This window comes from Petaurus breviceps, unplaced genomic scaffold, assembly GCF_028583685.1.
Source record: "Petaurus breviceps papuanus isolate PSGF00001 unplaced genomic scaffold, PetGlider_PUasm1.0 91133, whole genome shotgun sequence".
In the NCBI taxonomy this organism is placed as follows: domain Eukaryota; kingdom Metazoa; phylum Chordata; class Mammalia; order Diprotodontia; family Petauridae; genus Petaurus; species Petaurus breviceps.
Window position 1 is genome coordinate 36,669,371 of NW_027187419.1, and position 125,374 is coordinate 36,794,744.

The following is a 125,374-nucleotide window of genomic DNA, read 5'->3' on the forward strand; positions in this document are numbered from 1 at the left end:
TCCCCTGCGCTACACGCTACATTATGGTATGCACCCCCCCCCCCCCGCCTAACCCCCCCCCCCCCCCCCCGGTGAAACGCACGCCGCGCTCCAAGCTGCATCCAATCAGAGCTGCAGCAGTGAGCACGTCATCCTGTTCTTCCCCAGTGATTTGCTTGCTGGTGCCATTGAGAGCAGTGCCACGGAGGAGAGCTGAGGCAGGACAACATAAGCCCTCCCCTGAAAATAAGCCCTCTGGTGTTTTTCTTTCCAAAAAAAATTATAAGACAGTGTCATTATTGGGGAAACACGGTATTAAACTGTGTCCCTAGTATCATTTAAATGGGACTCAGACTTGTGAATCTGGGATATGATAGGAGTTAAAAGGAATTTGAAATAATGTTAGATAACAGTTTATTTTATTTTTTTAAATCAATTGGGGTTAAGTAACTTGCCCAAGGTTACATGGCCAGTTTTGTGTGTGTGTGTGTGTGTGTGTGTGTGTGTGTGTGTAGGTGTTAATATCTGAGGCCATAACCAAGCCCGGGGCCTCCCTATTCCAGGGCCGGTGCTCTTACTCACTGTGCCACCTAGCTGCACCAGATAGTTTAGCTGAAAAATAGAGCAGGGAAAAAGGAATTAGAAGAGAAGCACCTTAAGCCTGAAGACTTCCTGATCTTTTCTGGTTTCCCGACTGGATTAACCAGAAATAAATGTACTAGAATAAATAACTCTAGAGTGATGGCTAAATAAACTCAACTATATTCCTACAGGGGAGAGACTGCCTAGCAGTTTTGGTCCATCATATAGTAGCAAAGAACAGCCACACAGCCACTCAAAAAAAAAGCAGTTAACTGGAAACTCTCAGAAAAAAAAAGTCACATATTAGGAGCTCAATAGAGATACCTAGCAGAGAGCCCTGTACCAAATAGAACATGACTGGTTGTTGTCTTATCTTGCTTGAAGAAGACCAAAATGATTTTACTATGTGGGGATCAAAGTATAGCATGTCCAAGTGGGGCTGATCAGACAAATATGAGCTCAGAAAGCTCTAGGCTTGGGAACAAAAAGTGCATATGAATATTTGTACCACCAATGTCTTTAAATTTTCACATCTCCCATTTCCTTTCAGTAACTACCATTCTGCTTTGCTCACAGAATAGAGTGCCTTGATACAATATAGAAAGAATATATGAAGATATTATAGTAGAAAATGAATCTAACTCAATGGAGAAAGCAACTTTCTTCAAGAAATTAACAGAAGAAATCAGTTACTCTGAAAATAGTAGAGATGCGAGGACCTAGAAACACAAGTGCCTCAACCTCAGGTGGTCCCTATGTATCTGCCCTAGCACATGTGTTCCCTTGTCACAAGTATTCCTATCAGAGTTCCCTTCCTCCTTTGCAGAAGTGATAACTTGTAAACGAGTGTGCTCCTGTGTACCTAACAGATAGATGATGTCATTAAATTTACAATATTATTTCATTTAATATACATTGCTTTCAGGTTATATATCTTCTGATTGTCTGGTAAAAGGAGAAGCAATAGTTCATGAGCTATGGATGTGAATAGATGTGGACCCATAAAATGACTCAAACCTAGAGTGGTTTTACTGGAGTCTGCAATGAAAGATAAGACTTGAGGGTTACATGAAGGGAAAAACACTTCCTTCTTTATCAGAAAAGCCATTACAAATGACAGCAAATGTTTTCATGATGGCATGCAAAATAAGGTTTTGAGTTTCATCCATTTCAAATGCTCTCCACTCTGATTACAAATAATTGCATTAATTTTTACATTTCGACTCCAAGTAGGATTCTTTCTACATTCACTTTTTTATGGGATGTTGACAGGTTCCCTCTAATTAGTGGATGTTCATAATCACTTTTTATCAAAATTGTGAAAATTACACATGAGCAACAATCAAATAGGAGTTGGGGGACAGTGACTAACCTGGTTATTTTTATTCTAGGTCCTGAAGTCCCTTCCCTAAATAAGGCAGCATCGAATGCAAAAATGTTGATCATCTTTTTTCTTTTGGCAGAACAGGGTTAAGACAATAGTTGCAATCTCAAAAACTCTAAAATCAGTACCTTGGGCCAGATAAAATCATTGGTGGAAAATGCTCAAGGTGTCATGTCAATATTATAGGATGTGTATGGCAGAAAATCAAGTTGGGATTAGATGGGAAAATCAAATGACCCATCAACAATATTTTCATCAATGCTAACTGCAGTCCTATTACTGCTGATCTCTATATTCAATAGTTCAATGAGGCTTATTCCATGGGGGACACATATATCTAGTGAAAGTAAGTTGGTTAGTTTCAATCTCTCCTAACTTTGAACTGGAATTTTTCCTTTTTATACTTTAAGAATCCTGAACACAGAAGCATTAAGAAAAAAATTGTAACATTCCTTAACCTTCCTACAAAGACTTAACCTACTCATTCACCACAAAGAACAGGCAAAGGAACCATAATCATTGAGGACCAAAGGTATAAAGTTAAGATAGATTCAGCATCAAAAGTCCATAGATCCATAGTCCATAGAGTCGATATCAATTAATCAATCAACAAATAAATCTTTCTATGGTACCTACTATGTGTGAGGTAATATTCAAGTGCTACAGATAAGAAAAATGAGGGAAAAAAATTCCCTGTCATCAAGGTGTTTACAAACTAATGAACTAAAGGACTAAGGGGAAAATGGCAGAAGAAACATGCTTACTTGGTAGTTCAGACATCTAGGTTTCAATCCTACTTTCAACACTTAGCAGAGGTGTAAATGTGGACGAGTTACTTAATCTCTCCAAGGAAGCATTTCCTGATGTGTATAATGGACATAAAAACAACAACTCCTTATAGAACTGCTGCGAGGAATACATAAAATATCTATAAATATTTTTTGTAAACTTCAAAACACTAAGTAAATGTCACTTATTATATACTGTTGAAATAAATTTTGCATTTTCTTATCTGCCATGAAACATCTATGGTAGCTCTCTATAAATCATGAAAGACTCCACCTCAGTTCCTTCTACTGGATTCAGTACAAAAAAGAGTAAAAACCTAGGGCATCATCAATGCTTCCATATAACTGGGACCAGTCATTTCTCGCAGAGGAGCTTGGGATAAAACTTATTTTATTCAGAAAATAAAAGCAGAGGGAAAAATTGAAGAAAATTTTAAAGATGGATATGTCCCAGCATTAGTCACTCCTAGAGGGGTTAGAAGAATATCAGAGATAGAATTTTATGAATTCAGAATCCATTCTTCAGGACAGCATCTTTTTGCATTATAATCTCAATACTAAAATTTCCAAGATTATTAGAACTTGCCAGAATTTAGACTGGGGTCCTCCTATCCTATCTCTATTGTGTGTCACTTTGGTAGTTTAGTGACACCACAAAAACATTGTATTTAGAAACAGAGTTGTGAAAACAGATGGCACTGAGGCTCAAAAGAAATTGACACACCAGTAATTGGTATTCCTTAGTCCATCATGAAGTTTCACTGGCATTAAGGCAGAACTCTGAGAGCAGCAGCTGGATAAGATTACTACAGATTGATACATCACTAAAATAGGAATCCCCTCCATAAATTTAGTCTCCACCAATTGGTCATCTGGCCTCCTTTTAAACAGCTCTAGGCATAGAGCATGCAATGGGAATGAAAAGTGAGTGCCACTATTGATTCTTATAAAAATGTAAGCTATTGTTATTTTGTTGATAATTTTATTGATGCTCTCATAATTTCCAAAAATTTCTTATCTCTATGAGAGTCTTGCTTCTCTACTCTTCAGGGTTTATATATCTCACAGCCTTCTAACTAACCAGTGACAGACAATAACATCCACATCTATACTAGCAAAAGAACACCAAAGCTTTGTCCCAAGTCCTAACATTCAAGAGCCACCCATTTCTTTGTTTTTAACAGAAACATTTACCACTCATTCTCTTGCTCCCTTCCCTAGACAAAAAGTGAGTGCATCTTCCAGAGTAACCTAGGTTTCCTTGACCACAACAGTTTTCTACAGGGCTTATCTGTTACTGTTATTTTAATGTACATTCTAGACAGAAGACCCATGCACTAGCCACCAAAGCTCAGTAAAGAAGTTTACAGGGGAAATCAACAGCCAAGGAATTTCTATCCTTACGCTGTCACAGTTCATCCCCTTTTCACAGTACCCTCTAGAACTCACTGTGATTTATAAATTCCCTTTCAAGTTTATTTTTTCTTGTTATATTTTTTTATTTTCTCATGGTCACTGAAAAGTATTCTCCTGAAGACACAATGTCTTCATGTAAATGTGGACAAATCATAAAGAGTTCATACCTTTTATAAATTATATCAAGTTATAATCAAATTATAAATCAAGGATTTATGTACCTTCTCACACACCTTCTAATAGATAGAATAAGGAGGAAAAGTTAATATATTCTTTGCTTTGCTTTCCCTACAACTTCCACACATTTAGTCCATCCCTACCAGTTAGCAGCTTTCATATTAAGATCCTTGGTGTCAGCTCTAGACCTCTGGTTCACTTTATCCCTTCTCCAATAAGTTCAGTGCCTAACTTTCAAATTGCTTTTATACCATTTCTCATCCATCCCTTGAATACTCAAACCTGTCAGTTACCCAATTTCCTCCATGACTATGACTTCGGAATTCAAGCTACTTCAATCATGAAAAAGTGACTCATTACTAAGATGTGCCCAATATTCCCAACCTCCAAACACAATTGGTTCCAGGTACCAGAATTCCTAGGTAAAGTACTGGCATCATGACCTGATCATTGTGCACATGAAAAAGAAAGAATTGAGGACACAAGGAAAACACCAATGACTTATTCACAGAAATGGGAGGAGGGAAGGGGGGTCCCTTATGAGCTAAGTCCCTCTGGGAGTTTCTGTCTATGAATTATTAATGAAGTCTCTGTAAGTGTATAAACAACCATAAAAACCTGCAGTTACATGATCAGAAGCTCTACTGACAATGATAAACACAGTTTCTTTCTCTATGGCTGAAGAGCATACTCTTGATAAAATCATAATTAGAAATAATTATCTTCAGGTCAAATCAATTGCCAGAGCGTTTCAGAGACTAAGTTCCATATCCCAATCCCCAACAGTATTAAAATGATTAGAAGGCTCTATACCAAGACCTTAACAACCTTTATAGAAGATATTTACCTGTCAGGACTCCGTGAGTGAAGAAACCCAAAGATCCAGAGAAGGAGGGTGAGTATTTGATTAATTTGACACTATTCTGCTTTCTAAAGAGAGATTCTTAGAACCTTACAACTTTGCAAAAGAAAGAACATCATCATATTCCATTCTACCCATCTCTGTTGGAGCTGAAAAATGGAAAACTACTTTGAAAAAAGTAGAAAAAGACCTTAGAGGTATGAGTGATTGCAGCTCAGAATTATAGATTTGCAGAAATTTAGAGTTGGAAGGGACCTTCCATCTACTCTAAACCATAATACACAACCTTCCCCCAACACCCACTATAGTAGTAGTAGGAGTGGTCATCCAGTCACTGATTGAAGAAATAAATTGAGGGGGAACTCACTCCGTCCAGGCAGCCCAGGTCACTTTGGGTTCTGTACAGTTGTATATATATTTCATCCTCACGTAGAGTGTAATTTTGCCTCTTTGAGACATATTCATTTCTCTTGGGCACAAAACAAACAAGTTGAATCCCTTTTTTCCATGACAGCCCTTAAAAACACTAAATTATCATGTCTTCTTAATTTATCCCTTCTGCAGGCTAAATTTTCACAAGTCTTCAAATTATTCTTATGTGGCACATGCTCAAGATCATTTGTGAATTGGATTGTTCTTTTCAGGATGTTCTCAACATTGTCAATGTTCCTCCTCATTTATGGGGAAAAGAACTAGACAAAGTATCAGAGAGGTAGTTTAAACAATTAGCGCCTCCTTATTCCTAGAATCTATACCTTCCTTCATGTAGTCTATGATTACATTAATTCTTTGACTGTCAAATTATATTGCTGAGTCATCTTGAGTTTATAACCTAATATATACCACAGTTCTTTGACAAACAAAGAGAACTTTAAATGTTCTTCTAGATTTTTGTGGTCTTAAAAATGATTCTTTTATGTGCTTTTAACTATTTTACATTTATCCTTATTAAATTGAATTATATAAGAATCAATCAATTGTCCTAAGCTGTCATGATATTTTAAGAACTTGTTTTGGTCAAAGTATAAGTTAATGATCTCTTCCAGCTTCATTAATTTAAATTTGATGTACATACTATCTATATTTGTATGTGAGGTATTGATCATGGTGAGTCACAAACTTTTGATATGTATAACAAATACTAATCAAGAAATACAGTGCAACATTTAGGTATATTATATCTACAGATTTTCTCTATAGATGGTTGTAGAAAAATAGAGCTAGAAAAAGATAACTAAAATCAAGATTAAAATTTTAGTCCTTTGTCTTTGCCCTCCCTTGAGACTTGTAATAATGATTTCTTTTACACCTTTCATATCTACAGGTTCTTGCCTCCTCTTACTCTACACTGAAAAAGAATGGCTACAGGTAATTACTCTCAAGTGACTGAGTTTATCCTTATAGGACTGACTGACCAACCAGAGCTCCAGCTGCCCCTCTTCCTCCTGTTCCTGGGCATCTATATGATCACTGTGTTTGGGAACCTGGGCATGATCATGTTGATTAGACTCAGTTCTCATCTTCACACTCCCATGTACTATTTCCTCTGCAGTTTATCCTTCATTGATCTCTGTCAATCAACTGTCATTATCCCTAAAATGCTAGTGAAATTTGTGTCAGAGAAGAACACTATCTCCTACCCTGAGTGCATTACTCAGTTCTATTTTTTTGCCTTTTGGGGAATCTCTGAATGTCACATGCTGGCTGTGATGGCATATGACCGCTATGTTGCCATATGCCATCCCCTTCTTTATAGCCTTATGATGTCCCAACAGGTGTGCTCCTTGTTGGTGGGTGGGGTATATGCATTGAGCCTGATTGAGGCCACAGGTCACACAGTCTGCTTGCTTAGAGTGTTCTTCTGTAAGGAAAATGCTATCAATCATTACTTCTGTGATCTTCTTCCACTCTTGAAACTCTCCTGTTCTAGTACCTATGTAAATGAAGTGGTAATTCTGTCATTTGGTGCATTTGATATCTTTTTCCCTATTCTGACCATTATTTACTCTTATGTTTTGATCATTTCTAGTATTTTAAAAATTCAATCCACTGGAGGCAGATCAAAAGCCTTCAGCACCTGCAGTTCCCATATTGTAGCAGTTGGTGTCTTCTTTGGATCTTGTGCATTCATGTACCTACAGCCATCTTCATCCAGCTCCATGGACCAGGGGAAAGTGTCTTCTGTCTTTTACAGTACCATAGTGCCCATGCTAAATCCCCTAATCTATAGTCTGAGAAATAAAGATGTCAAAGTTGCCTTGAACAAAATGATTGAAAGAAAAACATTCTAATGAAAGGGGACATGTTACAATGAGTTTTTTGGATGCTGGATGATGTGCAGGGAGACATGGAGAGAGGGAGGGAGAGAGGGTGAGAGAGAGAGAGAGAGAGAGAGAGAGAGAGAGAGAGAGAGAAGCTTTACTTTGTACCAACCAGATACTCTACCCCCACACCTGTAATTACTAAGAAGCACCAACTCAGAGATGCTTTGGGAACATATATTAAACCATGGGAGGTTGGTTTTCTCTTCCTATATTTGTCCTACTATTTAAAACCTCTCTAACCTATATTCCATATTGTCAGATAGGAAGGGATCATAATATGAAATTCTATAATAGATTAAGTTACTTCTGATGTCTAAAAAGATGCTTTTGCTAATTTAAAAATCTGTGTGGAAATGCATGTTTCTTCATATCCTTCTATGAGGTAATCACTATTACCACTAGCAATTATATTTCCACGTTTTCACAAGATAAATGATACAGAAAATAGTGAATGCAATTTGCAATTTTACAAATCTAACCTACTTATATATCAGTTGAAGAAACTGTACACCAAAAAGATAAATAATGTGTCCAAAATCACATAGAACACTAATAGAAAACCAAGTCTTAAACCTAAGATCCTTGGATTTTTGTGACAGTTTCCTTAAAGTTTAAGTTGAAGGAGAGCAATGGGATTACTATGACACCTTGAATAATAATAACAAGCACTCTATCTATAGGTTGAATGTTAATGGAAAACACACTAATGGAAGTTTATGATCTACAGTGTTAAGATTAAAGAATCCCAGGCTTAACCATTAGAATCATTGTAGCAGCATTCCTCCAAGAACCAAATCCATTGGTGTGATTATGCACTGAAAGAGAAGCAGCTACCAATATATTGAGCAACTGAAAACATTTCTAAATAAATATTACTAGACAAAGGGACTCGAACCATTACCTGATGAAACAAAAACCTGTATGGTTTCCCAACAAAGCGTGGAACTAAGGCATAAGCCAAATAGTGCACAATATTGAGAGAAATAGTAAAAGGGAAACAGATGGCAAAATTTATATCCTAAACAGCAGAAATAATTGACAGTACAGAAAAACTTGAATCCACACTATTTGGAATGACTTCCAAAGAATAAAAATAGAACATTGATTAGGAAGACAAATATAAATGTAATGAAGAGCAATCTGGTGGAATAAAATGATAATTAGGTAAAAAATGATCTCAAAGATGAGAGGCAAAAAGCAACAAGATTAAAAAGCATATGATCTCTATCGAAGCAAAGCATGGACAGCCAAGACAGAATGAAGAGAGACAACTTAATGCTCATGGTCTTTCTAGAATAATATGACAAATCAAAAAACATGAACACCATAATGTAAAAAATAATACAAGAATATAACTCAAAATTTATGTATACAGGGGTGGCTAGGTGACACAGTGAATAGAGTACCAGCCCTGGAGTCAGGAGGACCTCGGTTTGGATCCAGCCTCAGACACTTAACACAGAAACTAGCTGTGAGACATTAGGCAAGTCACTTAACCCAAACTGCCCTCCAAAAAAAAAATTATCTGGGCGGCTAAGTGGCACAGTGAGTAAGAGCACCAGCCCGAGAGATGGGAGGACCCAGGATCGGTTCTGGCCTCAGATACTTAACCCCAACACAAAAAAAAAAAAAAAACTGGCTGTGTAACCTTGGGCAAGTTACTTAACCCCAAATGCTTTATTAAAAAAAATTATGTATACAGAAAACAAAACACCAAAAAAACAAAAAAGATACAGGTCACCTCCTGAAAAAGAACAATAAAAAAAAAACACATACTGCAAACTCTAAAACAAATAGTAGGTAAATTTAATAATTCCAGTAACAATTAACAAATTGGGCAACCAATTAAGATATGTTTTAATATTGTCCATTAATTTATCTGCTTTTATTCTTAGTTCTTAATTGTTTTCTTCTTCCTTAGAACTTTGGTGGGTTTAGCCCTTTTTTTCTTTATCTTGCCTAATCATTCACTTTCAGATTCCTTCCATTTTGATGTGTATCTCCCTTCCTGTACATGAAAGCTGTCTCAGCTATATTTCACATTGTGAAACTGATTCTTTAATAGCTTTGATTCCTGTCCCAAGTGACTGCTGGGGAGAACAGGACCAGCTCCAGCGTATTCCCTTTTTCTTCTGGACTGGAGAGGTCCTCTTTTCATTTTAGCTCCCATTCTTATTCCATCTGTTCTTTAGTTCTCTGGTCAAACGCTGCTGCCCTAAGGAAAACACTCTCCACACCCCATATCAAATCTGTTGCCAAGACCAAGATTTTACTTTTGGAACAACTCGCAAATAAAATCCTTGCTCTCCTCTGACACTGCCACCACTTTAGTGCAGATCCTAATCACCTCATACCTATATTATTGTAATAGCTTTTGGGGGTGTCTGCCTGCCTCAAGTCTCTCCTCACCCTAATCTAGCCTCCATTCAGTCACTAACCTGACTCTTCATAAATGCAGGTCTGATCAGGGCACTCACCTACCAATGATTTCCAATGGGTTTCTAATGCCTCCGCAATCAATGCAAAATGTAGCCATCATAACCTCCTACCTTTCCAGTCTTCTTATAACTTACTCTTCAATGCTTACCTCTTCAGCCAATGACATTGGTCTCCTTACTGTGACTCAAAAAAGACACCCCATCTCTCATCTCCAGGCACTTTATCTGACTTTTCTCCAGACCTGGAATACTCATCCTCCTCCCCTCCTACTAGTGACCTCTCTGGGTTACCTCAACTCTCAGCTAAAATGTAACCTCTACAAGCAATCTTCTGTAACCTCTCTTAATTCCAGCGCATTCCCTCTGTTAATTAATTCTTATTCATCCTGTTTTGTATAAACATATATTTTCCTTGTTTTCTCCCTCATTAAACTGAAAGTTTCAAGAAGACAAGCACTATTTTTTTGCCTCTTTTTTTCTTTTATCCTCAGAATTTTTCACAGTGCCTATGACAATACAGGCACTGAATACATGCTTATTGATTGCTTAATTGATCAATCCTAAGAGACAAGTTGTTGTGTCAGGCTTTGCTTTTTTCCAGAGCCTGGGAGTGTGTTGTAGAGGGAAAGAAAGAGAGATGCATACCATCTGCTATTGATTCATAAGACTGTTATTTTTAAAGGCTTCTTGGTGGATTGGCCTACAAAGACAGCTATTATCACTCTACTTTTGGTACATTATTTCCTTTCCTTCCCAAATCTTCAAAATTATTTAGGCCTGGAAAAAAAATTTGTACTCCTAAATCTTGTTGAGCTAGAAACTTATTGCAACACATTGTTTTAAGTTTAAAGAAAAAAGAGATTTTTCCTTCTTAAAAAATATTTGTTGTACAGGTTCTCTCTGTGGTGGAGGAAAGGGTTAGAATATGAGAAAGACCTAGGCAATATAAAAATAACAGATATCAATAAAAAAAATTTATTTTGCCTTTTTGGAGGGCAATTGGGGTTAAGTAACTTGCCCAAGGTTACATGGTTAGTTTTGTTTGTGTGTGGGGGGGGGGGTGCGTGTTAAGTGTCTGAGGCTGGAATTGAACTCAGGTCCTTCTGACTCCAAGCCGACGCTTTACTAACTGTGCCACCTAGCCGCCACAATAAAAATGTTTTAAAAGAAAAATGCAATAGTAAGAAATCTGTTTGAACATGCAAAAACAGGATGACCTGGCACCAACTGTTGTTATTGAAGAGAAGCCAACCCTACAGCTACTTTGGGGACAACTATGTCTAGAATTAAGGAGTAGTATGCAATTCAACCACTGATTAACCTTTTACTGGTATTACTAGTATAAAAAAATCAACAGAGTAATACAGTTTGCCTTAATGCTCCACAGAAAGAAGTTTGCCGAAAATGTTTCAAAGAAGTTTGCAGGTAGATCTCTGCTTAGAGAGGAGATGTTTGCTCCTGTCATCAAGCTTCACAATTTAAATTATTTAGACGATGTTAGTCATACAAGGAAAACTAAAAATCTGTAAGTCAAATCACCTCCTTTTACACCTGAGGAAATTGTAGCCCAAAATGAAGAAATTACTTGCCCTAGATCAAAAACTCTTAGGCAATCAGAAAACCAGATCTTAGAGCAAGATTCCTTGATTTCTGATGGGGTGCTTGGTATCTATGTTTGTAAAATCAATTTGTAAACTCAATTTGTAATACCAATTTGTAACATCAGTAATGATGGGGTGCTTGAGATCTATATTTGTAACATCAATTTGTAATACCACTTTGTAACATCAGTCTGTAAAACCAGTTTGTAAAATCACACTTCACACCCCCCCCACCCCCTTAGCTTCAGAACATTAACTCTGCCCACCAACAACTCATGAATTGTTTATCTCAGCTTGGAACAGTGACAAGCTACACCTATCAATCCTTCACAAAAGAAACTTTCCAGCTTAGGCAAATATTTTATCCCCTTGTATAGTGTCCCGCTGCCCCCCATGAATCCTTCGGTACCCTATCTCAAGGTTGACTCCTTGGCTGCCTCAATGAATCCTTCAATACCCTATCTCTAGGTTAACTCCTTAAGCAATTATCCACACACTGAGTCTCCGTTAGCCTTGGTTCCCAGACATCAATCTTGTCAAACATGACACTGATGGGTGGCAGACTGGGCATTTCTCAGTCAGCCCTTGACCCCTAGATGACTTAGTGACATTTCAAGCATAAAACCACACCTCCAGGTAGCCTCCCCTTGGGCTTTTTCCCAGTGAATCATGGGCAATATGCCTGCACAGTTACATTAAAAGTGCATGTCCCTTTAAACACTGGCCCCACCTTAACTCCTCCCTAATCCCACCCTTAATCACCTAGTTAGCATAACTGTCACAGGTTCTACTATTGATTATCCTATAAAAACCTTAATTCTACCCCTTCAAGGTTGCAGGTCCCCTAAAGGACTCTTGCCTGCTGTACAGCCTAACAATACACTTGCAGGTCCCCTAAGAACCCTTGCCCACTGTAAAGCATACAATAAACTTTTACACCTCTGACTCCAAGTTTGCTTGGGCCTACTGAATTCTTTCCAGACTGAATCGAAGGTTTTCTGGTCTTAGATAAATATCAGAGTTCCTGCTGAACCTATTAGCCATCCCTCATCACTTCTAGGCAACTTTTATATCCATTGCACTATGAAGTCAGGTATAAGAAAGAATTAAATGAAGGAACATGAAAACCTAATAATTGGAACTTAAATTATATGTAAAGGAACTTGCCAAAAATATCTTCAGGAGCTATCCTACAACCTCATAACCATATTTGTTTTGTTCAATTCTTACAGTGGCTGGGGGAGTGAGTGGTGGGAGGTGAGTTAAGTATGTAGATCTTTGCTTTGAGAGTTTCCAAGATATGTAGATAGTGTTTTTCTTCTTGATCTGATAGGGACGATCCTTCATCACTTTCCAATTGTCTCCTTTCCTGGACTTCAAAATCTCCACAAATTCATCTTGCAAGATGGAATCAGCTCTGTAATTCACAGCACCTTAAATCATGTCTCATCCTTGCTACAGGACTTCATCATGTTCTTTCCTTCTTCCTCTTCCTCCCCTTTTCAATTTTTTTTATATGCTACATTGTGAACTCCTTGAGGGCACCAACTGACATAAAATTTCTTTGTATCCCCAGAGCTTAGCACAGTGCCTTGCACAAAGTAGGCCCTGAATAAATGTTTATTGGCTATTCATTATTGAAAGACTATCAATAAACTCTGAGTTAGGTACTGCCTCAGAAGTGTGAGCTTTGGGACTGAGTACGTGACACATTTGGGATGGTTGTAGCATCATCATAAGTGATTAACCGTGGTAATACTGTTGGTTTTTCTATAAACAAACAAATGGAATGGCAGTTGGAGTGTGAAATTTGATACAAGGAAGCTGATTGCTGAGACCCAGGGCCTATGGGGTTGCAACCTCAGGCCTTGACTCTGCCACTATCTCTGGTTTTAGGGGCCAAAATGGGGGAGCGTAAACTTTCTTCCATTTTGGGAGAATACACTATAGACTCTGAAGTATGGACTCCCCTTCTTTCTCTCTCCTCTCTACCTAAAAAGGGCAATAGATACTTCCAAATATTTTTTGCTTTTTTGCTTCAGAATTAACTTTTCTTGAACATAGAAAAGATGCACAATAATTCACACCTGCCTCACAGGGTTGTTGTAAGGATCAATGAAAGTAATACGTACACAATACTTTGCAAACCTTAAAGCATGCAGTAGTAAATTTTATGGAAAGGTGGCAGGACTCTGAAGGAAAGGTTGAATCACTAACGTTCCACTAGAGGGTGTGGGTCAGTGGAACGATGGCTGCATTTGGACCGAAATTCAAATCCTAGCTCTGCCAGTTACAGTCCGACCTTGGCCAAGTAATTTCACCCCTCCAGACCTTGGTTTCCTCATCTATAAGACCAAGGGGTTAGGACTAGATGACCTCAAAGGTAATCCGTGGTCAGATGGAGAGCATAACCAAGCATAACCAAACTATTTAAATCTAATAGACTGTACTCAATAAGATCCTCCTCAATAACAGTATTGGCAATATGCTCTAGAAAACTGTTTTTCAAAGTGTGATACAGAGATCCCTGGGATTGCTCAAGTTCATTTCAACGTTTTCCAAACTCATTGGGTGAGTCAAAAGTCATGAAGTCAAATCTATTTAATAATAATACTAAGCTGTTTTAATTTCTATTATGGTAAATATAGATGGATAGATATAACCCCCCACATGAAAGTTTTAAAGAGCATTTAATTTTTAGAAGACTAAATGAATCATTTGACCAAAAAGTCTGAGAACTGCTTGTTTCTCTAGATATATTCTTGGTGTTGAATCATTTTCAGTTTGGGTTTGGTAGGGTTGATCTGTAAATTTGACAGGAGTTTAGCAAAGGAGAAATCTTGGTCTTCTGGTTTCTAGTTTCAACAAATAAAACACATTATTCCCTATGAATAAATGAATGAACTATGAAGGTAGATAGAAACTCTGGGAAGAAGGTGACATAAAGAAGAGCTGGCATCTCAAACATGTCCTATTCTAAGCTATAAAGTCAAGCACAAGCAGCTTTCCAGAGGACTGCTGCTATGAACAGCTTTAAGGTTCTGATCACATAATATACTAAACTATATATTCAGCAGTAAACTAAGGCAAAGCATTCACAGAAATCAAAGTACATCATTCACAATGTTATAACATAACAAATTATCACTAAAATGGACACATAGTTTTCACCAAAGTGGCCACAGTTTTAAACAAAGGATATCACTCAGTAAGTCCTCAACTCAATCATTTTAATAAGCAAGCCTCCTTAAGGGACACAAAGTGCAAAGGTCAACGTTCTCCACCCCTACATCATATTGTCAATCTCTCAATCAAAAGTCTTCTTTCTTCTTGATTGGAGATTAGTTTCCATTATCCTTAACTCAATTATCCTTAAGAAGTACAAGGTACAGAGTACAAAGTTCTCCCACCCCTAGGCCACAGTAAATCGGGATCTTCTCAGTTGGCCTTAAGTACCCAAGGAGAGGTCTTTTCATTTTGATTTCCAGGCTGGCTCCCTAATTCCATGGTTCCTCTTCAATGGGGCCAGCTCCTGCCTGGATTCGAAGGTAGGCAGCTCTCAGCTCCTTATCCAGCTCCTCAGCTAGATCCTCATCCAGTTCCTCGTCCAGTTCCATATTGAAGTTCAGTGTCCAGTCCACCTCAAGTCCTTCACAGTTTATCTTTCTGGGAAAACAAAACAACATTATATACATTGCTGGCACTATCATCAATTCACTATCTGCCTGTGAAATCAACAGAGACTCACAAACAAGGTCCAAGAAGTCATCACAAATCATCAGTAAAGTTCCAGGACATCTGAAACCCTTCTCTAGGACTTCTGTAAACAGACAACAAAAAAAATCCTCTTTCAGGGCTTCTAGTAACGTCCCACAAACACATATGAACACAGACAGAAGAGATGAACAGAGTGCCGGGATACCACAAGTTTCCTACTTCTCAATTCTGCCAACAGAAGTGGTCCTTTCTCAGTTCTGCTCTCTCTCAGCTTGTGCTCAGATTTTTATCTGGTCATTAGCTCCTCCATGTTCTGCCCTTTCCTGTTGCACCAGTAAGTTCCTTCCACTGTGGGTTTCACAAGATATGTTTCTTAACAAAGATTTGATATAATCATGGGCAAGGCTGAAAAGAAACTTGAACTGAAACAGGGGGCTAAATAATTAAATAGCTGAAAAAAGGTACTAAATACTTCTTTGCTTGCCATTACACAAGCTCACCACACTAGAGATTTCAGGGACATTCTTCTTGAGCAATATATAAGAGTCTTTCTTTGGGTTGAGCTAAAATAGCTTGCTCCCATTGGGAGAGTTCACCCATTCTCTATATTGGCTGATAAAGTCTCACACACATAGCTTCTCTGATTTCAGTGTGCTACCAGCTTGGATAAATAGGTTTGTTGTGAATAAAATTCCAAGAAACAAAGTTCATGTGATAAAAATCATTTTATTAACTAGGTCAGTCAATAATCAATAAATTAATTGCTAATGATTTCTCTTGACAAAGACAAGGGAAACTCAAAAACACCTTACATTAGGAGTGTTCCTCTTGATAGAGAACTCACTTAACAAGTGAAACTCAATACTGATTGATGGACACTTAAAGGGTAAGTAGACTAGGAGTCCTTAGCCCCTCCTGCTGAGAACATAGCTTGATCTTGAGACTTCATAACATGCAGCAATCTGGGTGAAGGAAACCACCTCTCAGGCTAATTTGCACCTTCTTGAACCAGGTTACCCCAATCTCATATGAAGAAGCCAAGGACATAAGGTTATCCACCCTGGAGAGGGATTTAACTCAAGCTGGATCCTGTTTAGAGAAGAATCAAACTCAGGTCCCCAGTTGGGTGTGGGACTAGGAGTGATAACATTATTCAGTCATGTTCTTCAAATACTGACTGGCCTTTTCAGGACTGAGGTCTTGACAAAAATAGAAGAAAAAGGATGTATCACAAATTAAAAATTTGTTATAAATGTAATAATATAATGTTATTTCTCTCAGGGTGTAATGGGAATGTAAATTTTAAAGATCTTCCCTGCCCCTAGGCTAAAGTGCACCTGGAGCGTGGGGTGGGAGGCTTGTTTTTCAGTAGATACTTTTTGATTGGCCAGTGGGTCAATAAGGTTGTTACATTCTCTGAGCCAGGAGAAGACTATATAAGCCCTGATGTGTAGCTTTGTTTTGGGGCTCATTTTGAGAAGTGTTCTGTGATTTGATATGGATTCTGGGAAGCTGTTGTCCAGAGCCCCCCGGCTTTGAAACCCAGATGTTGATTTGGTATGGATGTAATGGTTGGACAGTTTGGAAACTGTCTACTTGATCTGTGTCTCTGTCTTGGTAATTCTGTCTCTATACTCTGAAGTTCAGGGTGCTGACCTTTTTCTCCTGAACTAGGTAAACAATACATATTTGACTGATTGAAGTAAGCTCGTTAACCCATTTTGAGTTGCTTTCCTTTATCAAAACAGATCCAAGGACCTGTGTTGGCAGACACCCTGGGGACTCTCGGGTGCTTGCTGCTACACAGGGTTATTTGCAATTCACTTTTATCTTTGAATACCTGGCGTTCTATGGGAAGGTAGTGAAGACTTGGATATATAACTTGGGCACTCCTTCCCCATTAAGGAATAGTGATAAAAGGAGAGGATTCTGGGAAAATTCTGGGGAAAGGATACTTTCAGCTCTACAAATCTCCTCCACAAAAAAGAGAATATTGACTCAGAGCAGCAGAAATAAACATGAGGTACAGCAGTTGTCCTTCTAAGACTGTTTGAGAAACCCCAGGAAATACTCAACCCTCCAGGGGTAGAGATTCAGTCTGAGTGAAATGCAAACATCTCCAGGCTGATTCTTCAGAATAAACAATTAGCCTTGGGAGTATCAAGTAAGTTCCACCTTAGGAACTTTCATCTCACAGACAGTGTGAGGGTCTTTGAGAAGAGTGGACCTTCCACTCTTGAGGGAGACCAAGTACAGGTATGCTGATCAGATAGGTTCCACACTGTGGCTGCAGGGAAAAGGAGGTAGTACAAACTTGGTAAGTATAGTACAAAGGAGCAGGGACCCTGCTGGCTGTGTGCACATGCAATAGAGTAGAGTCCCTGGTTTCAGTTCCAGGGTAGAGAGGATGGGTGTAGTATGCAGCAGGTAGAGGAATAAGAGGGAGTAAGAAAATTTTTAGGACTGTGGCTAGGGGCACAACCATGGCTTAGAAGTGGAGAAGAAAGGAATTTCCAGGTGCCAAGATGGCAGAGAAAGCAGTAAATTGCTGTCACTCTTCTATATTGACCTCTGGGGGGAAAAAAAACATAAACAGAAAATAGCACCACAAGAAAAATTCTGGAACAACAGAAAGACAGGGTGCAGCAGTCTTTTAGCCCTGAAAATTTGGAGGATTGCCAAGAATGGTCTTCCTCACTCAGGTAAAAGCAGAGTATATTCTAGGACAGGAAGCACTCCAACAAGTCAGTAACAAGTTTCACTTCAACAAATGAGAAGGAAATCCTGAGCCCAGTGTATTGAAGCAGGCAAACAGCAACACGAAGACCTCCCCATGTGCCTTAGCATAGCAAGGGAGACCAGAAGACTCCAGCTCAGAGAACTACCGTGTGTGTCACACAGCCCCAGAGGGCAAATGTCCTCCAGTGGCTGAACCTCTCTGTGCTTCAGTGTAGCCCTGAGGAAATGCAGAAAAATACCATCTGGAATCAGCACACACCAGACACCACCACTAGGACTACATCTCAACATCAGGTAAACTGCCAGACTCCTACTACCTCCAGCTGTCAGCACCAGAGACCCCAGAACAAAAAGCCAGTGACCAGGCCCCTGGCCCCCAGCGCAAGAAACTTGGGACAGTGCCCCCTATGCTCCACTTTAATAGTCAAGAAAGAGGCAAATATGTGAAAGAAGCAGAAAAGAATAGTGACCATAGAGAAATATTGTGACAGAAGAACAAAACACAAATTCAGAATAGGACAACATTGTCAATATACTTACACTGAAATTTCAAAGGGATATATGAATTGGTCCCAAGTCCAAAAAGTCTTCTTGGAAGAGTTCAAGAAGGATTTTAAAAGTCAAATAAGAGGTAGAAGAAAAATTGGAAAAAAATGAGAGGTATGCAAGAGAGTCAACAGCTTGGAAAAGGAAGGACAAAAACTGATTGAAGAAACCAATTCCTCAAAAAATATAATAGGTCAAATGGGGGGAAAATTCCACTGAAGAAAACAACTCCTTAAAAAAATGGAATTGGACAAATGGAAAAGGACGTACAAAAATTCATTAAAGAGAACTCCTTAAAAGTAGAATTAACCAAATGGAAAAGGAAATACAAAAGCTAACTGAAGAAAGCAATTCCTTAAAATTTGAATTGGGCAAGTGAATGCTAATGACTCTATGAGATGTTAAGAATCAAACAAAATTAAAAGAATGAAAACATAGAAGAAAATGTAAAATGTCTCATCAGAAAAACAACTGAACTGGGAAATAGATCCAGGGGAGATAATTTAAGACTTATCAGTCTACCTGAAACCCATGATCAAAAAAAAAGAGCCAGGATAGCATATTTCAAGAAATTTTCAAGGAAAACTGTCATGAGGTCCTAGAACTAGAGGGTAAAGATGAAATTGAAAGAATCCAATGATCAACTCCTGAACGAGATCCCAAAATGAAAGCATCAAGGAATATTGGAGTCAAATTCCAGAATTGTCAAGTCTAGGAGAAAATATTGCTAACAGTCAGAAAGAAACAATTTAAATATCATGGAACCACAGTCAGGATTACACAGGACCTAGTAGTTTCTACAATAAAGGATTAGAGTGTTGGAATATGATAATACAGAAGGCAGAGGAGTTTGGATTACAACCAAGAATCAATCCCAGCAAAATTAAGCATAATTTTTCAGATAACAAGATAGATATTCAATGAAATAGGAGACTTCCAAACTTTCTTGATTGAAAAAACAAATTAATTTCCTCTCAAGCTTATTCTTTCTTGCCAAACTTCTATTTTCTGGTGCTCAGTGAAACCTCACATTCTCTTGAAAACATGGTGTCATTGGATACCCTATTCAAGGATTTAAGTGCATTCTTATATAGCTTCTAACACACCAGATCAGGAAGAAAAGTTAATATATTCTTTGCTTTGCCCTGCCACTTCTAGACTTTCAGTCTATCCCTACCATTCAGCAGCTCTCATATTGTGTTTATTGCTGGGGTCAACTATAGATCTCTAATTCACTTTAATTCTTCCTCAATAAGTTCAGTGCCTGATGTTCACACCTCTTCTCTTCCACTTCTCATCCCTCTGTTCAATCTTCAGGCATGACAGTTATCCAACTTCACAATTACTATGACCTTTGAATTCAAGTTACTTCAATCTTGAAAAATATTATTTATTACTTAGATACTGCCCAAGATTTCAAACCCCAAACACAAATTGGTTCAAGATGCCAGAATTCCTAGGTAAAGCACTAGGACTGTGACCTGAAAACATCATCATGCACATAGAGAGAAAATTTTAAAAAAGAATTAAAGACACAAATAAAATATCAATGACTTTTTTCCCAGAAAAGGGAGATCCCTTATGAGATAAGTCCCTCTGGGAGTCTCTGTAAGTTGCTAATGAGGTCCCAGTAAGCTCATAAACAACCATGAAACATCAAGTTGCATCATCAGAAGCTCTGTTTACACTGATAAACACTTATTTTTTCCCTATGACTGAAGAGCATATTCTGGATAAAATCACAATTAGAAATGATTGTCTTCAGATCAAAGTGATTGCCAAAGAATTTCAGAGACTAAGTCCTGTACCCTAAATCCCAGAACCATTAAAAGGATTTTTATGCCAGAGCCATAACAACCTTCATAGAAAACATCTATCTACCAGGACTCTGTGAGTGAAGAGACTCTAAGAACCAGTGCAGTAGGGTGAGTAATGGATTCATTCCACATGATTCTACCTTCTAAATAGAGATTCACAGAACATCAGGACTTTGCAAAGGGAAGACTATCTCCATATTTCATTATACCCATCTCTGACAATGGGATCGGGCTGAAGAATGGGAACAGATTGTTTAAAAATAGGAAGAGACTTTGGGGGCATGAGTGGCTACAGCTCAGAATTATAGAATTTCAGAATTTTGGCATCAGAAGGGACTTTCTACCTAGTCCAAACAATACCCCATAATCTCCCCACAGCAGCAGTGCTGGTCATCGAGCATCTACTTGAAGATGTACACTCAAGGCAAGTTCACAACTGCTGAGGCAGCCCAGGTCTCTTTAGATTCTGTACAATTGTTATGGATTTCATCATCATATGAAGCCTCAATTGGCCTCTTTGCAATTTTCATGCATTGCTCTCAGGCACAAACTAAATGGATCAAATCCTTTTTTTCATGTGACTGCCCTTAAAAGTACTAAGAAACAATTACTGTGCCATCTTGATACATCCCTTTTGAAGGCTCAACTTCACAAGTCATTTAAATTATCCTTATATGACATGTACTCAAGATCATTCATGACCTTTATTGCCCTTTTCTGGAAGTCCTCCACTTGATCAATGTCCGTCCTCAACCATGGTAAAAAGAACTGGACAGAGTACCCAAGAGATGGTTTAACTAATTATCACCTTCTTTTCCCCAGAATCCATACCACCATTCATGTAGCCTAAGGTTACGTGAGTTCTTTGCCACATTATATTGCTGAGCCATATGAAGTTGGCAGCCTACTCCTTTGACAAACAGATTTAAATATTTCTCCAGATTTTTGCAGTCTTGAAACAGATTTTTAATTGCTATGAGATCCTTTCAAGTCCTTTCATGAAGGATTTTACATTTATCCTTATTATATTTCATTTTATTTGTTTCAGTCCATTGTCCTAATCAGTCATGATATTTTGGGATTATATTTAGGTAAAATTATAAATTAATGATCTTTTCAAGCTTTGTTAAGTTCTGATTTGATGTACGTACCATCTATGTTTTTATCTGAGTTATTGATCAAGGTGAGTCACAAATTTTGATATTGATAAGAAATAGTGATCAACAAACTTTTTGCCAAAATTTAAACACAGTTTATCTACAGCTTTTCCCCATAACTAATTGCAGAAAAAGAGACAGAAAAGATAATAAAAATAGATATTATAATTTTACCCTGTTGCTTCAACTGCACTTGAGACTTGCAATAATGAGGACATCTTTTTTTAGTCTTATCTACAGGTTCTTGCTCCCCCTTACTCTACACAGAAAAGGAATGGCTACAGGTAATTACTCCCAAGTGACTGAATTTATCCTCATAGGGCTAACAGACAAGCCAGAGCTCCAGCTGCCTCTCTTCCTCCTGTTCCTGGGCATCTATGTGGTCACTGTGCTTGGGAACCTGGGCATGATGATACTGATTAGACTCAGTTCTCATCTTCACACTCCCATGTACTATTTCCTCTGCAGTTTGTCCTTCATTGATCTCTGTCAATCAAGTATCATCACCCCCAAAATGCTGGTGAACTTTGTGTCAGAGGAGAACATTATTTCTTACCCAGCATGCATGACTCAGTTCTATTTTTTTGCCAGTTTTGGAATCTTTGAATGTCACATGTTGGCTGTGATGGCATATGACCGCTATGTTGCCATATGTCATCCCCTTCTTTATAGCCTTACAATGTCCCATCAGGTGTGCTCCTGGTTGGTTGGTGGGGTGTATGCATTGGGCCTGGTTGAGGCCACAGCTGACACAGTCGGATTGCTTAGAGTACTTTTCTGTAAGGAAAATGCTATCAATCATTACTTCTGTGATCTCATTCCACTCTTGAAGCTCTCTTGTTCTAGTACCTACATCAATGAAGTCTTGAATCTGACCTTCAGTTCATTTAATGTCCTTTGCCCAACATTGATCATAGTTTTCTCTTATGTTTTTATCATTACTAGTATTCTAAAAATTCAATCCACTGGAGGCAGATCAAAAGCCTTCAGTACCTGCAGCTCCCACATTGTAGCAGTTGGTGTCTTCTTTGGCTCTTGTGCTTTCATGTACCTACAGCCATCATCATCCAGCTCTATGGATCAGGGGAAATTGTCCTCTGTCTTTTACACTATTGCTGTGCCCATGCTAAACCCCCTCATCTACAGTCTGAGAAATAAGGATGTCAAAATTGCCTTTAACAAAGTGATAGAAAGAAAAACTTTCTAATGAAAGAAGAAATGTCAGAATAATGGGTTTTGTGGATGCTGTTCAGGGACAGAGAGAGAGACAGAGAGAGAAGAAACAGGAGAGAGACTTTGATTTGTACCAACCAGATATTCTACCCCCACACCTTTAATTATTAAGAAGCCCAACTCAGAGATGCTTTGGGAATATATCTTAAACCAGGATAGATTGGTTTTTCTCTTCCTATCTTTGTCTTACTATTTAATGACTCTCTAACTTGCATTCCAAATTGTTAGAAAGAAAGTGATAATAATATGCAATTCAATCATGAATTAGTCTGCTACTGATATTAAAAGGGATGACTCTGCTTATTTAAAAGTGCATTGAAATGCATTTTTATATGCCCTTCTTGGTGGCAGTCACTATTACAACTAGTAATTAAATCCCTAAATTTTCACAGAATAAATGATACAGAGAATTTCAAGTGAGATTTGCAATTTCACCAATCTAACCTACTTATTTATCATTTGAAGAAATTGTACCCCAGATAAATGAATTGCCCCCAAATCATAGAGAAAGTAAATAGAAAGTCAAAACCAAGTCTTGAACCTAAGTTCCTTGGTTTGTGTGGCAGTTTATTCAAGATTTAAGTTGAAGGAGAGCAACGATCCTACTATGACACCTTGAATAAGAATAACAAGCACTTTGGATATAGATCGAATGTTAATGGAAATCACACCAATGTGAAGCTTGTGATCTACAATGCTAGGATTAAAAAATTCCAGGCTTAACCATTGGAATCAGCGTGGTAGCCCTCTAAGGACCAAATCCATTGGTGTGAGTACACACCGAAAGACAGGTGGCTACCAATATACTGAATAACTGCAATAATTTCTAAATAAATATTGTTGGGCAAAGAGACTTGAACCATTTCCTGATGAAACAAAAATCTATGTGGATCTCCAAGAAATCATGGAGCTATAGCACAAGTCAACTAGCCCACAATATTGAAAAAATAATAAAAGGCAAACAGATGGTAAATTTTACCCTGTGCAGCCGGAACAATTTATAGCATACAAAATCCTGAATACACTCTATTGTGATTTCCCAAAGAAAGAAAAGAGGAAATTGATTGGGAAGACAAATATAAGTGAAATGAAGAACAATCTGAAAGATTAAAAATATAATTAAGTAAACAACAACTTTAAAGATAAGATGCAAAAAGTAATAAGGTATGATCTCTATACAAGCAAACATAGATCCCCAAGACAATGAATAGAGATAACTTAATGCTCATGGGCCTTCTAGTATATTATAATAAATCAAAAGCCTGAACACCATAATGAGAGAAATAATGCAAGAATACAACTCAGAATGTATGTACACAAAAAAATAAAACAATAAACAAAAGAATACACAGGACATCTCCTGAAAAAGAACAACAAAAAAACCCATATTGCAAACTCTAAGATACATAGTAGTTCAATTTACTAATTCCATGAACAATAAACAAAGTGTGCAACCAATTTAGAGAATGGTATGTTTTAATGTTATCCATTAATCTATCTGCTTTTATTCTTGGTTCTTACTTGTTTTTTTTTTTCTTCCTGGGACCTTTGGTGGTTTTAGCCATTTTTTCCTAAAACTGCCTAATTACTCATTTTCAGACTCCTTCCAATTTGATGTGGATCACTGTTTCTGGACATCAAAGCTATCTCAGTCATGTCTCACACTGTGAAATCCATTGTTCAGTAGTTTAGATCCCTGCCCCAAGTGACTGCTGAGGAGAACCAGACTGGCTCCAGCTAATTCCCTTTTCTTTTGGAATGTTGAGGCCTTGTTTTCATTGTTATCCCCTATGCTATTACCTCTGTTCTTTAGTTCTCTGGTCAAATGCTGCTGCCCTAAGAAAACACAACACACTCCATATCCAATCGTTGCCAAGACCTACTGATTTCCCCTTTGTAACATCTCTCAAATACACTCTCTGGTCTCCTCTGGCACGGTCACCACTCTGGTACTCTCGTGTAGGCCCTTATCACCTCACATCTGAATTATTGCAGTAGACTGCTGGTGAGTCTGCCAAAGTTATGTCTCTCCTCACTCTAATCTAGCCTCCATTCAGCTACCAACCTGACTTTCCAAAAATGCAGGTCTGATCATGGCATCCACCTACTCAAAAACATCCCAGTGGATTCCTATTGTTTCCACAATCAAATACAAAATCATCTGTTTGGCATTCCAGGTTATTCATAACCTCCTACCTTTGTAGTTTTCTCAACAACTACTACCCAACACATGCCTCAATCCAATGACACTGGCCTTCTGACTGTTCCTCAAACAAGACACTATCTCTCAGCTCTAGATTTTCTCTTGCTATATACCATGCCTGGAATTCTCTCCCTCCTTCTCTCCTACTACTGATTTCTGTGGGTTCAAGACCCAACTAAAATTTCACCTTCTACAGGAAACTTTCTGCAAATTCTCTTAATTTCAGAGCATTCCTTCTAATAATTAGTTCTTCTTTATCCTGTACAAAGTTTGCTTTGTATATACATATATTTTGCTTGTTTTCTCCCTCATTAGACTGTAAGTTCCTGAAGGACTAGGACTGTCTTTTGCCTCTTATTAAAATCCACAACCTTTATCTGATACCTGGCACAATGTAGGCATTTAATACATATTGTTCTATTGATTGATTGATCCCAGAACACAAATTGGTGAGTCAGATTTTGTTCCCTGACAGGGTGGTGGTTTATGGGGGTGGTTTTGGGAGAAAAGAAAGCAGGGATGAATGTTATCTGCTCTTAATATATAAAGCTATTATTTTTAGGCTTCTTGGTGTATTGGCCTACAGAGAGAGCTATGATCACTCTATCTTTGGTACATTATCCCTTTTTTTCAGAGATTTTGAGATTCCATGAGGTTTGGAGAAAATTTCTAGTCCTCCATCTTATTGAGCTAGCACCCTGTTGCAACAATCAGGTTTTAAGCTTGAATTTAGCATTTTTCCTCTTTAAGAAAAAAAATCTTTGCCATGAGGACTAGTTTTATGGAAGGGGAGGAGGAGAGGATATGAAAAAAAATCTAGACAACATAAAAACAAAAGGTACCAATAAGAATGTTTTTTTTAAGAAAACATCAAATAGTGATAAACCTAGTTCTACATGGAAAGACCTATTACCCTGGCACCAACTATAGTAATTGAAGAGAAACCCACCATACAACTCCTTTAGGGACAGTTCTATCTAAAATTAAGGAGTAGAAAGCTTTTTCAATTCAACCTTGGATTGCTCTTCTTCTGTTTTTGCTAACATAAAACATTCACAATGCAGTTTCCCTTGATGCTCCATAGAAGGGAGAAGATTGCTGAGACTAGCAGATAGATCCCCCCCAAAAGTGAATTGTTTGCTTCAGATATCCAGCTTCACCAGGTAAATTATACTGAAGATATTAGTCATACAAGGAAAGTTTAAAATCTGTAAGTCCATTATGCTCATTTTGTACCTGAGGAAATTGTAGCCCAAAAGGAGAAATTACTTACCCAAGATCCCACAGCTAGGCAACAGTAAAAACAAATCTTGAACCCATTTCTCTTGACTCCCTGTAAACTTTTTTATCCACTACACTAGGGAACAATCCATAAAAATAATTTAATAAAGAAACATGCAAACCTCATAATTAAAATATTAAATTTCAGGGAATCTGTCAAAAATGTGTTAAGGAGTTGTCCTACAACCACACAATTATATGTGACAAAGTTCTCTAATTATTTTGAGATGAATTCTTGAAGGGAGGGAGGAGTGTGTGGATCCTGACTTAGTGAGTTTCTGGTATATGCAGATATGTTTTTTTCCTTTCTATTCTGGGAGGGAAAATTATTCATCATTTTCCAAATGGCTACTCTCCTGGATTTTACAATCTCCAAAAATTTATCATGCAAGATGAAATCTATCCTGTAGTCTACAACTCCTTAAATCATTTTTTACCCTGGTGTGATAGTAATGGCAATTAAAGATTCCCCTGTAGCCATTACTATCACACCTGGCTATTGAACTTCATCATGTCCCTTCTTTTTTCCCCTTCCCGCATTTTCAATTTTTTATGTGTTCTCTAATTAGATTGTGAGCACCTGAAGGGCACAGACTGGCATATACATTCCTTCGAACTCCCCAAGTTTAGCAAAGTGTTTTGCACATAGAAGGCACCTAATTAGAGTTTATTGACTATTGAGTGGGTAAGACTCTCATTGAATTCTAAGACAGGAGGTGCCTCAGGAATTGTGAGCTGTGGGACCTATGCAGGATGGTTGTAATATCATCAAAAGTGATTGAATACAACACTGGTATGTTTTTGGTGGAAGCAAGGTGATGGAATGGCAGATGGAATGGGAACTTTGATACAAGGGAGCTAAGTGCCGGGGCCCAGCAACCTTTGGGGATGCTACCTCAGCTTTTGGCTCTGCCATGCTCTCTGCTTTCAGGGGCCAGAATTGGAGTGCAAAAGCTGACTTCTCATTTGGAAGAAAAGACTACACACTCTGAAGGATGGGTTTCCCTTCCTTCTCCCTCCTCTTTGCTTTAAAAGGGCAGTAGATACCTCCAAAGCTTGTTTTGTTTTTGAATTAAATATTCCATTTCTCTACAAATACTTTGAAATGTTTTATTGCCTAGATAAACCTGATCATTCTACCTACTTTTTAGTGATATTGTCTAATTTATAGACATAAAGAGTGGCTGAACCGACTATGATACATGACTGTAAAGGTGATATTATAATACTCCATTGCTTGCTTAATATATGAGAATTAGGGAAATATGATGGAGAATAAAATTGATATTTCAAATGTATGGTTTTAGTAGAAATTAAATACAATATTATTGCTAAGATTAGGCTACAAACCATAGTATAAGTTTCATTGCATATGTGTTTACAGAAAGATGGAGAAAACAATTAGGATATTACAAATTCTGTTTATTCTAAGACTGTAGCAAGTTACTAAATCTGTTTGTCTGATGCTTTACAACTGTTTGAGTCTCATCCTGGAGTCCCTAAAACTTTTACTTTATGCCCTTTCTTGCTTCATATAACAAATGCATCTTTGAGTTGTTCCTCCATTTCCATGAGGAAAAAACATTTTGTCTTGAATTGCAACTTTACATGTATATAGATCCTTATCCAGAGATTATGGTTTGCATTAAAAAACATATGAAACTTCCAGATTATCTGATTAACTAAAAGCTTTTATTGCATGTTGTCAACCTGGTAGCCAGCTAGACCTTTATTTCTCTCTGTCTCTGTCTCTCTGTCTGTCTCTCTGTCTCTGTCTCTCTCTCTCTGTCTCTCTGTCTCTCTCTCTCTCTCTCCCTTTCTGTCTGTCTCTCTCTTCACACATACACATCTATATAGACATATATTTGTGGGTATGTATAGAAGGAAGTAGAGAGTGTTTACAACCATGATATTGATATCATATAAAGGTTATATATAACAGAAAATAGATGGCTGGATAGATAGATATGTAGATAGTTAGATGATAGATAGATAGATAGATAGATAGATAGATAGATAGATAGATAGATAGATAGATAGATAAAAAGATGACAAAATAAACTTTTGATTCTAATAGATCTTATTAAGCAACACAGAAGCTTCCTCCTCAACAAGAGTTTTGGTATTGACTCTAGAACAATGCTGCTCAAAGTGTGCTCCATGGATCTCTGTGGTTGCCCAAGTACATTTCAGGGTTGCCCCACGACCACTAGGTCTATGCATTCAAAACTGTGTTAATAATAATACTAAAATATTTTCATTTCTAATATGATAAACATAGATAGATAAAACCCACATACATGAAAGTTTTGGTGAGTCTGAAACATGCTTGTAGCTCTGGACCTGTATATCCCAGTAAAGATGTCCAAGAGGACAGAATACCACAGTAGAGTGCCTCAAGCTCATAGTATCTGAAGGGATTCCTTGCCATGATTTTGCAAATGTGAAAATTATCCCTTCTTTTTACTATATATGCAAACCTCTGTGTTGTGAGTGTTAGTTCCTTAAGGAAAAGAGTGATTTCATTTTTGCCCCTTTGACCATCCATCTTCTTGTCATGTTGCTTTGATCCATTCTCTATGTCTCACTCATCTATCAGTCCAGTTCCTGCTCTGGGGCCCTGGGCTTCTGAGTGGTGAGAGTGCTCTTCACAGACCCATTTCAATTAAATCTGCCTATCACCCTACCATGAGGCACTCCTTAACATACACACTATTGACTTCTACCTCTGAGAACAGTAATCAGAAACATCATTATTTCTCAAAAGAGTTGAAAATTAATTGCCCTATCGCTGCATCTACTATCCCTGTAATCTCCCAGGCCTAATCATTCTTCCCAGACCAGCCTTCCCTTTTATATGTTGTTTTTCCCTGTCATTTATTACTGTATACTGTTGTTCCAGGCACTGTGCTCAGTACTGGGACCATAAATAAGACAGTCCTTGCCTTGAATACATCATTTTGTACGCAACATATCTTACACGCCATAGGTAATTAACGTTTGTTATAACAAATTAAAATATGAATTTCTGAAAATTGTTAGGGTGGGATTTAATCACCAGAGTCTCAAGCTCACTGAGTGGTGGAGCATTGAGTGAGCAATATTAGGAGGGCTTGAATTTGGTAGGGAAGGACTGTGAATTTGGCAGGAGATTAGTAGAGGACAGATCTTGGTCTTCTGGTGTCCAGCTTTAAGAAACAAAACACACATTTCCATATTCTATTCAGGAAGGAATCTATGAAGGTAAATAAAGATTCTGGGAAGACAGTGGCAGAAAAATCTGGCATCTCAGTCATGCCCTATGTCAAGCTTACTGCACTAGAGATTTCAGAGAAATTCCCTTGGCAAGACATGAGTTTCTCTCTTGGTTGAACTGAAATAGCTTACTCCCATTGGGAGAGCTCATTCATTCTGTACATTGGCTGATATATTCTCATCCATACAACCTCTTTGATTTCTGTTTGCTATCAGTTTGGAAAAAAAGTTTGTTTGTCATTCACTGTTGTCTTGGAGTGACTAGCCTTCAATCAGAAGGAAGTCAAAGTTCTCTCTCTCAGTATGTATGTATACACACATATATTTTGGATGTTTGTGTATATATGCATAGATTAGATACATAGATTCATATGTGTGTATGTGTGTGAATACATAGAGACACACACATATATACATGTATAAATGTATGTGTATGTATATATACATATATATATATATATAATTTCTTCCCCATTAAGGAATAGTAATCAATAGTACAGCTTGAATGTAAAAATTATTTCTCCAAGACTAACATTAGTTAGGGGAGCCAAGACATATTTCTCCCCTAGTATCCCTTCTCTAAAAAGAGGAAATCAACCAACTTCATGGCCCCAATCTCCTACTTCCCTCATGGAATGCATCAAAATCTCCTTTGGAGAAGAGTAGGAAGAGATTCTAGATAGATCTATTCTAGACACACCTGTGAGACATACCCAGACACACCTATATGGACTCATATAACCTACATGGGCAACACACACATATACACATGCACCCATATACACTCCCTACATGTAGGAGCTCACCCACAGGAATATAGAAAAAGTTTCTGGTCATCATCTTCTTAAAAGAAAAAAAAGGGGGAGGGGGAGGTTGGATATTTTTTAATGTTTTCCTTCCAAGGTTCTACAGTATTTTGCCTCTAGAGTGGCTCATGAAGTTTTCAACCTAAATAATGTCTGGCTAAAGAGATTATCAGTATTTGAGTGGCCCCAAAGTCCCCAGTTCCTATTTTAGTAGGCACATTGTTTTGTGTTTCTGTGTATTCTTGCTGATAAGCTCAAATTAGAATTTTGTTTTCTAGATATTTTTGGTTTAAAATTCACATTTCTGTTATCCAAATTTGTGAAAGCAACTTTGAAGGACAGATTTTTTTTCCAGACTGACTTTTTTTCTTCTTTGTAAGGATGAATCCTGATGCCATCTTCTTTGAATACATTCCTTACCTAGCCATTTGCAGTTGAATGTGTGTTGTGTAAGCTTAGTAACTGGGAACTTCCTTTGACTTAGAAAGGAAGTTTTAGACATTTTTGCTATATTCAGTTTTGCCTCAGATGGGGATTTACTATTTTCATTCTATAAAACACATTTCAATTATGTTTTTTTTTCTTTTCTCTTTATAGGAATGATATTTTTATTAGAGGTATAGATAATTTCTTTCTTCTTGTTTGGATCCTAGGGGACAAAAAATATTTTAATGAAGGTGGAGCCAAGATGGTGGAGTAGAAGCAAAATTTAGCGTGAGCTCCTGCTCCAATCATTCCCAATACATATAAAAAAATTACTCTAAACAAATTTTAAAGCTACAGAACCCACAAAGTGACATAGAGAAACAAATCTCCCACTGAAGGCAGCCTTGCAGGCCAACAGGAAGGGTCTATCATACCAAGCTGGAAGCCAAGCACAATCCTGCATGAGCCATGCAAGTCTGGCCCCAGGGAGGCCCTGACCAGCAGCAGCCAGAGCAGACTTCAGGAGAGTGAATCACCAGCAGCTGTGGCAGTTTTCAGACTTCTCAAGCCATAAACACCAAAGAGAAAGTAAAAGGCCTGTGTGGAACTCCATTGGAAGAGGGGGACTTAAGAACAAGGTCTGGCCCCTGCCCCCAGGGTGAGAAGTGGCAGAGGCCCAGCAGCTGTGGCTGCCTCCAGAGCTACAGGCCTGCAGATGTAGGGGGACCAAGAAATGATTCAGAGGGTAATCACTCTTGCTTTAGCCTGCTTGGACCTGGACCATGGTCTTGGATGGTGGTCCTGGGGTGGGTGGCCAGTGTTTCAGAGCTTGTGGGGGCTAAAGAGAGGCTGCCTTCCTAATAGCCCTGGAAGCTGTTAAAAGCCCAGTAATTTGGGACAAAACTTTCTCCATTCTGGAAGCAGAGTTCTACTGTGGCAAAGAGCCAAGTAATTGACTGGCAAGATGAGCAAGCAGAGGAAACGTAATCATACCATAGATTCCTTTTTTGGGGGACAAAAAAATATCAAAGCATGGGGTGGGAGTGTAATGGGAATGTAAATTTTTAAGATCTTCACTTCCCCTAGGCTTAAGTGCACCTGGAGCCTGTGGTGGGAGGCTTGTTTCTCAGGAGATACTTTATGACTGGGCAATGGGTCAAGAGGGTTGTTACATTCTCTGACCCATGAGAAGGCCATATAAGCCCTGATGGGATGCTTTGTTTTGGGGCTCACTTTGAGAAGTGTTGTGTGATTTGACCAGATGAGATTCTGGGAAGCCACTGAGAACCCCCCGGCTTTGAAAACCCAGATATTGATGCTTCCCTCTCTTATAACTGTGATTTGGTGGATATAATGGTTGGACAGTTTGGAAGCCTGTCTGCTTGATATGTTTTTCTGTTTTCTTGTAACTTCTGTCTGTATACTCTGAAGTTTGGGTGCTAACCTTTTTCCCCTGAACTATGTAAATGATATGTTTGATTGATTAAAGCAAGATTGTTAACCCATTTTGAGTTGCTTTCCTTTAGAAAAGCAGATCTAAGAACCTGTGTTGGCAGCCACCCTGGGGATACTGGGGTGCTTGCTGCTACAGGGAGGAAGACAACAAAGTCAGAACTCCTGCATCAAAAGCTTCCAAGAAAAATATGAATTGGTAACAGGCCATGGAGGATCTCAAGAAGGATTCTGAAAATCAAGGAAGTGGAGGAAAAATTGGGAAGAGAAATGAAAATAATGCATTCATGATAAGCAAGTCAACAACCTGCTAAAGGAGATCCAAAAAATATGGAAGAAAATACCAACTTAAAAATAGACTAACTCAAATGAAAAAAAGGTCCAAAAAGCCAATGAGGAGAAGAATGCCTTAAAAAGCCGAATTTGCCAGATGGAAAAGGAATTTCAAAAACTCACTGAAAAGAATAATTCCTTCAGAATTAGATTAGAGCAAATGGAAGCTAATGACTTTATGAGAAATCAAGATACTACAAAATAGATCCAAACAAATGAAAAAAAATAGAAGACAATGTGAAATATCACATTGGAAAAACCACTGACCTGGAAATAGTTCCAGGAGAGATAATTTTAAAATTATTAGACTACCTGAGAGCCATGATCAAAAAAAGAACCTAGACACCATCTTTCAAGAAATTCTCAAGCAAAATTGCCCTGATATTCTAGAACCAGAGGGAAAAATAGGAATTGAAAGAATTCACTAATCACATTTTGAAAAAGATCCCAAAAAGAAAACTTCTAGGAATATAATAGCCAAATTCCAGAGTTCCCAGACAAGGAGAAAATACTGCAAGCTGTCTGGAAGAAACAATTTGAGTATGGTTGAAACACAATCAGGATAACACAAGACCTAGCAGCTTCTACATTAAGGGATCAAAGGGTGTATCAGCAATGCCATATTCACAATGCCTATGGAGATCACAAATATGCTGATATAATTATCCATCACAAAATACATCATGCTTGCCATATGGGGGAATAAGCTGGAAAATTTATTAAGATACCAAAAGACTGAGTCCCAAAACCAGAAAGTGAAAGCCATCAGAGTAGTTATGACATTGGCACAGGTAGATAAAGTAGAAAGCTCCCACATTTTCAAGCCTTTGAAACAGAACAGGCTACCTCAGGCAAAGGTCCTCCTTTCCCCACTCACAGCAACCACCCAGCGTCCGGGAAGTGCGCTCCCAGCAGCTCCAGCCCCTGGCAGTCCTCAGCAGGAGTCCTTAGCAGAAATTCTGGCTAACTCAAAAAGGGATTCGCGCTGCCGCTGCCTCTGCTGCTGCTGCCGCCTTCGCCACCACCGCCAGCCACCGCAGGAACTCTAGTTTGGCTTCCGCTTCCTCTTGCTCCCCCCCTTCCTGCTACGTCAGCAAGTCCAATGGGGCATGGAAGATCTTTAAATCCCATAACGCTTACAAAGGGCTTGGAGTATAATTTTCCAGAAGTCAAAGGAGCTAAGACTAAAAACAAGAATCACCTACCCAGAAAAACTGAGTATAATGTTTCAGGGAAAAATATGGTCATTCAATGAAATAGAGGACTTTCAAGCATTCTTGATGAAAAAAACAGAGCTGAACAGAAAATTTGACTTTCAAATACAAGAATCATGAGAAGGTAAACAGGAAAAATAAATCATAAGGAACTTATTAAAGTTGAACTATTTACATGCAAAAAAGAGAATTATAACTCACAAGACTTTTCTCAGTATGAGGATAGTTGAAGGGAATATATATGTGTGTATATATGAATTGTGTATGTATATATGTATATGTACACATGCACATATGTATATGTAGGAGGGTGTATGTGTATATAGATATCTATGTGAGTGTGTACATATGTATGTACATGTATACATAGAGGGTACAGGATTATTGAATATGAAGGGATGATATCTTAAAATAAAACTAAGAGGTGAAAGAGGAATATATTGGGAGGAGAAAGGAAGAGGTAAATTGGGGTAAATTATCTCCTATAAAAGAGGCAAGAGAAAACTGTTACAATGGAGGGGAAGAGCAGGAAGGTGAAATGAAATGGGACAACCTTACTCTGATTGAATTTGGCTTAAGGAGGGAATAACATACACACTCAATTAGGTATCTTATCCTACAGGAAAACGGGGGGGTAGCAGATAAGAGGGGGGAGGATAGAAGGGAGGGCAGATTGGGGGAGAGGGTAGTTAGAAGCAAACACTTTTGAAAAGGGATAGGGTCAAAGGAGAAAATAGAATAAGTGGGGGGGCAGGATAGAATGGAGGGAAATATAGTTAGTCTTTCACAATACAACTACTATAGAAATGTTTTGCATAACTACACATGTACAACCTATATTGAATTGCATAGCTTCCCGGAGGGGCAGGTGAGGAGGGAAGAAAAGGAAAAAAAATCTGGAACTCAAAGTTTTAAAAACAAATGTTTAAAAAAAAATTTTTTTACATGCAACTGGGAAATACAAGCACCAGGGTATAGAAACCCATCTTGCCCTGCTAGAAAGTTGGGGGTGGGGGAGAATATAAGAGAGAACAGATTGTGGGTAGGGGTATTCAGTAGGCTTGCTATTTTGGGGTGGGGGCAGGGGAAAGAGGGGAAGAAAAATTAGTCACTCAAAATCTTGTGGAAATGAATGTTGAAAACTAAAAATATTAAATATTTCATAAAATAAAAATAGTCCAAAGCAATGGAAAAAAGATATTTTAATGTAATTTTTAAATTTTTTTTTGTTTTTTCTTTTTTGGAGGTATAAGAAGTTATTCCAATCTATCTTGGTTTCACCTCAACCTGATGCTAGCATGAGAATATTGCTATGCAATTGCTAAATTTACTGATATGTTATATCTTAGAAATCTGAATACTATGGCATATACATAAATATATATATAATACATATATAATTACTTTATGTTTATACATAAAAAAACATTGGGACTCTTTCCATCATTTGAATTCATGTTTTTGTGATATTTATTGCTAACACAATCATTATTCCAATAGATTACTACTGCTGTGACATTTAAAATTTATTAACTGCATTAATACTTGGGTATTAATATGGAGGGATACTTGAGAAATCTCTAGAAAAAAAAGAATTAGTGTAGTTGAGTGATATTGTCTTGCTTTTCCAGGTAAAAAAGCAGAGAAGTCTGTTAATATTACTGATAGACTTGGACCTTAAGAACAGTAATATTTGGGTTTCTCTTTCCTCCGGTCCTTCCACTAAGATAGCATCCCATAAAGAAGGTGCCGGCTTTGGCTCCATCAGTTTGACTTCCACAGTTGACACAGCCTCCAGCAAAGGAAAAAGTAAAGGTGACTCAGGAAATTTGGCCATGAAGCAAGTACAGATCGATAGACTGTTATTTTTGTTTGTTTGTTTGCTTGCTTTTTTAAATAATTAAATATTACCAAGAAGAAGAACGGGGGAATGAAGTTGTCCAGGGAGTACTACTGGGTGTGGTGATGGAAGACAGGCTTAAAATCACCAATTGTTTTGTCTTTCCCCATCACACAGAGGGTGATGCTGATTTTGTAGAAGGCCAGTATCAGATGGAGATGATGCACAGTCTTCATTATGTAAATATTGATCATTTTCATGTTGGTTGCTTGGTACCATTCTACATACTATGGCTCTTTTGTCACCCATGCTCTCTTGGATTCTCAATGCAGTTACCAACATGCAATGGAAGACTCTGTAGTTCTCATTTGTGACCCCATAAAAACTGTTCAAGGGTCTCTATCATTGAAGGCATACAGGCTGATTCCTAAGCTGATAGAAGTTTGTACAGTGAAAGATTTTTCTCCTGAAACATTGAAAAAGGCAAATACCACCTTTGAGAACATGTTTGAAGACATGTCGATTATAATTAAAAATTCACATCTGATCAACATACTAATTTGGGAACTAAAAAAGAATCAGCTATGGCAGATAAATATGAATTGCTCAGTCTAGCCAGCAGTAATCATCTGAGGAAGAGCCTGCAATTGTTGATGGACAGAGTAGATGAAATAGGGTATTGTTAAATACAACACCTATATGAGAAACACCAGTAAGCAACAGAAATATCAGTATCTGCAGCTCTGTTAGCAGGAGAATCTACACCACCAGAGCAGAGGAGAAGCTTCTCTCCCTGAAGAGGACATGTCCAAACTCTTCAAACTTCCTCAGTCTCCTGTTACAATGGATTCACTCCTTATTGCAGGGCAAATATTCTATATAATTGTACTTTCATAATAATATGGTTCTGCTTTTGCAAAATTAGGCTGTGGAGAATGAGTCAGGGTTGGATGCATGATTCTGGTGCATCTGATGTCATCATCTGCCGACACAGAAACCATTGCCAGTTAAATCTGAAACGAGACAGGAAACTTCAGAGGAAAATAGAAGAAGGGCTTAGAGCCTAATCTACTGTAAGCAACAGAAGAAATGAAAAGCAAGAACACAACCATAGCTGAGCTGCAAGAACAGGACTAGGAGAAATCAGGTGACAGATGGAGCAGGGCACAATCCTCCTTTCCCTTACAAAGATAGAGGGAAAAGGGAATGGAGAGCAGGGAAGCCCAACTTGAGAGCACCTGTATTGGGTAATCATCAGAGTAACTAACAGACCCACCTTCTGTTCAAACCAGGCCTTGGCTAACTATCCTTGAAGAGAATGAACATTGGTCTTCCTGAAGCTTTGCTGTATCCTCTTCTCAGCTTCAAAAAAACAGAGTGGGCTTGGAAAAGAGAGTTCTTCCTGGTCCCCCAAAACAGTCACACTGATCTCATCATCAGTTGCCTGTAGGGGATGGCCAGAGAAAGTGCCTGGAGGTCAGAGATTAAATACGTGTTGCTTGTGGAACAGCCAGGCAGCTAGCATCATTAGATCAAAGACTAGGTTTAGGGGGTTGAGGCGGGACTTGGATAATAAAGTGTAAGGATACAAAAAATGGGGAGAAGGCCATGTTAAGAAGGGCTTTTAATGCCAATATTGTAAACACTTTGAGGGCAGAAACCTCTTTCAGGAATCTACTTTCTGTTTTTCAGGTACTCAATAGAGGACTAGTATTATTTCTGAAGAAATATATATCTCTTGATCTGTTTTCAGAAGCAGACCAGACTATTTCTTCACACCTAACACAGTCTGGCCAAACTGCCCTTCTTACTGTTGCTCACACATAGTATTCCGTCTCTCATCTCCAACCTGGGCCCAGGTTGGGTCCCACGTCTAGAACAACTGCCCTCCTTACTTTTCAACTCTTAGAATCCCTAGTTTCCTTCAAGGTTCAGGTCAATCACTGCCATTTATAAGAGGTTTTCCCTAATGGTGCAGGTGCTAACACTTTTCCTTAAATAATTACCTTGCCTCCAGCAAGGCATAACTGAGAAAGAGCCAGCCTTTAAGCCAACAAGACCAGAGTTCAAGTCAAACCTCTAAGTGATGCATTCTGTGACCCTGGCTGTCTCCTAACCTTTCAGTGCCCTCAAATAACTCCCAAAAATTATGCTACAGAGAAGGTGCCTACCTACAACAGTAGAAGTAGTTTCTTCACCTGGGAGTTCCACATACCAATAAAATCACAAGTCCAATCCATAGGCCTCTATCTTGTATATACCTATATCTGTAAATATCATCTCCCCAACAAAATCCAAGCTGTTTAAGATCAAGGGATTTCTTCCCTTTTCCTTTCTATCTTCATTGTTTAACACTGTCTGGTACATAGTTGGTACTGATTAATGCTTATTGACTGATCAATTGATTGGGTACAAATCATTACTATTACATATTCCTGCAGATATTATGGGTTTCATGTTAATGAGTAGAAAGACATTAATTTCCTCCTATATTATATGTGTACTTATGTATGTATATGTGTACACATTATATGTTTTACAGGGACAGGGAACCTGTAGCCTCAAGGCCACATGTGGCACTCTATAAAGTTAATGGGATTTAAGATCTTCCCAGCCCATTAATAGGCCTCATGTGGAGCCCATTAAAGGAAGCTTGCTTAGGGGAGGCTTGCTTGTAGGAAGGCTTTCACACCCTTTGCTCATGTCTGATTAGGCACTAAGTCAGGAGAGTTGTGATGCCTTCTGCCTCTGAGAAATGAATATATTCTCTGAAGTGGAATTTTGCTTTGGTGTCTCGCTTATGAGAAGGATCTTGTGATTCTCTGGTCAAGATCAAGATTCTGAGTGGCTGTATGTTCGGGGCTCCCTGACTGCTCAGATGTAAAGTCTTTCTCAATCCAGAGATATATGTAAAGTACATAATTGATTCAGGAAGTCAGAGCCCTGTCTGTTGGTCTTTATTTCTCTGCTTGTATTTTCTGTTTCTATTTTTTCTGAAGTTCAGAGTGCTGACTTTTCCCCTGAACTAGTAAATGTAATTAGAAGATTGTTGGCCCCTTAAACAGCTATCTTTCTTAGTAAAGCAAATCTAAGAACCTGTGCTAGCAGTCATCCAGAGTATGACAGTGTGGTTGCTGCTATATCCTCTAGGTCCTCAAGTCTGGCCCTTTGACTGAATCCTAATTGAATTGTGAAGTTTGGATTCAGTCAAAGGGACACACTTGAGGACCTAGAGGTCCAAATATGGCTTCAAGGCCACAGGTTACCCCCCGCTGGTTTATGAGTACAGACATGCATTTTTATGTAGTTCATCACATGCTGCCATTTCTACTTACCAAAAGTGGCCCATACCTGTCTCTGCACCTAATTCTATGTTAATTACTTATTTAGTATTAGCAAATAGGTTGAGATTATTTCATAATACAGACCTCTAATAATTCACTTTATTGGATAAAACTTGGAAGGCTGTTGGCATGGAGGGCATGGAGGGCATGGAGGTCTGGAGGGAACACATTTATATACTGCATAAAGATCCAGCTTGTATATCAGAAAGATCCATGTTAGCCATTGTTTAAACTGCCATTACTCCAGGCAGCTCACAAAAACAAGGAATCACAGATAAATTGCTGATCTGAAATGGAGGAGAGAATTATCAACCCAGTTACTCATGTGTGTGTGTGTGTGTGCACATATACACAAACACACACACAAAACCCAACCAATGAAATCACAGATTTGAAAGAAAATACATATATGTATGCCTATAAAGGCACATACAACTATGGTACAGTATTATATTGTTTAAATGCATATCTGTATACATAAATGTACACATACACAAGGAAGAAAAATACAGAGTTGAATCCCAAATAGAAATTACCTAAGTCACAGGACCTGAGTTTTGAGACCCTAGTTGGTGCATTGGATAGAATGTCAGACTTGGGGTCAGGAAACTCTGAGTTCTAAATCTGCCTTAGACAACTTACTACTTGTATGATCCTGGCCAAATCATTTAACCTCCTCTGCCTCAATTTTTTCACACTAAATACCTGAAATAGAGATAATAATGACACCTACTTCAAAGGGTTATTCTGAAGATGAGATGAGATAACCTGTACCAATTTCTTTGGAAACATCAAAGTCATCTCTAAATGTTAGTCCTTGGGGCGGCTAGGTGGCACAGTGAATAGAGCACTGGCCCTGGAGTCAGAAGGACCTGAGTTCAAATCCAACCTCAGACACTTAACACAAAAAGCTAGCCGTGTGACCTTAGGCAAGTCAACCCCAACTGCCCTAAAAAAAATGTTAGTCCTTGTTGTTATTGTTAATAAAGCTCATCTTTTCCATTTACTACCTCTCTGACCATGAGCAAGTCACTTCTCTGAGCTTCAGTTATTTATCTGTAAAATAAAGGGATTGGATTAAATGAAATCTAAATTCCTTTACACTTCTAATATCATAAAACTAAGTGATGCTAATACAATGGAATTGAGGCATATATGTACATATACATGAAGTGCTGTACTGGTAAAACTAGATCCCTAAGGAGGAAAAAATGTGTGCATGACATACTGTAAAGTTCAATCTGTATTATTATTTGCATTATTAACATTTCCTCTATCATTTTCTTGTCTATGCAATCAACAAAACAATAAACCAAGCCCTGATTTGTAGCATTTGCTAATTAAATGCTCACCCTGAAAATTTAACTATCAACTCAACACCATTTTCAGTTGGGTGTTTGAGTTGGCTCCAGCACACCACTGGAAAAAAAAAATATATATATATATTTTTATATACACACACACACATATGTGCACATATACAAATATACGTATATACACATTAAAATAGAATACCTATTTACATATAGACATACACATACACATGTACATGTACAAATAGATAAGTGAGCAAAAGAGAGAAAGATCAGAGAACCACTTCTAGACTTCAGGCAACCTTTCTCCGTGGGCAGTGCATGATCTTCTTTGAACCTTCTTCAAATTTTCTCCCTTATATGCATGGGGATCATATGTTAGAAACCCAAAGCCATTAATTATTAAGGAGTTTTGAAAAGAACAGGAGTGAGTTGCACATTAATCTGAAACGCTGGGAAGAAGAGAAAATCTATCAATAACTACTGAACAAAAAAGAGTTTAAGGCAAATTTCATTTATTTAGCTTATTCATTGACTCCTTCAACAAGCATTTATTGGCTATTTACTGAGAGCATAGCCTTATAATAGATGCTAAGAAAGCTTTAAAGGGGCCTATATGGTTTCTGACCTCAAGATGCTAGTGAAGAAAAGACTTAGATGAATTATGCTGAGAAATCCATCTTCTATCAAAGAGACTGGCTTCCCAGGAAAGAGGTGATTCCAAGAAGCAAATTTGAAATAGCTTCCCTTTGGACTGATTATTTTCTCTACTTCTGGGAAATCTTGAGGCTCAGGAGAAGCTTTAAGTCCCAACAACCTTTCTGATGGCATTCTTCACATCCTTATTCCTCAGACTATAAATCAGAGGGTTTAGCATGGGGATCACTGTGGTGTAAAACACTGAGGATACTTTCTCCTGCTCCATAGAGTTGCTAGAAGGGGGCTTGAAGTACATGAACGTGATAGACCCAAAGAAGATTCCTACAGCTATGAGGTGGGAGCTGCAGGTACCAAAGGCTTTGGACCTGCCCTCAGTAGAGCGGATGCGGAAGATGCTGGACAAGATAAAAGTGTAGGAGACAATGACAGCCAGAGTGGGGGCTAAGGTGTTTACTCCCCCAATAATAAAAAGAAGAACCTCATTGACATGAGTGCTTGAGCAGGAGAGGCTTAACAGGGGAAGAATATCACAGAAGTAATGTCTGACAACATGAGATCTACAAAAGGAGAGCATTGCCATGAGGCTGGTATGTACCGTGGCACCAAAAAAGCCCAAGGAGTACACCACAAACATCATTCCAGAGCACATTCTTTGAGACATGACAACATTATAAAGCAAAGGGCTGCAGATGGCAACATAACGATCATAAGCCATTGCTGTTAGAAGGTAACCTTCAGCAATGACAAAAACCAAGAAAAAATAGAGCTGAGCCATGCATTCCAGAAAGGAGATGATGTTCTTCTCAGCCACGAAGTTCACTAACATTTTAGGGGTAATGACAGAAGAGTAGCAGAGATCAATGAAGGATAAATGACTGAGGAAATAGTACATGGGGGAGTGAAGTTGAGAACTGAGAGCAATCAGTAAGATCATGCCCAGGTTCCCCAACACAGTAGCCACATGGATTCCCAGGAACAAGAGAAACAGAGGAAGCTGGAGCTCTGGCTGATCTGTGAGCCCTGCGAGGATAAACTCAATCACTGTCGAGTGGTTTCCTGTGGCCATTTTCCTATAAATAAAAACTGTGGAGACTGAAGAGAAGAGTTACATTCTAGGCAATTCTCCCCCCTTAGAACAGAATCACACATTCCTTATCATACTGAGGTTGTTTTTGGAGGTTGTGAGTACATCATTAGTAGAAGTACTAGGATGTGGGCTAAATAAATACCTGCTAGACATCATGTAGATTGGATTCCACTGTGAATTTAGAGGTTAGAATAGATGACCTATAAGGACACATCTATTGCTAATGTTCTATGATCCCGATCTACACCGTCTACTCCTGGATACTTTGTTCCCATTAGTGTTCCCTGAGGATTCTGGGAAGGTTCATAATGGGACTAGAATCTTTGTGCCACAAGATGCTACTATACTTCTGCTGTGTGAGACAGATCATACCTTACTGTACTTGAGCCCCATAGGAAGTGTGTGAAGCTCACACACACTTTCTACCTTACTCAGAAGCTACACAATTCATTTTTCAAATGAAATGCCCACAAAAGCACTCAGTGGTATCATAGAAACAAAACCTACTGACTCACTCTGGGCACAGTCTAATGGAACCTATAGGTCAGAGGTTCACAAAGGAGGGGCCTATATACCTCCTTTATATCTCCTTCATAGCACCTAGTGGACAATCCAGACATTTTTGTGAATGAATGTTTGCGTAAGACATGTACTTGGACATAACTCAGGCATATGTTACCCTGAGTGTATAGGGAAAAAAAAGGGCACTTCCACTCAATCCTCCATCTGGTCTATGGAAATAAATGAGACAGAGTAAGAAGTCAAAAGTCCTTGCTCCTGTGTGCAATCCAATCCATCAAATGTTTTACTGTGTACTTATGTCATGTAAAGTACTATGATAGTCATTAAGAATTTAACAACAAATTAAAAACAACTCTGCCTTCAGGGACCTTATATTATGAATTCACAGCTCTGGCCATATCTTCAATTAACCATAAGCCTGAAAATAGACCTCCTCTCAAAAAAATGCTCTGGGTTTTTCTTCCATGAAAGAATAACCAGTGTGATGGCTAAAGTTCCATAGTATACAAAGTAGAGCAGTCAAACAATGGGAAGGGAAAGAAAGGGATTGTGCATAGTCTCTACAGGTGACAGCTCTGGAGTAGACAAACACACATCTAAATATATGACTGATTGTTGGCATCAAAGGTCCAACACTTCAATACTCACCACTCCTTCCTACATACTGATGTTCCCTTCTTTGACTTTAACCTATTCAGGCTGCAGAGAAGCAGATAGACTTACATTTCATGTGACGGCAACAAGGACAATGAACCCAGAAGTTCATAAGAGGGTCTAATGGACCTTGACTAGACCAGACAAGGCTTCAGGGGAGGAAAAAAAATCAAGCTCCCACAGACAGAGGAAGAGTTAGACCATATATTTAAGCATTTTAAGCTACCCACAATATCAGGGTCACCATACAAAGAATATAATCGTTTTTCAAGCTCATAGGACTGGTTGTCAAAAACCCTGTAATTTTGCTGCTTCTACTCCATAATTATACCTTTAGCTGTAATTAAGCAATGGATACAACAGAAAGAAAAAAATTAGCTCAACTTTAAAGGAAAAAATTCTAAAATTGAAACATACTAAAAGAGAAATGGCATGTCTCTAAAGTTTTACTTACTGATTTGCCTTGTTAGTATCCCTAGGCCAAGACGACCCCTCTCTTTTTTACTCCTCTCTATTTACTATCAGGAGACACCCTCCTTTCCAGAGCTAAAAACCATCAAGCAAGCTGTGTCCTGAGCTTAGAGTAACAACAATCCTTTGTGCTCAACCTCTGGATGAACTCAGCCACAGCACAATCCCAGAATTGTTTTACATCAGCACCAGGTGGTCCCTCAGCTTGGACAAGCACCTTGAATACCCATGTTCTGGTCATGAAGTCCTGCTAGGAATCAAATTTGTCTCATTGCTGCTGCTACACCTCATTGTCAGGGCTACAGATCACTGTGTAAGCCACTAGTTTATGTATTGAGATTTCTGTACACTAAGATGGATCTACTCCCAGAGGAGGTGCTGGCACATTTGTCTAGTTTCCCTCCTCCAATGTAATAAAAAAAAAAGTTTTTTTTCCTTATGACCTCTGTCATCTCTTTGGTTTTATTTTGTTTTTTTTTAATTTTATTTTTCAGAGTTAACCGTGGTTGTGATAACCTATGTGAGCTCTTTGATATTTTATAGTTAATAGTGATGGAAAACCACTGTGACTCTTTAGTCATTTGTTTTCAGGAATGGCAGCTCCCTCTAATTTTTTAAATAAAGATTGACTGACTATTGGTCAGGGATGTTACTGAGGGGAATCCTTCAAAACAACTAAAATAGATGGCCTCTGTTATACCTTCCAACTCTGAAAGACTGATTAGAGACTTAGGGTCTTTTTAAGGGTGATATCTTTTTTAAGGATCATATCTTTTCTGGGCTTTGATTCATTCATCTGTAAAAGGAAGTTTTTGATCAAGAGGACTTAGAAGTCCCTTTATTGCTTTTTTTATGTTATGTTTTCTAGAGCTTCATTTCTTGAAAACCCCTGACTTTCAAATAAAAGACCAAAGAAGAAAGGGACCTTGAGTTTTTCTTAGTACAGGAACAATCCTTTTTAGTGACTAAGGAAACAGAGACAAAATTTTATGTAATTAGCAATGAAATGCATACATAAGATTCACTGACAAAATATCTTTATTTTTCGGATGCAAAAACGAAAAATGATGAGAGAGACAGTGGAACCCATTGAGAAATACAGGTGCTCTTTGGGGCTTAAAGTTGGCATTCATATTGATCCCAAGTCTTTTTATGGAGAAAAGGTGTAGTGGGAAAACCACTAAAGACAGACACCCTGGTTCTGAACCTAAGCAAATCACTTTACCTCTCTGGGTTTCAGTTTTATTCATTTGTAAAATGAGTGGGATGAACTAAATCATCTCTGAAATCTCTTCTACCTCTAAATCTTATTATCCTGTGAACACTATTCCTTTTTCCTGGAATTTGAAGCAAAGGTATCAGGAATGAGGGTATTTTGATCTGCTGGAGGTAAAACAGAGGTTATAAGGTCTACCAATTTCTTCCCATCGTTTTGAGTTTTGCTCTTGGATTGATTTGTATAAGAACCAGTGACATTATGGAGAACTGAAAGCAAACTCCTTTTTCCCTCTTCTTTGTAATTTTGTTAAGTTGCATCCCTAGGATCATTTAAAAGGGAAGCCAGGCTTGTGACCCAAGGATATGATAAGAGTTAAAAAAGATTTTCAAACCATAAATCAGGTAAGAGTTTAGATGAAAGGAAGCCCAAGGGGCAGCAGGAGAAAAAGAATTCAAAAGACAAATTTTAGACCTGAGGATTTGCTGACTTTTGCTGCTTAGTTGGCTGGGGGTGCCTACAAATAACTTTAGAACTATGATTTTCAAACCTTATTTCATGAGGGAAAAAGAAAAAACAAAATTATGTGCCTTGCTGATATTATATGGAGGGAAGAATTCAGGAAGAAGTAGAGGACAATGATCAACCTTCATCTTCTAAGCCACTTCCCTAAATAACGTAGCCTCAAACAAAAGACAAAATAGAGTATGTTCTCTTTTTTCACAGAACTCTTTTGAGGAACAAATGAGATTAGATTTGAAAGCATTTTGTTAACCTCAAAATACTTACATAAATATCAGTTATTATTTACTGTTGAAAGGATCCCATTTCCTTATCAGGCATGAAACATTGACAGTAGTTCTTTAGGAATCAGGACAGACCCTACCTACCTTACATTCATCTGTTGGACTCATTACAAATTGGAAATGAGACCTGGGGAGCATCATCATGGCTTCCTTCTTAATAGAGTGAGTCATTTTCCACAGAGAAGCATAGGATCAGATTTTATTTATTTTATTCAGAGAATGAAAGCAGAGAAAAATTTAAACAGGGACTAGGGTTAGATATGCCCAATTTACTTCTTGAAAGGTGGAAGGGAATATTAGAGGTAGAATTTTATCTTGATAATCCATAAATATATGATATCAGTTTTAATTATATTTAATTATAATCTTAATACCAAAATTCCTAAGATTACTAGAATTTAGAGTTAGACTGGGGTCCTCCTCTCTTGGCTCTACTGTTTTTCTCTTTCATAGCTCAGGGTTCCCAGGACAAGAGTGTGTTGAGAAACAGAGCTGTAAGAGATGGTGAGTACTGAGGTCTTGGTACCTGAGGCCTCAAAGAATGTAATCCACCCTTGACTAGTGTTCTTTAGTCCACCAAGAGCTCTCTCAGAAGGTAGAGCAGAGCACCAAGAGCAGCAGCTGGATGAGGTTAGTACAGCTCAGAGAATCACTGAAATAGAAATCTTCTATACAAGATGCCCAACAATTGGTCATCTGCCCTCCTACTGAAGAGCTTAAGGCAGGGGGGCGGGGAGGATTGCACTGTCTATTATCATCATAGAAATACAGGCCAAAATATTCCCACCCGAAAAAATCTCAGCCACCCATAAATTTTCAGTGACTTGTAACAGCTAAGTGAGGGAATTGTGGGAATTGAGTGAGCCACATAAACTCCATATTGTAACTCAATTCTAGTTGTAGCTCAGTTTCCCTTCTGTTCCATTATGGGTCTAGTCCAATTTCTATCTTGTGAGAAAACTATTCAGTTATGTGAACTGTGAAAAAACTTTATTGCATTATTTGAACCTAGACCTGCATGGCTGGGAAGATGGACCACCTCTTCCTGTTGCTTAGGGACCCTCAACCAAACATCTAGGTTATGCTGACCAGAAACCTAATCAGATCCAAAGACTGACACAAGAAGTTTTCTCACAATTACACACTTTAAGTGACCCATGTGTTTTATCTGAAAGCTGGCCCTATACTGGTCAATTAGTTACTGTTTCTTTGTTCCTTTGATTAAATACAGACACTTGGAAGGGAGAGGGACAACTCTTTCTGATTTCAGGGAACTACACCTCTTTGTTTTCCACCTACCAATTCAGAAAGCCCCTAATCTTTCCAACCAATTGGAATCAGACTACCTAATCTTGCATCCTGGTTTACATCTTGTTAATCATTTTCCTTTACTGCATAAAAATCTGTCTCCCCTTGTATTCAGGGTCTAGTGTCAAAGCCGAAGAAGTCTGATCCAGATTTTTATTGTAACTGGTATACGTTGCTTAATAAATCAATATGCTAGAAAGCTCAAATCTATAACACTGAAAGGACTTCTGAGAAAACAAGACCGATATTCAATATATCCAGGGAACTGGGGATTGGTTGTTTAAAAATGAGAGAGGAAAAGGACTGAAAAAAGGAGAATCCATACTCACCATTTACCAGAGAAGCAACTTTAGAACAGTGAGGGGGTTTTTCTTTCAGAATATTTTGGTGGTAGTAGTGACTTTTTAAGTATGAGCACAATGGCAATACCTTCTCTTTTTCTAGAAGAAGGTTTTGTAGTAATATAAAAACCCAGCAACTCAGGATCTTTTAAGTAAAGCCTGTCCCCCATCTACACTGCACCCCCCAGGATAAATTGATATTTTTCTCTGACCTTTCAAGAAAGTCAGATTGATTTTGCTGAAGACATTTTCCTCCCAGGACATGATAAGGAGAGGATAAGAAGCTAGTTATTTTGATGTATTGAGATGGGGTCTTAGAAATACTAAGGTCCCTGGTTCTCATGGGATGACACATCTCTGGAGACTAGATTCTTGGTGGAAGACACAATTAATAACAAAGCAATTAAATTCTTTAGGGAAGATCCCAAGGGATCAATATCTGTGAAAAATAAATATAAGTTCATAAATAAGTATAATTGGTTGCTGAATACAAATATTCACAATGACCATTGCAAGTGATTCCTTATAAGGACATCATATTCTATCCTAAGAAACTTTATGCACACCTGCCCAACTCTGTTTTGGAACCAGAGTTAAAAATTACACCAACCTGAATTACATCACCAAAACAAAGACAATCCTATTTCTACCATCACCACCCTACATTATCCTTCATTAGCATTAATCTGAAATATTATGAGAGTTTCTTAACTGGCTTTCCTTCCCTCATTTTTTTTCCTTTTTCTTTTCAACTGTCCTTCAAATCATTGCAAGACACTTTGCTTTTGGATCAATCTAGTCTTTTCATTCCTTTGCTCAAAACCTTTCAATGGCTTCTTAGTGGTAAAGTTCAAATGCTGCATGGCATTCAAAACTCTTCACAATCAAATAAGACTTAATTTTTCTAGCCTTATTTCATAATATTTCCCTCAGATATTCTATATGCATTCTATCCAGGCATTCTTTATGACAACAAAAGTGGACCAAGATTCCCTGTGCTTTCCCACCTCTATATATGCTCAGGCTGTAATCCATAAATGCCCTTCCTTCATTCCCATCCTACTTCTGACACTAACTTGCCGAACTTTATAAGCATGCCTCAGCTGCCTCAGAATCTCAGGCCTCCTTATCCTGGAGCATCCACTGTCTTCTTCAGTTTTCTCATTCTGAAACATCCTTCCACCATGCCAGCCCCCTTCTCCCATTTGTGAGTTCCTCTTGGGGTCTCCATCTTGAGAAAGAGCCCAGGTCAACCAATTTTCATGTCCCTCCTACCTCTCTTCAGATTTTCCAACATCATACTTCTCCCTTCTCCCACTTTCCATTCCTCTGCCCCATGCCTCAGTTCTCCTTTTAGATATTACCTTTTCCCATTATAGTGTAAGTTTCTGGGAGTCAGGCACTCTTTCTTCTTTTTGGTATTTGTAACACCAATGCTTAGCACAGTGTAAGTGCTTAGCACATAGTAAATACGTAATAAATGCCTGTTGCATATTAGTGCTTCTTGTACTGATTTCCTGCCCATACTTTAAAAAAATTGTTTTAAATAAAACCTCAAAAAATAATTACCTTAATAAATATCCCAAACAAACTTCCATTTTAGTCATGTCCAAAAGTGAAAATATCTCTCTGTATTTTAAATTATGTACCTCTCTATTAGAAGGGGAATAAAATATTTCATCTTCATTCTTTTGGACTCATGGTTTATCATTGCATTTATTAGAGTTCTAAAGTCTTTCAAAGTTGTCTTTCTCTGTATTACTGTTATCATTGTGCAAGTTGGTCTCCTAATTCTGCTCATTCCCTTTTGCATCAGTTCATAAAGGTCCTCCCAGTTTCCTCTGAGGTTATCAATTTCATTATTTCTTTTATAATGTTTTTATTAAATTATTTCTTTTTAGTTTTCAACATTTACTTCCATACCTTTTAAATTTTCTCATCCTCCTTCCCCCCACTCCATCCCTGTATCAACAATTGAGTATTCACAATGCCTATGGTAACTAGGCTAGCAGTCATTCAGGTTATGTTAAGGTGTTTGCTGCTACACTCCCCAAAATGGCTTGCAATCTGATATGGACTCTACACATACATTCCTATTAAACACATTTTCACATTAGTCATGTTGCATAGAAGAATTATAACAAATGTAAAAGACCATGAGAAAGAAAATTAAAAAAACAAAACAAAAAAAGAAAATGGTCTGCTTCATTCTGCATTTGGACTCCATAGCTCTTTCTCTGGATGTGGCTGGCATTTTCCATCATGTGTCCTTTGGAACTGTTTTTGGTCCTTGCATTGCTAAGAAGGGCTAGGTCTATCAAAATCAGTCCTCGAACACTGTGGCTGTTACCGTGTACAATGTTCTCCTAGTTCTGCTCCCCTCACTCAGCATCAGTTCATATAAGTCTTTCCAGGTTTTTCTGAAGTCTGCCTGTTCATAGTTTCTTATGGCACAATAGTATTCCATTACATTCACATACCATAATTTGTTTAGCCATTTCCCAACTGATGGGCATCCCCTCAATTTCCAGTTCTTGATCACCACAAAAATAACTGCTATAAATATTTTTGTACATGTGGGTACCTTTCCCATTTTTATGATCTCTTTGGGATACAACCCTGGAAGAGGTATTGCTGTATTAAAGGGTAAGCACATTTTTATAGCCCTTTGGGCATAGTTCCAAATTGCTCTCCAGAATGCTTGGATCAGCTCACAGCTCCACCAACAATGAATAAGTTTTCCAATATTCCCACATCTTCTCCAACATTTATCATTTTCCTCTTTTTCCATGTTAGCCCATCTGATAGGTATGCTGTGGTGACTCAGAGTTGTTTTGATTTGCATCTCTCTAATCAATAGTGATTTCGAGCATTTTTTTTCATATGACTATAGATAGCATTAATTTCTTCCTCTAAAAACTGCCTGTTAATATTCTTTTACCATTTATCAATTGGGGAATGACTTATATTCTTGTAAATTTGACTCCGTTCTTTGTATATTTTAGAAATGAGGCCTTTATCAGAGACACTGGTTGTGAAAATTCCCATCTTCCCTCTTAATCTTGGTTGCATTGACTTTGTGCAAAAACTTTTCAATTTAGTGTAATCAAAATTGTCCATTTTGCATTTCATTATGTTCTCTGTCTCTTGTTTGGTCATAAATTCCTCCACTCTTCATAAATCTGACAGATAAACTATTCCTTGCCCCCTAATTTATTTATAGTATCAGCCTTTATACCTAGATTATGTACCCATTTGGACCTTATTCTGGCAGACGTTGGTTTACGCCTAGTTTCTACCATACTGTTTTCCAGTTTTCCCAGCAGTTTATGGAAAATAGTGGGTGCTTTATCCCAGAAGCTGGGGTCTTTGGGTTTATCAAAAAGTAGATTTCTACTATCATTGGCTACTTATTTACCCCTCTATTTTTTAGCCAGTACCAAATGATTTTGATGATTGCTGTTTTATAATACAATTTAAGATAATTATATGTAGTGGGGACAAGCTAGATGCATTTCCAATAAGATTTGGGGGAGGGGAGGTTAGGTGGCATAGTGAATAAAGGCCCTGGAGTCAGGAGGACCTGAGTTCAAATTTGGCCTCAGCTACTTGACACTTACTAGCCATGTGACTCAATTGCCCTGCCTTCCCCCACTCCAAAAAAAGAAAAAAAAAACAGATTCAAGGATGTCCGTAATCACCACTATTATTCAATATGATACTAGAAATGTTAGCTTCACCAATAAGAGAAGAAAAAGAAATTGAAGGAATTAGAATAGGCAAAGAAGAAACTAAGTTATCACTCTGTGTAGATGATATGATGATATGCTTAGAGAATCCTAGAGAATCAAATAAAAAACTGCTTGAAATAATAACTAACTTTAGTAAAGTTGCAGGATATAAAATAAACTCACATAAATCATTGGCATTTTTATATATTTCTAACAAAGCCCAACAGCAATAGAGGGAAATTCAATTTAAAGTTACTGTAGACATTATAAAATATTTGGGAGTCTACCTGCCAAAACAAACCCAGGGACCATGTGAACACAATTACAAAACACTTTTCATACAAATAGATATAAATAAATGGGAAAATATCAGTTGTTTGTGGGTAGACTGAATATAATAAAAATGGTAATTCTACATAAATTAATTTACTTATTCAGTGCCATACCAATCAAACTACCAAAAATTATGTTTAGAGCTAGAAAAAATAATCCAAAAGTTTCATCTGGAAGAACAAAAGTTTCAGGATATCAAGGAAATTAATGAAAAGAAATGCTAGAAAAAGTGGCCTAGCCATACCAGATCTTAAATTGCATTTCGTTATTTCTTATGGAACAATAACATTCTATTATGTTCGTGGACCATGCCTATAGGGAAGAACTAGGATATAGAGCTGGAAAAATAGCGTCTCATCAAATCATTAAGGGTGTTGAATGAAAAAAAGGGCTTAAACTTTACTTTATAAGTGTTACTTTGTGTCATGAGTCACCTAACCAGTCATTAGACTTAGATATAAGGATCTTGACCGTAGAGGGAATCTTGGTGCTTAAGATTTATCCAGAAGTATCCAGAAGACAAGTAACTGCTATCTTGGAAACATGTTACAATTTGAAGATAAATTGCTGTAGATGAACATAATGGAATATTATTGTTATTAGGATGACAAATGTGATAAATAGAGAGAAACATAGGAAGATTTACATGAACCAAAAATACATAAAATTATTTCAAAAATGTAATAACCACAAAAATCAGAAAGTATATACTAGTATGTTGCACATATTTTGAGACTTTTTTGATGTATTGATCAATTATGCTGATTTTTTAACTTTTTTGCTAAAAAAAGCTATTTGCTATATTATATAGTTCTCAAAAAGGAGGAGGAAAAGAAAGGATACTACAAAAATTATATAAAGAAAACAAAATTCATTAGTAAAAGATTATTTTTTCTTCTCTTCTAACATCAAATTAGGCAAAGGCTTATTGAGTGTTTTTCTTGTTTTATTTACCAATTCAATGGGTTTTTTTTTTTTTACTTTCAATTTTTTTTTTAAAGCAATCGGGGTTAAGTAACTTGCTCAAGGTTACACGGCCAGTTATTTCTGGGTGTGGTGCTAAGTATCTGAGCATGGATTCGATCCCCAGGTCATTCCAACACTGGAGTCGGTGCTCTTACTCGCTGTGCTACCTGGCCACCCCTTTTACTTTCAATTTTGTGAATCTCTCCTTTGATTTTTCAGTACCTCTACTTTAGGATTTGCATTTCTATTTAGGTATTTTTGATGTGTTCATTTTCTGTTTTTTAGTTGCCTACCCAATTCATTGATCTTCTCTTTCTCTCTTTTACTGATGTAAGTATTTAGAGATATAAAATTTCCACTAAGTACCACTTTGGCTGCATCCCATGAAATTTCATATATTGTTTTATTATTGTCATTATCTTTAACAAAATTATTTTTTCTGTGATGTGTTCTTTGACCAATTCATTCTTTTGTAATCCTAAAGGTAATTTTATTTCTAATTAATTTTCACCTATGTTTCAAATTACTAAACATTATTTTATTGCATTATGATCTAAAAGGGTTCATTTAATGTTTCTTTTCTGTATTTGTGAGTTTTTTATGCCCTAACATATTGTCAATTTTTTTTAATGTGCCATATATGACTGAGAAAAGGTAAACTCCTTTTTGTTTCTATTCAATATTCTTCAGAGGTCTATCATATCTAACTTTTTTTTTGCTTTTTCGAGGGCAATTGGGGTTAAGTGACTTGCCCAAAGTCACACGGCTAAGTAAAGTGTCTGAGGCCAGATTTAAATACAGGTCCTCGTGACTCTAGGGCCAGTGTTCTATTCATTGCTCCACCTAGCCGCCCCATATATCTAACTTTTCTTAAATTCTATTCATCTCCTTAACTTCTTTTATGTTGGTTTTTTGTGTCATATTTATCAAAGTATAGAGATCCTGAGTAGTATAGTTTTACTGTTTATTTCTTCCTGTAACTGACTTAAGTTTTCCTTCAAGAATTTGGTCCATATATGTTTAATATTAATGCATTCTCCATGGCACCTCTTAGTAAAATGTGGTTTTCTCTCTCTTTAAATTAGGACTATTTCTGTTTTTGCTTCACCTGAGATTATGATTGCTACCCCTGCATTTTTTACTTCAGCTGAGAATAAGGGATTCTGCTCTGACTCCTTATTTTACCTCTGTGTCTTTTGTTTTCAAGTGAGTTTCTTTTAGACAAGATATTTTGGATACTGGTTTCTAATCCATTTTGTTACCTATTTGCCTTTTATGGGTGAGTTCATCCCATTCACATTCACAGTCATGATTACTAGCTTGGTATTTTCCTCTATCCTATTATCTTCTTTTATCCTTCTCTTTTTTTTATCCTATCCCTTCCACAAAAGTCAGTTATGCTTCTAAACATGGGCTCTCTTAATTTACCCTCCCTCTTATCATTCTTCTCCTTTCTCTTAGATTTTTGCTCTATTTCCCTATTATGTAGGATGAATGTCTATACCCAAGTGTGTGTGTGTATGTGTGAATAAGTGTATGTGTGTATGTATAAATGTATATGTGCATCTATGTATATATGTATGTATATATGCATATGTGTGTATTCTTACATCTTTGAACCATTTCCAAGACAGTGAGCTTTAAACATTGTCCACCACCATTTACCCCTCTATTTTATAATTTTTTCTTTGTACTCTTTTATGTGAGATAATTTTCCCTATTCTTCTATTCCCTTCCCCTTTCTCCTAATACAGCTGTCTTTCTTATCCATCCATTTTTCTATTGAGATATTCCCAATCTAATAGATTCATGTTGAAGCTCTCTAAGTAGACTCTATCTAACTACCCTAATAATGATAAAGTTTTAATGTTTAGATGTATCATTTTGCCATAAACGATCATAAACAGTTTAGCCTTATTGGGTCCCTTATTATTTCTTGTTCATGTTAACCTTTAATGCTTCTCTGGAGTCTTGTTTTGAGTGTCAAATTGCCTATTTAGCTCTGATCTTTTTATCAAGAATGCTTGAAGGTCCACTACATCTTTAAATGTTTCTTTTCCCCTCTAGGATTATACTTAGTTTTACTGGATAGGTTGTACTTGATTGTTATTATAGTTTCCTTGCCTTTCATATTTTCATATTCCAAGCCCTCTACTCCTTTATATTAATAGCAGCTAAATCTTGCGTGATCCTCACTGTGGCTCCACAGTATCTGTTTCTGATATTTTTCCTTGGCCAGAGACTGCTAGAATTTGGCTATAAGATTCTTGGGAGTTTTCATTTTTTTTATTCTTTCAGGATGTTATTAGTATATATTTTCTATTTCTACTTTTCTCTCTACTTCTAGAATATCCAGGAACCCTTCTTTTATAATTTCTTGAAATATGATGACTTGGCTCTTCTTATTATAGCTTTCAGGTAGTCTAATAAGTTGCAAATTATCTCTCCTCAATCTATTTTCCGTGCCAGTTGTTTTTCCTATACGATATTTCATATTTCTTCTACTTTTTTCATTCATTTGGTTTTGTTTTATTGTTTCTTGATGTCTCATAGAATCTTTAGCTTCCATTTCACAATTTCCAATTTTTGAAGTGTTGTATACTTCTTGATCTGGAAACTCCAGAACCTGGCTATCATATCCCTTGGAGTTTTCTTTTTGTGATCTTTTTCAGGAGGTGATTTCTGGCTTCTCTCAACCTCGTTTTTGCCCTCTAGTTCTAAAACATCAGGGCAATTTTCCTTGAGAATTTCTTGAAGGATGATTTCTAGGTTCTTTCTTTGATCATGGCTTTCAGGTAGTCCAATAATTTTTAAGTTATCTCTCCTGGATCTATTTTCCAGATCAGTGGTTTTTCCAATGAGATATTTCACATTGCCTTCTATTTTTTTTTATTTGTTTGTATCTGTTTGATAGTATCTTGATTTCTCAGAAAGTCACTATCTTCCATTTGCTCCAATCTAATTCTGAAGGAATGATCCTCTTCAGTGAGTTTTTGAGATTCTTTTTCCAGCTGGCAAATTTGGCTTTTTAAGGCATTCTTCTCCTCATTGCCTTTTTGAGCCTCTTTTGCCATCTGAGTTAGTCTATTTTTTAAGGTGTTATTTTCTTCAGTCAGGTTGTTGACTCTCTTTTCATGATTTTCTTACATCATTCTCATTTCTCTTTCCAGTTTTTCCTCCATTTCTCTTACTTGGTTTTCAAAATCCTTCTTAAGCTCCTCCATGGCCTGTAAGCAGTTCATATTTTTCTTGGTAGCTTTTGATGCAGGAGTTCTGACTTTGTTGTCTTCCTCCTTTTCCATGCTTTGATCCTTTTTGTCCCCAAAATAGGAGTGCTCATTTTGCCACTCAATTACTTGACTTTTGAGCCTTTTGCCACAGTAACTCCAGAAACAGGAGCTTTATCCCAAATGCTGGGGTTTTCACAGATTCTGGAGCTATTAGTTGGGTGCCCTCTCTAAAGCCTCCACTGGCAAACTTTGCTCTGGCAAACTGTTCATGCACCCCGAGGACCTCCACCCTAGACCACAATCCATATCCAATCATGTTAAAGCAAGAGCAGTTACTCCTCAGACTGGTTGCTTGGTCCCCCTACAATCTGCATACCAGGAGCTCTGAAGCAGCCACGTGGAGATGGCTGCATGGCCGTGGAGCCTCAGCTGCTTCTCACCCTGGGGGCAAAGGCCAGATGGCACTCTGAGTTCCCAGGTCCCAAAGTCCACACTGCACTGACCTCTCACTTTGTCCTTAGCATTTATGGGTTGATAAATCTGGAAACCACCACAGCTGCTGGTGATCTGAAGTCCCGCCAGCCGGCTGCCAGTCAAGTCTCCCTGAGGCTAAGACCTCAGGCTACCGTGGGGCTGGGCTTGGCTCCCAGAGTGCTATGCTGGTCACTTCCTGCTGGCCTGTCAGCCTGTCCTCAGTGGGAAATTAGCTTCTCTGTGTCGTTTTGCAGGTTCTGTAGCTCCAAAGTTTGTCAAGAATCATTTTTGACATGAATTGGAGGAGGTGGGAGCTTGAGCTGCAAGGAAGTCCTGTTTCTACTCTGCCATCTTGACTTCTCCCCCAAAGTGTTATTTTCTTAAGTGATGATTTGTACCTATATTAGCATTTGGCCAATTCCCTTGGAGTTCCTTTAGATGGTGGGGTGATGGGTTCTCAGATCTCAAAGTTTGTTGAGAGGAGGTGTTGTGTCTCATTTTGCATCCTAATCTATCACTTCACTATAATGACTAGCATATTTAATCATCAGGCCTCTGGAATCATGAATAGCCATTTCATTGATGATAATTGTTGCAACTTTCAAAGTTGTTTGTTTTTACACTGTTCTATAAATTGTTCTTATATATCTGTTCATTTTCCACTTCATCATTTTATAAAAGTCATCAGAAATGTTCATTTGTATAATGATGATGTTGTAGCATAAATTGGTATAGCTCATTTCACTCATTATTAGTTCATACATCTTTCTTTTTGATCATCTATTTCCTATTTCTTAGAGCAGTAACAGTTCTCCACATTCATGTACCACAATTTATTGAGTCATTATTGAGTTGCTGAATATTTTTTTTAGTTTCCAGGGTTTTTTGCAACACAAATATTATAAATGATATAAATATTTTAACATAATAGAACTTTCCCTCTTTGTTTGATCTTTTTTGGGGGGAATAGGTCTAACAGTGATATAACTGGTTCAAAGGGAACATAGTATTTAGTAACTTTTTGTTTATAATTCCAAATTGCTTTCTAAAATTGATACTGTGTAAATAATTATCTGAAAATTCATATTCAGCTCATGTTGTAAGTCTGATGAAGTGAATTATTACAAAGTTAGCTTCCTGTTTAACTAGTTTCTTAGACCCTTATATATACTGAGGCTTATGATTCAAAAATAAGGGTCTTGGCACTAATAGCCAATCTTAGACTGGATTTGTAACACTTAGAAAAAGCCCTTGAGGCAGCTAGAGAGTGTTGTATTTAGAGTCAAGAAGACCTGTGTTTAAATCCTCACTCAGACACTTGCTAGTTAAGTGCCAGGGAGCATAAGGTCAAACAGTAATAGAGTTCTACTCTCCTCCCTTTAGCTTCCAGCTTTTTTTCAATCACTCGTGAAAGCAAAGACTGTCATCCAATCAGCAAGTTTACAACAAAAGAATTAGAGTGAGCTGATCAGCTGTCTCATCTAGAAACCTTCTTTGCCTTCTCTTCCCACCATTTTGTGATTTCTGTACTGTAATGGTGATGTAAATGGGAAGATCCTTCCCATCCATTAATAGACCCATGTGACCTGCTTGATTCACATGGAAGCCTGAGTCACATGAGTCTGTGGTAGGAGGAACTTGCTGAATGATTAAACAGGAAGAGATGAAGCAGGAAGGGTAGAGCAGAGCCCATAGGAAGCTTGTCAGAGTAGTTAGAGCTGAGGGAGAGAAAGGAAGCAGGCAGAGAGCTGAGTGCTCATTTGTGGGAAGGCCACAGCAGAGGGAAGGTTTGGGGATGGTGGTACCCTCTGCATTGTTATTGTGCATAGATTTCTTTGTTGCTATGATGGATTTGGCTTTCTGATGTTGAGATTAGGCTTTCTGGTATTTGAATAGATGATTTGGTTCTGTCTTCCTTGTGTAGAGTCTGTTATATTTTGCAATTCAGAATTACACCAGCATATTCATAGCCACATAGGTGCTGTGAATATCATGTTGGCACTACATTTACTCAGCTTACTTTTCTGCCTCTTTTTCTATTTCTTTCCATAGTTTCTTCTCAAAACTTCTTCTGGGATGTTTAGCATTTTCTAATGTCTCTAATTAGACCTTCTTGGGAGTCAGTGACATACTTCTTTATAAGGTAAAGAGCAAAAAATCCATCTTTCTTTAAGGTATGAATCCAACAATTATTATACAATCTTCCTATAGGTCCCAAATTTGATTTATAACTTTGTCAGTTATAAATCTTTAAAACACTAAAATAAATTGACTTGCAAATGGCCAGATGGAACATACCCATTATTACTTATTATTGCTCTAACTTAAAACCACTACTCTCAGTATAGTCATCAATTGAGCAGTTATCTGTCTCATGCTCTGAACTATCTTTGGCTCCCCTCAACATTATATCTCAGAAATGGTGTTCCTTCACAAGTAGATCACAGTTTTCCTTATACAAATGCCTTTTTTTTTTCTTTTCCTTTCAGTAACTTGTTGGAGGAGCATGTTTAAGGCTTCAATTTTTGTTTCCAACAGGCAATAAACAAAGAAGGATTACAAATTTTCTATGACTTCCCATCAACTATTTGAGTCAGAAACCATGGTTCTCTATAGAACACCATCTGCTGAGTATGGAAAAGTTCTTGCAAAGTTGGCCAATGCTTCTAGTCCCAGATATTTCAAAATTATTATTTGTGGAAAATGCCTAAAATATATTTTGTGTAGTTTTAATCCAAGACATTGAAAATATAAAAGACTCATTTACCTCAGTAGGAAATGACTGCCATGGAAATGAAATGTCTTTTCTCCACAAAATATATCTATTTGGAAGACTTAAGATATATGATATCTGTGTATCCTTGAATAAAACTTGTATTTAGATATGACCAAATCCTGTAAATAATAAAGGCTATATAGAACTTGGACAGCAAATAGCAGAGATGATCATAAAAGTTCCAGGAATAACATATAATTTGACAGGTCTCTAGATAAGGGATTATGTGGGCAAATGTGCTTTCTTGAAACAAGGACAGGAAGTAAATATCTCTTGACCTAAACCTAGTAAACAAAGCATTAAAAACTGCTGGACTTGGAGTCAGGAGAGATATAGGCACAAATTCCATTTTCAACACTTACTAGCTCTGTGATTATAGGCACTCAGTCTGAATTCTCTATAAAGTAGGGTTAACATCTGAAGTTTTTACCATGCAGTATTGTTGTGACAATCAAACGAGATGAAGTATATACAGTATTGTGGAAATATTAAAGATATCTAAACATTACCTATAAATAATGACTCATATTTTTTAGATAGTTCCTCAGGATTTGAAAAGGACTGTGTGAAAACACCTTTATGGCATCTTTTATAGCCTGTTTCCAGGGAAATTCCATCTTATCTTTCATCTTCCTTCCATTAAGATAATTTTAATAATGATAATGACAATGACAATGTTGTCAAAGGAAAGAAGAAGAGAAAGTGATTATGATGATGATAATTTTGACATGTAGAATATCAGAGTGAGTATATCTCCTTTATATTCTGATAGCAAAATAAGAAAAGATAAATGTGAACAAATCAGAAATACCAGTACAAATCTTAATAAGAAATGTTTGGTTGTTGATGATGATGACTACTAAAACAGGCAAATTGTGATCAAGCAGAACTTGTGACTCAGTTTTACACTCATAACTTCACTACTACAAATATATAAAAAATAAATAATGATACTTCAGATAGGAAAATATTTGGAATCTTTGTGGAAAACTGTTCACCATTTAAATCATGCCACCAATACAATAATATCAAAAGCAAATAATTTAAAAGCGGCAATCATTTTCATGGAAACACTTTAAGGCCATTAGGGTTCTTCCTAGCCCTTGACTCATTGTCATCTCTACTAAATAGAACTAAGAATAGTTTCCAGTTTAAAAAAAGAAATTAAAGCAAAATATCTTACTCCAAGTACAATATCAATGTATACGAACAACAGCTCAATGTACATGGAAGACATCAAGTTATATAGATCCATTGAAAACACATTAAAGAGCTCCTTCACTTTGTGGCATATTTTTTCCCAATGGTCAAATAATATAATTTGGACCCAAATTAATGTAAATTGATTTGAAAAGCTTGAGCTTGAATTTAGAGGTCACATAGCTACAATGTATGAAGACAATAATTAAAAATTCCTTGGTGTGTATGCACAAAGATATCAAAGAGAAAGCTATGACTAAATATTTTAGAAGATTACTGGTACCCAAAAATCAAAGTTGAATGGAAGAATATATTTAAAGCAATTAATGTCTGTGAAATGGGAGACTGAATATACACATACTGAATTTTAAAATAGACTATAAGCATTTTTAAAAGTATCATCACAAAAATCCATACAATTTTAATGGAAAGACAAGGATCATTATCATATGGCAGTTACAGCAAGATTAAGATTTACATGCCATAAAAAGGAGTAATAAGATTGACAGACATTCTAAAAGCATATAATAAACAGATAAAACTCTACTGAAATAATTTTCACAGAGGTAAAAATCACTTCATCAAGTAATAAATAGTAAAGATAATAAGGGATAGATTCCATTAGATTTGTTGAATTATTGTAACTGAAAATGGGTCACCTCCAGACAAAACCCAGGAAAGAGCTAATTCAATAGCTTTCTAATGATGGAACCAAAAGATCTTCCATGTAAAATATTCACAAAAATTCATCCAATGATATTTCCATAAGTAAGTGTTGAATAAATAACTTATTCATGAGTATTTGTTTATGAACAGAGAAGGAAATTCAGGACCACATCGTTGTTATCAGAAGTTACATAAGGGTAATCCCCAAGGATAAAGGAAAAATGTGAAAGGAAAGAGTGAATCCTCTGAAATATAACACTGAAAGATTTAAAAGTTTACTCTTCTAGAATACCTCACAAAACATGAGCTAGTGGCTAGAATTATACATGAGAGGCCCAATACTTTTCATGGATTGAAAAATTACAAATCTCTATCCTAGAAATAAAGATCTCAAACAATTAAGGGAATGTAACCAATAAACCATACCAGAATTGAACAGTTGCAACTGCCCAGACACAGCTTTGAGTGAAAAAAAAAATGTTGATGCCGCTTTATTAAATCCACATAAATTCCAAGTCACATGGAACAAAAGTCTTAAAAATAAAAATGCCTAACACAGAAATTTAGAAACATATGAGAACATAAAGAGATGTATAACATCTTAGTTCTTCTATTTGCTACTGGAATTAGACCAGGGATGCCTTTAACAATCCTGCAGAGAATGGCATTACACCCTTTGACCTAACTACAAAAAGCAATCATTATAGTCAACTGAACTTTAGCAGGTATGATGACTTGCCTCAATGCTATTTTTATTGATCCCCATTGGAAAAGATGGAAGGAAAATTAATAGACAAATAAATAATAACTGAAATTTATATGGAGTTTTAATGTTTGTAAAACATTTTTCTCATATTTAATCAATAGGTCTCATGACAACTTTTTGAAGTAGTGTTATTATTTCTATTTTATTGATAAGGAAATTTAAGCTATGAGAAGTTAAGTTTGCCCATGTCAATTAGTTACTAAATATTCAAGTTGGAATTTGAGATGGGATCTCAGTACTCTTTCCACTGTACCATGCTCCTTTTCAACAACAAAAACCTTGAAGTCTAAACTACTCCTCAAATAATGTTCAACTCTTCAAATATAGATTCTTCTTCTTACTATTTATGCCACCTTGGCAAGTACTTAACCTCTCTGTAAAATGGCAGTGTAGGACTAGATGAAATCTTAGGTTCCTTCCAGTTCTAAAACTAAAACTATGTTTTAGAATAGAGTCATCTCCAAACTTTTTCTTCTTGCATGAGTACAATAAAAATATTTTGAACAAGCATCTCCAAAATATTCATTACTTAATTACATACATTACTATCATACCTGTTTCAAGAGGCTCTCCAACAAAGACTGCAGATATTGTTACCCTTTAAGAGTCAAGTGAAATGTTGCAGAAAGGGCAGTTTCACTGGTAATTTGGAGTTTGTCATAACTGACCTAATAGGCCTTCTTCTTAATGGAGGAAGGGAAAATCTGTGGGTTCAACTTTGATCTATGATGATCTGTAGGGAATTATGGATGATACACAGAAAAATGAGGTTATTTTTTAGAGCTGTTGTAACTGTTCTTTTATAAAGAAATATAAAGAGAACTTTATGAAGAAGGCTTGAGGTAGAAAAATTCTAAACTAGATGCTAAAGAAATTGCCACCTGTGATAGCTAAAGAAAGGATTGAGAAAAGAATAAAATATTTCACTTCCTGGGAAATTTAATTTTGCTCTGTCTTATTAATTGGACAGATGAAAGAATTCAAATAAGCTATTTGTGTTCAGGATAAGTTCCCAGACAAGATTAAAGAAATAATATGAGAAGGCAGCAAAGATGAAAAATATTTCTGCAGAAATGAAAGAAAAAATGGACCAGGTATACATACAATTATACACTCATACACACTATATATATACAAAATGAAAACAAGATGCTTTTGCAAAAAACAGGCAGAAATTGCTAGTGAAATTAGGAATTGATTCATGAAGAAAGTAGTATTAAAAATGAGTTGAAGAAAACCAGATATTATAAGAGTTTTGGGTGAGAAGGGAGTGTACTACAGCTATCAGAGAGCCAGTGCAAATCATCAGAATGAAGATGGAATGCCATGCAGGAGGGACAAATAGGCCACTATGATTAATTCAGGGTGTAAGGAGAGGAGTAACATGTAGGTAAATTGGAAAAGGAGGAAGGGATAAGATGTAGAATTTTAAATGACAAACATTTTCATGACATGGTCTCTTCCACCCTTCCAATCAGCTTCTGATAATAAATGTAACATTGTTGAGTACTGGATCTGTAGGACTCTCTGTGGCTTCATTTGGGTTTTCTTGGCAAAGATACTAGAGTGATTTGTCATCTCATTTTCCAGATCATATACAGATGACAAAACTGAGGCAAACAAGGTTAAGTGACTTGTCCAGGGTCACACAGCTAGTAAGTATCTGAAGCTATATTTAAACTCAGGAGATTCTGTCTCCAGGACCAGAATTCTATGCACTGTGCCATCTAACTGCCCTAAAAATGTCATAGGACATAGCACCAAAAAATGCCTTTTGCATTAAGAGGGCTCAGTCAATTTGATAATGGAAAGGAAACTTCTGGAGAGGCCCAGATGACAATGTGGGGGCAGCATGCAGAGAGGCCTAAGGCCTGGTCAACATGAAGGCAAGTTGATCCACCAACCACAAGGGCCATTCCCAGGCCTATCACTGCAGAGATGGGATCTTATAGAACTGGGTAAGAAACAAATGCAGAACCCACAGCAGTGGCAGCAGCTACTCCTGGGGCTACCAACCCACATCCTGGAAATTTAAAAAGCCCCTATCTGAACTTCCAGGGACCAGGATGGCAGAGTGAACCCTAGCTGCTCCAATCTCCCATTCTGACCCTGAAAATAGTAATTATTGCCCCAGAGCAAAATTTTAAACAATGAAGGCTTGGGAGCCCTAGAGGAAGGCCTGGCTAAGGCCCTGCTTCAAAATGGGTAAAAAACAGGCTGCAAAGACAAAGACTCTAGAATCCTATTATTGAGAATTGGAGGAATCAAATTCAGAAGGAGACAATATTGACTCCACATCCGCAGCTGAAGCCTCAACAGGGAACATGAACGGGTCTCAAGCACAGAAAGGATTCTTAGATGAGCTCAAAAAGAACTTTGAAAACCAAATTAGAGGGGTAGAAGATAAAATGAATAATTCTTTTAAAATCAAAATTGTAAAATTAGAAAAACATTAAAATGAAGAAAACAGCTCCTTAAAAATAAAAAATGTGTGAACTAAAGATGAAATCTAAACATGGAAAAGTAGCTTCAAAAACTGAGGAAAATAATTCGCTAAAAATTAGAATCAAGCAAATTGAAGCTAATGACTCTATGAGGCACCAAGAATCAGTCAAACAAAACATCAAGAATGAAAAATTAGAAAAAGAGGTAAAATATCTCAATGGAAAAATAACTGACCTGGAAAAGAGACCCAGGAGAGATAATGTTAGAATTATTAGTCTACCATAAAATCATGATGAAAAAAATAAGCCTGGACAACATCTTCCAAGAGCTCATCAAGTAAAACTGCCCTGAGATCCTAGAACCAGAGGGTAAAATAGAAATCAAGAGAATCCACTGGACACCTCCTGAAAGAGATCCCAAATTGAAAAGTCCTTGAAATGTTGTGGCCAAATTCCAGAACTATCAGGTAAAGGATAAAATACTACAAGTAGCCAGAAAGAAATAATTCAAATATCATGGAACCACAGTGAGGATTGCACAGGATCTGGCAGCTTCTACATTGAAAGATCTGAGGAACTGGAATATGATTTTTCACAAGGGAAAAGAGTTCTGGTTACAACCAAGGATCACCTATCCAGAGAAACTGAGGATAATCTTCCAGGCTAGGAGTTGGTCATTCATTGACATAAAAGGCTTCCAGACCTTCCTGATGAAAAAGACAGAGCTCAATGCAAAATTCAACCTCTAATTACAAGACTCAAGAAAAACATAGAAAGGTAAATAGGGGAAAAATACACACACAAACACACATGTAACTTGTTATTTAATAAAAGCAGACTATTTACATCCCTATCTGGGAAGCTGATACCTGTTAATACCACTAATTCCATACCTATGTCGACATCTAAAAGGTATATAGATAGAGGGTGTGGGTATAAATTACACAAAATGATGATTAAAAAAAACCTTATTAAGGGCTGTAAAAGGACTGCAATGGAAGAAGGGGAAAGAATGAAGCAGAAAAGGATAAGTTATGCCACACAAACTGGCATAAAAAAACATTATAGTGGAGGGAAAGAAAGGAGGGAGATGAGCATTATATGAGCTTTTCCCTCGTTGATACTGGTGCAAGGAAGGAATAACATAATCAGTTAAGTATAGGACTCTATCGAGAAGAGACATAAAACTTATCATAATAAAGGGTAAAAGGGGAGGGAGAGGAGCATTGCATGAGATCTATTTTCATCGATCTTGTTTCACAGAAGAAATAACATACTACATTAAGTATAAAACTATCATACCCTATAGGCAGTAAGAGGGGGGAAGGGCTACAAAGAGGGAGGTTAAAAGGGAGGGAAGAAGTTGCAAAGGAGAAGAGTTGGAAAAGGGAGGGGGGCTGATAAGAAGGGAATACTGAAGGTGGGGGCAGGTCAAAAGTAAAACCCTTAAGGAGGGGAAGGGAGAAGGGGGAAAAATAAAAGCATAAACAAGAGAGAGAATAGGATGGAGGGAAAGTTACAGAGAGTAATCATAACTGTGAATGTGAATGGGATGAACTTTCCCATAAAACAGAGGCAGAAAGCAGAATTGATTAAAAACCACAGTCCTACAATATGCTGTTTACAAGAAACACATCTGAAACAGAGGGATACACACAGGGTAAAGGTAAAAAGTTGTAGTAAAACATATCATGCCTCAGCTAAAGTAAAAAAAAAAAGCAGAGATAGCAATCCTCATCTCAGACAAAGCAAAAGCAAAAATAGATCTACTTAAAAGAGATAAGGAAGGAAACTATATCCTGCTAAAAGGCAACATCGAAAATGAAGCAATATCATTACTAAACGTTTATGCACCAAGCAGTACAGCATCCAGATTCCTAAAGAAGAAGTTAAGGATGTTAGAGGAAGAAATAGAGAGCAAAACTATACTAGTGGGGGACTTCAATCTCCCCCTCTCTGAGCTTGATAAATCTAACCTCAAAATAAACAAGAAAGAAGTTAAGGAGATAAATAGAATCTTAGAGAAGATAGATACATAGACCTCTGGAGAAAATTGAATGGGGATAAAAAGGAATATAGCTTCTTCTCAGTGGTACATGGCACATATACAAAAATTGACCATGTACTAGGGCTTAAAACCTCACAACTCAGTGCAGAAGGGCAAAAATATTAAATGCATCCTTTTCAGATCATGATGCAATAAAAATTATATGTAAAAAGGGCCATGGAAGAATAGACTAAAATCTAATTGGAAACTAAATCCTAAAGAATGAGTGGGTCAAACAAGAAATTATAGAAATAATCATTAACTTCATTCAAAAGAATGACAATAATGAGACAAAATATCAAAACTTGTGAGATACAGCAAAAGGAATTCTTAGGGGAAGTTTTATATCCCTGAATGCATACATAAACAAAATAGAGAAAATAGAGGTCAATAAATTGGGCATGCAACTGAAAAAGCTAGAAAAAGAACAAATTGAAAATCCCCAATTAAATACTAAATTGGAAATAATGAAAACCAAAGGAGAGATTAAAAAATTTGAATTTAAGAAAACTATTGAATTAATAAATAAAACTAAGAGCTGATATTATTTTTAAAAAAACAATAAAATTGATAGAACCTTAGTCAATATGATAGAAAAAGAAAGAAGAAAACCAAATTATGAGTATCAAAAATGAAAACAGTGAATCTACCTCCAATGAAGAGGAAATTAAAACAATACTTAGGAATTATTTTGCCCAATTGTATGCACATAAATTTGATAATCTTAGTGAAATGGATGAATATTTACAAAAAAAATAAGTTGCCCAGAATAACTGAAGAGGAAGTAAACTACTTAAATAACCCCATCTCAGAAAAAGAAAGTAAACATGCCATCAATGAACTCCCTAGGAAAAAATCTCCGGGGCCAGATGTCTTTACTAGTGAATTCCACCAAATATTTAATGAACAATTGACTCCAATACTTTAAAAACTATTCGGGAAAATTGGAGAAGAAGGAGTCCTACCAAATTCTTTTTATGACACAAATATGGGACTGGTACCTAAATCAGGAAGAGACAAAACAGAGAAAGAAAATTACAGGCCAGTTTCACTTATGAATATAGCTTCAAAAATTCTAAATAAAAAGGACTACAGCAACTCATCATGAGAATAATACACTTTGATCAGGTAGGATTTATTCCAGGAATGCAAGAGTGGTTCAATATCAGGAAAACTATCAGCATAATTGATCACATAAACAACAAAACTAACAGAAACTATATGATTATCTAAATAGATACAGAAAAAGCTTTTGACAAAATACAATACCTATTACTATTAAAAACACTAGAAAGTATAGGAATTAATGGAGTCTTCTTTAAAATAATAAGTAGCATCTATCTAAAATCATCAGCAAGTATTATGTGTAATGGGGATAAGATAGAAGCATTTCCAATAAGATCAGGGGTGAAACAAGGATGTCCACTATCACCCCTCTTATTCAATTTTGTACTAGAAATGTTAGCAGTAGCAATAAAAGAAGAAAAAGAAATTGAAGTAATCAAATTAGGCAAAGAAGAGACTAAGCTATCACTCTTTGCAGATGATATGATGATATACTTAGAGAATCCTAGAAAATAAAGTAAAAAACTACTTGAGACAATAAATTTGGCAAAGTTGCAGGATATAAAATAAACCCACATAAGTCCTCGGAATTCCTATATATCTCTAATGAAATCCAACAGCAAGAGATAGAAAGAGAAATCCCATTTAAAGTTACTGTAGACATTATAAATTATCTGGGAAACTACCTGACAAAACAAACCCAGGACCTATATGAACACAACTACAAAACACTTTTCACACAAATTAAGTCAGATCTAACTAATTGGAAAAACATTAATTGCTCATTCCTGAGTTGGGCTAATATAATAAAAATGACAATTTTACCTAAATTGAATTACATATTTAGTGCCATACCAATCAATCTACCAAAAAATTACTTTGTAGAGCTAGAAAAAAATCATAGCAAAATTCATTTGAAAGAACAAAAGGTCCAGAATAGCAAGGCAATTAATTAAAAGAAATGCTAGGGAAGGTGGCCTAGCCAAAGCAGATTTTAATCTGTAATATAAAACAGTAGTCATCAAACTACTTGGTACTGACTGAGGAATAGAGTAGTGGATCAATGGAATAGATTGGGCACACAAGACTCAGCAGCCAATGACTATAGTAATCTACTGTTTGATAAACCCAAAGGCCCCAGTTTTGGGGATAAGAACTCACTATTTGACAAAAACTGCTGGGAAAATTGGAACATAGTATGGCAGAAATTGGGCATTAACACCCTACACCAAAAAAAAAAGTCGAAATGGATGCAAGATCTAGATATAAAAGCTGATACTGTAAGCAATCTGGGAGAGCAAGGGATAGTTTACCTGTCATATCTATGGAGAGGGGAAGACTTCATGATGAAACAAGAGTCAGAGAGAATTTTAAAATGTAAAATGGATAATTTTGATTACATTAAATTGAAAAGCTTCTGTACAAATAAAGCCAACGTAATCAAGATTTAGAAGGAAGTGGGAAGTTGGGAAAGAATTTTTACAATCAATGTCTCTGCTAAAACCCTCATTTCTAAAATATATAGAGAATTAAGTCAAATCTATAAGAATACAAGCTACTCCCCGAAGGATATGAACAGGTAGTTCTCAGAAGATGAAATTAAAGATATCTATAAGCATATGAAAAAAATGTTCTATATCACTAGTGATCAGAGAAATGAAAATCAAAACAAGTCTGAGGTACCACATCTTGCTGGCCAGATTGACTAAGATGACAAAACAAGAAAATGATAAATGCTGGAGAGGATGTGGAAAAATTGGAACACAAATGCATTGTTGGTGGAGTTGTGAACTGATCCAGCTATTCTATTCTGGAGAGCAATCTGGAACTATGCCCAAAAGGATATAAATAAGTGCATACTCTTTGACCCAGCATTACCACTTCTAGGGTTATGTACCAAAGAAATCAGAGAAGTGGGAGGAGGACCCCCATGTACAAAAATATTTATTGCAGCTCTTTTTGTGGTGGCAAAGAACTGGAAATCAAGGGGATGCCCATCAATTGGGGAATGGCTGAACAAGTTGTGGTATTTGGATGTAATGGAATACTATTGTGCTATAAAAAATGAGGAGCAGACAAACTCCCTAATAACCTGGAGAGACATATATATTGATGCTGAGTAAGAAGAGCAGAACCAGGAGAAATCTCTACACAATCACAGACACATCATATGTGTGATGACTAACTTCAATAGACTGGGCTCCTCTCAGCAATGTAAGGTTATAAGACAACTCCAAAAGACTCATAATTGAAAGAGATATCCACATGCAGAGAAAGAGATGTGGAGTCTGAATGCAGATTGAAACAAACTGCTTGCTGTGCTACTTTTTCTTGTTTTGTTTTGTTTCCTCTTTCCCACTGATCACTCCATCATTTATAATTCTTCTTTACAACCTGACTATTGATTAATGTGAAGATATTTGTAGACCCTGTATTAGAGTGCTTGCCGCCATGATGGGGGGGGGAGGAGAGGGAAGGGTAGAAAATTTGAAACTCAAGGGTCTGTGGAACTGAATGTTGTAAATTAAAAGGAAATAAACAAATCAATTTAATTAATAAAAAAGAAAGGAAACTTCCCTCAAGAAAGGTTAAGTCAAATCAACTTGCTCAAATATCTCTTATCTTATAATTTTCGTAAGAATGTTTCCTACTAGTAATTTATTCAGAAACTAAAAATGTTTTCCTCAAAATTGGTCTGTCTTAGTCATCCATTTTTCATAATGTCCTAGTGATAAGTGGATTTGCATTTACACTGTGCTGGGAATGTTTAATTATTGTTCTGAGCCAGATCAACCCTATTGTATGTCTATTGATGAAGTTAGAAAACACCTGTAACAACTTCTAATTGAAGCAGCTGTGTCTAAAAGCATAGGGGTTTCGATCTGGGGGAATAAGTAAAAGGAAAGTACTTTGGGTTTTCAAATAAAGGGCAAATTATACTTTTGTGCAATTATATCATTTTGATAACAATTTTGAGAAGGAAAAAACTGCAGTTATAAAAAGGACTATAAGTTAGTTATGCTTCACTTGCTTAGACAAGGGGAGGGGCTTGAAGGGGTTATATTATGCCTATATCATTTGGACATTCCATTACTATTTTCCCAACAACTTACCTTCATGTACCGCCTTCCTAAATTATTAACCAGTAACAATGGGCAGAGAATGAAAGGTCTGTCACAATTAAGATATAACTTATTGAATGATTCTGTTGGGTACTTGTATTTTCACAGACAATCATAGATCAAAGATTTATAGCTATAAAAGATCTTAGAAGCCACATAGTCCAAACACCTGCGTGTTTACCAAAGAAAAAACTGAAGCCCAAAAAGGTTAAGGGACCTGCCGAAGTCACAAAGAAAGATCATTCAGGATTTATATCCTGATCCAATTGCTCTAAAACCAGCACTTTCCACTGCTTCTTTAAACCAAAAGAATTGTCATGCTGGTAGAATGTTGGGTAATATAGAATGAGGAGAAAAAAATTTGGGTAAACATTCCTTCCTGAGATCATTTTCATTAACCAAGGAAAGAAAAGGAAACTTAGGCCCGGGAATTTAACTCACATTATGAAAATCCTGCTCATGTTCTGGAAAATATTCTTCTTTTCAAGGTTTTTCTCAAGGCAGCCTGAACATCTTTATTCCTCAAACTATAAATGATGGGGTTTAGCATGGGCCCCACATTTGTGTAAAAGATTGAAGATACTTTGTCCTGGTCGACTGACCCTGATGAAGATGGCTTGAGATACATGAATGAAGCTGACCCAAAGAAAAGAGCCACAGCAATTATATGGGAACTGCAGGTGCTGAAGGCTTTGGACCTGCCTTCAGTGGAGCTGATGTTCAGGATACTGGACAGGATAAGAGCATAAGAGGTGAAAATGGTGACACTAGGCACTATAATATTAGTGCCCACAACAATGAAAACCACCAGCTCATTGACATAGGTGCTGGTGCAGGAGAGCTGGAGGAGGGGAAGCACGTCACACATGTAGTGGTTTATGATGTTGGCATCACAGAAGGACAGTCTCAGCATGCATCCAGTGTGGGCCATGGCACCAGCAAACCCCATTACATACGCCCCACCCAATAGCCATGAACAGACCTGATTGGACATAGTAACATTATACAGCAACGGGTTACAGATGGCAACATAACGATCATAAGCCATTATTGTTAACACATAGATTTCAGAAATAACAAAAAAACAGAAAAAATAGAGCTGAGCCATACACCCTGAATAAGAGATGGTGTTTTTCTCTAGGATAAAATTCATCAACATTTTGGGAGTAAAGACAGAGGAGTAGCAGAGATCTATAAAAGATAAGTTGAAGAGGAAATAATACATAGGAGTGTGAAGCTGAGAATTCATCCTGATTAAAATGACCAGTCCCACATTTCCCACTATAGTGATCACATAGGTCCCCATAAACAGAAGGAATAGGGGTAGCTGGAGCTCTGGTTGATCTGTTAAGCCTGCAAGGATGAACTCAGTCACTGAAGAGGCATTTTCCAAAGCCATTCTACTCTCAAGAGATCTATGAGGAGAGAAAAAAAGTGATACTAAAACAAAATAAGTTCAACAAGTGCTCATGCCCAGTTTTCAAAAAGCAGCAATTCTGGAAGTGTCTGGAAAACATGATCACCATGCAAGGCAAGTTCTATTCTTATCCTCTCCAAGTTATCCAGGGGTTTTGAGTGGGCTGAGTAACTGTATCCATGATCTTGATGATTGTAGAAGACTGTTCCTGGGTTCCCCTGAAGAGTAACAGTTGATGTTCCTCAGACTCCAAAACAAAATGAAATCAGGAAAATAACAGTAGTTTCCCAAATCCCTCACAATAGCCCCTATGCTGACCACCTCAGGAAAAACTTTAACTAGTTTTCCTCATTTCAGAGGTACTGAAGTCGTACCTCAAAAGTTCTGCAAATTCCTATGGTAAAAGTATTATTATTAACATTATATTAATTATTAACAATATTACCAATAAGTTTATTAGTATGAAAAATAATAATTCCAAGCACTGACCTAGCACTTAGATTATGTGTCATATACATTATATGTATAAACCCTTTACAAATATTATATCATTTGATCCTCATAACCTGAGTTATAATGTTATTCTTATCCCTGGTTTATAGTTGAGGAAACTGAGGCATACGGAGATTAAATTACATTGCCCAAAATCATACAGCTTGCTAGTGCCTGAAGCTGGATTTGAACTCATTTCTTTCTGACTTACAGCCCAGGGTCCTCTCCATTGCACACCCCAGCTGCCTACAGACTAGATTCAGAGTCCCTTTTTCAGAATATAGAGTCCTGAGGGCATAAGGGACTAATGGTACCAAGTCCTCATTATCTTTCCACTTTCTGTTCCCCACTCTCACCTAGAGTATACCAAAAGACCTATATATGCGTCAGTTACAAAGCTTAGGGATATGATATTTTATAGAATCTTCAAATCTCCTGGTTGGCAAAGCAGGGAGGATGAAATTGAAGGAAAAATTAAAAAATTAATATCTTACACACATACGCACACCTTTCTCCTGCTTAGACACTTCAGTGATGGCCTTTACTGGTTTTTAACACTTTGGTTCTGAAGGAGAAATAATTCTGATAAGGTGATCAGAGATTCTCCCTCTTCTCCCTTTTCTACTGAAGCAATCAGATCATAAACAACCTCTGGACTGAATAGAGAGATGTTTTGAGCTATAAAGATCACAGGTTATCACTGTGATTTCACCTGGGGAATGCTCCAGATTGAGGGGAGGAAATAGTACCCAGAGGTATCACCATAATCAACAGTTGATAGGAAACTGAAGGATTTATTCTGGATGTGATATTCTCATGGACTATATTGGAAACACAGGGAGGATCTGGCAAGTTTTCTCCCTGGAATCACACTCTTCAGGGAGCACTAATTACAATGTCCATGTTTACACTGTAGTACAGAACTTATTTTTTCTCCTAAGGGATTCAATCTTCTACTCAGCCTTTAAATTCATATATGGGACTTCCATTTTCTTCTACCCTTCCTTCTGAGAATTTCTCTCTGGAACAACATTTTAGGCAGCCACCATTTCTAGAACTTTTCTACATGATTCAGGGAATAAAGGGAAAGTATGAAATCAGAGGGTTACAGCCCCAAACTGAGGTCTCAAGAAGATACATCTATATGCTCCTGTCAACATGGAATCAAGATAATTTATGCTGTTGGTGTCCAGAGGAAAATATTCTCCTCACCATGTGTAATTGTAAAGACAGTCTCATTAAGGTTTTAAAGAAGTTAGATATTCTGCCCTTGTGCACACACCATTTGGACACATGGAAGTTTATGTTAACTACACACACAGAGACACACACAAACACTTATATGTGTTTGTGTGTGTATTTATATAGTACTTACTTTTATAGATACATATTCATCTATCCACCCCAACCCCACAAAATTACAAGTTCCTTCAGGCTGACTCTTGTTTTGATTTTTTAATAAAAGAATGTATAAATGGAAGAAGGAGTTAAAATATCAAGTGTCAGTCAATTTTGCTTTTTGGTAAGAGTAGGGTGGCAAAACTCCACATAGTGTGATGTGACATGATTCCCAGGAAAAAAAAAAAACTTTCAAAAACACTTATTTAACCTCTATTAAAGACAAAAATAAAAATTCTGAAAAATCAAACAAGACATTGCCAAACATGAAAAGAAAAAAAAAGAAAGAAAAAACCTCACTGAAAAAAGAGTTTTTAAAGGAAAAAAATAGAGATCAACCAACATGTAATTTAATTTTTGAGATATAAATGTTATTAGAGTTTTGGATTTGGGTTGTTTTGGGGTTTTTTTTCTCTTTGGAGGGGGGAAGGCAGGGCAAATGGGGTTAAGTGACTTGCCCAAGATCACATGGCTAGTAAGTGTTAAGTGTCTCAGGTCAAATTTGAACTCAGGTCCTCCTAACTCCAGGGCTGGTGCTTTATTCACTACGCCACCTAGAGGCCCCTGAACTTCAAGGACTCTGAAGGAGAGACTAAGACTGATGACTTCATGCAACTCTGCCTCACTTAAATCCAGTTCATGCATGAGTGAAGACATCACACAGTGATGTCACTAGTCCTCTTGGAGAAGAAAGGACAAACAACAACAAAAACAATGATAATGGCAATGTTGATAAAGAAAAGGAGGATGAATTGAGGAAAAGGAAGAACAAGAACAAGAAACTGTTGATGATGATAAAGATGAATCTGACATGTAGAATATCAGGATGAGTGGAGCTCCTTCCCGGTATAGTACCAAAATAGGGGTAGATAAATACGAATGAGTTTAAATTATCACTACCCATCTTATAGAAAATATTTGATTTTTGATAGGGTTGATTACTAAAACAGGAAAAGTATGATCAGGAAAAATCTTTCACTCAGTTTTACACTCATGACTTTTTTACTGCATATACATAAAATTTAATTTAAAAGTATTTAATATCTTTATAGAAAAACTTTCTCCATTTATTTTACAATACAATACAACCAAATCAAAAGTAAATAATTTTAAAATAACATTTGTTCAGGTAAACATTTTAAGATCATTATGGTTCTTCCTAGCCTTAAAATAATTTCAATTTCTCCAAAATACAATTAAGTATAGCTTCCAAGTTTAAAAACAAAAAGAAATCAAACCAAAATATCTTATTCCCTCAATGTAGAGTATAAATTCATTCAATATACCTGGAAGACATCAAGTTGCATGACTCCAATGAAAACACATTACAGAACTCCTTTATTTTCTGTCATAATTTTTCCAGTGGTCTAAGAATATAATTTGAATTCAAATAAATTTAAATTTATTTGAAAGTATTGAGCTTGAATACATAGATCACATAGGTACAATCTATAATGGCAATAGTTACAGTGTCCTCCAGCAAGACATACTGAGCACAATGATATCAAAGAGAAAGTTATGACTCAAAACTTTTGAAGACTTGCTGAAACATCAAAATCAAAGCTAAATGGGAAGAATTTATTTAAAGTGATTAATGTCTATGAAATACCAAACTTAATATGTGTTTTCTGAATTTTAAAATAAACTATATCAGAGTTTTGAAGTATCACAAAAATTCATACAATTTAAATGAAACCAAGAATCATCATTCCAAGGCAGTTATAGAAAGATGAAGAATTCCATGCCAAAAAGGAGGAATATTTATAGAAGTTTATAAAATATATGCTAAATATGTAAAAAAAAAAAGCCTATAGAAATAATCTTCAAAATGATAGATATCACTTCACCAAGTAATAGCAAAGCATAATGTGACAGATTCCATTAGATTTGTTGAATTAGTATAACTGAAAATGGGTCATCTTCAGAAAGAACCTGTGAAAGACCTAATTCTAATAGTTGTCTAATGATGGAACCAAAAAGTTCTCCATGTAAAATATACATATAAATTCATCCAATTGTATCCATTGAAATATCCAATGATGCGTTAAACACAAATAAGCATCGAATAGTTGTCATGTGTATTTGTTTGGGGAAAGGAGAAGGAAATTCAGAACACATCATTGTTGTCAGAAATTACATAGGGGTTACTTAGCCCAAAGAAAAAATGCTAATTATGAAAGGAAATCATTGGTAGAGAAAAGGCAGGGATTCACCTGAGCTCTCACAAATTCCCCTCCAAACAACTTTAAAACAATGCCCCAAATCACATTCTGGAGTGGCAGAACCAACACAAGGACAGGGTGAAACAATGCTCCATTCCAGGACAATTTAGGAGCTCAGCAAGAAAGTTCTATTCTATATCTACCTGAGTGGTGGTCAGGCCTGGAGCACAGCGCAGCATAGGCCATACTCTGGCAATCCAATGGTGGGCCTTGGGAGCAGCTGCATCGGCTGCTACAGTGACTGTAGGAACTCTCAGCACACAGGTGATAAGAAAGATCCATCACACAACTGGTCAGAAGGAGATGACAAAGGACCCTTTGAGGGTTCCGGGTGGAGAACCCTCTTGCCTTGCCCATAACTAGTTCTGAATCAGTCTCAGGGTGAGGAGGAGCAGTAGTGCACTAGAGTTTATGGCACCTGTATAGAGGGAGCCCTGGTCACAGTGCCAGGTGTAGAAGGTTGATTGTGGTCACTTACAGGGAATCAAGGGCCCTCGTCTTAGGTTTAAGGCAGTAAGAAGCACTAAATGCTTGCAATCACAGGACAACAGGAGTTCAAGTCACAATTCCAGGATTATAAGGTGAGAAAGCACTTGAAGTCACACTGTAGCAGGGGCCCTAGCTACAATTCTAACACAGAGAAGAGTACTTCTAGTTGCTCACAGACCAAAGCATGGACCAGGAAAGCAGTGACCATATCTCTCCTTAGATCATACCACCTTGGAAGAACCAGAAGTATAAAGACACCCAGAACTAACTCCGACAGCCACAGGATGAAAAAACAAGTTTGTGATAGTGCCTCCTTCAACCCCATAGTAGAGTCCACCTTGTTATATGTTTAATCGTGGCTAATACCTCATGAGCCCATTTTGAATTGGTTTGCCATTTCCTTTTCCAATTAATTTTACAGATGAAAAAACTAAAGTGAAAAGAATTAAGTGATTTTCCCAGGGTCACACAGCTAATAAGTGTCAGGAGTTGGATTTTAATTCAGGTCTCCCTAATTATAGAGCTGGATTTTTATCCACTACATAACCTTGCTACTTAGAACCTAAGTGTAGCATAAAGTTAAAAAATGAATGAATGGGATGGGAAAAGGAGCAACAACAACAAAAAACAACCTGATCATAGAAAGTTACTGTGGTAACGGGAAAGATCAATTCACAAAACCAAGAGAAGACAACAAAGGCAAAGCAGCTACATACAAAGCATTAAAGAAAAAATGTAAATTGGTCATGAGCCCAAACATAATTCTTGGGAGAGTTCAAAAATGATTTTAAAAATCAAATAAGATAGGTAGAAAAAAATAAGAAAAGGAATGAGTGATCCAAGAAAATTATGAAAAAAGGATCAACAGTTTGGTAAAGGAGACACAAAACATATTAAAGAAAATAACATCCAAGAAAATTATGAAAAGAGAATCAAGAGTTTGGTAAAGGAGACACAAAACATATTTTAAAAATAACATCTTAAAAAAGCACTATCTGTCAAAAGGTAAGAGAGGCACAAATATCCATTGAAGAAAAGAAGACCTTAAAAAGTAGAACTGGCCAAATGGAAAAGGAGGTGTACAAAAATTCACTGAAGAATATAATTACTTAAAAATTATTATTGGGTATGTCAACTCTAATAATTCAGTGGGACATCAAGAAACAATAAAATCAATTCCCTTGTGTTCATATGCATCTCCCAATTTCTTGACACAAGAATAGATCAGTGATTAGCAGAAGACCTGGACTTTTAAACTTAAACTCCTACAAGAAATTTCTGAACTAAGTTCAGGGACAAAGAACTAAAACTTAAATAATTATGAAACAAAAGTAGTTACAGGACAGAATCAATAATTTGTGCAGCGTGATACTGGTAAATAATTAACAACTGACTCATATACTTATATGCACAATGCACATTTAAGTTTAACCTGCATTTTTAACATTTTCTTAAGTCTATAAAATAATGAAATAATAAATTATGCCCTGGTTTGTAGCATTTGCCAATTTCTGACATGTTAATTCTCACAGTGAAAATGGACAATAAGCTCAGAGTGCTTTAGAGCAGACTGTAGCATACCCTTGCATACACATCTACACAAACACATAAATGGATAATACGCACTCACATTCTCATTCACATATACAAATATATACAGATATACATGTTCATGTACATGTAGACATACATATACATGAGTCAGACAAGGAAAGAGAGAGATAAAAAGAACCTTTTCTAGACTTTGATCAGTCTCTCTTCTTGGCTGTCTATAATGACTGGTTCACTTTGAAACTTCCTATGTTGGAAGCCCAAAGCTATGGATTAATAAGTAGTGAGAAAAGAACATTACTGAGTTGTAGGATAATCCAAATCCCTAGGAAACTGAGTAAGTCAAGAATTGGATGGAGTTTGAAGGAAAACTCCTTTGTTCAATTTACTCATTAATTCCTTCAACAAGCATTTATTAACTGTGTGTAAAGAGCACTTCCTTGTAATAAATGATAAGAATTTATAAAAGAATCTATATATTTTCTGACTTCGAAAAGTAGAATGAATGAATGAATGACTGCATGGTACATATTCTAGGATTCATTTCAGTTAGATATCCATTGCCTTCAGCAAGACAAAAAAAGAATAGTTCCTCTCACTCCTCAAACTAGTCCATGGAAATAGGTGAGACAGATTAAGAAGACAAAAGTCCTAACTGCCATGTTTAATTAAATCCTATGCATTGAAATTTTATTATGTAATTACTGCATATAAGTCACTGTGCTAGCCACAGAGAAAAATGAAAAACAGCCACTGCAGTAAAAAAAAACAAAACTTGCATTCTAAAGGCAGAACTCTGGCAATATCCCATACTAACAGCAACCAAATAGAACTCCTTCCAAATAGTTTTTTGGGGGTTTTCCTCCATGAAAGAGGATTAAAAGTGATGGCCAAATTTTCCCAGTACACAAATAAAAGTAATTGGCATTCAAACTGATCCCAGGACCATTTGTGGAGAACAGACAATGGGAAAACGACTGAAGACAGAGAACCTGGATTTGAACATTATTTACTTCCTGTATAATCATGAACAAATCACTCTAACTCTCTGGGTTTCAGTTTCTTCATCTATAATATGAGGTGTTTGAACAAAATGATGTCTAAAATATAGTTTATTATATATGAGTGTGTATATTAAAAAATATAAAAAATAAAATAAATGACTTGTAAAATCCCGTCTATCTCTAAATCTGATGATACTACAAACACTATGTGTTTTCACAGTATTTGAAACTAAGTTACACAGAATGTAATGATTCTGGCCCAATGGAGGAAACACAATGGTTACTGAGCCCAAAAATTCCATCCCACCATTTTAAATTATGTTCCTGAGCTTATTTACATAGGAACTAAGGAGATTATAGGGAATTGAAAACAAATTCTCCATTGTAATTCCTTTGCATTTTTATTAAATTGAGTCCCTAGGATCATTTAAAATATACTCAGTCTTGTGAATCTGGGACATGATGAGAATTATAAGGAATTTCAAATAATATATTACAAAATAGGTCAGTTGAAAGGCACAGGAATCAAAAAGAAATTCACAACACAGAGACTTTAGGCCTGAGGATTTGCTGACATTTTCTTTTTGCCTAGATGGAGACACAAGTAAGTAAGTCTAGAACAATGGCTGAGAAACCCAACTCTCTTCCTGCAGGAGAGAGTCCACCTAGCAGAAGCAATTCATCAGATAATAGCAGAGAGCAGCAACAGAGATACTCAGAAGAAAGCACCTTAATGGAAAGTTCCAGAAAAGAATTGTAAAGAGGGGCTCAGTAGATATGCACAGCAGAAAGACCTGTAGCAAAAAGAACATGGTTGTTTGTTGTCCTTTGTGCTTGAAGAAGACCAAACTGACATCATTATGTCAGGGTCAAGGCATAATATGTCCAACTATGCTGATCAAACCAATACAAGCACAGAAAATTCTACTACCAGTCAGGCAAAAAAAGTTCATATGAATATTTGAAATACAGATGTCTCTAAATTTACACATCTCCAGGTGGCTAGGTAGCACAGTGAATAGAGCACCAGCCCTGGCACCAGGAGGACCTGAGTTCAAATTCAGCCTCAGACACTTAACATTTACTAGCTGTGTGACCTTGGGCAAGTCACTACTACAATTGCCCTGCCTCACCCTCTCCAAAAAGCAAAAAAAAAAAAAAATTACACATCTTTGATTTCTTTTGAGCTACTACCTATATGCTTTGCTCATGGAATTAGCACCTTGTTGCAATATAGAATATATAAAGAGAACATAGTAGCAAATGAATCCAACTCAAAGAAGAAGCATCTTTGAGGAAATCGACAGAAGACAGTAGTTACTGTGAAACTAGTAAGGATGCGAATCAATCTAGAAACCCATATGCTTTTACCACACATGGCACCTATGCAACTGTCACACCAGATGTGTTCCCTTGTCACAGGTATCCTTTTCAGAGTTCTCTGCTCCCTTTTTTGAAGTGGTAATTTACTGGGGAGGGTGCTCCAGTATACATGGGAGATTTCTGTTGTCACGTATTTTACAATACTATTTCATTAAACATATTCCGTTTTGAAGCTTTATGTTTGGTCTAATAAAAAGAGATGCAATAGTTCATGAGTTACGGATCCAAATGGATGTTAACCATAAAGTAAGTGACTCAAACTGGGAGTTGCTTTACTGGGGTGCACAGAAGTACAAGACTTGGGGATATTATGAAGGGAAAGAATACTTTGTTTCTTAGAAAAACAAAACATTGAAAATAACACCAAATCCTTCATGACAGCACACAAAACATACACAAATGGAGTGGCATCCATTTCAAATGCTCTCCACTCTGATTACAAATAATTTCATTAATTTGCACAGTTCAGTTCCAAATGAGATTCTTTCTACATTCACTTTATTTATGGCATGCTGACAGGGTCCCTCTAACTAGTGGATGTTCTTATTCTTTTTTACATTAAAGATATGAAAATTACATGGGGAGAGCAATTCAAAGTGAGGTAGGGACATGACCAAAATGGTTACTTTTACTCTAGACCCTGCAGCCACTCTAGATAAGATAGCATCAAATGCCAAAATATTGAACGTTCTCTTTCTTTTGGAAGAACAGGGGTAAGATATATTCTCAGAAGTTCTAAGGTCAATACATTCCTAAGGCACATAAAAATCATTGGTAGAAAAACGTCAAGGAATCATGTCAATATTATAAGCTCTGTATGGCAGAAAATCAAGTTGAGGTTAGAAGGAAAGATCAAATAATGCATCAATAGCATTTTTTTATCCATGCTAACTCCAGTCCTGTTACTGCAGATCTTTAATAGCCATTAGTTCTATGAGACTTATTCCATGAGTATCCCATACATCTAGTAGAAGTTAATTGGGTAGTTTCTATCTCTCCCAACATTGAGTTGGAAAATTCCCTTTTATTCTTTGATATTACTGAGGACAGGGGTATGAAGATCAAATTGCAACTCACCTTAACCTGCCTCCAAAGCATGAACCTTCCCATTCACCACAAGGAATAGAGAAAGGACCATAATCATTGAGGATCAATGGGATACATTTAGGACAGGTTCATCATTCAAAACAACACTCATAAAAGTCAATATCAATAAACCAACCGATAAATAAGTGTTCACTAAGGACCTACTATGTGTCAGTTACTATGTAAGGATTGCAGATAAAAAATGAGGCAAAAGACATCCCCTTCAATAAAGTGCTTACAGTCTAATGGACTAAAGGACTAAAAGGAAAATGGCAGAGAAAATATGCTTGCCCTGGAGTTAAGAGAGATACAGGTTTCAATCCTACCTTTGGCACTTACCAGAGATGTAAATCTTAACTAGTCATTTAATGGAAGCATCTCCTGAGGTGTATAAAGGACATAACAATAACACCTACTTACAGAACTGATATGAGGAATAAATAAGATATGTATGAATATATATTGTAAACTTAAAACACAAAGTAAATGTCAGTTGTTATTAACTGTTGAAACATTTTCCATTTCCTTCTTTGGAATGAACATCTATGTTAGCTCTCTATTAATCATGAAAGAATCTACCTTAGCTCCTTCTGTTGGATTTGGTGAAAATTGGGAGTAAGACCTAGAGCATCATCATGGCTTTTTTCTCACTGGAATCAGTCATTTCTCACAGAAAAGCAGGGGATCAAATTTTATTTTATTCAGAAAATGAAAGCATGGTAAGAAATGGAATAAGGACTAAAGATATATATTTCCTAGTGTTAGTCACTTTCTGAGGTGTTGAAAGAATATCAGAGATAGGATATTATCAAGTCAGAATCTATCCTATATGACAAAATCATTTAGAATTATAATCTCAATACCAACATTTCCAAGATTAATAGAAATTGCAGAAGTTAGATGGGAATCTTTCACTCCAAGCTCCATTGTCGCTCACTTTGGTAGCTTAGGGACATCATGACAACAGTTTATTAAGAAACAGAGATGTGGACACTGAGGCTTCAAAAGATATTAATGCACCATTCACTTGTTTTTCCTAGTCCATAAAGAACTTTCCAAGTCAATTAGGCAGAGCTATGAGACCAGCAGTTGAATAAGATTGCTATAGCCTACCAAATCCCTGAAACAGAAATCTCCTCTATAATGTCTCGAACAACTGGTTGTCTGTCCTTTTGAACAGCTCCAGATATAGGGGATGCAATGGGAATACAAAATTAGAACCACTATTGATTCTCATAATAAAAATGAAAGCTCTTAATATTTTAAGTTATAATTATAACAATGAGTTCATAAATTCTAAAATGTTCTTATCTCTTCTAGAATCTTATAAGAAACATTCCTTAATCCTTTGTGTCTAAGTTTGACAGTCTTCAAACTAGCCAGAGATCGACAAGTGCACCTAGATCTACACTAGCACAAGTATACCAGAAGTTTGTCTCAGGTCCTGACATTTTGGAGGCAAACGTTTGGGTTTTTCAGCAGAAAGATTTACCACTTAGTCTACTTGCTCCATTACCTAGACAAAGAGTAAGTCCATCTTCCAGGCATTCCTGATGCACCTTGACCACCACAGCTTTCTATAGGGTTTATCTGCAGGAATAATGATATATCAATGTCTGGAAAGAAGACTGGTCCACTAGGCACCAAAGAACAGTAAACAGTGGAGATCAGCAGTCAAGAAAGTGATACCAGCTATTGTTCACCTGTCCCTAAGCTATCACAGTTCATCCCTTTTCACTGTGCACTCTAGAACTCTTCTCTATTATTATTAAATTCCCTTTCAAGCTTATACTTTCTTGTTATATTTTTTTTCTATTCTAGGGCTCACTGAAACACAGCACTCTCCTGAAGACACAACGTCTTTGGACACCCTTTTCAAGGACTTAAACTCCTTCTCATATACTTTCTAACATATATGATCAGGAGGAAAAGTTAATATATTCTTTCATTGGCCCTGCCACCTCCAGACCTTTGTTGGTGTCAACTATGGATATCTGGTTCACTTTATCCGTTCTCCAATAAGTTCAGTGCCTGACTTGCACATTTCTTTTCTACCACTTCTCATCCTTCCTTTGAGTCCTCAGTCCTGCCAGTTACCCAATTTCCTCAATTACCATGACTTCTGAATTTAAGCTACATCAGTCATGAAAAATATTATTCATTGCTTAGTCACTGCCCAAGATTCTCAACTCCCAACTCAAATAAATTGGTTCCAGATGGATAATTCCTAGTTAAAGCACTGAAATAATGAACTAAAAAATCATTGTGCACATGGAGAGAAAATTTAAAAGAAAGAATTGAGAACACAAGGAAAATGTCAATGACTTCTTCCCAGAAAGGGGGAATCCCTTATGAAATAGCTCCCTCTGGGAGTCTCTGTCTGTGAATTACTAATGAGGTTCCAGGAAGCTTATAAATCACCATAAAATCCTCCAGTTACATCATCAGAAGTTCTGTAGACACTGATAAACTTTGTTTCTTTCCCCATGGCTGAAGAGGATACTCTGGATAAAATAACAATTAGAAAAAACTATCTTAAGATATAATCAATTGCCAGAACACTTCAGAGACCAAATTCTGTGCCCTGATTCCCATCAACACTAAAAAAGAATTAGAAGGCTCTATGACAAGACCACAATAACCTTCATTAAAGAGAAGGGACTCTAAGATCCAAAGCAGGAGGGTGAGTATTTGATTAATTTGACATCATTCTAAATTCTAAATAGAGATTCATGGAATTTCAGGACTTTGCAAAAGAAAGACCATCTCCACATTCCATTCTACCCATCACTGATAATGGGATGGGGCTGAAGACTAGGAAAATGTTGTTAAAAAATAAAGAGACTTTGGAGGTATGAATGAGTACAGCTCCGAATTATAGAATTACAGAAATTTTAGAGTTGGAAGGGACCTTCCATCTAATCCAAATGATACCCCCACACACAACCTCCACCCAACAACCACTACAGCTGTAGTGATCATTCAACCTCTGCCTGAAGTTGTGCACTGAGGGGGAGTTCACTCCTGTGCAGGCATCCCAGGTCATTTTAGGTTTTTTACCATTGTTGTGGATTTCACCCTCACATGAAGACTATATTTGCCTCTTTGCAACTTTCATGCACTGATCTTGGGCACAAACTGAACAAATCAAATCCTTTTTTTCATGTGACAGTCCTTTAAAACACTAAATTATCATGTCTCCTTGATTTGTTCCTTCTACAGGCTAAATTTTCACAAGTCATTCAAATTATCCTTAAGTAGAATGTATTCAGCATTATCCATGACCGTCACTGCTTGTTTCTGGATGTTCTTCACCTGGTCAATGTCCTTCCTCAATTATAGGATAAAAGAACAGGACAAAGTAATGGAGAGGTGGTTTAAACAATTATCATCTTATTCCTAGAATCTATGCCTCCCTACATGTAGTGTAAGATTACATTAATTCTTTGACTACTCCATTATATTTCTGAGTCATACTGAGTTTGTAGCCTCCTAAGAACTCTGATCTTTGACAGACTTTTAAACATTCCTCCAAATTTTTGTTGTCTTGAAACTGATTCTTTTAAGTGCTACATAGGATTTTACATTTGTTCCTATTAATTTCCTCATATTAGATTCATTCCATTTTCTTAACCTGTAATAATAGTTTTGTATCGTGTTTTAGTCAAATTTTAAGTTAATCATCTCTGTAAACTTTGTCAATTTCAAATTTGATGTGCATACCATCTATATTTCTATCTAAGGTATCAATCAATGTGGGTTGAAAATTTTGATGTTAATAACAAATAGTTATTATAATATAACAAATTACAATATAACAAATAGTGATCAAAAGATACACTGACAAAATTTCTTATCTACAACTTTTCCCCATAGTTGGTAGTAGAAAGAGGCAGAAAAGGATAATAAAAACGGACATTATAACTTTACTCTTTTATCTGTGCCCTCACTTAAGAGTTGTAATAATGAAAACTTATCTTTTTCCCTTCAAATCTACATGTTCTTGCCTCCTCTTGCGCTACACTGAAAAAGAATTACTCCCTAGTGACAGAGTTCATGCTCATAGCACTGACTGACCAACCAGAGCTCCAGCTGCCCCTCTTCCTCTTGTTCCTGGGCATCTATGTGGTCACTGTGCTTGGGAACCTGGGCATGCTCATATTGATTAGACTCAGTTCTCATCTTCATACCCCCCATGTACTATGTCCTCTAGAGTTTGTTCTCCATTGATCTCTGTCAATCAACTATCATCACCCCAAAAATGTTGGTAAACTTTGTGTCAGAAAAGAATACTATCTCCTACCTTTAGTGCATGACCCAGTTCTATTTTTTGCCTTTTTTGGAATCTCTGAAGGGCAAATGTTGCATGTGATGGAAAATAGCTTCTATGTTACCATATGACATCCCCTCCTTTATAGCATTATGATGTCCCATCAGGTGTGCTTCTGGTTAGTGGGTGGGGCGTACACATTGGGCATGGTTGGCGCCACAGCACTTCTGTAAGGAATATGCTGTTATTAATCATTACTCCTTCCACTCTTGAAGCTCTCTTATTCTAGAACCTATGTCAATGAAGTGGCAATTCTGTCATTTGGTGCATTCAATATCTTCTTCCCAACCCTGATCATTATTTGTTCTTATGTTTTTATCATTGCCATTATCTTACAAATTCACTCTGCTGAAAGGCAGAGCAAAAGCGTTCATCACCTGCAGTTCCCATCTTTTTTTGGTGTCTTCTTTTCTGTATTAATGTACCTACTGCCATCTTTATCCAGCTCCCTGGATCAGGGGAAAGCATTCTCTGTCTTTTACACTACCATAGTACACATGCTAAACCCCCTCATCTACAGTCTGACAAATACGGATGTCAAAATTGGCTTTAACAAACTGATAGAAAGAAAAACATTTAAATGAAAGGAGAAATGTAAGAATAATGAGTTTAATAGATGCTGGATGATTATTGGAGAGAGAGAGAGAGGCTTTGCTTTGTAACAATCATATACTCTAGCCCTACACCTGTAATTACTGAGAAGCCCAATTCAAAGCTGCTTTAATCATATTTTTCACACTTGTCTAGGTGGAATTCCTCTCCCTGTGTTTGTCCTACTATTTAATACCTCTCTAGTTGCCTTTTAGATTGACAGAATACCTATGCAATTCAATCGTGGATTAAACTGTTAACAGTATATTAAAAAGATGTCTTTACTCACATAAAAAATCTATGTGAAAATAAATTTTTCTTCATGTCCTTTAGGACAATCACTATTAGAACTAGTAATTAAGTCCCCAAATTTTCACAAGATAAATAATACAAAGAATTTTGAGTGAGAAGATTTGCAACTTTACAAGTCTAATCTACTTGGGGTTTTTTTTTTCAGTTCAAGAAACTATATTCCAAAAAGGACAAATGATCTGCCTCAAATCACAGAGAAAGTCAATAACAAAACCAAATCTTGAAGCAAAGTTCCTTGGACTTCTATGACAGTTTACCCAAGGTTTAAGTTAAAGAAGAGCAATATTCTTATTATGATACATTAAATAATAATAACAAGCACTGCGTCTACAGGCTGAATGTTAATGGAAGCACACTGATGGGAAGCTTGTGATCTATAGTGCTAGGATTACAGAAGCTGAGGAATACAAATTGGAATCAAGGTAGCTGCAGTGCTCTAAGGACCAAATTCATTATGTAAGTACAAATTCAGTGGAAGACAGCTACCTACATATTGAAAATCTATAAACATTTCTAAATTAATATTGTTGGAAAAAAAGGACTTGAACCAATACTGATGATACCAAAACTATGTGGATTCCCAAGAAAGTATGGAAATATTTCAGGTTATTCTCAACTAGACAACCAGAGAAATCACAATATTGAAAGAAAGAGTAGAAGGGAAACAGATGTCAAAATTTATACCCCACACAATAGAAATAATTTACAGCACAGAAAAACTTGAATGCTCACTATTGTATCTTTCCAAAGAAGAAAAGAAAATTGATTGGGAACATGAATATAAGTGAAATTAAGGACAATCTGGGGGATTAAAGCTATGATTAAGTACAAAAAAAAAACAATCTTGAACATAAGATGCAAAAAGCAATAAGGTAAAAAAGAACATACATTCCCTATACAAGCAAAATATAGTTCCCCAAGTCAGAATGAAAAGAGATAGATAACTTAATACTCATAGCTATACTAAAATGATACAGCAAATCAAAACCTCAAATACCTTAATTCAAAAAAAATGATACCAGAATACAAGTCAAAATTTATGTATACAAAAAACAAAACACCAAACAAAAAGAATCTACAGGTTACCTCTTGAAAAAGAAAAGTCTCATACTACAAACTGTAAGACACATAGTACTTAAATTTAATAATTACATTAACAATTCAAAAATTATTCAATCACCTCCAAGAAAGATATGTATTAATGTAATCCATTGATTTATCTGTTTTTATTCTTGGTTCTTAATTGTTTTCTTCTACCTGCAAACTTTGGTGGTTTTAGCTTTTTTTTAAGCTTGTCTAATCACTCACTTTCAGACTCCTTCCATTTTGCTGTGGATCCCTGTTCCTACACACGAAAGGTATCGCAGTTACCTCTCACATTGTGAAATTCATTGTTCAATAATTTTTATCCCTATCCCAAGGAAACGACTTGCTCCGGCTAATTCCCCTTACTTCTGGATTGATGAGGCCCTATTTTCATTATCCCACCCTGATCCTATTCCCTCTATCCTTTAGTCCTCTGACCAAATGCTGTTGCCCTAAGAAAACACTCCCACTTCTCCACACTCCATATCCAATCTGTTGCCAAGACTTACTGATTTCCCCTTTGCAACATCGCTCAAATGCACTCAAATGGTCGCCTCTGACATGGCCAACACTCTGGTGCTCTAGAATAGGCCGTCATCACCTCACACCTGAATTATTGTGTAGCCTGCTGGTGGATCTGCCTACGTTATGTCCCTCCTCACCCTAATCTAGCCTCCATTCAGGCACTAATCTGACTTTCCAAATATGCAGGTCCGATCATGGCTTCCTACTCAATAAGTTCCAGGGGGTCCGTACTGCCTCCACAATCAAGTACAAAATTCTCTATTTGGCATTCAAAGTCCGTCAAAGTCTTCTCCCTTTCTAGTCTTCTTACACCTTACTTCCCAACACATATGCCTCCATCCAATGACACTGGCCTCTTGGCTGTTCCTCAAACAAGACACTCCATTTCTTAGCTCCAGGCATTTACTCTAGCTGACCCCCATTCCTGGAATGCTCTCCCTCCTTTACTCCTCCTGCTGATTTCTATGGGTTCAAGTCCCAACTAAAATCTGACTATCTATAAAAAGCCTTCCATAACCTCTCTTAATTACAGTGCTTTCCCACTATTAATGATTCCTTATTTTTCTGTACAAAGTTTGAGATATATATATATGTATATTTATGTGTGTGTATATGTATGTATATATGTTTGTGTGTGTGTGTGTGCACATATTGTCTCCCTCATTAGATTGTAAATTCCTGGAAGGAGGACAGGGACTGCTTTTTCCTACTTTTTTTCTCCCCTCTCTAGCACAATACCTGGCATAATATAAGCATTTAATACATGTTGATTGATTGATCCCAGAATACAAATTGATGAGTCAGGTTATGTCCCCTGCCAGAGCATGGGGGTGGTTTGTAAGGAAAATAAATCAGGTATGAATGTTATCTACAGAAATTTATGAAACTGCTATTTTTTAGGTCTCCTTGTGGATTGGCCTATGGAGACAGCTATGATCATGCTACTTTTCTTATATTTTCCATCTTTTTCAGAGATTTTGAGTGTTACAAGGTCTGGAGAAAATGTGTAGTCCTCCATCTTATTGAGCTAGCACCCTGTTGCAACCCATAAGGTTTTAAGCTTGAAGATAATAGAGCATTTTCCCTTTAAAAAAAATCTTTAGGGGCAGCTAGGTGGCACAGTGAATAGAGCACCAGCCCTGGAGTCAGAAGGACCTGAGTTCAAATTTGACCTCAGACACTTAATACTTACTAGCTTTGTGACCTTGGACAAGTCACTTAACCCCAGTTACCCTGCCTTCCCTCCTCCAAAAAGCCCCAAAAAAATTTTTTTTAATCTTTGTTATAAGGGCTAGAAGGGGAGAAGTTTTTATGAAAAAAATCTAGACAATATAAAACAAAGGATATCAATAAAAATGATTTTTAAAGAAAAAATCAAATAGGAAAGAAAACAATTTGTACATGCAAACACCTGATACCCCAGCACCAATTATAGTTATTGAAGAGAAGCCCACCCCACAGCTCCTTTGGTGAGAACTGTCTAGAATTAAGGAGTAGTAGGTCACCTCTGCAACTCAACCTCGGATTGTCCTTCTATTGGTTTTTCTAATATAAAAAATCCATATATAAATGCAGTTTCCCTTCATTCCCCACAGAAGGGAGAAGATTGCTGAGACTAGCAGGTAGAGCTCCTATAACAAGTGAGTTGTTTGCTTCAGATATTGTTTCACCAGGTAAATTATAGGGACAATATTAGGCGTACAAAAAAAGCTAAAATATTTTAAGTCCATTCTGCTTGTTTTGCACCTGAGGAGATTGTAGGCCCCAAAGGAAAAATTACTTGCCCAAGGTCACACAGCTAGGCAATAATAAAAGCAAATTCTGAACCGAAATCTTTTGACTCCCAGTCAACTTTTTTATTCATTACATGAGGGAGCAATCCATAAAAAAGATTTAACATGCAAACCTCATAATTAAAGCATTAAATTTGAGGGAATGTATCAAAAATGTTTTAAGGAGTTGTCCTACAACCTCACAAGCATATGTGACAAAGTTCCTTAATTCTTTTGAGATGAATACTTGCAAGGAGGGAGGAGTACATGAATCCTGACTTAGTGAGTTTCTGGTATATGAAGACTGTGTTTTTCTTCCCAATCTGAGAGGGCAGATCATTTAACACTTTCAAACTGGCTGCTCTCCTGGACTTCACAACCCTCCAAAATTAATCATGCAAGATGGAATCAACTCTCTAATTCACAACTCCTTAAATCATTTCTTACCCTGGCTACTGAACTTCATCATGTCCCTTCCTTTTTTCCCTAACCCTCTTTTCAATTTTTATGTGCTATCTTCCCCCATTAGACTGTGAGTTCCTTGAGGGCACAGATTGGCATACACCTTTCTTTGCACACCTCCCCCCCGCTGAGTTTAACAAAGTGCCTTGCACATAGTAGGTACTAAATTAGTGTTTATTGACTATTAAATATTGAGGTACTGAGACTCCCAATGAGTTCTGAGATGGGTGCTGCCTCAGGAGCTCCAGCTTTGGGACCAAGGATGTGACAAGTGCAGGATGGTTATAACAGTATCGGAGGAGATTGGATGCGCTAGTGTGGTCTTTGTGTAAGAAAGGCAATGGAATGGTAGGTGGAGTGGGAGCTTTCATACAAGGGAACTGAGTGCTGAGGCTCAGCCACCTGTGTGAGGGCTGCTACTTCAGCCCTTGGCTCTACCACTGGCTCTGCTTTCAGGGGCCAGATGTGGAGCATGAAGGTTGACTTCCAATTAAGGAGAATAGACTACAGGCTCTGAAGGATGGGCTCATCTTCCTTCCCCCTCCTCTCTGCCTAAAAGGGGCAGTAGATACATCCAAAGTTTGCTTCTTTTTCAAATTAACTTTTCCATAATGTGGAAGTTTTATATGCTTAAAAAAAAACCCAGTAATGTCTAGATTATGAAGATTTTACTGCATTTTGTCAACCTGCTGACCAGTTTGACCTTTGTCTCTCTTTCTAGATAGACAAATAGATTTACAAATATATACATATATATTTATACATATATACATATATATATATGCACTAGATGGACTAGATAGTCAGATAGATAGCTACATGGAATATATGACCCACTCTCATTTTTCCAATTTCCCAATAAGTAATCCGAAATTTTTATTGGCTAGATACATCTGACCATCCTACCTGCTATTGAGTGATGTTGTCTAATTTGTAGATGTAGAGACTGGGTTTCGTAGGGAAGCACTGTGAATTTGGCATGTACTTAGCAGAGAAGAAATTTTGATCTTCTGGTTTCCAGATTCAAGAAAGAAAACACAGGATTCCATATTCTCTTCAGAAAGCAATCTATGAAAATACACAAAGACTCTGGGAAAAAGGTGACATGAATAACTAGCATCTCAGTCATGCCCTTTTTCAAGCTTACCACATTAGATTTCAGAGAAATTCCCCTTGACAAGACATGAGATTCTCTCTCTTGGTTGAAATGAGCTAGTTTGCTCCCATTGGGAGAGCTCATTCATTCAGTACATTGGCTGACATATTCTCATCCATATATCCTCTCTGATTTCTGTTTGCTATCAGCTTGGATAAAAAAGTTTGTTTGGAACTCACTGTCATCTATGAGTGACTAGCCTTCAATGAGAAGGGAGTCAAAACTACATATATGCATGTATGTATGAGTGTGTATATATATATATATGTGTGTGTTACAAAAATATATATAGACAGACACATGTATATGTGCATTGTGTGTGTGGAGGGGGGTAATTCTTGGTCATTTCTTCCCCATTAAGAAACAATTATTAGGGGCGGCCAGGTAGCACAGCGAGTAAGAGCACCGGCTCCAGTGTCAGAATGACCTGGAGATCGAATCCCGGGCTCGGACACTTAGCACCCACCCAGAAACACCTGGCCGTGTAACCTTGAGAAAGTTACTTAACCCCAATTGCTTAGGGGCAGCCAGGTGGCTCAGCGAGTAAGATCACCGGCTCCAGTGTTGGGACGACCTGGAGATTGAATCCCGGGCTCAGACACTCAGCACCACACCCAGAAATAACTGGCCGTGTAACCTTGAGCAAGTTACTTAACCCTGATTGCTTAATAAAAAAAAAAAAGAAACAATTATTAAGAGTACAGCTTGAACATAAAAATTATATCTCCTAGACTAACATTAATTAGGGGAACCAAGACATATTTTTCCCCCAGTATCCCTTCTCTGAGAAGAGGAAATCTACTAGTTTCATGACCCTAATCTCCTGCTTTGCTCCTTCAGAAGGCACAAAAGTCTTCTTTGGAGAAGATTGGGAAGAGACTGTAGATAGATCTAAGCACACCTGTGAGCCACACCTAGACACACCCATGAGGACACACATAGCCTACATGGATAACACATACACGAATACATACACCCTACATTTATGAGTCCATCCATAGGAATATAGCCACAATTTCTGGTCATTAATTTTTGAGAAAAGAAAAGTGGGATTTTTTTTTTTTACATTTTTAATACTTTCTTTCCAAAGTTCTACAGTATTTTGCCTAAAGCGTGACTTAAGAAATTTTCAACATAAATAACCTCATTGGTGCAGAGTTAGATGGCATCTGCCATAAATATATGCAAACTAGCTGAAATGTATGAGTCACAAAAAAACAAGACTATTTAATTTAGTCTCTAATACCATGCAGGGTTAAAGAGAAAAATCTTGAGTTTTCCCTCAAGGTAGAAGAATATATTCAAACTAATACAGATAAGCATTGTGAATGAATTCTAGTAAAATTACACTGTGGAGACTAAGCCAGGATGGATGCATGATTCTGGTGCATCTGATGTCATCATGTGCTGACACAGAAACCATTGCCAATTATAACTGAAGTGAGACAGGTAATCCTGAACTTCAGAGGACAACGTAGTAAGAAGGGCTCAGCCTCAAATAGCTCTGGGTCTAATCTACTGTGGGCAATAGAAGCAACGAAAGGCAAGAGCACAACCATTGCTGAGTTACAGGAACAGGGCTAGGGACCATGAGGTGAGAGATAGAGCAGGGCACAATCCTCCTTTCCTTGTAGAGGTTGGAAGAACAAGGGAATAGAAATCAGAAAAACCTGACATTAGAGTACCTCCATTTGGTGATCATCTGCGTAACAGATCCACCTGCTGTTAAAATCAGGCCTTGACTAGCTATACTTGAAGAGAATAAACACTGGTCCTACCAAAGCTTTGTTGCATCCTCTTCTTAGCTTGAAAAAAAGCAGGGACAGCTTGGGAAAGAGTTCTTCCTGGTCCCCCAAAACAGTCACACTGATCTTATCATCAATCAGTGCCCTGTAGGGGATGGCCAGAGAAAATGCCTGGAGGTCTGAGATGGAATATACGTTGCTTGTGGAACACCCAGGAGGCTAGCATCACTAGATCGAAGACTAGAGGGGGGCTGGGGGTGAAGAGGAAGGAAGAGTGGATAATAAAGTCAAGGAGATTCCCTTCCTTACTTTTCAACTCTTAGATGCCCTAGTTTCCTTCAAGGCTCAAGCCAATCACTGTCATTAATAAGAGGTTTTCCCTAATTGCCTGAAGTGCTAATACCTTTCCTCAAATAATCACCTTGTATCCAGCAAGGCATAATTAAGAGACAGCCAGCCTTGAAGCCAACAAGACCAGGGCCCAAATCCAACTTCTGAGTGATGCATTCTGTGACCCTGGATGTCTCTTAACTTTTCAGTGTCCCCAAATAATTCCTTCAAATTAGATTACAGAGAAGGTGCCAGCCTAAAATGGTGGAGGGAGTTTCTTCACCTAGGAGTTCCACAAACCAATAAAATCACAGGTTCAATCCATAGCCCTCTATCTTGTATATACCTATATATGTAAATATTTAATCCCCAATAAAATGCAAGCTGTTTAAGATCAAAAAATTTCTTTCGTTTTCCTTTCTATTTTCATTGTTTAGCATTGTGCCTGGTACATAGTTAGAACTGATTAATTCTTATTGATTAATAAATTTATTAAGTGCAAATCATTACTACTAAATATTCTTGTAGATATTCTGGGTTTTATGTGAATGAGTAGAAAGATATTCATTTCCTCCTATATTCTATATTTACTTATGTACATATATTTGTACATATTACACATTTATTTTACAGGGGTGTCCACTGCTCAGTTAGACTAAACAAAATGTAAAAACTTCACAGTTCAGTTTGGATTCAGTCAAAGGGCTACAATTGAATACCTAGAGAGTCACATGCGGCCTCAAGGATGAAGGTTCTCCACCATTGGTTTATGGGTACAGATGTGCATTTTTATGTAGTTCATAACACACTGCCATTTCCGCTTACCAAAAGTGGCCCATACCTGTCTGCATCAAGATCTAGGTTTCTTACCTAGTGTTTGAAAACAGGTTGAGATTATTTCACACCATGGACCTCTAACAATCCACTTCATTGTATAAAACTTGGAAGATTGTGGGCAGGGAGGGAGAGGTGGCCTGGAGGAATCACATTTATATAGTGCATAAAGATCCAGTTTGGAAATCAGAAAGACCAACGTTGGCTATTGCTTAAACTGCTATTACTCCAGGCAGCTTTCAAAAACTAGGAATCATGGATAGATTGCTGATCTGAAATGGAGGAAGGAACTTTCACCCCAGTTACATGTGTGTGTCACACACATACACACACAGAGCAACCACTGAAATCAAAGGTTTGAAGGAAAATCATATATATATGCATACAAAGCTATATACAACTATGGGGTAATATTATATAGTGCAAATGCATATATGTGTACATACATGTATACATGCATGAGGTAGCAAGATATGGCTCCCCACAACAAGGACCTTGAAGTCACAGGACCTCAGTTTTAAGAAACTGGTTGATGGAATGGATATGTTAGACTTGGAGTCAGGAAATTCTGAGTTCTCATACTGCCTTAGACACTTACTACTTGCATGATCCTGGTCAAATCACTTAACCTCTCTCTGCCTCAATTTATTCACACCCAATACCTGAAATAGAGACAATAATGACACCTACTTCAAAGGGTTATTTTAAAGACGAGATGAGATAACCTGGACCAAGTTCTTTGGAAACATCAAAGTCATCTATAAATGTCAGTCCTTTTTGTTATTGTTAATAAAGCTCGTCTCTTCCACTTACTACCTCTGTGTCCTCTCTGGGATTCAGTACATTTATCTATAAAATAAAGGGGTTGGACTAAATGAAATCTAAAGGCCATTACACTTTTAATGTCATGAAACTAAGTGGTGTGAATACCATGCAACTGAGGCATGTATGTACATATACATACAGTTCTGTACTGGTAAATTATTAAAAATAGAACCCTAAGAAGGAAACGTGTGCATGACTCACTTTAAAGTTCAATAAGTATTATTAACATTTCCCCTATCATTTTCTTAGGTCTATACAATCAAGAAAGCAATAAACTAAGCCCTGATTTGTAGCATTTGCTATTTTGTGAGGTGTAAATGCTCACCCTGAAAATTTAACCATCAGCTCAGTGCCATTTTGAGTTGAGTATTTGAGTTGGCTCCAGCACACCCCTGAAAATAGACACACACACACATACATACATACATACACATATACATATAAGTATATACACATTAAAATAGAATACCCATTTACATATACACATACACATGTACATATATAAACAGAAATATGAGAAAAAGACAGAGATCTGGGAACCACTTCTAGACATCAGTCAAGCTGTCTTCTTGGGCAGTCCATGATCTTCTTTGAACCTTCTTCAAACTTTCTCCCTAGTGCACATGGGGATCATATGTTAGAAACTCAAAGCCACTAATTACTAAGGAGTTTTGAAAAGAACTGGAATGAGTTGCACATTAATCTGAAACCCTGGAAAGAAGAGAAAAAATATCAATAACAACTGAGAAGAAAAAGTTTAAGGTAAATTTCATTTATTCAGTTTATTCATTGATTCCTTCAACAAACATTTGTTTACTGAGAGCATACCTTTGTAAAAGATGCTAAGAAAGCTTTAAAAAGGTCTACATGGTTTCTGAGCACAAAATACTAGTGAAGAAAAGACTCACATGGATCGTATTGAAAACTGTAGCTTCTATCAGAATAAAGAGACTGAGGTCCCAGGAAAGAGGTGATTCCTAGAAACAAATTTTGAATAGCTTCCCTTTGGACTGATTATTTTCTCTACTTCTGGGAAATCTTGAGGCTCAGGAGAAGCTTTAAGTCCCAAAAACCTTTCTGATGGCATTCTTCACATCCTTATTCCTCAGACTATAAATCAGAGGGTTTAGCATGGGGATCACTGTGGTGTAAAACACTGAGGATACCTTCTCTTGCTCCATAGAGTTGCTAGAAGGGGGCTTGAAGTACATGAACGTGATAGACCCAAAGAAGATTCCTACAGCTATGAGGTGGGAGCTGCAGGTACCAAAGGCTTTGGACCTGCCCTCAGTAGAGCGGATGCGGAAGATGCTGGACAAGATAAAAGTGTAGGAGACAATGACAGCCAGAGTGGGGGCTAAGGTGTTTACTCCCCCAATAATAAAAAGAAGAACCTCATTGACATGAGTGCTTGAGCAGGAGAGGCTTAACAGGGGAAGAATATCACAGAAGTAATGTCTGACAACATGAGATCCATAAAAGGAGAGCATTGCCATGAGGCTGGTATGTACCATGGCACCAAAAAAGCCCAAGGAGTACTCCACAAACATCATTCCAGAGCACATTCTTTGAGACATGACAACATTATAAAGCAAAGGGCTGCAGATGGCAACATAACGATCATAAGCCATTGCTGTTAGAAGGTAACCTTCAGCAATGACAAAAAGCAGGAAAAAATAGAGCTGGGTCATGCATTCCAGAAAGGAGATGACATTCTTCTCAGCCACGAAGTTCACTAACATTTTAGGGGTAATGACAGAAGAGTAGCAGAGATCAATGAAGGATAAATGACTGAGGAAATAGTCATGGGGGAGTGAAGTTGAGAACTGAGAGCAATCAGTAAGATCATGCCCAGGTTCCCCAACACAGTAGCCACATGGATTCCCAGGAACAAGAGAAACAGAGGAAGCTGGAGCTCTGGCTGATCTGTGAGCCCTTCGAGGATAAACTCCATCACTGTCGAGTGGTTTCCTGTGGCCATTTTCCTATAAATAAAAACTGTGGAGACTGAAGAGAAGAGTTACATTCTAGGCAATTCTCCCCCCTTAGAACAGAATCACACATTCCTTATCATACTGAGGTTGTTTTTGGAGGTTGTGAGTACATCATTAGTAGAAGTACTAGGATGTGGGCTAAATAAATACCTGCTAGACATCATGTAGATTGGATTCTTCTATGAGTTCAGAAATTAGAATAGATGACCTCTAAGGATACATCCAATTGTAAGATTCTATGATTTAAATTCACATTGCATACTTCAGGATACTCTCCCCTCCCCCCCCCCGCCCCGCAGTGTTCCCTGAGGATTCTGGAAAGGCCACATAATGGGACCAGAGGCTTTGTACCTCAAGATGCTACAATAGTTCTGCTGCATGAGAGAAATTCTACCTACTTGTTCTTGAGCCCGACAGAAAATATGTGAACCTCACACAAACTTTCTAGAATCCCTAGAAGCTCTAAAATTCATTTTTCAAATGAAATGCCCACAGAAACACTCAAAGATATCATAGAAGCAAAATTGACTGCCTCACTCTGGGCGTAGTCTAATAGAACCTATAGGTCAGGAGTTCGCAAAGGAGGGCCCTACACCTCCTTTTTCCTTTTTATGTACCCCCCTTAGCACCTCGTGGACAATCCAGTCAATTTTGTGAATGAATGATTATGTGCTTGGACATAATTTGGTATGTGTTGCCCTCAGCCCATAGGTGAAAATGGGGAAGGGGGATACTTCCTCTCAGTACTCAATCTAGTCTATAGATATAAATGAGACAGAGTAAGGAGTCAAAAGTCCCGGCTCCTGTGTCCAATCCAATCCAATCCATTAAATATTTACCTTGTACTTACTGCATGTAAAGCACTATGATAGTCACTAGGAATATAACAATAGACGAAAAACAACTCTGCCTTCATGGACCTTACATTCTAATTTCATAGCCCTGGCCATATTTCAAAGTAACAATAGCCCTAACAATAGACCTCCTCTCAGAGAAATGTCTGAGCTTTTCTTCCATGAAAGAACAACCAGAGTGATGGCCAAGGTTCCATAGCATACAAAGTAGAGCAGTCAAACAATGGCAAGGGAAAGGAGGGGATTGTGCATAGTCTCTACTGGTGACAGCTCTGGAGTAGACAAACACTAGTTGGAATATAAGGTTGGTTGTTGGCATCAAAGGTCCAATGCCTCATGCTCACCAATGCTTCCTACACACTGGTGTTCCCTTCTTTTGAGTTTAACCTATTCAGGCTACAGAGAAGCAGATAAGACTTGCAATTCATGTGATGGTAACAAAAACAGCTAACCCAGAAGTTCATAAAAGGGTGTAATGCACTTTGATGAGACCAGACATGGCTTCAGGAGAGAAAAACATGTAGCTCCCACAGACGGCGGAGCTGGAGTTTTAGCACTATATTTAAGGATTTTAAGTTACCCACAACATCAAGGTCACCATGAAGAGAGTATAATCGTTTTTCATGTTCATAGGACTTGCTGTCAAAATATTTTAAAAGCCTGAGAGTATTGCTGCTTCTACTCTATAATTATACTTTTAGTAGGGATAAGGCAATGGGTAAAACATCAGAGACAGAAAAATAGTTCAAATTTAAAGAAAAAATTCTAAAATTTAGAGCATATAAAAGAGAAATGGGCTGCCTCCAAAGTTTTACTTATTCATTTGCCCTGTCAGGGTGACCATGCCATGACCACCACTCTCTTTTTACTCCTCTCTATTTACTATTAGGAGACAATCTGTCTTCCAGAGCTAAGGCCCAGCAAACAAGCTGAGTCCTGAGCTTGACATAAAAACAATCCTTTGTGCTCACCCTCTGGATGAACTCAGCCTCAGCAAGTTCCCAGAATTGTGGTGCTTCAACACCAGGTGGTTCCTAAACTTGAACAAATACCTTGAGTACCCGTGTTCTGGTCATGAAGTCCTGCTATTCAAATTTGTCTCATTGTTGCTGTTCCCCCTTATTGTCAGGACTACAGCTCACTGTTGTAGCCACTAGCGTAGGTATTGATATTTGCCCACATTAAGGCCTCCTGGAGGAGGCCCTAGCACATGTGTCTAGTTTCCTTCCTCCAAGGGAATACAGAAAGCTTTTTGCTTATGACCTCTTGTTATCTCTTTGGTTTTGTTTTGTTGTTTATTTTTATTGATAAGAGATAACTGGGGCTATAATAAGCTGTGTGAGCTCTTTGGTATTTTTAGAGGTGATAGCTGTTGCAAATCCATTGTGACTTTTTGGTCATTTGTTTTCAGGAATGACAGCACTTTCTAAGTTTTTAAATCAAGATTGGCTGACCACTGGTCAGGGGTATTACTGAGAGTATTCTTTCACAACAACTAAAATAGATGGCCTCTGTTATGCCTTATATCTCTGAGGGTCTGATTTGAGACTTAGGGTCTTTTTAAGGGTGATATCTTTTTAAGGATCATATCTTTTCTAGCCTTCAATTAACCTCATCTGTAAAATGAAGTTTTTGAACAAGAGGACCTAGAAGTCCTTTTACTGCTTTCATTACATTTTCTAGGGCTTCATTTCTTGAAAACCCTTGGTTTTCGAATAAAAGACATAGAGGAAAGAGATATTGAGTTTTTCTTAGTATAGTAATTACCCACTTTAATGACTAAGGAAATAGAGACAAAAATTTCTGTGATTAGCAATGAAATGTATCATTAGATTCACTGACAAAATATCCTTATTTTTCTGATTCAAAAAAGAAAAGGGAAGTTTTGATCAAAGAGACAGTTGAACCCCCTGGTAAATATAGATGCTCTTTTGGGCTTAGACGAAGTTAACATTCATGTTGATCCCAAGTTCATGTATGGAGTAAAGGTATAGTGGGAAAACCACTAAAGAGAGACACCTTGGGTATGAACATTATTTCCTGTGTAATCTTAAGCAAATAACTCTACCTCTTTGAGTTTCAGTTTCTTCATCTGTAAAATGAGGGGATTGAACTAAATAATCTCTACAATCTTTTCTACCTCTAAATCTTATTATCCTGTGAACACTATTCCTTTTTCATGGAATTTGAAACAAAGGTATCTGAAATGAGTAGATTTTGATCGCTAGAGGTAACACAAAGGGTATAAACTGCACCAATTCCTTCCCATCTTTTTGAGTTGTGCTCTCGAGCTGATTTGTATAAGAACCAGTGACATTATGGAGAACTGAAAGCAAACTCCTTCCTCCAGATTCTTTGTTGAGTGCCTAGGATCATTTAAAAGGGAGCCCAGGCTTGTGACTCAGGGATATAACAGTTAAAAAGATTTTCAAACCATAAATCAGGTAAGAGTTAAGATGAGGGGCGGCCAGGTAGCACAGCAAGAGCACCGGCTCCAGTGTTGAGAAGACCTGGAGATCGAATCCCGGGCTCAGACACTCAGCACCACACCCAGAAATAACTGGACGTGTAACCTTGAGCAAGTTACTTAACCCAGATTGCTTTAAATAAAAAAAAGAGTTAAGATGAAAGGAACCCCAAGGGGCAGCAGGAGAAATAGAATTCAAAAGAGGGGCAGCTAGGTGGTGCAGTGAATAGAACACTGGCCCTGGAGTCAGAAGGACCTGAGTTCAAATTTGATCTCAGACACTTAACACTTACTAACCATGTGACCTTGGGCATATCACTTAACCCCAATTGCCCTGCCTTCACCCCTCCAAAAAGCAAAAAAAAAAAAAAAAAAAAAAAAAAGAATTCAAAAGACACATATTAGACCTGATGACTTGCTGACTTTTGCTGATTAATTGGCTGGGGGTGCCTGTAAATAACTCTAGAGCTATAGCTAAAGGAAATGTACTCTGCCTGCAGGAAAGAGGCTGCCTATCTGCTGAAGTCCATCAGATGGTAGCAGAGAGCAGAAACAGAAATACTCAGGGGAAAGCAGCTCAGAGGCAATGACCAGAAATGAGCTGGAAATAGGAGCTCAGCAGAGAGCACTGTAGCAAACAGAATATAGCAGCAAATGAATCCAGCTAAATGGAGAAAGCAGCTTTCCTGATGAAATCAGCAGAAGATATCAGTTATTCTGTAACTCGTAGAAATGTGAGTCAATCTAGAAACCCGTGTGCCTTGACCACACAATTTCCCTATACATCTGCCCTCCCCACCCCCCAAGTGTTCCCTTCTCACAAGTCTTCCTAGCAGCGCTCTCTCCTTTCTTGACGCGGTCATTTCTAGGAGAGTGTGATCCTGTGTGAATGAGAGATCTGTGATGTCGCTTATTTTACAATACTATTTTCATCAAATTTATCCTACTTTGAAGCAATGTGTCTTTTAGTTGGTCTAGTTTTTTTGTTTGTTTTTAATCAATAGTGAGTGCTCGTGAGCTATGGATGTGAATGGATGCTGACCCAAAAAAAGTGGTTCAAAGTGTGGGTTGCTTTATTGGGGTCCACATGGGAGGACAGGACTTAAGGTTTAAAGAGAAAGAATATTGCCTTGCTTATTTGAAAAGCCACTGAAATGACATCAAACACGTTCATAAATACATACAAAATATTTTTAATTTCATCCTTTTCAAATGTTCTCCCCTCTAATTATAATGCATTTTTGCAGTTTCAGTTTGTCTCTGACACTATGACAGGTTCCCCTTAAGTAGTAGATTTTCTAACCTTATTTCATGAGGGAACAAAATGAAATTATATGCCTTGCCAAAATTATATGTGGGGAAGAATTCAGGAGGAAATAGAGGACAGTGACCAACCTTAAGCGGCAAAGTCACTTCCCTAAATGAGGCACCCTCAAACAAAAGTCAAAATGGAGAACATTCTCTTTTTTTTTTTTTACAGAACTCTTGTTTTCTTTTACAGAACTTTTACAAAACTCTTTATAGAACTTTTACTGAACTTTTTTACAGAACAAATGAGATTAGTTTTGAAAGCATTTTGTTAACTTTAAAACACTTACATAAATATCAGCTATTATTTATTGTTGAAAGGATCCCATTTCCTTATCTGGCATGAAACATTGACAGTAGCTCTTTATGTATCAGGACAGACCCTGCCTTTCTGCTTTCTGTTGGATTCATTACAAATTGGGAATGAGACCTGAGGAGCATCATCATGGTTTCCTTCAGTCATTTTTCACAGAGAAGCATAGGATCAAATTTTAATTTATTCAGAGAATGAAAGCACAGAAAAAAATTAAACAGGAACTAGGATTAGATATGTCCTCAATACTTCTTGAAAGGTGGAAGGAAATATTAGAGGTAGAATTTTATCAATTGATAATCCACAATTTATGACATCAGTTTGAATTAAGATCTCAATTTCAAAACTCCTCAGATTAATGGAATTTGCCATAATTAGACTGAGGTCCCTCTTGGCTCTATTCTTTTTCTATTTCATAGCTCAGGGGCCCCAGCACAATACTGAGGTGAGAAACAAAGCTATAAGAGAAGGTAAGCATTGAAGTCTTGGTACCTGAGATTTGAAGAGTTAATGGAATATAAGATCTTCCCTGTACATTTATAGGCCTATGTGACTATATATGTTCCCCTTTTCCTTGGAACAGGGGCTGTGTTCCCAGGTCTAAATGTATGCAAGTATTTTGCCTTATCAGTGAGGTATGTCTTATTCCTTTGAATTCTGGACCAGTTAACAGCTGTAACATTTCCTGTGCTGAGTCACATAGAGCCAATTAGGCACTGAGTCATGTAGACTTTTATGCCTTTCTGAACTGAGATAATCAGATGCTGACTCTTTGTTTGAAAAAAAAAAATATATATATATATATATATCTTCTAGAAGATTGATATTGCGTTGGGGTCACTCATGAGAAAGACATTTCACCTGAGATCTTTTTGATTTCCTGGATAACGGCCTCTGAATAACCATTATCAAGGGGTCCCCCAGCTGTGAATGAGAAACTCAGTTGTTGGTATTCCGTGGTCTGGTGATGTGTGTAAATATTTCTGCTACTCTATTGAGCTTTGTTTTTCTACATTTCTATAATGATGTTTTGTCTTGTCCTAGTGTCCAGAATAAAATTTGTGCTCGTTTAGTTTTGAGTGAAGAAAGTTTATTATACTATGTGATTTGATCCTTTATATGTATGAGCATATTGCATTGGCGATACAAGGCCTCAAAGTATATAATTCACCCCTGACTAGTATTCTTTAGACCACAAAGAGCTTTCTCTGAAGGTGGAGCAGAGCACCAGGAGCAGCAACTAGATAAGGCTAGTACAGCTCAGAGAATCACTGAAATGGACATTTTCTATAAAATATGCCCAACAATAGATCATCTGGCCTCCTCCTGAAGAGCTCTAGGCAGGGGGAAATGCAAGTTTCACTGTTTATTATCATCATAAAAATACAGGAGAAATTATTCCCACCCACAAAAATCTCAGAAACTGATCAACTTTCAGTGACTTGCAACAACTTAGTGAGGGATTTGTAGGAACTGAGTGAAGACTCCATCTCATAACTCAATTTTAGCTCTAGTTCAGTTTTCTTTCTATTAAATTATGGGTCTAGTCCAATTTCTGTCGTGTGAGAAAACTATTCAATTATGGGAATTGTGAAAAAAAAATTATTGCACTATTTGAACATAGCCCTGCATTGCTGGGAAGATGAACCACCTCTTCCTGTTACTAGGAGAACCTTAACTAAGGACCTAGGCTGTGCTGACCAGAAAACTAATCAGATCCAAAGACTGATGCAAGAAGTTTTATTACAATTAAACACTTGAAGTAACCAATACATCTTATTGGAAAACTGGCCCTGTACTGATAAGTTATGTTTCTTTGTTCCTTTGAATAAATACAGACACTTGGGAGAGGGACTACTCTTTTTCTAATTTTAGGGAATTACACGTCTCTGTTTTCCACCTCCCAATTCAGAAAGCTCCTAATCTTTCCACCAATTAGAATCAGATTACCTAATCTTGCATCCTGGTTTATATCTTGTTAATCATTTTTCTTCAGTGCATAAAAATCTGTCTCCCCCTGCATTCAGGATCTAGTACCAAAACTGAAGAGGTCTGGTCCAGATTTGTTATGCAATTGGTATGCATTGCTTAACAAATCGGTATGCTAGGAAGCTCAAATCTTTGTTTCCTCAGTTATTTCAGATTGTACCCACCATACTAGCTACATTTAGAGTTGAACAGATCAATCTTGGAGCCTTAAGCAATGAAAATTTTCCACTGGTATAGGCTCTTGTATTTAATTACTAGATTAATAATATATTGGATATCTGTCTTGTCTGGTCACATATGTCACTGGTAGCTGTGGTGGTTTCGAGGCCTTATAAGGTTAGCGGATGACATCCCTACTTCTACATCTACAACACCCAAGAAGACTTCGTGAAACCCAAACCCATATTGAATATATCCAGGTTACTGGGAATCAGTTGTTTAAAAATGAGAGAGGAAAAGGACAGAAAAAAAAGAGGATTCATACTTACCATTTGCCAGAGAAGTGATTTTAGAGCAGTTGGGGGGCTTTCCTTTCACAATTTGCTGTTGATAATAGTGGCTTTGTCAGTATGAGAGCAATGGCAGCACCTTTCTCTTTTTTTAGATTTTGGAATAATATGTAAATCCAACAACTCAGTACTATCTAAGTAAATCCAGTTCCCCATCTACATTGCCTCCCCCCGAGATAAATCAGGACTTTTCTCTGACCTTTCAAGAAGCTCAGGTTGATTTTGCTGAAGATATTTTCCTCCCAGAACATGAGGGGAAGGTGAGAAGCTACTTATTCTAACTTATTGAGACGGAGGGTTAGAAATACATAGGTCCCTGACTCCCATGGGATGACACATCTCTGGAGACCAGATTCTTGGTGGAAGACACAATTAATGACAAAGCAATTAAAGCCTTTAGGAAAGACCCCAAGGGATCAGGATCTGTTAGGAATAAATAAGTATCATGTCAGAAATAAGTATCATTACTTGCTGAATCCAAATAATCACAATGACCTTTCCAAGTAATTCCTTATGGGAAAATCATACTATATGCTAGGAAACTTCATGCATACCTGCCCAACTCTGTCTTTAGAACTAGAGATGAAAGTTACACCAACCTGAGTTTTATCACCCAAACAAAAACAAGCCCTCTATTCTTACTATCACCACCCTGCTTTATCCTTCATTATCATTAACCTAAACTATTGTTATAGTTTCTTAACTGCTTTCCTTCCTTCTTTCCTTCCTTCTTTCATTTCTTTCCCTTTTCTCTTCAATTATTGTTCAAATCACTGCAAGACACTTTGCTTATGGGTAAATTTAATCTTGTCACTCCTCTACTCAAAATCTTTCAATGGTTCCTTAGTGGTAAGTTTAAAATGCTACCTAGCATTCCAATTTCTTCACAATCTCATAAGACCTAACTTTTCTAGGCTTATTTCATAGTACTTCCCCCCAAGCATTCTATATGACATCAAAAGTATACCAGCATACCCTGTGCTATACCACCCCTATATCTGCTCATGCTGTCTTATTACATGAATGCCCTTCCTGTCATCTTCTTTCCCATCCTACCTCTGACACTAACTTGCCAAACTTTACAAGTATACCTCAGCTGTCTCAGCACCTCAGGCCCTCTTATCCTGGAGTATCTGCTGTCTTCTTCAATCTTCTCACTCTGAAACATCCTTCAACCATGCTGGCCCCCTTCTCCCATTTGTGAGTTCCTCTTGAGGCCTCCATTTTGAGAAAGAGCCCAGGCCAAACAACCTTCATGCCCCTCCTACCTCTGCTTCAGATTTTCAAAAGTTCAACATCATGCCTTCCCCCTCTTCCCATGTTCCATTCCCCTAGACCATGCCTTTTCAGCTCTCCTTTTGGATATTACCTTTTCCCATTATAGGGTAAGCTCCTTGGGGCAAGGTATCTTTCCTCTTTTTGGTATTTATAGTACCAATTTAAGTGTTTAGTACATAATACATACTTAATAAATGCTTATTGCATGTTAGTATTTCTTGTATTAAATCTTTACCCATTCTTTTTAAAAAACCTCAAAAAATAATTCCCTTTATATGAACATAGCCATACTAAACAAATTCCCATGTTAATCATGTCCAAAAATGAAAATCTCTCTCTGTATTTTAAATTAAACACTTCTCTATTAAAAGTGAGTAGAATGTTTCATCTTCATTTTTTGGACCTATGGTATATCATTATATTCATCAAAGTTCTAAAGTCTTTCAAAGTTGTCTTTTTGCGTAGTACTGTTATCATTGTACAAACTGGTCTCCTAATTCTGCTCACTACCTTCTGCATCAGTTCATAATGGTCCTCCCAGTTTTCTCTGAAGGTATTCATTTCTTATTTCTTATGGAACAATAACATTCTATTACATTCATGAAGAATGCCTATAGGAAAGAACTGGGATATAGAGATGAGAAAATAGCATTTCAGCAGATCATGAAGGACCTTGAATGAAAAACTAATGGCTTGAAGTTTACTTTATAAACTTTACTTGGTGTCATGAGTCAGATAATCATTCATTAGACATAGATATAAGGATTTTGACCACAGAGGGTATCTTGGTGTATAAAGATTTATCCAGAAACAAACAGACAAGTAACTGCTGTCCAGGAAACATATTACCATTTGAAGATAAGTTGTGTTACATGAACATAATGGAATATTGTTGTTATCAAGAATAACAAATATGATAAATACAGAGAAGCATAGGAAGGTCTACATGAACCAATACAGAATAAAGTAAAATAAGCCAAGAAAATGTACAAAAATAACTTTAAAATGTAATTGGAAAGAACTACAAAAATCAAACTAAATGTTCAAATTTATAAAGAACAAGCAATGACATAAAAGAAGAGGTACAAAAAAAGGTTCCCACCCTTTCCCTCTGTAGAGGCAGAAAGTATCTGATGTGATCCATGGAGATTTAGTCACCGCCTTCCTGGTCTGTGCTGTGGTACTTATACAAGCAGAAACCCTGTTCCCTCATGACCATAATTGCTCCTCTCTGTCCTGGAATTATAACCCATAACTAGGTAACAGGTGACAGAGCTGCCAAATAGTGCTTCATCATGTGACCAGTGCTAGTACAAGGGTCCCTTGAAATATTTTCCTAACCATCTGTTTTATTCCTTTCCCTCTGCTGGTTGTGGGCACTCCTGGTGTCACCACCACTGATGCTGCTGCTGCCTCTAAGGCCCACAGTTGGTGCTGCTTCTGCTGCACCACACTCCCTGTCAGCTCCCTCATCAGTGTCTAGAGTCTTATTGTTCTGTCTTCTTAGTTTGCCTTGGGCTAGAAAAAAATAGCTTTGACTTTTTCTCGGTTTTCCATCTCACAATTCAGTTTGACATGATTTTGAAATTGCATAAAGGGTTGCATTAGGAGAGCTTGACAAAAATGTTCACTTTACTCCACCATATTGAAAATTTTTTTAATAAAAATGCTTTTGTAGTAGGAACTGTCTTAATTTTTTGTTGTGTTTTTTTTACAATCCCAGAATTCGTGTAGTTTTTTAGTACTTTCAAGAAATGATTTTTCATTTATTCTTCCCTGTTGATAGGCATAAACTACCCTGATTCACCTCTATCTATGCCCCTTAGTTCAAAAATACAATTGAATATAATTTATACAGGGTTCACAGACCACCTTAATTGGTTGATAATCTTGAATCTTCCCCTAGCCATTGCAACCTTCAGAAATGGTGTTTTCCCCTTTTTTCTCCCAATATTTTTCTTCCATATACCTTCAAGCTTCCCTGGGAGTTCCCTTAGCCAGTGGGGTGATAGGTTCTCAGATCTCAAAGTTTGTTGGGAGGGGTATTGTTTGTGTATGAGCATGTGTGTATGTCTCTGTGTGTGTGACAGACAGACAGACAGACAGAGAGAGAAGAGAGAGAGAGAGAAATCTTCCACAGTTAAATCACCATTTCCCTCAATCCAGTTAATGGAACTCTCAATGAAGAAGACTTCTAGGGGATTCCAAAGCTTACTGTCAACTTTCTTCGGGTCTTGGTAATCAATGTCTTTTTTCCTAAGGGAAAGGACAAAATAAAATTCCATGAATTAATAACTCTAGTTCATCTCCAACCAATCAAAAATACTTAGAAAAGTTAAGGTGTTAATAAAATAGAATTACTCAATGGCCATGACAGCAACTTGCTTTTTTATCTTATTACTTGTATAAAGATGACAAGATTTCCCAAGATGAATTATGTTTACACATGATACTGTTATTATGCATAATGACTGTGGCTGACCAGGATGGGTGCAGTACCATATCCTTTTAGGAGTTTCTAAAGATTTTGGAGAAGGTGGGTATAAAGCAGATGATGAGAATTCATCTTCCACACTAATTGTGTGGTCCCACACCACTGGGACCAAATTGTTCATTATTTTCCAGTACTTAAGAAAAGAAATTTTGATTTATCTCCCTTCTACCATTAGACCCTCTTCTTTCCCAAAGTATTGCTGCTATTCTATGAAAAACCCCAAATATTGTCAGCATAAACCTGCTTTTGTCATTAGAAGTAGAGTAGTAGAAATTGTACACTTAGCATCTCCTGATTGTTTTATTATTTTTACGTGAACATAAGTTTTATTTTTAATTTTTACTTTTATGTTTTATAAGTGTGTTTTCTTTTTAACATTACATTTATAGGTTTTTATTTCATGGCAGTTCTCTTGTAACCAAGTAAACCTGTTAAGAAAAATTAGTAATACAGTGACATTATCTGAATGTGAATATATTATATCACATCTGTAGCATCCTCACATCTATATTTTTAAATTAATGTAAGTCCATTTTCTTCCCATTTCCCCACACCATTGTTAAAAGATGTATTTTAACAAATATATAAAACTAGAAAATCAAGTCCTCCAATAGCCCTATACCAGAATATATTCTCATTCTATGTCCTAAATCACCTCACTATAATGACTAATATGCTTAATCATCAGTCCTCTGGAATCATGAATATCATTTTATTGATGATATTTATTACAACTTTCAAAGCTGATTTTTGACACTATTCTACTGTTCCCCTGGATCTGCTCTTTTCCCACTTCATCAATTTATAAAAGGCTTCAAAGTTGTTCATTTGTTTAATTACAGTGATATAGCATAAATTGGTACAGTTCTGCTCATTTCAATCTACATCAGTTCATATGTCTTTCCATGGCTTTTTAACCATCCATTTCCTATTTGTTAGAGCAATAATATTGCACCACATTCATGTATCACACTTCATTCAATCATTATTGAATTGTTGAATATTCTCTTAGTTTCCAGGGTTTTTGCAACCACAAAAAGAGCTGTTATAATTTTTTTTAACAAAACAGACCTTTTCCTCTTTATTTGATCTCTTTTTTGGGAATAGGCCTAGCAGTGGTATGATTGCTTCAATGAACACATAGTGTTTAGTAACATTTTTTATATAATTCCAAATTGCTTTATAAAATTGTCATGCATATTCACAGATCCATCAAAGTCTCCTTTGCACCTCCCCTATGCAAGTTTATTCATTTATCAATATTGTCTCTCCTTTTTGTTCTGCTGGGAGCTACAAATGAATCAGGCTGATAAAGTGGGAAAGGTAACACAATTGAAGGGCCATCAAAGCCCCCCTTCACTGGTTGGAGAATGTAACCATACTTATGCTTTAACATACTTTCTCAATTGTTGTTAATGTATTCACAAACACACACATGTAAAACAGCATAACTAATATTTCAGTCTCTATGTACTTTTTTATTGAGTTTCACACATGCCTACACTCTTCTTCCAAGTTATGCTTATTACACCCTCAAATCTTTAAATTATCAAGGCTTATAAAGTCAGTAAGATGTCACAACTGTTTTTAACCACCTTTCACCGTTAACTATGACTCAGATAATGTCTCTACAGTAGTTTTGGGGTAAGCAACACTTTTCCTGGAAGGATATAATCATTCTAGGACTCTCTACACACTATGTTTTACTTGAAGGGCTACATGATGGAGGTGTCCTTCCTCAGAGCTAGTGACCAGAGTGAGAGGTAAAGGATCAAGGCTTTTAGGTGTACTCACTCAGGTCACTTTACCTCTGGCTTGATTATTCTTGTCAGTATAGAATTTACTCGTTAGAAAATAGTCATTTCCCTGGAAGCATTCCTGATTTCTGGGGTCTACTATTACTGGAATGGTTCCTGTGGCAATATCTATGTTAGTTACCTCAGGCTCCTCCAAAGAGGTAGTTTAGTGTCCTCTAAGATTCCCTATATTCACATCTGCAGAATGGTTTATTCTTCAATATTACTACACTTTCATTTTAAGCATCCGAGTAAATAGATCAGAACATAATTTATTGCAAACCAAGAGTTTTTTTAAGATTGCCTTTAGTATCTTGAAGTTTTATATACAAATTCTTTTATAAATTGACATTTGTCAATGATTATCTGAAAATTCATATCCAGCTCATGCTATAAGTCTGATGAGGTGAATTATTACAAAGTTAGCTTCCTATTTAACTAGATTCTTAGCTCCTCATATATACTTAGGCTAAAGCTTCAAAAATAAGGGGTCTGGCACTGATAGTCAATCCTGGAGTGGATTTGAAACCCTTGGAAAAGGCTCTTGAGGCATCTGGAGTGCAGCACTTAGAGTCAAGAAGACTTGTGTTCAAATCCTCACTCAGAGATATTGTTAGCTAAGTGCCAGGGAGCATAAGGTCAAATAGCAAAAGAGTTCCACTTTCCTCCCTTTAGCTTCCAGCCTTTCTTCAATCACTCATCAAAGCAAAGCCTGTCTTCCAATCAGCAGGTTTCCAACAAAAGAATTAGAGTCAACTGGTCAGCTGTCTCATCTAGAAGCCTTCTTTGTCTTCTCTTCCCAGAATTTTGTGACTTCTGTATTCAGCTTACTTTCCTGCCTCTTCTTCTATCTCTTTCCATAGTTTCTTCTCAAAACTTCTTCCTAGATGCTTCACATTTTCTACTGTCTCTAATTGGACCCTCCTAGGAGTCAGTGACATGTTACTTTATGAAGTAAAGTACAAAAAATCCATCTTTCTATAAGGTTTGAATCCAACAATTATTATACAATATTCCAATAGGTCCCAAGTTTGATTTATAACTTTTCAGTTATAATCTTTAAAACACTAAAAAAAAATTACTTTATAATTGCCAGAAGGAACATAATCATCATTACCTGTCATTGCTCTGACTCAGTATACAGTAGAACCTCAGTTTACAAGTAACCTGGTATACACAAACTTCACTGGACAAGGAAAAAATTTTCACAAAATTTTTCTTGCAAGAATTCACAGTATGAATAACATGTTTGGACTTAAACAGCTTGCAAAGGGATGACTCTCAGCTAGGGCAATGGGGTTTTGCTTTCATATGTCAAACAATGGAACCTAGGTCGGTATACCGTCTAATTGGCCTCATTCGGTGTTGACCCTTGGTGAAGGCAGCATCATTCACTTTTAACAGCACCATTACAAGTGTGTTCACATGTGTTGGCATACATATGGTAGTACTTTGGTAAAAACATGCAGTAGTGACCATGATCTAAAACACAGCCAGGGGCCGATGACAGAAAAACTGATGGATCTGCAGGAGAAGCATTGGCGAGTTTGCAGAGGATATCTCATCTGAGGAGGAGGTTGAGAATTGGGAGGAATCCCTCGTGTCAAGTGAGATTAGGGAGGTTTATCAAATGTGGGAAGAAGTGCAAAATTTTGTTGAAAAAATCACCCAGATAAGTCTGTAGCTATGAGACCCACAAATATTTTTAACGATAATATAAGGTCACATTTCTGTGACATTCTGAAAAAAAAAGTCAAAAAAAAAAGTATTGTTAGATAGATTCTTAGTCAGAAGTGAACATAAAGAAAAAAACATCAGTGGGTCAAAACATGAAAGTTATTCTAAAAAATGAAAAATAAGTGAAGGCAGTAGTGTTAGTGTTACTTTTAAGTGAAAATAGCATAAGAGAGTACTCCCAATGTTGAAATCCCCAATGTTCTCATGGAAGGAGATTTTCCTTCCAAGCAATAACCCTTCCTTTTTCTACTCCCTTTTGTCTCCCTCCTGCCAGCCATGACTCTTCTCAAAGGTAAAGTGCAGGTTAAATTGTTTTATTTTCGGTTTGTATTGTTTACTAATCATGTTATTGTATTTCAGGTGCATTATGGACAAAAATAATTACTTAAAATTATAAATAATTATTTTTATATGAATATTTTGGAGAATTTGTACTGATCATCCAACTTTACATTAATTCCTGTGGGAAAATTTGTTTTTCGATATGAACAAATCACATGACGAATAGAATCTCAGAATGAATTAAATTTTTAAACTAAGGTTTACCTAATTTGTAAATTTGTACACCTAAAAGGTGTACAGATACCTAAATTTGTAAACTAAGTGATCACCTGTTGAACTGTTATCTGTCTGCCACTCTGAATTATCTTTGACTCTCCTCAACATTTTATCTCAGAAATGGTGTTCCTTCACAAGTAGAACTTATCAATTTTCCTTATACAAATGTTTTTTTCTTTCCTTTTCAGGAACTAAGTGTAACAGCAAGTACCCTAGTATACCCAGGTGTAATGGGAATGCAAATTTGGAAGATCTTCCCTGCCCCTAGGCTAAAGTGCACCTGAAGCCTGGGGTGGGAGGCTTGTTTTTCAGTAGATACTTTTTGATTGGCCAGTGAGTCCAGAAGGTTGTTACATTCTCTGAGCCAGGAGAAGGCTATATAAGCCCTGATGTGTAGCTTTGTTTTGGGGGCTCACTTTGAGAAGTGTTCTGTGATTTGATCTGTATTCTGGGAAGCCATTGTCCAGAGCGCCCCCCCCCCCGCTTTGAAAAACCCAGGTGTGGAAACCCAGATGTTGACTGGGTATGGATGTAATGGTTGGACAGTTTGGAAATCTGTCTACTTGATCTGTTTCTGTCTTGATAATTCTGCCTGTATACTTTGAAGTTTGGGGTGCTGACCTTTTCCCCTGAACAAGGTAAACGATATATGTCTGGTTGATTAAAGTAAGCCTGTTAATCCATTTTGAGTTGCTTTCCTTTATCAAAGCAGATCCAAGAACCTGTGGTGGCAGCCACCCTGGGGTGCTTGCTGTTACACCAGGATGGCTGCTAGCATAGGTTCTTTGATCTGTTTTTCTAAAGGAAAGCAACTCAGAAATAGTTAACAATCTCACTTTAATCAAACATATATATCATTTACTTAGTTCAGGGGAAAAAGTCAGCACTTGGAGCTTCAGAGAAAATACAAACAGAAATTACAAGCAGACAAAAAATACAGACAGAGAAAATAACACAATTCAACAGGCTAACAGACAGGGTTTCTAGCTGTCTGACCATCACATATATATTTAATTACCAGAGAGAGAAGCACCAACATCTGGGTTTTCAAAACTAGGGGGCTCAATGGCTACCCAGACTCTCTTCTGGCCAAATCATACAACTCCTTCCCCAAGTGAACCCCAAAGCAAAACCTCACCTCAAGAGTATATATACCCTTCTTAAGGGTCAGAGGACATCACAACCTTCACGACCAACTGACTAATTAGAAAGTAACAAAAGGTGTGTGTCTTCCTGAAAAACAAGTGTCCCCTTAGCAAGCTTCTCTTGTTGGGCACCAAGTGCAGTCCATTAAGGGGCAGGGAAGATCTTCAAATTTCCTTAGCATTACACTAAACTATTCATTTACCAAGAGAGACACCTTGTTAGAGAGATCATTTAAGGCTGCAATTTTTGTTTCCAACAAGCAATAAACAAAGAGCGATTACAAATTTTCTGTGACTTCCCACCAATTCTTTGAGTCAGTAAATGTGGTTTTCTATAGAAGACTATCTGCTAATTATGAAAAAAGTTCTTGCAAAGTTGTCCTATATTTCTAATCCCAGATATTTTAAAAATTATTTGTGAAAAATGCCTAAAAATGTATTTTGTGTAGTTTTAATCCAAAACATTGAAAATATAAGAGACTCTCTTAATTTATCTCCATAGGAAATTATTGCCACGAATATGAAATGTCTTTTCTCCATAAAATATATCTAACTATTCTGAGGACTTAAGATATATGAAATCTATGCATGCTTGAACAAAGCTTGCATTTAGATGAGATGGTCAAATCCTGTAAAGAATAAAGGCTATGTAGAACTTAGACAGCAAATAGCAGAAATGATTATAAAAGGTTCAGGAATTACGTATCATGTGATATATCCCTAGATAAGAAATTATGTGGACAAATGTGCTTTCTTGAAACAAAGACAGGAAGTAAAAAATATCTTAACCTAAACCTAATAAACAGAGGCAGAGATCTAAAAAGTGCTGGACTCAGAGTCAGGAGAGATATAGGTACAAATGCCACTTTCAACATTTAATAACCATGTGATCATGGGCATTCAATCTGAGTTTCTTCTCTGTAAAGTAGGGATAATATCTGCCATGCATTATTGCTATGAGGATCAAATGAGATGAAGTATATATGGTATATTGGAAACCTTAAAGAGATCTAAATATTACCTATGAATAATGACACATTTAGAAATTATGGTTTGAAAAAGACTTTTCAAAGCTCAAAATGTGGGAACTACACCTTTGAGAATCTGGGATTAGAGTTAGGATTAGTCCATCATTAGTATGACATCTTTTATAACCCATATCTGAAGAAACTTCCTCTTATCTCTCATCTTCCTTCCATCAAGGTAATTTTAATAATGACAATGACAATGTTGGCAAAGGAAATAAGAGGAAGAAAAAGAAAGAGTGAAAGTAATGATGATGATGATGATGATGCTTTTGACATATAGAATAACAGAGTGAGTAGATTTCCTCCATGTTCTGGTGCCAAATAAGAAAAGATAAGTGTGAACAAATCAGAAATACCAGTACAAATCTTATCAGAAATGTTTGGCTGTTGATGATGCTAAATACTGAAACAGCGACTGCATTTTACACTTATGACTTCTCTACTATAAATATATAAAAATAATGATGATATTGAAGATATGAAAATATTTAGAATCTTTGTGGGAAATGGTTCACCATTTAAAAGATGCCACCAACATAATAATATCCAAAGGAAATAATTTTTAAATGTCAGTCTTTTTCAGGGAAATACTTTAAGCCCATTAGGGCTCTTCACAGCCTTAAATTCATTGTTATTTCTCCTAAATAGAACTGAGATTAGTTTTTAAGTTTGAAAAAAGAAATAAAAGCAAAATATCTTATTTACTCGATGTACAATATCAATGAATATGTACATACATTCAATGTACACGGAAGACATCAAGTTATATAGCTCCATTGAAAATACATTAAAAAGCTCCTTCACTTTATGGCTTGTTTTTTTTCCCAGTGGTCAAAAGAATAGAATTTGAACTCAAATTCATATAAATTGATTTTAAAAGGTTGAGCTTGAATTTAGAGGTCACATAGGTACACTCTATGAAAGTAATAATTACAAACTCCTTGGTGTCCAGGCACAAATATATCAAGGAGAAAGCTGTAACCAAATATTTTAGAATATGACTAGCAACAAAATCAAAGCTGAATGGGAAGAATATATTTAAAGCAATTAATGTCTATGAAATTTGAGACTTAATATATGCATTCTGAGTTTGAAAAAGAGATCACAATTGTTTTTGAAAGTATCATAACAAAAATCCATACGATTTAATGGAAAAACAGGGATCATCATTCTATGACAGTTATACAGAGACTAAGATTTCAATGCAAAAAAGGAGTAAGAAGATTGATAAACATTCTTAAAGCACATAATAAACAAGTAAAAAAAAACTTACAAAAGTAATCTTCACAGAGGTAAAGATCACTTCATCAAGTAATAAATAGTAAAGATAATAAGGGATAGATTCCATTATATTATATTCTTGAATTATATTAACTGAAAATGGGTTTTCTACAGACACAACCTATTAAAGAGATAATTCTATATTTTTCTAATGATGGAACTGAAAGATTTTTCATGTTAAATATACACAAAATTCATCCAATGATATATTCAAAATGAGTATTGAATAAATAGCTTAGAGGTATGTATTTGAATATGGAAAGAGAAGGAAATTCAGGACCACATCATTATTATCAGAAGTTACATAAGGGTTATCCCCAAGAATAAATGCAAATTCTGAAAAAGAAAGAGTAAAACTGTGAAATAAATAACTGCAATATTTCAAAGTTTACTCTTATGGAATACCTTACAAGACCTGAGCTGGTGGATAGAATTATGTATGAGAGGTCCAATACTTTTCATGGACTGAAAAATGACAAATGTTATCTTACAAATAAATATTTCAAACTATTAAGGAGAATGTAACTAATAAACCATACCAGAACTGAACAGTCACAGTTGCCCAGATATGGTTTTGAGTCAAAACATTTTTAATATTGCTCTATTAAATCCACATAAACTCCAAGCTACATGGAACAAAATTATTAAAAATATAAATGCCTAACAAATAATTAGAAACATACGAGAACAGAAAGTTATATAGCATCCTACTTGTTCTGTCTGCTACTAGAGTTGTTCTGGGGACACTCTTAATGACCCTGTAGAAAATGGGATTATGTCCTTTGACATAACTACCAAAAGCAATCATTTTAGCTACATGAATTTGAGGATATGGAGCATGCAATAAAAAAATAGTGGAACTATGACTTGTCTCAATACTATTTTTATTTGATCCCCTTTGGAAAAGATAGAAGGAAAATTAATACAAAAATAGACAAGTAATAACTGGATTTTAAAGTTTGTCAAACATTTTCCTTGTGTTTTATCAGTTGATCTTATGACAACCTTTTGAAGTAGTAGTATTATTTCAATTTTGTTGATAAGGAAATTTAGGCTATGAGAAGTTGTTTGCCCATGTCAACTAGTTACTAAATATCCGAGTTAGGATTTGAGATGAGATCTCAGCACTCTTTCTACTGTGCCATGCTCCTTTTTAACAACAAAAACCTTGACGTCTAAACTGCTTTTCAAACAATGTTCAACTCTTGAAATACAAATTCTTCTTCTTGCTACCTATGTCACACTGGCAAGTTCTATATAACCTCTCTGTAAAATGACAGTGTTGGACTGTAAGGTCCCTTCCAGTTCTAAAACTATAGTCCTGTGTTTTAGAATAGTCATCTCCAAACTTTTTGTTTTTGCACGACTACAATAAAAATATTTTGAGCATCCATCTCCAAAGTATTCATTACTTAATTACATATACTAGTGTGTTAATATGTTATTACTTACTATCATACCTGTTTGACTAGGCTCTCTCACAGAGACCACAGATATTTTTCTGTATCTTTAAGAGTCAACTGAAATGTTGCAGAAAGGGAAGTTCCACTGGTAGTTTGGAGTTTAAGTTGCAACTGACTCTCTAACAGGACTTTCTTCCTAATGGAAGTAGGAAAATTTATGGATTTAACTTTTATCTGTGAAGATATATAGGGAATTTATGGACAACACAGAAATAAGATTATTTTAGAGCTGTTGTAACTGTCCTTTTATAAAGAAATATAAAGAGAACTTTATGAAGAAGGCTTTATGTGGTAAAAATTTAAACTATATTCTGAAGAAACTTACCTGTGATAGCTGAAGGACTGAGGAAAAAAAAACAAAATAATTTATTTCCTGGGAAATTGAATTTCACTCTATCTCATTGATTGGACAAATGAAAAAATTCAAATAAGCAATTTGTGCTCAGGATAAGTTCCCAGACAAGATTAAAGAAATCATCCAAGAAGACAGTTTAAATGAAAAACATTTCGGCAGAAATGAAAAAAAAACAATCCAGGTATATATGTAATTATACGTTCATACACAACATATATACAAAATGAATAAAAGATGCTTTGGGGAGAAAAGAAACAAATTGCTAGAGAAAAGAGGAATGGATTCATGAAGAAAGTAATACTCAAAATGAGTTGAAGAAAATCAGAAATTCTAAGACTTTGGGGTGAGAATGGAATGTATTCCTTGTATCAGATAGCCAGTACAAATCACCAAGATGGAATGACGTGCAGGAGGGACAAGTAGGCTGTTATGGTTAATTCAGGGTCTGAGGAGAGGAGTAACACAGGTAAATTGGAAAAGGAGGAAGGGTCCAAGATGTAAAGAGTTTTAAGTGCCAAATATATTTTCATGACTTAGTCTCTTCCACCCTTACAGTCAGCTTCTGATAATAAATGTAATGTTGTTGAGTATTAGATTTGTGTAGGGCTCTCTGTGACTCCATCTGGGTTTTCTTGGCAAAGATACTGGAGTGGTTTGCCATTTGCTTCCCCAGCTCATATTACAGATGACAAAACTGAGGCAAGCAAGATTAAGTGGTTTACCGAGGGTCACACACAGCTAGTAAGTGTCTAAAACTACATTTGAATTCAGGTGCTTCTACCTCCATCCACTGTGCCATTAACTGTCCTATAAATGTCACAGGACAAAACACCCAAAAAATGTCTTTTTCATTATGAGGGTTGTGTCAGTTTCACAATAGAAAGGAAACTTCCCTCAGGATAGGTTTATAAGTCAAATAAACTTGCTTAAGTCTCTTCCATATTGGAACTGTTATAAGAATGTTTCCTACTAGCAACTTTTTTCAGAAACAGAAAATATTTTCCTCAAAATTGGTATCTCTTAGTTGTCCATTTTTCATCATGTTCTAGTTGTAAACAGACTTGCATTGACACTATGCTGGAAATTTTGAATATTGTTCTGATCCAGACCAACCCTATTGTATATCTATTGTGGAAGTCAGAAAACACCTGTATCACCTTTTAATAGAAGCAGCTGTTGAGCTGCAAAACACACAAAATGACACAGAGAAGCTAACCTCCCGCTGAGGAGAGCCCAGCATGAATTGACCATCTCAGCACTTTGGGAGCTGAGCCCAGCCCCACGCCAAGGCTTTAGCCCCAGGGCGGGCCTGACCAGCCGCCAGCCTGAGGGACTCCAGATCAGCAGCAGCTGTGGCCTTTTCCAGAATTATCAACACATAGACGAGAAGGACAAAGTGAGAGGTCCAGTGCAGTCTGGACTTTGGGACCTAGTAAGTGGCTTTTGCCCCCAGGGTGAGAAGCCACTGAGATGCCAGCATAGCCAGCCAGCACCAGGTGGCAGCTTCAGCTCCTGGCCTGCAGAGTGTAGGGGAACCAAGCACCAGTCTGAGGGGTAATCACTCTTGCTTTAACCTACTTGGATCTGGATTGCAGTCTGGGGTGGAGGTCCTGGGGTGTGTGTCCAGCTTGCTAGAGCATCTGGAGACCTCAGAGAGGGCACCCATCTAGTACCTTCAGCAGCTGAAAAAAACCCAGTGTTTGGCACGAAAGCTCCCCTGTCCACTGGCAGAGTCCTACTGTGGCAAAAAGCCCAGGGGTCAAGTGACTGAGGGGCGACATGACCAGGCAAAGGAAACAAAGTAGACAGAAGATTCCAACATTAGGCTCCTATTTTTGGGGACAAAAAGGAGTAAAGCATGGAACAGGAGGAAGACAGTGAAGTCAGAACTCCTGCACCAAAAGCTTCAAAGGAAAATATAAGCTGGTTACAGGCCATAGAGGACCTTAAGAAATAGATAAGAGAAGTGGAGGGAAAATTGGAAAGAGAAGTGAGAACAATGCAGGAAAATTACGAAAAGAGAGTCAACAACAGCCTGACTGAGGAAAATACTACCTTAAAAAATAGACTAACTCAAATGGCAAAAGAGGCTCAAAAAGGCAATGAGGAGAAGATTGCCTTAAAAAGCCGAATTTGTCAGATGGAAAAAGAATCTCAAAAGCTCACTGAGGTGAATCATTGCTTCAGAATTAGATTAGAGCAAATGGAAGCTAATGACCTTATGAGAAATCAAGATGCTGTTAAACAGATCCAAACAAATGAAAGAATAGAAGGCAAGGTGAAATATCTCATGGGAAAAACCACTGACCTGGAAAATAGATCCAGGAGAGATAATTTAAAAATTATTGGACTACTGAAAGCCATGATCAAAGTAAGAACCTAGAAATCATCCTCCAGGAAGTTCTCAAAGACAACTGCCCTGTTTTAGTACCAGAGGGCAAAATGGAGTTTGAAAGAATCCACCGATCACCTCCTGAAAAAGATCCCAAAAAGAAAACTCCTAGGAATATTATAGCCAGGTTCCTGAATTTCCAGATTAAAGAGAGAATATTACAAGCATCCAGGAAGAAACAATTTGAATATTGTGGAAACACAATCAGGATAACCCAGGATCTGGCAGTTTCTACACTGAGGGATCGAAGGGCTTGGAATATGATATTCCAGAGGTCAAAGGAGCTGGATTAAAACCAAGAATCACCTACCCAGCAAAACTGAGTATTATGTTTCAGGGGAAAATATGATCATTCAGTGGAATAGAGGACTTTCAAGCATCCCTGTTGAAAAGACCAGAATTGAATAGAAAATTTGACATTCAGATACAAGAAGCAAGAGAAGCATGAGAAGGTAAACAGGGAAAAGAAATCATAAGGAACTTATCAAAGTTGAACTATTCACATTCCTACATGGAAAAACAATAATTTTAATTTATGAAACCTTTCTCAGTAGTTGAAGGGAATAGAAATATATATATGAGAGTATATGGGCATATGAGTACATATGTGAATGTGTGTATATATGTTTACAGGTATACATAGGTAGAGGGTAAAGGACCAATTTAACAGGAAGGGATGATACTTAAAGGGGAAATTAAGAGGTGAGAGAGGAATATAATGAGAGGAGGTGGGGAGAGATGGAATGGGGTAAACTATCTCATATAGAAGAGGCAAGGGAAAATGGTTACAATGGAGGGGAAGAATAGGAAGGCAAAAGGGAATGGGTCAACCTTATTCCCATTGAATTTGCCTTGAGGAGGGAATGAAATACACACTAAATAGGGTATCTCACCCTACAGGAGAGTGGGGGGGGAGGGGATGAGAAGGGGGGATGATGGAAGAGAGGGCAGGCTGGGGGTGAGGGAATTTGGAAGCACCCACTTTTGAAAAGGGACGGGATCAAAGTAGAGAATAGAACAAGTAGGAGGTGGGATAGGAGGGAGGGAAATGCAGTCAGTCTTTTACAATATATCTACACATTATTGTTTTGCATTAGCCCCACATGTACAACCTATACTGAAATGCTTATCTTCCCAGTAATGGTGGGTGACAAGGGAGGAAGGGAATGAATCTGGAATTCAAAGTTTTAAAATCAAATGTTTAAATATATATAATATGTGTGTGTGTATATATATACTATTATTAATACTATTTTACATGTAATTGGGAAATAAGATATACAGGCACTGGGGCATAGAGATCCCCTGGAAAAGTCAAAAGGGGTATGGGAGAAAATATGGTAGTGAGAAGATTGGAGCAGGGGATATCCTGTGGGACTGCTATTTTGGGGCGGTGGGTGGGGGAAAAACGGGGAGAAAATTTGTAACTCAAAATCTGGCAGAAATGAATGATGTAAATCAGAAGTTAATAAATTATTTGAAAAAAAAATAGAAGCAGCTGTTCCTAAAAGGGTAGAGATTTGGGTCTGGGAAAAAGTGAAAGGAAATTACTTTGGATTTTCATTAAAGGACAAATTATATTTTGTGCACCTATCCAATTTTGACAACAATTTTGATAGAGCAAAAGTGTAGTTATAAAAAGTGGTATTGAAGAACTAGAAAGAACAGAACATGAATGTAGATTGAAGCAAACTACCTGCTCTCTTTATTTTTCTTGTTTGGTTTCCTCTTTCCCATTGTTCATTCCTTCTTCATAACCTGAATAATGTCTAATGTGAAAATATTTGCAGATCCTATATTGATTGTATGCCGCCACGGGCGGGGGGAGGAAGGGAAGGGGGAGAGAAAATTTGGAACTCAAGGAATTGTGGAACTGAATCTTGTAAACTAAAAGTAAACAAACAAATTAATAAAGACAAAAAATAAAAAATAAATTTAAAGTGGTATTAAGTTAGTTATGCTTGACTTCCTTGAAGCGGAGTAGAAGGGGGTAAAAGGGTTGTATTATATCTACATAATGGATATTGTATTACTATTTTCTCAGGAACCTACTTACCTGAACTGCCTTCCTAAATTGCTGATCAGTAATAATAGGCAGAGAGTAAAAGTTCTATCACAATGAAGATAAAACTTATTGAATGATTCCATGGGGTATTTGTGTTTTCATGGAGGGTCATAGGTCAAAGATTTATAGCTAGAAAGGATCTTAGGAACCACATACTCCAAAAATCTCCATATTTACAAATGAAAAATTTGAAGCCCACAAAGTTTAAAAGACTTGCCCAAGGTCACAGAGAATGAACATTCAGGATTTATAATACCCTGATCCTCTTACTCTAAAGTCAGAACTTTCCACTAACTCTTTAAACCAAAAGAAGTAAGTCCTGCTGGTAGATTGTAGGGCAATAGAAAATGAGAAAATAATTTGCATAAAGATTCCTTTCTGAAATAATTAATATATATAAATAAATTTTATTTATGAATTATATATTTATTTATATAAATTATATAAATAAATAAATTTTAATTAACCAAGGAAAGAAAAGGAAACTTGGACTCTTGAATTCAACTCACATTATGAAAATGCTACTTCTGTTTACAAAAATATTCTTCCTTTCAAGGTTTTTCTCAAGGCAACTTTAACATCTTTATTTCTCAGACTATAAATGATGGGGTTTAGCATGGGCACCAAATTTGTGTAAAAGACTGAAGAAACTTTGCCCTGGTCCTCAGACCCTGATGAAGATGGCTTGAAATACATGAATGAAGCTGACCCAAAGAAAAGAGTGATCACAATTATGTGGGAGCTGCAGGTACTGAAGGCTTTGGATCTGCCTTCAGTGGAGTTGATATTCAGGATACTGGACAGGATGAGAGCATAAGAGATGAGAATGGTGACACTAGGCACTATAATATTAATGCCCACTACAATGAAAACCACCAGCTCATTGACATAGGTGCTGGTGCAAGAGAGCTGAAGAACAGGGAGTATATCACACATGTAATGGTTTATGATGTTCACATCACAGAAGGACAGTCTCAACATGCATCCAGTGTGGGCCATTGCACCAGCAAACCCCATTACATATGCCACAACCAGTAGCCAAGAACAGACCTGATTGGACATAGTAACATTATACAGCAATGGATTACAGATGGCAACATAACGATCATAAGCCATTATTGTCAACACATAGTTTTCAGAAATAACAAAAAAACAGAAGAAATAGAGCTGAGTCATACATCCTGAGTAGGAGATGATGTTTTTTGGTAGGACAAAATTCATCAACATTTTGGGAGTAAAAACAGAGGAATAGCAGAGGTCTATGAAAGATAAATTGAAGAGGAAATAGTACATAGGAGTGTGAAGCTGAGAATTCATCCTGATTAAGATAATCAATCCCACATTTCCCACTATAGTGATCACATAGATCCCCATAAACAGAAGGAATAGGGGTAGCTGGAGCTCTGGTTGATCTGTTAAGCCTGCAAGGATGAACTCAGTCACTGAAGAGGCATTTTCCAAAGCCATTCTCCTCTTGAGAGATCTATGAGGAGAGGGGGAAAGTCATGCTAGACGCAAAATAAGCTCAATAAACCCTCTTTCCCAGTTATGAAAAAGAAACAATTATAGAAGTTTCTGGAGACCATCATCACCATGCAATGCAGGTTCTGTTCTTATCTTTTCCAAGATGTACAGCAATTTTGATTGGGTTGAATAACTGTCTCCATGAGCTGTTCCTGAGGTCCCCTGAAAAATAACAGTTGATGTAGTTTCCCCCACACACCACAATAATCCCTATGCTGGCCACCTCAGGAAAAACTTTAACTACTTTTCCCCATTTCAGAGGGGCTAAAGTAGTACCTCAAAGAGTTGTACAAATGCCTATGGTAAAAGTATTATTATGAAAATTTTATTTTTAACAATATCACCAAAAAGATTATTGGTGAGAAAAATAATAATTGCAAGCATTGACATAGCACGTATTATGTGTCAAACACTGCCTTAAATCCTTTACAAATATTATATCATTTGATCCTCATAACAACCTTGAGAAGTAGGTGTTATTCTTATCCCCAGTTTGTAGCTGAGGAAACTGGGGCAGAGACCAAATTACATTGCCTAAGGTCACACAGCTTGTTAGTTCCTGAAGCTGGATTTGAACTCAGGTCTTTCTGACTTAAAGCCCAGGGTTCTCTCCATCGCACCACCCAACTGCCTTCAGTCCCTTTTGCTAAGTATGTAGTCCTATGGGGGTAAGGAACTAATGGTACCAAGTCACCGTTATGTTAGTACGTTCTCTTCTCCACTCTTACCTAGAATATACCAAAGCTTAGGGATATATTTTATAGAATCCTCCAATTCCCTGGTTGTCAAAGCAAGGAGGACAAAATGGAAGGAAAAAATCACAACTGAATGTCTTACACACTCACCCTTCTTCTGCCTAGACACTTCAGTGATGGGCTTTACTGGTTTCTGAACCCTTGGGTTCTGAAAAAAAAATTCAGATAAGAGTGATAAGAGATTCTCCTTCTACTCCATTTTCTACTGAGGCAATCAGAGCATAAACTTCAGCCTCTGGACTGAATTAAGTGATAATTTTGAGCTATAAAGATCACAGGTTATGCCTGTAACTCCACATGGGGAGTGCTCCAGATTGAAGGAAGTATATAGTGCCCAGAGGTGTCATCATAATCAACAGGTGATAGGAAACTGAAGATTTTATTTTGGAAATGATATTCTCATGGACTATTTTGGAAACACAGGAAGGATCCAGAAGGTTTTCTCCCTGGAATCAGACTCTTCAGGGAGTACTAAACTCCATGTTTACATGCTGTACCACAGAACTTGTTTTTTTCTCCTAAGGGATTCAATCTTACTCAGTCTTTAAATTCACACATGGGATTTCCCCTCATTTTCTCCTAACCATTGCTCTGATCATTTCTCTCTTGAACAACATTTTACACAGCCACCATCTCTGGGACTTTTCCAATTGATTCAGAGAATAAAGGGAAAGGATCAGATCAAAGGGTTACAACTCCAAATTGAACTCTCAAGAAGACACATCTATATGCCCATCACCATGGAATCAAGATAGTTAGACTGAGTTATCCTATTAGTGTACAGACGAAAATATTCTCCTCACTATGTGTAATTGTAAAGCCAGGCTTATTAAGGTTTTAAAGAAGTTAGACCCTGTACCCTGGTTCACCATTTGGATACATTTATGTTTATGTTAGCTACACACACACACACACACACACACACACACACACACACACACACACAC

At 37.1% G+C, this 125,374-nt stretch overlaps 6 protein-coding genes and 2 pseudogenes across 7 annotated transcripts; 4 read left to right on the forward strand and 4 right to left on the reverse strand.

Moving 5' to 3' along the window:
- The first annotated feature begins 6,469 nt into the window (after positions 1-6,469).
- Positions 6,470-7,479, forward strand: LOC138155412 (olfactory receptor 8G50-like). The gene has a single exon (XM_069080646.1). It carries the CDS (start codon positions 6,547-6,549, stop codon positions 7,477-7,479), a length of 933 nt encoding a protein of 310 aa, XP_068936747.1. The 5' UTR covers positions 6,470-6,546.
- Positions 7,480-17,952: 10,473 nt separating this feature from the next.
- LOC138155429 (olfactory receptor 8G50-like) lies at positions 17,953-22,734 on the forward strand. 2 transcript variants are annotated; one of them, XM_069080676.1, is made up of 3 exons: positions 17,953-17,981; positions 19,394-19,401; positions 21,800-22,734. In XM_069080676.1, exons 1-3 carry the CDS (start codon positions 17,953-17,955, stop codon positions 22,732-22,734), a joined length of 972 nt encoding a protein of 323 aa, XP_068936777.1. The 2 variants fall into 2 exon arrangements, with proteins under 2 accessions (XP_068936777.1, XP_068936776.1); XM_069080675.1 differs by lacking the exons at positions 17,953-17,981; positions 19,394-19,401 and having other exon boundaries at positions 21,553-22,734.
- An 8,779-nt stretch (positions 22,735-31,513) lies between these two features.
- Positions 31,514-36,637, forward strand: LOC138154937 (eukaryotic translation initiation factor 3 subunit H-like; annotated as a pseudogene).
- A 3,876-nt stretch (positions 36,638-40,513) lies between these two features.
- Positions 40,514-41,965, reverse strand: LOC138154938 (olfactory receptor 8D2-like). The gene is made up of 2 exons (XM_069079934.1): positions 41,042-41,965; positions 40,514-40,564 (listed from the first exon to the last, which is right to left on the reverse strand). The coding sequence occupies exons 1-2, from the start codon at positions 41,951-41,953 to the stop codon at positions 40,514-40,516; spliced, it is 963 nt and encodes a 320-aa protein (XP_068936035.1). The 5' UTR covers positions 41,954-41,965.
- A 28,604-nt stretch (positions 41,966-70,569) lies between these two features.
- LOC138155378 (olfactory receptor 8B3-like) lies at positions 70,570-71,520 on the reverse strand. The gene has a single exon (XM_069080597.1). The coding sequence runs from the start codon at positions 71,509-71,511 to the stop codon at positions 70,570-70,572; it is 942 nt and encodes a 313-aa protein (XP_068936698.1). The 5' UTR covers positions 71,512-71,520.
- Positions 71,521-79,307: 7,787 nt separating this feature from the next.
- On the forward strand, positions 79,308-85,657 carry LOC138154939 (olfactory receptor 8G50-like; annotated as a pseudogene).
- Positions 85,658-95,744: 10,087 nt separating this feature from the next.
- LOC138154802 (olfactory receptor 8D2-like) lies at positions 95,745-97,139 on the reverse strand. Its single transcript, XM_069079792.1, is given in 2 exon segments — positions 95,745-96,926; positions 96,929-97,139. Coding segments are annotated over 2 exon segments (921 nt in total). The 5' UTR covers positions 97,104-97,139; the 3' UTR covers positions 95,745-96,180.
- Positions 97,140-113,792: 16,653 nt separating this feature from the next.
- LOC138154803 (olfactory receptor 8B3-like) lies at positions 113,793-123,624 on the reverse strand. Its single transcript, XM_069079793.1, has 2 exons — positions 122,698-123,624; positions 113,793-113,813 (listed from the first exon to the last, which is right to left on the reverse strand). The coding sequence occupies exons 1-2, from the start codon at positions 123,613-123,615 to the stop codon at positions 113,793-113,795; spliced, it is 939 nt and encodes a 312-aa protein (XP_068935894.1). The 5' UTR covers positions 123,616-123,624.
- Between the last annotated feature and the right edge of the window lie 1,750 nt (positions 123,625-125,374).

Coding starts and splice junctions, on each gene's coding strand:
- LOC138155429 (XM_069080675.1), top strand. CDS start 21,736: ATGAGGACATCTTTTTTTAGTCTTATCTACAGGTTCTTGCTCCCCCTT.
- LOC138155378 (XM_069080597.1), bottom strand. CDS start 71,511: ATGGCTTTGGAAAATGCCTCTTCAGTGACTGAGTTCATCCTTGCAGGC.
- LOC138155412 (XM_069080646.1), top strand. CDS start 6,547: ATGGCTACAGGTAATTACTCTCAAGTGACTGAGTTTATCCTTATAGGA.
- LOC138154803 (XM_069079793.1), bottom strand. CDS start 123,615: ATGGCTTTGGAAAATGCCTCTTCAGTGACTGAGTTCATCCTTGCAGGC. Junction 113,814..122,697: donor CCTTGAGAAAAACCTTGAAA/GGAAGAATATTT, acceptor CTTGTTGGAAAC/AAAAATTGCAGCCTTAAATG.
- LOC138154938 (XM_069079934.1), bottom strand. CDS start 41,953: ATGGCCACAGGAAACCACTCGACAGTGATTGAGTTTATCCTCGCAGGG. Junction 40,565..41,041: donor AGAATGCCATCAGAAAGGTT/GTTGGGACTTAA, acceptor AATTTGAAGAAG/GTTCAAAGAAGATCATGCAC.